The following is a 126,451-nucleotide window of genomic DNA, read 5'->3' on the forward strand; positions in this document are numbered from 1 at the left end:
GTATTCATTTTGAATTGCTGTATTGAGACAGCTTTAGTACTCACAGCCCTAGTAAAATGATATGTGCAGGTAAAATTGCTGTTGAAACACTATATGTTTACACATATCCATATCCACTGATCTGTAATGAAATCTTGTGCATGCAACCTTTCTGTGACTTTGATTGAAATTCACAGACAGATATGAATTATATATATGACAGAGGAGAAAAGTAGTCAGTCCCCCACTTAGTGTGGTCTAATTGGAGAGCCATAAATGACTTGCTTCATTGTAAGAAATATCAATAAGTTACTTCACAAGACTAATGTATTTCTGTATTTGTTTACCTAATTTTAGTATTCAGTGTTAAATGTGGGATCATATAAATGATAGAAAACATTAAGATTCTTTCTATGTATCCATAAAATATCACAATTCATTTTTCATCAGTTCTAATCTAGGAATTCTAAACAAGGGTTTCTGATGGAAAATTATGAATAAGATTAAACTGGAGTGGGGATGCATTCAACATTGTGTTGCCTACCCTCTGACAGAATGCTTCTGCTACTGTATGACTGTCAACTGAAAGTTGCTGCTTTGAAGCCTTCTAACACTAATTCTTATGAGTTTCAACAACCATACCGTACAGATGTTACAGATGAGGACAGGTGGGTACAAATGAGTGGACAAATAGCCACCACAGGGACCTCCCTCTGGCCATTCCTATGTGACAGCTTCACAAGCAGCTAGGGATCTTAGCATTCACATATATTCTCTCCAGGAAACATGCTCGTCTTGCTTAGGTCAGTAAGTTGGACGCACTTAATATGCACCACATTTGATTTAATAAAAATACTTGTTTATTGTGATGAAATAGTACATAAAGCATAAATAGGTCAGTCTCACAGGTAGTACATGTTTTGGAGTAAACAATCAATCATGATTAATGACATGTTATTGTGCCCAGAACAGAAAGACAACATCTCAACACACACATTTAAACAAATAGAAAATATCTCAAATTCAACGCGTGCACACACACACACACACGTACATGCACACACACTCTGTACATTCACAGACAACAACACTGCATTTTCATTTCATTGGAAAAACAGAGAGAATTTCCTCCTCATCACTGAGCATAGAGAAACTGTTCAATGCCGACAGAATGTAATGAGTAAACTTAACATAAAACTGACTAGGTAGGAAACTGATAACATGACCTCATGGAGCCACCTTTAACCAGGACAGATTCTGTTGACAGCTTTGTAGTGCAGTTCAAGATTATTTTACAACTTTAAAACATCATCATTTTCACACACATGGGATACTGCTTTCTAGAAATTAATTTGAGTTGTTATGTACTTAACAAACAACAAACTTTGCTGGTAGCAGATAGTAATTTAAATATAAGGTGATGTGATGAATGTAAAACACTATGTATAGACAGGACAAGGGGACCAACAATGTATTGTCAATTTTTTTGAAGGGCACCACTAAATGTACTATCAACAAATCAGTCCTGCATTGTCATTTGGCTGGTAGCCCAGCGTTGCAGAGGGGCCCTAAATGGAAAAAAATAAATCTTGTTTGAAGACTTTATTTTGTGCTACCATGATGCATTTTCAGAAGTAAAGGCATGTTTAATCAAAATATTAAAAAAAAAATGGTTTCAATTAATATTCTAGCATAGGATTACTGTTGGTTTCTTGGGGGACATTAATCTAGCCCCCATGTGTCTGCTGCATGTTGTATTGGACATGCAATGCACAGAGGATGGGGGTTGAAGGGAGGGTGGCCGTTTTACAGGGCTCGATCAGCCCAGTAATAGGTTGAAACTTTTCTGCTCAATCATAAAATGAATAAAAGGAAACATATGATATCTTACAGGAATGATGAGGAATTAATGGCCTCGATGATATTAACATATGAAGATACTTAATAACTAGTATGGATTCAATTGTAGCCGTTCACATATATATAATTCTGCTTGTGAAAACTGCACAGTAAAAGAAGACAAACTAAGCACTGTGTTTCAAATGGCACAATAGTCCTGTATGTGCAGAAGATCCTACTCCTGATCTGGCGGCTTCTGTCAGTTTGATAAAGAGAAGTGGACAGGATCACAGCTAGTTGCTGTTAGTTCTGTATCTCAACAGATGAAATGAATGAGATGAAACTAAATACTCAGTGAAAGGGCCACAACATCAGTACTGCAAAGCAGCTGCAGAGCAGCCATAGCTTCCATTGAGAAGTAAAGCTGATGCAAGTCACATACATCCACCACAGTTGTAAGAGATCAGTAATATAATGTAAACGGAGCCAACAAAGATCAGATCTCACTCTCGTAGGTGTGCATGTGGGTCTTGAGCGATAGGATTTCAGCGTAGCTCCGTGTGGTTCTGCGGTACATGTCCAAGCCTGTCAGGATCTCCACATCTCTAACTCGAGCCGTGTGCATCTTCATCAGGTCCTCCACCCAGTGAGACTCCTCCTCTGAGTTCTGCAGGGAGACAGCAAGGAGCACAGAAGCATTAGCATAGGTTTCCCCTCCTTGAACATTTCAACATGTGTTGTTAAGTACAGAGCTGTATTCAAGATGTAGTTAGCATAGCTTAGCATAAAGAATGGGAAGAGAGGACAATGGCTAGCATGGCTCTGTCCAAAGTGAACTGGTCTAAATCTCACAAGTTAACATATATATATATATATTTTTTTTAATCTGCACATAAACAAAACAGCTATGCTTACACACTTGAACTAGTTTTTGCAGTCAGCCTGGCTGTTGTTTACAGTGACGATGGCTAACGTGTTTTGCAGTGAAGTTGCCAGATTTGGTACCATTGTGCCTGTATGGAAACATGTACTGCTCAGGCCTGTGAGAGCTGATTGGTCTTTTCTGGTAAGGGATACTGCTTTCTAGAAAATAATTTGAGTTTTTGTGTAGTTTGGACACAGAATTGGAGACACATCCCTAATTATTCCAATGAAAGGTGCTCAGTGGTGAAATGAACCCAAAAAAGTTGCTCTTCTAGACTTTCCAAATGTCACTGGACTGAAAATTCTGAAAGTAACACGAGTCATTTAGCGGGGGTTGTGATGCTGCAAAAATGTGTCCACTGTTTTACAGGCGCCTCTTACACAATTTAAGCTTATGGAGAGAGTGCTGAATTACACAGTTTGACCAATATGACAAATTTGCTTCCTGGGGGCTTGACTCCCCCCCTTCGCCAAGAAGCCCAGTCAGCTTTCACAGGCCTGAGCAGGCACTGTCAACTATGTTTCTGCACAACCTCTACCAGTGATTTGCAACCACGGTCATGCTAAGAACATACACATCGCCCAGAATGGCATTACTGCCATCCATGAGCCAGGCCTAGGGTAGGGGCTCGCAGGTGAGCGCCTGGTGGCCAGGTCTTTGCCCACGTGACCCGGCTGGGCACAGCCCGAAAGAGCATAGTGGGCCTGCCCCCAAGAAGTAGGTTCACCACCCGCAGGAGGGTTCAAGGGGCCAGTGCTATGCGATGTGCATGGCAGTCGTGAGCGGGGGCCCTGACGACCCAATCTGCGGACGGTGACTCAGGCCATGGGGACAGGGAATGTCACCTCGCTGAGTGGAGGGGAGCCTGAGCTAGTGCAGGAGGTTGAGTGGTACTGGCTACAGATAGTTGGGCTCACCTCCACGCACAGTCTGGGCTCTGGAACCCAACTCCTTGAGAGATGCTGGACTGTCTTCCACTCTGGAGCTGCCCGCGTTAAGAGGCAGCAAGCTGGTGTAGGCTTGTTTACAGCTCCCCAGCTCAGCCACCATGTGTTGGAGTTTTCCCCTGGTGAATGAGAGGGTCGTCTCCCTGCGCCTTCGAGTCGGGGATAAGTCTGGACAGACTTGGCAGACCCAAACGTGTTGTGAAGGTCTGCTGGGAACGTCTGGCGTCTGTCGGGGAGGTCTTCATTTCCAACCTCCGGGAGAGCTCTGACCAGATCCTGAGGGAGGCTCGGGACATTGAGTCCAAATGGCCCATATTCTCCACTTACATTGTTGACACGGCTGTTCAGAGCTATGGCCATAAGGTCTCCAGTGCCTGTCATGGCGGCAATCCCCGAACCCGGTGGTGGACACCAGAAGTAAGGGATGCTGTCAAGCTGAAGAAGGAGTCCTATCGAGCCTGGTTGGCTAGAGGGACTCCTGAGGCAGCTGACGGGTACTGGCAGGGTCTGGGAAAAGTTCGGGGATGCCATGGAGGAGGACTACAAGTTGGCTTCAAGGAAATTCTGGCAAGCCATCCGGCACCTCAGGAAGAAGAAGCTGCCTTCCACCAAGACTGTTTACGATGGAGGTGTGGAGCTGTTGACCTCGACTGGGATATCGTCGGGCAGTGGAAGGAATACTTCAGGGATCTCCTCAATCCCACTGACACGCTTTGCATAGAGGAAACAGAGGCTGGCGACTCAGAGATCTATTCATTCATCACCCAAGCCGAAGTCACTGAGGTAGTTCAGAAGCTCCTCAGTGGCAAAGCACCAGTGGTGGATGAGATCTGTCCTGAGTACCTCAAGTCTCTGGATGTTGTGGGGCTGTCTTGGTTGACACGTCTCTGCAGCATCGCATGGCAGTTGAGGACAGTGCCTCTGGACTGGCAAACCGGGGCTGCGGTCCCTCTATTCAAAAAGGGGGACTGGAGGGTGTGTTCCAACTATCAGGGGATCACACTCCTCAGCCTCCCTGGGAAAGTCTATTCCAGGGTACTGGAGAGGAGAATTCGGCCAATAGTCAAACCTCGGATTCAGGAGGAACAATGCAGTTTTCGTCCTGGCCATGGAACAATGGACCAGCTCTATACCCTCCGCAGGGTGCTCGAGGGTTCATGGGAGCTTGCCCAACCAGTCCACATGTGGTTTGTGGACTTGGAGAAGGCATTCAACTGTGTCCCTCATGGCATTCTGTGGGAGGTGCTTCGGGAGTGTGGGGGCGGAGGCCCTCTGCTAAGGGCTATACAGTCCCTGTACATCCGGAGTAGGAGCCTGGTTCGCGTAGAGCCACTACTCATCCGCATCGAGAGGAGCCAGCTGAGGTGGCTAGGGCATTTGTATGCCTTCCTCGGGAGGTGTTCTTGGCATGCCCCACCGGGAGGAGACCCCGAGGAAGACCCAGGACATGCTGGAGTGACTATGTCATTCAGCTGGCCTGGGAATACCTTGGGATCCTCCCAGAGGAGCTAGAGGAAGTGTCCAGGGAGAGGGAAGTCTGGGTGTCCCTGCTCAGACAGCTGTCCCGTGACCTGGCCCAGGATAAGCAGAAGAATATGGATGGATGGATGGCCATGCTAAGAGCATGGCTGACATCTTTAACTGTATAGATGGTACACTACAACATTATGAAAAGTCAGTTCATTTAAATGCATAGCCTCTGAGTATGTTCTGTGCACTTTACCCCATAGACTTACCGTTGGGATTCTTCCACAGTATGTTTATAACACAGAGACCTGCCTTATAGTCAAAACACATGGCAATCTCGCTTTCAACAGCATGTGACCTTTTAAATGTGACAATTCATTGAAAGATAAGATGTTCCTTACACTGCAGCTCTCATCGTTGCTGGGTCTGTGTGGCAGGATAAAGGCAGCGCTGCTGAGTGGGCCTCTACATGAGTCTGCAGCCTGTGTGAAGTCTAGGCAGCTGGTCAGGACCACGAAGTAGTGTGTTGGGATGGGGATTGTTCCACTTACATACCTGCGATGAAAGTCAAACAGAATGACTCAAACTTAATGTTTTTTTTTTTTTTAATCCATAGCCTTTCCCCTTGGACAGGCATTGGCATTGGCATTTTTTAATAAACAAAGGCCAAAGTCTGAAATCATTTTTATGAAGCAAAAATTGGAGGAATTAAAGCTGCAAGCAGCGATGAATAGGCCCTCGCAGTCCACATGTATTGGGGTATGCTGCTGTCGGGGCGTGCTGCATACCTTGCCCGATTGCCTGATTATTGTGTACGCATCTCTTAACTGCTTGGACAGTGCAGGAAGGAAGAAGTTAAATGTAATTTCCTGTGTCCAACATGTTGCACTATGACTATGACTGTATATTGGCCTATGTGTTCAGGGCTGGACTCTTATCAAACATGTGAAATTTGGTCCAGATAGGAATGAGGAAGTTGGTCCTTTATTTGGTGGCCTGCTCCTGCCAGTATTTAATAATGTACACTGAAGTCAGAAGAAGTCTCCGCATTATCCATAAAAACAAAATGGACTACAGGTGAAAAATCCCTCTAACGAATTGTTGTGTCAGTTGTGTGTTGATTGCTTATTGGCAACGATGCTGTCGGAGGGTGTGTTCACCTTTTAGTTGCATGTCACCTTGTAGTGTATGATATGGAGGAAAAAACCTATAAATGTCATGTAAATAGGATGTTTGTCTGAATTCCTGTGTCCAGTAGGTGGCGCTTTGGATATGAAACAGTATTGATGCATGGAGGTACTCAGAGCAACATCGTATACATGTGTGATGAATTTGCTGTACATGGGAAATTGTATGTTGAAGTTATAAGGCCTTGATCCTTGAGTGGCGAAGAATGAAAATGGACCGTACCATGACACCCAACACGTCTGACGTAGGTGAAAGCTTTTTTTAAAAAAAATTTTCATGTTCAAGGTGGGCCCTGCGATGAGCTGGCGACTTATCCAGGGGGTACCCTGCCCTCGCCCTGAGACAAGGCTGGGATTGGCTCCAGCAGCAACACCCCGCAACCCCATGGAAAGGGATAAGCGGTTCGGACAATGACATGACATGACATGTTCAAGGTTTGAGGATGATACTGAGTGAATTGGAAGTCTGTGGTGTTCAATCTGTAGGAGGAGTGGAAATGGATCAAAATGGGGGTGAAATGGAAACTTTGTATCAAAATAGTCGACTTCCTGTTGGAATGACAGTATGGTACTTCCTATGTTTTTTGTGCATTTGAGAGTATTCCTTCTTTTTGTACGTTCACTATGACTTCACTAGGATTAACTACTTTTTCACTGATAATGAACTGATACCATTGGCACGCTCCTGTGCTAAATCAGGGCATAGTGATATCAGATCATGCTCCTGTTGTGCTATCTTTGGTACTGCCTGACCTTCCTCAAGTTAAAAAAAAACACTGACGCTTTCATTCAACTCTCCTCTCAGACAATGATTTTGTAAACTTTATGAAAGTACATAAATCCTTCTTCTTTCAGATACATCCAGTCGAGAAGTCTGGGATTCTCTTAAGGCGTACCTTAGGGGGCAAATTATTTCCCACACTGCAAATATGAAAAAGGCCCAGAACAAGAACGATTAGGATTAGCCGATCAAATTAAGGAAATAGATAAACAATATGCTCAAGTTAAAAACCCTGACCTATATAAAAGACAGGTGGAGCTTCAAACCAAATTTGATTTGGCCTTAACTTACGGTGGATGGCAAAACTACTTCGGATCACGCTAAGATTAATAACACATTCAGGAGTTACTACTCCCAACTCTACACTTCTGAATTTTCGCATGATACTATATTAATGGGTAATTTTCTGAAGTGACTAAACATTCCCATGCTCTCCCCTGGCAGTAAAATTAGATTAGATGAACCCATAACGAAAGAGGAGATAGATGCAGCTATTTCCTCACTGCAGTCAGGAAAATCCCTGGGACAGCTAAGCACAGTGCTGTCTGACTCATTCAAGCAGAGTAAGCTTCCGACATCATTCTATGAAGTATGTATCACCCTTATTGCAAGGAGCCAACGGAGTGTTCTTTATGTAAGCCAATCTCTCTATTAATTGCTGATCTTAAAATTCTGACCAAAGTTTAGATAGAAAAGATAGGAAAATACCTTACCGTCCCTCATATCTTAAGACCAAACTGGCTTTGTCAAAAATCAATACTTCTATTTCAACATACATCAGCTATTTGACATTTTATATCTCCCCTCTGGTTAAATTCATGAATGTGTCCTTTCTTTAGATACGGACAAAGCATTTGACTGGATAGAGTGGGCATATTTATTTGAGACTTAGGGTTTGGCTTCGGTCTGAGTTTTATCGCCTGGATGAAATTACTATATTTATGCTCCATTGCTTTGGTCCTTACCAACTCTCAGCTGTCACAACCCTTTAACCTCTAACAGGGAACCCGACAAGGGTGACCTCTAAGCTCCCTATTATTTGACCTGGCCATATAGCTGATGGCAATAGCAATCTGCAGTTGTGAGAATATTTCTGGTATATGGAGGAATGGAGTAGAAAATAAGGTGGCTCTATACGCAGACAACCTGTTAAGTTTTATCTCACATCCAGGTATCTCTCTACCCGCCATGTTGTCTCTACTGAACAATTTTAGCCAGTTCTCAGGATACAAATTAAATTTGAACAAATCTGAAATTTTCCCTGTCAGTGAGGGGACGCCAGCATCAGACTACTCCAACTTCCCTTTTAGGATTGTGGAAAACAAATTCACTTACCTTGGTATTACAGTTACAAAAAAGCACACGTGTCTTTTCAGAGAAAACTTTCTTATTTTTCTAAAACAGAAAATGTTGCCTGACGCAGTGGTCGCCCTTTTTGAAATAATTCCATCAAAATGAATATTCTCCCTAAATTTTTGTATGTCTTCCAATCAGTACTGACATTCATTCTTAAGTCATTTTTTGAGACATTAGACTCTGTTATATCATCCTATACATGAAAAGGAAAGCACCCTCGGCTAAATAAGGTCCATCTCCAAAGGCCTAAGGAAAAGGGGGTATGGCGCTGCCTAATTTTCGTTTTTATTATTGGGCAGCCAACATTCGCTGTCTTACATTTTGGTCATATTTTCACAATCGACCTGACTGCCTTTCATGGGTGGCAGTGGAGTTGGGTTCTGCTAAAAACTTTTCAGTTCCAGCACTTCTTGAATCTAAACTTCCTCTCCCTCCAAATAAACTCATAGATAATCCAGTCATCCGGCACGCATTGAGGGTGTTGGCTCAGTTCAGGAGACACTTGGGCTTCTCTGATTTTTGCCTCTCAAGTCCCTTTTCTGCCAATCATATTTTTCAACCTTCCTTACTGGACCCAACATTCCAGGAATGGCAGAGACTGGGTACTGAGTGTTTCAGGGATCTTTTCATAGATAATAGATTTGTATCATTTGAGCAACTAACTGAAAAGTTCAATTTCCCAAAGTCTCACTTTTTCAGGTATCTACAAATAAGACACTTTCTTCACTGTCAAGCTTCCCTCAGACACCTGATGTGAACATTGGTGATGCACTTCTCAATTTACAGCCATCTCACAGGGGTTTGATCTCCTTTATCTGTAATAAACGGCAAGGCATAAGGCAGGCCCCACTTGACAACATTAAAATCGCATGGGATCAAGATCTGAATCTATCTTTGTCAGAGGAAATATGGGACACAATTTTTAAATTGATTAACTCAACTTCTCTTTGTGCCCATCATAGCTTGTTGCAATTCAAAGTTGTACACAGGACTCATATATCCAAAACCAAGTTATCTCGTTTTCACCCAGATGTGGATCCCTGTTGCAACAAATATAAGAGAGAGGAGGCTTCACTTATCCACATATTTTGGACATGTCCTAGCCTTGAGAAATACTGGAGGGAAGCTTTCCAAACCTTATCCCTAATTGTCAATTTGGACATAGAACCCAAACCTCTGGTCACTCTTTTTGGAAACACGGGTGAGGTCAATGGGCACCTGAGACCAGCTAAATGGCCAACTCTGTCGTTCGCTTCTCTCTTGGCCAGGTGCGCCATGTTGCTTATGTGGAGAGATGCTGCCCTGCCCACCCATGCTCAGTGGTTGAGAGATGTCATGACTTGTTTAAACCTTGAAAAAATACATTACTCAATCCGTAACTCCAAAGAAAAGTTTCAAAAAAGTGTGGGGACCTTTTCTGGAATACTTTCATGATTCTCAATCAAGCTAAGGACTGGATCCCTCACTCACACTTTGCTTTCTGTTCCTATGTCAGCAATACCAAGTGCAGAAATTGGCCCTCTCTCTGATGCCTGCTTTTGACCCATCTGTGGGTTCATAATTAGGGCCTAAGCAGGTCTCGACCTGTGAGGTCCCTATTGTTTTTCAAGTGGTTATTTTAATTTTTTAGGGAGCAAAGCCTGAGGGGCCGAGGGAACGTGTATGTATCCTAGGACCAGTGGTGCTAGGAACCCTACTGTAATTGTTGTTAAAGATTTTTATTTTTCTCCGGATAAAAGTGGTGCTGTAGGCTAAACTGTGCAAGGGATGGCAGTGCAATTTGGAGGGTTGGTCCAGACACCTGCATGTATCTCAGACACAAAAAACTACATATATCTGCCTGCAGGGGGCGCAGTAACCTCAGCCAATGCTTTTTTGCCTATTACCCCGACACCGTATGTCTCACATTCAAAATCCTTGTATCCCCAGATTCCCTGAATGGAGCTGAATGACTTTGCAATTGGCCATGCCCACTACTGCCATAAAGTTTCTTTGCAAAATCGCACAAACCCCTCCTTGGGATTTTGTCCAATCTGTGTGAAACTTGGCACGTACACTCTTCAGTTGGACCTGATATAAAGTTATCAAAAGAATTTTGCTCGGTCAAAAAATGCGCAAATTATTAACAAACAAATTTCTGTAGCTAGCTATACAAAAGTAAACTGTTTGATATCTTGGTCAAACTAAATGCTATTAACACCAAATTTGAGATCCTTGGTTGCCATGACACTGGGAAGGGATGAGCCAAATTTAGCAAATTTTGGCAATTAGGGGGCGCTAAAAATATGGGAAGTTTATATCTCTTGAATGGCTAAGCCGATTTTTACAAAATTTGGTTGGTATGATGTAGGGCCAACCCTAGTCCATGTCTTGAAGGTGGTCATTACTGGTCAATGTGGGCGTGGCTTAGTACAACAAATCCAATTTGGAACACATTCAGCCTTTTGCACTTCCAGTGCACTTCCCATAACAGCGAATACCACAGCTCAGACGATGGCCTGTGTCCTCACTTTTGCCCATCATCCTTTGGGGCCAACTTCCGTGGGCTCTGCGGTGTGCGGGGTCCAAGTCGTGTGTGTGTGTCGGGGGGGGGGCTTGGCCCCTGTTCATAACTGCTTACAGTTCTAGTTAGGGCCTGAGCAGGTTGCAGACCTGTGTGGTCCCTGTTGTAATTGAAAGAGACCGAATTCTTCTGTGGTATAACTTCTGTTTTGGAAGCCTGAACATACCCCAAAACTCACCAAATTTGGAATATACATCACATCCAGCGAAAAATTTGATAATTTAATGTCATCGGGCGTGGCCTGCAGGCTCTGTAGCGCCCCCTATTGTTCTTGCCTGCCCCCCAATACGTCTCAGCATCACTACTAAGTCGGCCATTTTGACTGTGGCAGCCATTTTGAAATATTTCTAATTCTCGCACTGTAATGACATCCTCCAACAGATTTAACACAACAGATTTCACAGTCAGTCAGTATCATCCTCAGACCTTGAAGATGAAAACCGGTTAAAAGCTTTCGCCTACATCATACCTGCTGGCTATGGTGGTGCGGTCAATTTAAATCCTTCGCCATGAAGCATCAAGTCCTCGTAACTTCAACATACAATTCCCCTTCTACACCAAATCTCTCAGGAATGTAGAGGGAGTCGCCCTGAATATATCTGTGCATCAAAACTGTGTCATCATCATAGCGCCACCCACTGGACACAGGAAGTCAGACAAAAAAACATCATGTAATGCCCCGCCTCCTACTTGCAGATACAGGAACGAAATTCGGTGTGCATATGTCATGAGCAGATGCACAAAAAACCCTCTTGGACCCATACTGTCAGTCCAACAGGACGTTGTCCACTTTGATATGAAACGTCACTTTACGCCTCCTTTGAAAAGTATCTTGTCCTACAGATTAAACACCACAGTCTGGTGGCTGTGATGGTGGAAGCCATTTTTTCCTTTGCCATGAGGCATCAAGGTTTTATAAGTTCAACATACAATTTCCCATTTTCACCAAATTATTCAGGAATGTAGAGGGAGCCACCCTGAATATATCTGTACATCAAAACTGTGTCATATCCATAGTGCCACCTACTGGACACAGGAAGTCAGACAAACATCATCCGATTTACATGACGTTTACTGCTTGTTTTCTGCCCAGCATTGTGCGGTCCATTTTCATGCTTCTCAATAAAGCATCAAGGCCTTATAATTTCAACATACAACTTCCCATGTACACCAAATTCATCACACATGTATACGATCTCACCCTGAATACCTCCATGAATCAATACTGTGTCGTATCCATAGTGCCACCTATTGGACAGAGGAATTCAGACAAACATCCTCCTTACATGACATACATAGTTTTTTCCTCCATATCATACACTACAAGATGATATGCAACTAAAAGGTGAACACACCCTCCGACAGCGTCGCCGCCAATCAATAATCAAAACACAACTGACCACAAATATATTTGAGGGATCTTTCACCTGTAGTCCATTTTGTTTTTATGTAGAATGCAGAGAGTTCTTCTGACATCAGCGTACATTATTTAATACCAGCAGGAACAGGCCACCAGATCATAAAGGAATGGCTTCCTTATTCCTATCTGGATCAAACTTCACATGTTTGATAAGAGTCCAGCCCTGAACACATAGGCCAATATACAGTCATATTCACAGCACCACATGTTGGACACAGGAAATTACATTTAACCCCTTCCTGCACTGTCCGGAACAAGGACAGTTAAGAGATGCGTACACAATAATCAGGCAATGGGGCTGGGTACGCGGCACACACCGACAGCATCATGCCCCTTCGCGCGTGGACTGCAAGGGCCCATTCATCGCTGCTCACAGCTTTAGTTCAGACTGAATCCTAGAGCACCACAAGTGATGACATAAAAGGGTGACTTGGAATAAAGTAAAATAAATGTTCTTACTCTTTTATCTTCTCAGCTGTGTCCCTGACACCATCACAGTCGTAGTCAAATATGGGTCCAATTAAAACATTCACCCCATTTCTCTCAGCGGCATATTTCTTCAGCAGTACTCTCTGGAAATAGCCCCATATTCCTGAGAGAGAGGTGTATGAGAAACAGCAAGCTGTGAGAATGAAACATAAAAGATGGCATAGGAGGTGCTGTAAGAGCTGTGAAATATTAGTGAAGCTATCAGCACTGAATTGGCTGGATTCTTGTGCAGGTCATAAAGCCCTGAATCAAAGTTTTAATCTCTGACCGACTTACTCTTGAATGCAGGATACATGGGGACGGTGTTGGTGATGAGTACACCATCATATTTTTTGTCTATAGTTGTGGACATTTCTGTCAATAAAGAAAAAAGAAACATGATTAAAACTATTTTGGGTACAGTGTTGTATTAGTAATGTTACTTTGGCTGATGGGAATGATGAGCAACTATGAAAATTAGAATTAGGCTGTAGAAAACGTAAAAAAAAAAAATGTAATTTTCTGACACAAGACACCCAACATGAGTTGTACTGGTTGTTTCACTAGTGTAGAGCTGCCGGTAAAACACAGCAAAATAAGACAAAAAAATCAAAGACTTGATTATTTTTTTACAATCAATTAACAAATCTTTAATTTTTTCTCAATTCATTGGTGGATTATTCAAACTTTAATGTATAATGCCAAAATCCTGTTCAATCATCAGAGCTGACACTTGTGAACCTCTCTGATCAGTAGTCCAAATATTCACTTCCAGGTAAAAATGAAAATGCTATTAAAATATATGTGATTTGATTTAGTGATTGTATTTCAGTGTTTCATTGTTGGAGCTTCTATGGTAGACTTACGAGGTGGGTAGAGGAAGGCGTAGGTGATCTGTCTGTCTGCTCTGTAGTTTGTACAGGACTGACTGTAGGCTGGAGGGACTCTGGAATCAGGTCTCACACAGTTGGACAGCGCTTCAGGCAGAGGAGACACTTCTACCTGCGAGACCAAGCACATACAAAGAGCGGGCATATTATGAACCTAGTTTCAACTTTTGATGGTTTTCAGTTGTTCAACAGGTGTATGTCTTATCAGACCAGCGGCATGACCTGCAGGTAACAAAGGTGTCAAATAAGGGTAGAAGTCTACTGTTGCCAGTAGGGGGCTTGAAGCGCAGAAATGGCCAAATCAATTGCACTCACTGTGATCTGAGATAAGCATAGTCATCTATCCATCTTATTCCTGACTTCGTGAGTTTACCCATGGTTCATAGCGGTATTCGGTTATGCTCTTCCGGTTGAACTGGCTAACCTCGGTGTTTACTCTAACATAGCTGTAATGCTCGCTCTAAAAACCGGCTTTTAACACAAAGAAAGCGACAGAATGGAAAAAAATCGGAGGTGGATACACAGTACGGATATTTTAATAAGTTGTGAGGACAGTTCTCACAGTGCTTCACCCGTCAGCTCTCACGGAGTGGACAGATGACATAAAGCATTAGCCCGACGTTAGCTACATCGACAGTTAATTATCTTATATTTTCTGAAGGTGTTGACAGCAGAGAATTAAGCAGTTACAAAAGCACAGAGGCATACAGCTACCTGCACAGTAACAAAATAGGGAAAGTACAGTTGAAGAAGGCAGCAGTAAAGTTAGTGCTCAGCCACAGCTTCAATCAAGCTAAACACACAGTGTGGATAATGCTGAAAGAAAGTGGAGTCGTAGAGACAGGCGGCTGCTCGGACATTGTCGGGTTAGGGAAGTCATGCAGTCCTGCAGCAGCTATTCTGAGGAAGATATTTATAAACCCAAATATTTATTTTAGTGTCAAAGCCGCGAGCAACACTAGTCTCCGTTCCTGACTCCAGCATGGCATTTAGGGTGCTGGACATGGACATGTTTGTCTAAGTTGTTGATGTGCTGCACGAGACGTTTCTGAAAAAAACTTCAATTTTCATGAATTGTTGTGGCAACAAAAAATAGCACATGTTGTACCTGAGCTCATTTTAAAAACAATTTAGCACTTATGACCTAAGGCTAGTTGTTTAGTGCTAGCTTGGCGGCAGCGGTCCGTCATGCAGTTGCAAGGCAACCGGAAACAGAAAACCACCGGCAGAAGTAGTTATCTGTCATGGCAGCGCCCATAGGCCTCTGAAGAAACAGGTGGGTAGGAGAAACTGTTGCTGATGTTACACATCTGTAGCTTCTAGCCACAACCACTGCTCTCTTTTACTGAGAACTCTTCCATAATTATTATAACAATAATGTTCCAAACACATTGTAGAACAATGCTGAATCAGACAGCCATTTTTAAAACAGCACATTAAAAGTACATTTTGTCTAGCATGAACAATGTAATCTTTAATAGTTTGCTAACTATGACTTTAAAATGGTTATGATATGCCAGTAATAAATATTTGTATTAAATAAAAGCAAAGACTGAGTGTGGCCATTAAAGTATTTGGGGAACTTTTAACATATTCTAAAACCACGAAAAATGTTGGTGAAAAATTAAGCTGTTTCCAAATATCCAAATCGCAGAGGCTAAAAACTTTTGAGGAATCAAGATGTGTGACAGTCCTGCAGTGAAGTCATGGGTGATGATTAGTAGTATGAAATGTAATGCATACATAAATGAAGGACTCAGAGGTTGATATTCTTAGCAGCAAGACATACAACACTTTTAAACATCAAAATAAATATATATATACTTTACATCTACAATCTTACAATAACTTACACACCTAAAAGAACAGGAAGTGGCATCCTCCCTCTAAACTAGAGGGCCAGGTGAGACATGTAAATTAAATCAAACTTAAAATTCATTCAGACTAGTTCCTCTCAGGTAAAGAATCACACAGATGTTGGATATTTGATATTGTGAAAAATATCGCATATGAGACAATTATCATGATATTCGATAATGTCTAATATATCTAATATTGCTCCAAGCATACTGTAATGCTGCACAGATATCATGGCCTACAAGTCTTCTTCACCAGATGTAAGAAAACATTTGGTGCCCCAACAGCTATCACATCATCATGATTCATCATGATCATGATCATCATGATCACTTTTCATCACTGTTTTCAGTGAAAATGGAAACTGTGATGAAAACACAATCATTCCCACTACTCATGAATCCTATCGCAACATCTGTCAAGCTGATTGCGATATAATTTTTTATTGTACTATCATGTGCATCCCCTAGTTAGATATCTCATGAACAGCCCTGTATGTAACCCTCGTAATGCGTATTCATGTATTTCAGTGAGGGAGGACAATTGTGGGTCCTCCTTTATGTCGTATCAAAAATATTCTAGCTATGAACATATGAAGGACATAAGATGTTTTTAAGAAGTTTTTTTTTTCTTTTTTAGGTTTGTCTGGCTCATATACTGCTCATACTAATAATTATCTGTTTCATATTGGTGAGACTCAATACCATCTTTCATGCTGCAGGATGAACAGTACCTGTCTGCTGACAGTGTATGATGTCCACAGAGGCATAGAGAGAGCCTCACTGTAGCCACTGATGTAGTCTCTGTGGTGGAGGATGGAGTATTTGGTGCGGAAGAGGACAGCAGGTCGACCATGAGGCAAGTTCTTGTTATCTGAGAGGGTCGGCGCACAGAGGGACACAGCAGAAGAGAAACTGGTGTGTGACAGGACTTAGCACTATAGTTCACACTGAAGCCATCACAGTAAGGAATAATATATACATAGGGTCATGATGCAGTTTGACTTGAGACATGGTGGATGATTCACTGCATTTTACAACTTCAACATGTTTTTGTTTTTTTTTATCTGTTTTGACCAACGTTACATACAATATACATAGAGTGAATGTTTGGCTGGATTAGATATTGCAGCTTTGCTCTAAACAGTACAGTGAGGAGGAGGATTCATATGGTGTCATTATTAAACTTAGAAAGTGATAGTGAGGTCATTCTTCAGGCTTGATACTCTGTATTAAAAAAAAAAAAATCATAATCAGTAACATCTTGAAACACTGACCATCCATAGCTTGCCTCAGTCGCTGATTTAGCTCCTCCACTTTGTTCTGTAAGAGACAGAGCCAGAGTGACTCCAGGTTATAGCCTCGTACAAGGGTCACTTTCAAACCTCTCTGGCCCCTACTTTTTACACGCAACTGCAAAAAGATTGGAGATTGAAACAATCTCTTGCCAGAGATCTACATGGGAATCACAAACACAGTAAAGATGAAGTGCCATACTGCAGAGAAGGGCCAAATCACTTCCAGTCCAAACAATGCAGGACACTGATAATATAGAGACTGAGCAGGCAGTCAATGTGAGCAGTAGAACACACTGCCTTTTGTTGGCAAATTATCTACAGATTTTTGTTAAATGCATTTATTGACTTGAATGTGAATTGACTCCAGATCTGCAGCAGAAAGCAAACAGACAACATGATTATTTCTGTTTTAAAAGGAGGCAGAATAGAAGAAGTAATCAAGTAAATCAATACATCTTTACAAGCCAAACAGGCTCATTCACATACAGACACACACAAGCCATCAAAAAATCATGGTTTAAAGGTCCATGCAGATGATTTTTTTTTTTTTTTTTTTTTTTTACAGATTCAAAGGTTTGAAGGTCCAGTCCGTAGGATTTAGTAGCCTCTAGCAGTGTGGTTTCAGATTGCAACCAACTGAACACCCCAAATCTAACAGTAACTGCTTAAAATGCCAAAAAACAAATAAAAACAGTCTCTAGAACCAGTGTTCGGTTTGTCCATTCTGAGCTACTGTCGAAGCATAGCTGTGAATCTTGGCAGCTCCATGTAAGAGGACCTGCTCTCTCTGTAGGTATGAAAGGCTCATTCTAAGGTAACAAAACACCTTAAATACCACATACTGGACCTTTAATTGTACTGCAAAAGCAAAAAAAAAAAAAAAGAATACCAAAATGACAACATCTGTATTCAAAAGCCCTTCAGTCACTTCAGCCACAATGTTTAGGAGGTCTGATGGACAATGATGGCTTTTCCAACCCTGACAGAGCTGCTACAGATACACATATTCTGTTCTACATATTTATTTTCAGCATTATCAAACATTAAATTGATCCATAAATGGAAACTGTTTCTGATAACAAATAGGAAGCTGCCAGTTGACAGCGTCCTGGGGTCAAGTCATATAATTTCTGTTTGTGTAGATCTTTTCACTCCATGACTAAGAGGTTTGAATTAAAATAGCACTGAATGTGAATAGACTGGCTACTACATGATCAAGACAAATATATGCATAAAAATATATAAGAGGAGATCTGCACTGACAACTCAGAGGGTCCAAAAATGGTTTGGTTGGCATTTTAAAGCTTCTTTGTCCAAATTCTTTACAATATTTGTAATTGTATCTCTGTAAGATGAGAGAACCAGTCCAGACTATCTCAGCCCAAATTGGAAGTAAGTGCTTTAGTACTTGTGAGAGGTGGGTAGAGATTTTCATCCACCTCACAGGCAGTCAGGATCAGCTCTGGCATCAACTGCTGGATCAGCTGTAGACAGGCCTGGCCACATTTTTTAGTTCTTAGTTACATTTTCTTTGTACAAATATAATCATTACCAAAACTCTCTCCTGCATTGAGAGTAAAGGCTGTTGACAGTAAGGAATGTCAACAGGTCACCTGAGCAATAGACGATAGAGCAACATTGACCCACATTTTTCATCTCTCTCATCTCAATCAAAGTCTTCGGACTAAATGGGGAGATGATCTACTCATTAAGTAGGCTATCACCTTGTAGCTTCCTCATATGGTTAAGTATGTTTTGTCAGTGGCAGCAAAAATAAATTTGCTGAGTTATATTTGGTGTAATGAAAACACTGTGCATTTTCTCTATTAAATAAACAATAAAGTAAGAAAGAACATAAATACAATAACTATTGATACAGCAAACACAGTTACAAGTGTTGGCCTCTTGCCAGCTACAGAGCCAGGTTAGTCACACTCTGTTGGACTTTAAGAACCTTATTTGCCCCGAGGGAATCAGTTCAGTGTCATATAAATCTTTTGACTGTGATTACACAAGAGAAAGCTTTAACATAAGATGCAACCCTGGATGTCATTATATACAGGAAACCTTTTGGACAAATCTGGACAATATTTTAATACCCACATTCATTATTTGTAAATAACAACACACTACCACCACTGTTTATAATTACATGTTCATATTGTGTACAATATCATATTTATATGTATATACAAGTCTATTCTATTTCTTACCTTTTTATTATATTGTTTATTTTATACTATTATTGTTTTATGTAATATTACTGTCCATTGGCTGCTATAACAAAGAAATTTCCCTGTTTGCAGGACAATAAAGGAATTCTGATTTTGAATTCTGTGACCACAGTTGTTCATGTGTATTATCACACTGTGTAATACATGATCATTTTTGGAGATGGGCTTGTTGAATAGCTAACCTATAAAGTGATGCAAACATACAATCAGTACCAAAAGTTATCTCTAGCACTCCATGCCAACTATTTACACTACACCATGTTTAGGGCCATTTAAGACATTGTCCTCACTAAGGGGACAGAGATTTCAGCAGCTGCAACTGGCTTTTAATTATGTGGCATGAGGCTTTTTACTGTTAAATTAAGGAAGTATTATCAACCTCAGCTGTAATTACATTGTAACTAGAACAAATACAGCAATGGATTTACATACTACCTCTATTCACAGTTAAGTGTTAGCATGGAGCACCAGGGCAGGTGATAAAGATCAGGATGACTTTGGTTTAACTGTTGGCAGTTACCACTATTCCAAGTGATAGACAAGCCAATCTTCTAAACAACAGCACTGATCCCAGACCAGTCACTGATTGATCACAGCTGACCTTGTCATCACAGCTGCAGCCCAGGTCATCTGTTACTGCAGGAACCAGCCCAAAGGCTGTTGGTTTGGAGACCTCCTCTGGAATGGTGGGTCTGTATGGAGGGGCTCTGAGCAGGTGGTTCAGACTACCATGGGTTCCATTATTGGGAACTGGTTTCAGACCGAGAAGATCTGAGAGTAAATAAAAATCAGTCAACCAGTCAACACACATATTGGTTAAAAACCCACTTTGGACACTAAAATATGCCTTACCACACATGACATTGTAAAGCTCAATGTTTTCAAAGGCAGGGACTTTAGTCCTGAATTTAAATGTTGGTCCATACCCCAAGAAAATTGTCTGAAAATGAAAGTTGATAGCACATCATTTGATTTGTCACAGTAAACAACAGTTAGCATCTCACTAGTCACAATTTCAATACTACCGGTGCTAAGTACAATACTATTATAGCCATTATACCATTACTTTTAGTACTACTTTAATGTGCTGCTGCACTGGGTATTAAAAGCCAGTCAGCTATAGATTATTGAGAGTACTGTACCTGCATGCTGTTAATTTTATTGTCATACCCATGGTCACCAGAGAAGCCACAGTGCCTCTTCCCTTCAGGAGCTTTCCTGTAATGAATAGTATGAGTCATCTGTCAGTATTTACTTGATGCATATTGTGATTTGGGGCTGCTACTTACAATTATTTTCATTCTCAATTAATCTGCCAATTATTTTTATGATTAATAATCAGCTGTTTGGACATCAACAGGAAGGTGCACTGTGCTGACTCTGGCAACTACTGTTACTGTGAAGAAGAAGTTGATTGCTAATATGTAATTTTAAGTAGAGCTGATGGAGCTAATTGAGAAGTAGCAGGGTCTCGTTTATAAACTACGTGGTAGAGGAACCAGATGGCGCTAGCAACATGTCAGCTATTTGGCAATACTTTACTCTGGATCATCCCCCCAGTAAAATGGTTCAGTAAGGCTGTAATACAGCAAGGCTGCGATTTGGAGAGAGGGCTTGAGTGTTGCCAATTTCAGCACCAGCAACTGTATAAGAGTGTGACAAAACTGTTCTCCCCAAACTTTAAGAGACAGTGAGGCATGTCAAAATAGATGACGGGTTGCCGTTTAGCTTAGTTGGTAGAACGGGCAGCCAATTTACAGAGGCTCTGTCCTTGCTGCAGCGGCCCCGGGTTGGAGTCCCGGCCTGGGGCCCTTTGCTGCGTTTCACTCCCCCTCTCTCAATCTGTTTCCTGTCAGTCTTCAGCTGTTCTGTCAATAAAAGCCAATAAAAATAGTATTAAAAGAATGTTGTAAGGCAATCATCCTCTGCAAATTTTTACATTAGCCAGGCCATACAGCAATAATCGCAATCATATAACATCCGAACAGTGTTACTAGGACATACAGCTGTTAAAAGAAGAAGTTTTTTTTTTTAAGTCTCTGGTATCAGATCAGTACTCATTATCGGCCAATACCCGAAGCCCAGATATCAGAATTGGTAACAGGAAGGAAAAAATGGTATTGGAACATCTCTAGTATTACATAGAGATATGGAAATGTCTTAGTTATAGGATGCATCGCGATACAGATGTGGAAGATTCTAATCGATGCAGAGACAGAGCATAATCGAGAGTCTGCAGTTATGTTGAATGTCCGGCCTCATCTGGATAATGTTGAATTGTGGACGGACATTAGGGTAACATCACTTATGTCAGTTGGAGGCAGAGTATCTTGGGCACAAGTCAGATTTTTTTTTTTTTTTTTTCCAATTGTATATACTTTTTGTAATCCTGAAAGGGGAAATTATTTTTTTTCTTTATGACTCTGCCGGGACGCAAAAACTGAACAAGACCCTCACTTAAGCCATTTTCTACTGAAGCTAACAGCTGCAGCCATAAATAATCACTGTTACTGTTGTCCATTTTCCTTGCCAAACTGTGGTCAAATAAGATCAGATCCAATCTGGCTCAGGGGATCAATAAGCAAATTACTCAGGTTGGCTGTCACTTCAAAGTAGTTAGTTTATTTTATTTAGTGGACAGTAAATTTGTGCAACAGCATACAGCAGTGTTGTAGAGTGTTATTCTGTCAGATGTATGTGTGTACATGACAAGTTTCATCTGAGCTATGGCACAGAATATGTTTTGCAGAACTTTATGATGTCACAATGAACTTGACCTTTGGGATATAAAATGTGATAACTTCATAATGCTCCTGATTTGTGTGAAAGGTTTTGTCATAATTTAAAAAAAAATGCAAAAATGTGAGTCCAAGGAGGCGTTTCAACATTTGAAGAAATTCCCTCATCGCATTTCTGAGAAATAGTATTCAAGAGAATGAGACACCATGAGGTCACAGTGATCTTGACCTTCCACCACCAAAAGCTTATCATTTATTCCTGAGTCCAAGCTGACCTTTGTGTCAAATTTGAAGAAATTCCCTTGAGGCACTGTTGAGATAACATGTTCATGAGTATGGGATGGACAGACATGCGAACAACCAGAGTTGCATTAAAATGAATGTGCGTCCAAGTTTTTTGTATCTTTTCCTATGTCTGCCTGTCTTTTAATCCAAATTTTTTTTACATGCAATAAACAAACAAAGTTCCTCTTTTCTATGGAAGGACAGGACCCCCAGGATCAGGAGTGAGTTGTAACAATGACATAGATCTGTAAATGGATTGGCGCCCTCTGACCTAAGGAACTACAGTTGGGCAGCCGGTATGCACAAAATGATCATCTTACTCCTGGAACTGGTGTGAATTTGAAGCAAAATCCTGCCCACAACATCTTCCAGTACAGGAGCTAGGTCTGCTGGTAATGCTTCCCGATGCAGAAAACAATGCATCGCAGTGACATCTGGATGTTGCGCTTTCACTCTATTTACAAATCCTTCTCAATGTCTGCAGAGGCTGCAGGGCCGAGCATCTCTTTAAAGGTAATTTTTCAGGCAGGCAGTATTAATGGCTCTGCCACGGTGTGTGGCTGTTTTGATTCAGCGATGAGTTCAGCAACTTGGTAGCTAGCTCACTCGTCTTGATGGTTTCCCTAAATAACACTGCCTGTTTCTCAGTCTGTTAACGCAGTTTAACAAAATAGTCTGTGTTCTTGTTCTGAAGTGATGGGTGTTTTGTTTGGAGATGACATTAAAGTTTACTGGGAACCATGGCACTGTTGGACAACTTTTCCCTGCACACCTGGCACGACCGAGTTGGCTGGGTTGGTTCCCCAGTAAAAGTAATTCCAAAGCCAAGATTGTCTGAGCTCACATTTTTTGCTTTCTTCCGACCACAACTCATGCTAGGGCCATCATCTGGGTCGCAACTTTCTCCAGGTCAGATTAAGTACTTTTTCTTTTCAAATATCTATCCATCACTATTACCTGCGGGACTAGGTACTGATGTATTTAGCACGATACATCCAGCAGATGGCAGTAGCACATTCAACTGCCCTCGAGTAGTAGAACATTTAAAGCTAGGCTCTGTAATGTTGTTCAGAAACACATTTTGTTATACTGGGTGATATGGTCCTGCTATCCTGAGAGCAGTCAATACATTATGTATTCAGAAAAAGGAACACAAATAATCAGACCTCTGTGGCAGCTGCAGGACTGAGAAAAAGCTGACCAATCCCTGCTTTTCAGCCTGAATAGCACGGATTGGTCAGATGCCTTCATGTGTCGTTCTGCCTGCGCCCCCCTCTGTCCCTCCCTCCTCCATGTGTACACACGTTACATTTCACTGATGCCAGAAATATTCAGCACACTCCTCTGCAGAAATACGGAGTTGTAGGAGAAGGTGTTCATTTGGTTACAATGGCAGAGAAAATGCAGCCATTGTTACTTGTAACAGCTCACCCTACTAAAAAGGCAAGGAAAAGAAAGCCTGAGGCAGAAATAGGTTGTGACGAAATAGGCTCTGGATAAAGAAAGAAGTTAGACCCCAGTCAACATCGGTGTGGCGTTTGAGTGGTGGAGACAACTGGGGCATGTGAAGGGCCTGAAAAGTGATGCAGAGGTTGCTCTCTTTCTGTTGGACAGGTAATAATTTGTTTTGTTTCGGGGGAATTGTTATTTTTCTGAAATATGTAAGGTTTGCCAACTTGGCTATGTTTGTAGCTCATATTAGCCCAATGCTAACGTTAGCTTCTCTTTTTAGCCATGAGAATGGCTAATGAGTCGGCCCAGTTTCCACTGGATACGGTCCGCTGCGTTGCAGCTCCGATCTGGTTTTGTTCCGCCTTCCGGCAGTCCCCACCGGTTGCGGTTTGAGTCTGCCACGCCGCAGTAGGGTAGACAGCTGCCCTCATGAGGTGTGCTGGTGTCAAAACGGAGTGTTTTATTTTGAAAAGTAACCAGATGTTGATTGTTATTTCAGCGCTTTACTTCCTGTCTGCTCCGTGCTAAATTCAGCTGAATTGCTGCATCGTGCTCCGGCATCTCCTTCTCCCTGCTGAGTCCCACTGCCAGATGCGCGTTCGTGGCTTTGGACGGAGCACTGACGGGACGTGGAGGGGGGGTGGAACTCAGAGGAGGTGCCACTTTCAAATCTTGCTAGCTCACTTGCTAGCTCTTCAGGATTGTAGACCCTAGCTTTAAATTGTTCTGCCTGTCACTACACCTGCTTGCTTAGAGTACCAATCAGTTGAAATTGGATAATCTTCCACGGCACACCTGATGACTTCTCATGGCACACCTTAGATATCTACATTTAAGATACTGCAGGACAAATGGGGCACTCACTGTTAATTTCCACTTTGTCAATACATCATTCCAGACACCTGACAGGACAGGTCAACACGACACAACAGGATATAAAAACACCCAGAAAATCATTCGTACCCATCTACAGAGCATCAGTGACATCAAGTGAGTTGTGGTGTCTGCACAGAGCCCAAAGAATACAAAAGACAACACCCAGCCAGCCACAGTCTGTTCACCATGCTGCCATCTGACAAAGGATACAGAGGGATCAGCTGCAATATCACCAGACAGAGTAGCTACTTCCCTCATACTGGGAGACATCTAAATTATCCTCAACACTCCACTGTGTACAGTATTGTTTTTTGCATAATGTAGCATTTAGGAACTTTATGCCATATAACTGAAACTTCAGGAACTCAAATTTCATCCTACAACCCTGGTGTTGTAAATTGACCATGACATGAACCTTTAAACTTTTTTAAGGTGCAGGATGCCATCAGGTTCACACGGGTTTCATGGGTTACACTATAGACACATGCTTAAACCAAAAACATAACTTGAAGCTTTTGTTACTATACCTTAAACAAAGTGTAACCATACCTTAAACAAAAGCACTGCTTTGCGCTTTAGTTGCAATTCTGTGACACACTTGCTCCTCTCTGCAACACACTTGCCTGTGCACACTACACACTATTTCATACATAAGACACTTAGTTCAAAAAATGAAATCTCAGGGTACCACTGGGAAAACACATCTATTCAAAATACAGCACACATTGGTGAATTGAAAATACTTAGACACACACCTGAAAATACATACTTACAAAACTGAACACCTATCAGCCAGCTACAAAAAAGCCTCAGTTAAGCCATTTTGAGAACTTTGCTGTACAGGATAAACTGTAAATACAGTTGAACTGCAATATGTTGTCAGTATTCACCTACTTCAGCCCTCAGCCCAGGACAATCTCCTCTTCATACAACTCAAGCCACGGTCCTCTAATTGAAAAACAGCCACTTCTTATTAAGTGTCCATTAAAACACTGCCTCCAGTTATACACCTCAATATATGTCTGTGTACGGGTCTTTGGGTGTAAAATGTGTGCAAGTCCAGGGAAAAGAAGCCACAAGCATGTTAAAAATGTAAATGACTAGCTGATGGGGAAATGAGACAAACTCAGTGTTTCATTTGGTGTGAACAGTTAGTTGGTTTGGGATTTACGCAGACATTGACTAATGTATATATGTGCCTGTGTGCTCTAACACTCTGCAAACAGGTCCACTGCTAACGATTAGTCTGTGCATCTATCTGAGCTGAACAGATACCTCAAAATACTCTTTCATTCAGCAGCCCTGTGTGTGTGTGTTTCTGTGTGTGTGGTGTGTGTGTGTGTGTGTGTGTGTGTGGGGGGGGTTAGTGTGGTGAACCATGGGAGAGCCATATTCTGTCTCAGACACACACAAGCCATTAGCTGGTTTGGTGGTTTGTTTTCACTCTGAGTCTTGATGACTTCATGGTTTGCTTTGTCATTGAACCACTGCAATGAGGCTCGTCAGTGCTTTACATCAAACTTTTCTTTTTCCATGTGTGTTGCTTCATGTGGTAATGATGTGATGATAGCCACCATGTTGACAAAAAATGTGTTCTTAATTAAAGCAAGAAGTGCAGTAAAAAGCTTGAGTGATGGGTGGGCTGAAAATGCCACCGAACATACAGAACATTAGAGCATGTTCCTGGAAGCAGATGCAGCAACAAATTCAAACTAAATTAAGCAAATCTTCTTGTTCTTTTTTTGTTCATTTTTTTTATTTTCAGGGAAGGTCAGGTTGTTTATGAAAAACATGTGTGCACAATTTAAAAATCTTTATTTTCTGCCAGTATTTCCACGGGTTCGTTGTCCACAGGAACCACAGGGAGGGACAATGTAAATGTTTCAACAAGAGGAAATAAGTCTGACATGCTTTCTCATGGAGCTGCAGCCTGTACAGCTCTGAGAATAGAACATTCTAGTATCTTATATAGAGCAAGATGTCTGTCTGTCTTTCTTTCTGTGGTTCAGTGCCAGATTGGGTGCAATTTAGACAAATGTAATCTTTTATATTAACAGAGTTTAAGGGGCTTAAGGCTCAACTCAAGTTACTGAGAAACGCACAGACATACCCACACACACACACATACACACAAAGCAGTGAGACAACTGTAGAAAGGCTGAGTTTGCAGAATATTAGTTACTAAAACGATGCACATTATTTGCTGCCACTGAAAAAAAATCAAAAGTGTCCTGCATTCTCCACAGCAGAGTTGATCTAGACAGTGAAAAGTAATAAGCCACGTTCATACATGTGCTGGCTATGGGTTGAACTGGCCTATCAGCTGACATTTAACACACAACCAGTGCTCAGTGCACTTCTCATGTGCTTATTTATACTGTGTCCATTTGAAACAACAAGTCTGTGTTTTTAGAGATGTCAACATTAGCTTCAAAACATGACATGGTTAATTCATATGTAATAGTACTTCGTGTTGTAGTGGTTGGCACTCTACCTGGCAATGTGCCACTTCCTCTCCACCAGCAGGTGAATGTCTTCAATGCGTCGGTTGTTGGCGTAGTGCAGCCTCTTAGGCAGATGCTGCTTCATGTATGGCTTAAAGTGCTGGTCTGCCCTCTTACACTGAAACAAAGAAACACTTATTGGCATTTTGATATCAGAAGGGCCAATAAGAGAGGGGACGGATATCAATGCTTAGTATTGCAGGTTCTACAATTTCTGTGCTGCATGAATTCTGTTCTTATTAAATTTTACATACACCTTCCTCAAATTTTTTTTAGGTTAGGTTTTTAGGTTTTTTAAGCGATCGAAGATAGTGCTATTGATCAGTGTCTGCATATTTGTTGTCTGTTGTGCATCAACATCAAAGCTTTTTTTTTAATTTACAAAACAGGAGGAAAGCAGGAAAAGATGCTTTGGGCATGTATAATTATTTAATTCCCAGGGAAGTTCACTCTTTCAATGCACTGTTGTAATTTTGGACAATAAAGTTGTCAGATTGTAAAATATCCCTCTACCATTACATATCTTTGTAACAAGCGTTTATGGATATATTCTGTTTATATAAGAATACTGACCACTAACTCAGTTTAGAGTTGTTTTACTCCCTTATAATAGTATCAGCATCAACCCCAAAAATGTTTCACCTAACACACAAGTTCACAGATTTTTTTATTCAACACGAATACTTACTGTTAGGTTTGCAACAACAGCTTTGGGGTCATCTGAAAAAAAGAAAATGTTCAGAGCGGTGAAAACCGTTGCAGTTTCAAATGAACAAAGAAAATGGCTGTATTACAGTGAAGCCACTGAAGGTGCTGTACACACCACCAATGATCAGATCATAGGCTTTTTGATCTTGCCTACAAGTTCCTGCACCACACCCACCTCCTGACTCACTGTAGACACACATGCACACGGACCACCTGCCACTCACCCACCTTGACCCGCCTCTACCTACACGATACACGCCTCCCATTTAGTTGCCCCCGAGGCACAGGACAACATCCACACAATTGAAACAAGACTCTCACGCAGACGAATCACACCCAGGACTGTTTTTAGACCAAACTGTGTTTTTAACATTCCTCTGAAAAGACATGATGAGCGCACGTTCAGAACGGACATTAAGATGGCTGTGCTGAACGTGCGCTCTCTTTTAAACAAATCTTTTATCATAAATAATGTAATTTTAGATAACAACTTAGACAGCATTCTCCTGACACATGGCTTGGCACTGATGCACCTGTTGTTCTCACTGAGGCTTCCCCACCAAATTTTAACTTTTTATTTTCTACAAGAGGGGGACAAAAAGGAGGTGGAACTGCATCAATCACTAAAGACACCATGTTGTCAAATGAAGTCTCTTTTAACAAATATTTATCATTTGAATACCATGCCTTTGTATTTAGCAGCCCCCCCATCTCCTCTGTATTACAGTCTACAGACCACCCCGCTATTCCACCTCTTTTAACAGTGAATTCTCAGAGCTACTGTCAATAACTCACAGCAATTATAACAGAATATTAATAACCAGTGATTTTAATTTACACATAGATAATTCCTCAGATTCAATGTCGAGAGAATTTTTAAACCACACTGTCTAGATTTTAATCAGCATGTCACGCAGCCGACCCACAGCAGGGGGCGCACCCTGGACCTGGTCATAACCTATGGCCTGTCCATTGGTGCGCCCTCTGTTGTGGACCTGGCTGTGTCAGACCACTTGTGTGTTTTTTACAGTCACCAGTTTTAACCAGCAGGAGGCCCCAGTGAGAACAGTGAGGAAACACTACCTAACTTCTGAAGTAGCTGCAAATTTTATCCAGATTTTACAGAGCACTCCTGCAGAAATTTTACCAGCACCATGTGATTTTATTGTTGACAGTTCTAACCATGAAATAAAATCAACGCTGGACTCAGTGGCACCACTTTTAATAAAAAACATTAATACAAGACCTAAAAAACTTAAGAGAAACTGCAGGAGTGCTGAGAGGAGAATCAGAAAAACAAAGTTAACCGTTCACCATGAAATTTTATGTGGACACCTCAAAACCTACAATAACGCAGTCAAACAGTCAAGAATCTCTCATTTCCAAAAATTAATCGACGAACATAAAAACAACACAAATTTTAATAGATCCTCCAAAACACCAACTGACGCCCTTTGCGAGGACTTTGCAGACCACTTCAGAAGTAAAATCAATGACATCAGATCAAGTCTTTTACCTCAACAGATTTTAAACGTCGACACACCTGGATCATTGATTTTACTCGAGGAAACTCTGGAGAGTTTTGCCCTGGTTGATCCGAGGACACTTGGTCAAGTTTTCTCCCAAGTAAAGCCCACGACCTGCCTATTAAACCCAATTCCCACACCGTTTTTAAAACACTTTGTGGATTTTTTTGAGGATCAGCTGTTATATATGGTGAATTGCTCTCTTCAGACGGGTGTCTTCCCCGCCTCCTTTAAAACTGCGGTGGTGGTGAAGCCCCTTCTGAAGAAGAGCAACCTAGATCCCAACACCTTTAATAATTATCGGCCTGTATCCAACTTACCGTTTTTAAGTAAAATTTGGGGAAAACTTGTTTTCAATCAAGTGAATGATCCCCAAGGGTCAATTTTAGGTCCAACTCTTTCTAATCTGTACATGCTTCCCCTTGGGGACGTCATCAGGAGGCATCAGCTTTCATAGTATGCTGACGATATGCAACTGTACATCGCTGTGTCTCCTGATGACACAGGGCCTATTGATGTCCTTTTTAACTGCATTTTAGATATCAAGACATGGATGGCACAGAGTTTTTACTCATTGGTCCTGAAGGCCTGAAAGAGAAACTTTTACCAAAGTTAAAGGATTTTAAACCATCACAATCTGTAAAAAATCTGGGTGTGATTTTTGACTCTGAGCTCAGTTTTTTTCCACACATCAAAAATATAACAAAGACAGGTTTTTACCATCTTAAGAATATAGCCGTTTCTCTCTCAGGCCAGCACGGAGGTGCTGATGCATGCTTTTATGTCTTGTCATTTAGACTATTGTAATGACCTGCTCTCTGGCCTTCCAAAAAGAGCATTTCGAATCTACAATTATTACAAAACTCAGCTGCACGAGTGCTGACGAGGACCAGAGGGCGGGAGCACATTACACCGGTTTTAAAGTCGCTTCATTGGCTCCCCGTGCATTTCAGGATTAATTTTAAGGTTCTTTTACTAGTTTTTAAATGTCTTAACGGTCTTGGGCCTTCTTAGTTATCTGACCTGCTTTTAGTCTATCAGCCCCCGCGGACCCTGAGGTCCTCCGGCACCGACCTTTTAACCACCACAGGTTAGTTCAAAAAAGCACAGGGAGGCGGCTTTCAGTTGTTATGGGCCCCGACTGTGGAGCAGCCTGCCAGAGAGCCTCAGGGTCGCAGAGACCCACCTTTTTAACCAGGCTTTTAATTGAAATTTAAATTATTTTTAATTCCTTTCATGCCGTGTTAATCAGAGCACTTGTATTTTATTTATTTATTTATTTTATCCTTCTTCTTTTTTTTTTACTGTTTTAATCTCTCACGTTTTAGCCTTTATACTTTTATGTTTTAGTCCCTCGTGTTTTCAGCTTCTATGCTTTTTGCTCTATTTTACTGTTTTAGTCTGTCAGTTTTTAATCTCCAGTGTTTCCTCATGGGGGCCTGCCAGGCTGGGGGTGGTCTCTGGTCTGGCTGTGGGGGGTGCTGTCCCATGGACGGCTGTGGCCCGGGTGACCAGAGGGCTCTGCACCTTGGTGTGGGGCCTCCTGTCTGCCTGGGTTGGGGTGGTCTCTGTGGTGGTGCTCCCTGCAGCCTTGGACCAGGATCTCTCCCGGTGTGGTTGACTCCCCAAAGGTAGCTTCTTCCATGCACCAGGTCTCACTGCCCAGCCATGTCTCTTTAGTGACAGCTACTGTATGGATGTGTATGAGTGTGTGTGTGTGTCTGCGTGCGTATGTGTGAGTGTGTGTATGAGTGTGTATGTCTCTGTGCAGTCTGAGGGGGTGGGAGGGTTGGGTTCTTTTAATTTTCTTCTCTTGACTTTATTTTGTTGTTTCTCTTTTTCTGCTGTTGTTTGTTTATTTCTGTGAGGCACTTTGAGATACTTTTTCTGTATGAAAAGCGCCATATAAATAAAGATTGATTGATTGATTGATTGATTATTGTGTTATGATGACTATAAAGGTCTTAAGCTAGAGGATGTGAATACAGTGGAGTCTGTACGAATACGAGGGCAGAGATCTGATAATTAACAAGGAAAAAACAAAGAAAGAAAAGATCCAACAAGGAAGGTAGAAAGAGTAACAGGGTGAAATATCTCAGAAAAAAATCAACAGCTATCACTGCCTCACAATTAGGATTGTTGGGGTATCTTGAACGTATTCTGCCTAGAGACCCAGGGATGAGGATGATGTCATCAGTGTTGGTCAAGTAGTTGCTGAGGAACTCAGTGCGATCACAGTGGGCCTCCTCCATACCTGGGAGCACACAGGAGGGTGAATGAGTGTGTGTGTGTGTGTGTGTGTGTGTGTGGTAAAACCTAAAATGGTGAATGAGCAGTGCTCTTCAGCGCCTCTGTGTCTACTTCCAGTGTACCTTTGAGCATTGCACTTCTACTTAAGTTAACTTCAGTTCTTCAGCTGCTGTATAACAAGTTCCCGGAATGATGCATTAAATTACAGTTATCCTCTAGCATGATGAAATGAAAGCACAGTGTGTGTTTGTGTCCATGAGTGTGTCTGTACCATGATCCCCCACCAGGATGATGTTGACACAGCGGTGCAGTTTCATCTGTTTAAGTCCATTCATCAAATGGCCAACAATCCTGTCAATTACCCTCAGTGGGTTGTTCAACTGAAGCATACAAAAAGAGTCACTGAGTGTGTGTTTGGATGATATACAACAATCACAAAAATCTAGAGGAATGTGTATTGCATATCTTTGTGACTGGTGTATACTTTGTGTGTATCAAGTGCTTTCCATACATTCTCAAACATCCCTGGTACACATACAATCACAGATGCAGACTCTACTCACCTCTGTGCTCATGGGCCCCATTTTGTGTCCATATGTGTCTGGTTGATCAGAATGCATGGCGTAAATGTAGGGCCTGTAACGACACATGTTGGCGATTTGTTTGTGGTGGTTGTAACAAATGATCTTTAAAATTCTGCATGCTGTGTAAAACATAAATAAATACAGGATGCAATGACTTGCCAACAAACTGTATTTACAGCCAACAGTTTAATGTTCCTGGGCACAAGTTGTAGTATCCTTCCTACGATCCTGTGTTTCACAAAGCAGTGAGCCTCGCCCCATCTTTACTGGTAAACAACGGAGCCTTTTGAGGATGTCCCTTTCATACCCTCTTATTTGACATTTATTTCCATTTCTCCCTTACTGACTGTCAAAAGCAATGCTTATCACTAAATATCTTCCATCTCATGCATGCGCAAGTCGAGTATTTATATAGACAAAGTCACATGTTACCTTGGATGACCTTTAATTTGGATTAATTGGTACAGTGCAGAAAGCGTTCCTGCCCCCTTGTCACTGTGGGGCTGTACATTGAATAACATCTCAGACTTAGCAGGGTGCTCTCACCCATGCCAGTGTGGTGGGTAGCCAGCAAGCATGCCTTTAATATCAGCTGGATTTGACCTTTGCTGTGCTAGTGAAGAGAGTGTTCATCCTCCCCTCTCACTGTTGTGTTATATTTTGCTTCATATCTTGTTCACAGATACAGAGTGCCCTAATTTTTTTTAGTCAATGTAGTGCTCTTGCCCATTCAGACTTTATCTGGCTGTAGCATCTGATGTTGTCTCTATGATCAAGGTGAAGAGGGGTCCTCCCCTAGCTCCAAACCTGGTACACGCTTCTCGGTTCAGAGTTCTACAGAAGGCATGGCTTGTCTGCAGCTTGAATTGCGACAGTCAGAGCCAGCACCTGCTAGTGCTTTTTTCATGTACACTTTCAGCCCCTGCCACCTTTTCTGTTCCTCCCTCTGAAGAATATCTTAAGGAGCCACATTCATGCTGGAGGGACCCCAATAATGTCCCCTGATGAAGCTCTGAGGCTGGATGCCAGGTATACTTGACCCCAATATCGGATCACAGATGAACTTCTCTACGAGGCGCACTTGGGCCAAATGAGTAACTCCCTCTCTCACCTCATGCTTGCCCTCTTTGGTTTCCTTGCAGCAGATTGTGGTTGACGCATAGTACCTTAACCTGAGTGATGATTCATTGCCGGCCTATGCTGTCATGTCGATGGATCTTGGGCGTATAATGTCCACTCTGGTTCAGACTCACCGTCAGGTTTGGCTTGCACAGCCACCCTTGTCCTGTGTCTGTGCCGGGACAGCTCTTTGGCTCATCCACTCTGCAGGCACTGGAGCACATGGTTCAGGCCAACCAGACCAGCAGCCCCCTGGCCCTACCAGATGTGTTTTAGCAGCCCTCTCTACCTGCAGTCCCAGAGCATGAAAGTCATCCATATCTAGACAATGGATTCATTTGTGTGGTGTCCCAGGTTTCTGCCTGACAGAACGCCAACCCTCTGGGCCAGGGGCCAGATTGCCTTCTCTACACCTCTCCTCAGTTGGCGCCTCCCAGGCATACTGACCCACTGTAGAGCAGGTGTATGCATGGAGGTTGTTCTCTTACTGGTGCAAAGTTCAGAAATAAGACCTAGTACATTGCTCTGTGCCTATGATCATTGAGTTTCTGGAATCTCTCCTGGACCAAAGCCGTTCTCCCTCTACCCTGAGGCTGTATGTGGCTGCCATTTCTTCCCAGCATGTTAAGGTTGAAAATGAGACAATAGGGAGCCACAAGTTGGTTTACCTCTTTTAAAGGAGGCCCTGAAATTACATCCCCCAAGTGCCCCAACGGCTCCTGTATGGTGTTGGACACCCTATGCCTGCCTCCCTTTGAACCCTTAGCACAGTCAAAGCTCAAATGGTTGTCTGTCAAAAGAGTGTTTCTTTCAGCCAAGGATGTTGGAAAGATACATGCTTTGTCTATGAGCAATTCCTGCATGCCTGTGGCCAAATGCAGCAGTCCTCCCTAAGGGGCTGGCCTGCAAGGACCTCAGTTATACCTCAGTCAGTCCAAAGTGATGATCAGCCATGCATATGATGATCAGAAAAGCTCTTTGAATGTTATGGTAGTGCTAAGGAAGGCTGTACTCTCTCCAAAGAGCGCCCGTCCCACTGGGCATTGTAATGCAGTCGCTAATAATTGCAGGGCAATGTGCCATGCTTTGCCATCTGGGGTAAAGTGCCACTCTACCAAGAGTGTCTCCACATCATGGGCAGTCCTGACATTTTCCAGATACTCCAGAGTACTCCCACTCACTTGGGGTAGTACTTCAGCCGAGCTCCTCTGCTTCATCCTTGTGAGGTGGGTTCTAAAATTCCTTGTGATTCAGTTGCCAGAGTTCTCATTCACTCAGAAGCCGTGCGGGCCCTGAGCCCACGGTTTGGAACCACTGAACTAAACCAATTAACTGTATGTACAGTGCATTCAGAAACTATTCAGACCCCTTCATTTTTTATCACTTTTTATGTTGCAGCCTTATGCTAAGCCACCCCTGCACTGTCTTGGCTGTGCATTTAGGGTCATTGTCTTGCTGGAAGGTGAACCTTTGGCCCAGTCTGAGATCCAGAGAACTCTGGACCAGGTTTTCATTAAAGATGTCTCTGTAAATTGCTCTGTTCATTTTGGCTTTGTGGCCATCTCTAGGAAGTCCAGGTTGTTCTTCTTCCATTTAAGAATTATGGAGACCACTGTGGCCTTATGGCTGTGTGCTTTTTTACTATTACCCAGATCTGTGCCTTGTCACAATCCTGTCTCTGCGCTCTGCAGGCAAATCTTTCAACCTCATGGGTTGATTTATTCGCTGATGTGCAGTGTCAAGGAGGAAAAACATCTCAAAGCTGATCCAGAAAAATGTGAGGCTGAGCTAAATTTCACATCATCACAAATGCTCTGAATACTTAAGTCAATGTCATATGTCAGTGTTCTTCCTTCCTTTTAATCACATTTGCACAAATTTCTAAAATTCTGTTTCCACTTTGCCAGTTTAGTGTATTGAATGTAGGTTTATGATGGGGAAAAATATTTATTTTAATGATTTTAGAATGGGTCTCAATACTTTCCAAATGAACTGTAAAAGAGGACAATACTAGCTCCACTATGACATTGATAGAATGCACTTTCCAAACTGATGCTACAAAGCTGCTGTAAGCTTTATCGTCATTTTAGATACCTTCTTTTCCATTTTGCAGTTAGCAACCCCCTCCCACGTTCTCTGTCCTGACAGGATAAAGTGGGGAGGGACACCTACATTTTTTTCTTTTTTACTGCATAAGCTGGGGGAGGATAGACATGGATTACTGACCAAACCTTCTATCACAGTGAATGTACAGCTATTCAACACTTATTCTAATAAAAATATCCCTTACAGCAGCTTTAAGGTTTTTTTTTGTTCAAATGCAGAATAATGTTAAGCTGAGGAAGCTGTCGCATTAAAACCAACAAGGATTGAATGCAATCATTAGAACATTAACAGCAATATACAGAGAGGTGGCAAATTAAATGAAAAACCTGAATAAATGAGAGGAGAAATGATGGCTTTGCTGTCATGTTTTGGTTCCACTTGTTCCCAACAAAAATCCATCTGAAACCCATTAAGATCTGGCTTCTGTGTGCAAGGGGAGTGTGTAGACTCTGCATTTCTGCTTAGTGGTGTTCTGAAGCCAAAAGAGCTTGACTATCCAGGTTTGAAAATACCTGGATCACCAACCAACTAACTAACTAACTTCCACTTTAGCACCCCACTAACTTAAAGGGGGTTAAAATAATTTAATCATGCGGCTCTTCTAGACTTTCCAAATGTTATTGGACTGAATGGCTCAAATTATGATCGTGAAACAAGTCATTTCACGGGGGTTATGACTCTCAAAAGAATTTATCCACCGTTTTAGAGACACTTCTTTCACACTGAGTCGATTGGTTTTTTTTTTTTTCTTCTGTTACAGCTGTTTCCAGCACATTTGTCAATGACGTACAACGGGTCATTCGGCATTTTTTGGCGGGTGAACCCACATTTAAAATTGTGTAGACCTGCAAATTTTGGTGGAAGAAGTATTAGAGGGAAGGGTCATGACAAATCAATCCAAAGTTGTTTTGAGTGATCATCCAGCATGAGGGATCGCTGAATGTTTTGAGTATGAAAATGATGTGAATGATATGCTATGGCCTCTGTCATTTTGGACCATTGTCTCAGAGGAAGCCCTCCACCACCATCATCATCAAAACACAAAATTAGGGAACATCTTTTGAAAAAAATGTGTTTTCTCTTTAATTTGTCATCCATTTATATATTTCAACTCTAAAAATCAAATTTTGAAGTGGATCATTAACTCATTAATGGGATATGGTGGAACTGATCCCACTCCTGCTAAGCTGTGGTTGCATATGTTGACAAGGTTAAATATGAAGAATGAGAAAAGAAGAAGATGAAAGACAAAAAAGGAAAAACTGATTTCACCTCTCTCCTTCAGGAAGGTGGAGCCACTGCAGCATAGTCAGTATCCGCCTCTCCAATGGGATAGAACTGGAACACACATTAAAAACTTTAACACAGACTTACAATTATAAACTGATTCTGGCACCCTGTGGCCTTATTGAACCATTAAACCCATATTTTGACATTTCAAGGAGGCATATAAAGCTGAGGCTTGTGTAGTACAACACATTTAAATCCCCCTGACTGTTTTAAGTGTCTGAAAGACAAAGTCTGCCTGTATGCTGCAGCCTGTGTTGTGATGAGGCCACCAACCACGCTGCTGGCTGTCAAACAGTCCACACCTGTCAACCATCAAGCCATGGACCGAGGCCCTGAATGGGCTTGATGAGTGGGGCAATGGGGGCAGGATGGAGGATCAATAAGGTGTGGTACACAGTGTTAACAGTTTACTCTCTATGATTCCCTCTTTTCTTAAAGTCTGTGTAAAGCCAATTTAGCCATTTTCTTCTAAACACAGCAAATAGGTCATAAATGTATTTCCTTAAAGGGATATACGGTGTAAGTTTAATCCATGCTCTAACGCACCTTGACACTGAGTACGACCCCCCGAGAGACAAAGTTTGCGGACCGCTAGCTTACGTAGTTTTAGCATCCTCAGAAACGACCGCACAACAACAATACACTGCAGTAAAGGGGTCCAAGTATAAATCGCCATCAAAAAGCCACAAATAATGCTCAGTGCGTATGTATGTTATAAATATTGTACATTTTGCCAAATCCTGAAAGTGATTTTACACCGTGCATCCTGTCATCCTGCCCATGTAATGTTAGCAAATGTTATTGCATTTAATCATGACATGATTTGGCCTCATTCCCTGAGTGAAGTCCATCTGACAGGACAATGAGAATCCACAGGTAATATTTTATGTGCACCAATATAGCTATGACAAGGAATTACACGTAGACTGGGGTGTTTGTGTGTACTGTAAAACGTGGACTGTGAGGAACGAGGCTGAGCACTATCAGTGTCTGACTCAGAGTCAGTTTCTAGCTCTGATGGTTCATACAGGTCGGGCTGGGTCCGTCTGATGATGCTGCTAGCTTACATTGTTACTGTAGGTTACGTCCTTGTACAGTACACAGGAGACAGCTCCCCTCCTGTGCGTGGGTGTGGTTCCAGCGTCTCTAACTGACACACCCCCAGCGTTTCACAGCAGAGAGAAATTCTTGTTTTTCCATGATTTTGAGACCTAATTCTATATACTTGGCATTTTTTTTAATCTTTCAAATTTGGCTCAGTGGTCAATGACACGTGTTTCTGTGGTATGACAAACTCATAAAACAAATTTATTTCTGCTTTACACGGACTTTAAGTCTATGTTCACCTTTTCAACTAAAAGTTCTCTCATCTTGTTGTCTGATTTATATACTCTCCTTTCTTTCTTCTTCTCCTCTCTTGTTCTTGTCCTCCTTTGTTCTTTGTTTGTGAGTTAGGGGGGGACCTCCCAGAGAGCTGAACTCATCACAGACCTTCAACTCTGCATCCATTCAGCAACAATCCCTAGTCCCGATTAACGTGCCAATCCCACAGTGCTACAATAACACTTAATTATAACACTAAACTCTGAGGAAAGGAAGGCCCAGGTATCACTCAAAAGAGACCAGAACATCTCCATCTTGCTGCAGATGAAGGCAGATGCACTGTAGTGCTAAACACAGTGGACTACCACACCATAGTCACTGATCTGCTCAGTGATACTAAAGGGGTGTTCAGACCAAACGCGATAGATGCAAATTGAGCGGCAACTCTACATTGAAAATCAATTCAAATGGCGCGATGACACGCGATTCAGGTGGCGGCGCGAATGGAGGGTCTAGCACGGAGCGTCTTAAGCATCTGAAGCGACACGAATAAAGTTGAAAATATCAAACTTTTTAGGCGGCATCGCGCCGCAACATCCAATCAGTGACGAGTTCAAGCCGACAACGTCTCCTCACGTACGTTTGTTTACATTCAGACCCAACATGGAGGAGAAGCTAATTGTAGCTGTGTGTGGGCACAGACCCGAGCTAACAGGTCCTCGAACTGGGCTCCGGTCAGCCTGAGGTACCGCTGGAACCGGTCGTCACCCAGATGGAGCTCCTGGAGAGACAGTGAAATTACCCCAGCTCTGTGTGTCTCCGGAGGACTTCATGAACCCGGACACGACAGCGGGTGGTTTTTCTGCATTTCTGGGACTTGTACAGCAGGTACAGTGCACACTGGTGATATCAGCCATGATCGACGTGGAATGAGTGTGATTGAGAAATACTAGTTCAAAAATGAGCGGGCAAGCGTGTTGTCTTTATTTTCACCCTGAGCGTCAAGAGCGACAAGTGCAAATGACGCGAATAGTCCAAAATGATCAAGCGCCGCGATAAAAGCGTCTCAAGTGATTGTATTCATGTCTATCGCCTTTGGTCTGAACGCCCCTTAACGCCTATGATACATTAAGGCATGAAGGGTCAACAACCCACTAGGACCCTGATGACTATGAAACTCAGAGCTAATAGGTGTCTTTAAAGACTCTGTAAGGCCACTCCAACACAGGGTTTAAAATCCTGCAACTCCCCTCCAGTTAGTTAGAACTGAAGAAGTCTCTTGCTGAGAGGTGAAACATCTTTAAGCAACTAAAACAAGTCCAGTTGCCTCTGATACAGCACTTAGGATTACAATGACCTGGATGACTGAGAACCTTCATCAACAATGTAATGTGCTGTATCAGAAGGCTTTTTCAATAATGTCAGCCACACTTCTTGCCTGCTGTATGCACAGTCCCGTCTCTCTCTCTCTCTCTCTCTCTCTCTCTCTTTCTCTCTCTCTCTCTCTCTCTCTCTCTCTCTCAAAACACTATCTGTGCCAAATTCTGGCCCTTTAGGTTCTATGGAGACTGCAACCCAGGTTCACAGAGGAATCCTGCATAGTGTAAACAGGCACATTTGAACAAATTGCTGTGAAAACAGCCCAACACCATCCCTCTGCTGAGATCTGCCTCACACTCCTTCAAGGCCTTCTCTGTGCTGACAGATGTGGGCTCCTTTGTGTTCCACAGGTTATGGGTTTAGCACAGAGTTAGCAGGAAGAACATTTATGGGCGTGATCTGATTACCTCAACAAACAAGCCATTTACAGGCCCCCAATTATCACTGATAAGAGGCATCTGCATGGGTCTTTTAAGGTGTAAAGACATATACACATATACACATATACACGTGCCTCTTGTGACTAGCTGCCATCAGCAGCTGATGGGGGAAGTCACCCTGGACAATGGGGCTCAGCTCAGCCGGGGCTCAGTATCCTCCTAGTGAACACAGATGGACACCAAAGTGCAGCTAAACACAGTCTCTGAGACAGACAGAGGCTAGTTTGAAGACAGGGGATACAGTACAGAGGTGATTTACAGTGGCTCTGACCAGGACTATGAATGTGTGGGATATGAAGACACAACAGGCAGGGACACAAGAGACATGATGAGTCAGAAGAGAAGGAGTGCGTCGGACATCAGCAGCTGATGAAAACGGTGTGTAAAGCTAGAATATTTTCAAGCCTGACACTGTGAATTAAGGAATTATTTTGACAAAACCATAAGTGATTTTGGAAAGAGACAAACCAAGACTTTTTTGGTGGGATTTATTTTGTTAATAAGTTTTAAGTTTGTATCAAGTTTGAGAGGATGTTTTTTAACGATCAATTAAACTCGATTTACAGGCTGGCCACACTGGATGCTTTTGTAATGCTGCTGTTTATTTGTGTGTATGTCAGGGATGTCGGGCGATTAAAAAAAATAATCTAATTAATTACAGGATTTGTAATTAATTAATTTTAGGTATTTCCCCTGGTTTCCACCTGTTAATCTAAACATGTATATGCCAACTTTTTATAATCATATGGATACTGTTATCAAGTGTTTCCTTTATCATGACCCACCATGCATCCTGTAAAATTAAAAAGTTACGTTTGTTTTAAATGATAGAATTACACAATTGACCATCAGTAAATAGTGGACCCTGTCTGGCTCTCACTTGCACGGTAAAGCACAAAAATGGTTACGAGTATCAGCAAATAAGATGATGATTAAGTTAACCGACTAAGGTTTATAAAGGATTTCAGCCGATTCCTATAGATTGGTAACACGAGTAAGCCATAACTAAGACACAATGTGGACAAAACTGAACAGCGGGGTCGGCAGGGGAGATAGAGTGCAGTGAGGTAAAGGTGTGTGACACCTTGGCATGCAGGCTTCACACCAGAGTGAGAAAGAAGCCACTACTGTTGTCTAGTCAAGTCTAGAGTGTCAGTGCAGTGCAGCTAGAGCAAATATCTAGGACACCAAGATAAGTGTTCGAAGTTCATAAGCTAACTTAGGTTTACCGTCAGTGTGACATACAGTGAGGAAAAATATTTTGTGTATTTTATGCTGATTACCTCATGTCCTCAAAATCGCAGTGTTAATGCTGTTTCTCTTACAAGTTGCAGTCAGTGAATAAAAGAATAAAAGACACAACAATTATTAAACTGTGTCTGATCTCCTCATTCATGACCTGGCCACATGTGTTTATTTTGTTTGCTTTCTAGTATCCAATTTGTCACTTTTTCATCTCCCAGCTCAAATTTAGGGGGTAATCAGACTATTGCCTCTTGCAGTACAAAGTGGTATTAGGAGACAGGACACGCTGCTATAGCTGATTAGCATGCTTACTTCAGTAGACACCTTTGTTATATTTTGAACCAACATTCCTACTATGTCTTACAAACTGCTCCTCCATGGCCTATTAGCATCAAACATGCTTATTTAAACTCTGGAGTGTTTATGTTTTTTATTTAATGGTTTTGGGCAGATGAGAACAGTACCATATGAGCTCAGGTGGCACTACATCAGGTGTCTGTAATGCGACCAGGCTCCAAGACACCTGCAGTGCAGTCCAGTTAGTAGTGTGGACATAATCCAAATCAAAAACTGGATACAGCCCCATAACACAAGGTTTAGTACAGGGGTCACCAACCTTTTTGAAACTGAGATCTACTTTATGGGTACTGAGTCAAACGAAGGCCAGTTTGATACACTCTTCTGAAATAACAAATTTGCTCAGTTTGCCTTTAGTTATATATGATTATTAATGATTAATGATACTCATCTATGTGAAGACACTGATCGTGTTAATGATTTCTCACAATAATTATCAACAATGACGTAACAAGGTGGGAAACAGATAATATCAATATTCAATTTTAATTTTTAGAACAGGCCTGAGGGCTACTCATGTGGTCCCTGGGGGCTACCTGGTGCCCATGGGCACTGTGTTGGTGACCCCTGGTCTAGTAGCTATGAAGATATTGATGTTGCCATTTGTTTGGCCTACAATTATTCCTGGGTATAGAGACTCCAATATCAATATAGGTCAGAGTGCTCATTTTTGACAATTTTTAAATGTGTTCATTCTGGAGAAATTAGAACAAATAGTGCATTCAGTGTATTAAATAAGCTACAGCTGACTCCCAGTGAGTTTTGTTTACAATTTGTGATTTGCTTATCGGGTAACATGAGCAAATATTCAAATACCAAAGGAAAGTACTCCAGACAAGCTCAGGACAACCAAAACACTGTTTAAAAGTGCTGTGCTTAAACTATATCAGTTTCGTGAAACTGTGTTGTCCAAGCAGAATGGTGGCAAAGTCAGGAGAGGCAGTCAGTGAAAGCGTCCAGCCAATAGTGGTGAATGTGTAAAATTGTTACATTATTGAAATTATTGAGAAATCTTCATTAAATACAGCCAAAGCATTAATAAAGAAGACATAATACTGAAAAAGGGAAATTATGACATTTACTGTCAATTTGTGAAAAATTGTCTTTTTGACATCCAAGGCTTATGCAGAGCACCACCCATCAGCACTAAAAGGCTGTAGAATGTATTTAGGGAACTATTTGGTGACAGACAGCTGCACATGTAGACTTACACAGGCCAGAAGAAGGATGCAGCCTTCACTCCCTGTTTGATTGCTGTGATCCAGATCTAGGAGGCAAACAGTACAGTCTCATTATTTCATCAGTTTGACAGCATTCAGTCGGATACTATTGAACAGTTACCCTGGACAAAAACAATCACATGTGCACGAGAAAAACAAAGTCAGGGTGTATAGTAAGCCTTGATACAGTACATGCATTATATCCCACTGTGTGTGGGTGTTTGGTTATAGAGCAACTTCTGTTACTCCAATTCATACAAAAACATACAGCAGGTTGGATTTGATGGCATTCTTCAAATATTTTCTTTTAGTTAGCACTGCACCCTGATAGAAATTCATAAAACCTGAAGCTCTAAACACTTTCAGACTACTTATTAATGTCAGGCTTCAGTCTTACAAGAACAAAAGTGTTTGCAATAGGGCTGTCAGGCGATTAAAAAAATGTATCTAATTAATTACAGGATTTGTAATTAATTAATCTAATTAATCGCATTTTAATCTCATATCTGCTAAAGATACCCAAATAAAGAATTCCAATTCTAGGACGTTATAAAATTGTATTGCATGACTAATCAACTGAATACACTAAGAAGAGAAGATTTGAAACCCACATTTTTTTTGGTGAATTGCATTTCATGAATGAAAGTTAAAAGAAAATGGTCAAGCACATCCCAGCAAACCAATTATTCAAAAATGCAATACAAATACACTTAAATAAATAAAATTCTGAAATAAAATAAGGCCGAGTCTCAAATTGGCACTTAAACAGACTCTCAATTCAAAATGAGTGCTAAAGCTGACTCAATACAGCAATTCAAAATGAATAGTAGAAGTATAACATGCCTCTAAATAAGGCAAAATCAAGAACAAGAAGCCAACAGGCATTTCTTCTAGGCCGATCACTTAGGCCACATTTGCTGCTGACACAGCAGGTAAGTCAGGAGAACATGACACTGTTTACCAATAATCAAAAGCTACAGTATCTGGGGCATAACAACGCAAACCCAAAAGAGGATCTGGGGTTACAGTAGCCCTTTTTAGCCCGGCCTGTCTTTCTAAAACCGAGGTGTAATGTTCCTCTTCTTCCAAAAGCCGCCTCTGAGGTAGGTGTAAACATGTGATGTGACATGAAGCTCGAAGTTGGGCTGTGAACAGTGACAACAAATTTGTCTTCAAAATAAGAGCTTAAATTTGCACCCTATCGGAGTTTGGAACTGGGTTCTTAGCGGGAGGCTTTTAATTTGAAAGTAGCGACCGTCCTTAGCTTGCTGCTACAACAACAAGCTAACACAACCAAACAGCTACAGAGACCGAGGAGACGCTGCATCTCCTGGATCTCAGCAGCTGTCCGGTTGTTCATCTTAATGTCCGCGGATGAAGTGATGGACTGACTGCTGTGATCAGCTGTTTCCTTGCTTTAAAACAACTTGGCTGTGAGTCGCACAACAGAGCCGGTCATTGACACCTCCGCTTGCCGTTCAAAGGCCCTAGCAACGATGTGCTCGCCTCACAGTCACCCTGCTTTGACTTGCGACGCAGGTGGGAAGTGACGAACACGTCCGCACAAGTTCCTCGGTGCTAGTGCTAGACAATCCCTGTTAGCACAGAAATAAATGTACAATAACAGGGTTGATGGAATAGAGGGAAGGGAAGAGACAATACTTACTGGCTGTCCTCCCCACCAGCGATGATTGAGTTTCTCTCTGCTTCTCAGGGTGAAGGTGGCATTAAACACCGGGTCATACATGGAGTTGCCAATGATCCCATGAGACTCTGGGTAAAGACCCTGAGAGAGGTACACACTGAGATTATGCTTAGACCAATAACATATGTCATTCTTGTTTTCTCTGTGTCTCATTTTCAGTGGCGGATTGTATAATAACATTCAAAGACTCAGTGGATCTTTAATTTACTTGTGTGTTTATTCTATGCTACTTTCTACCTAACTACAGTTTGGAGGGCTGGATTCTTCTTTTGTCTTCACTGTATTCAATTGACAGAATAAATACAAATGTTAGCATGCTGTAGGCCAGTGTCGGAAATGTTGCCAAAGTACTGCAGAAAATGCAGGTATCAGTATCAGTAGTCTAGAGTATCGGTGAGTCTAGGCACCAATCCAATTTCACATAAATTTGAAATGGGACCATGCTACTTTACAGTTATGTTGGTTAACTCTCCTTAACATTACACACCAGAAATAAATTATTTTATGCTGCTTTAAAAGCCAACACAGGAAGTTGCACTGTAGCCGTGGCAACTCCATTTTAAAGTGGCTGTGAAGAAGAGGTTGATTTCACACGAGTCAGATGGAGCTAGCAACATGCCAGCTATTTGGCAATACTTTTCTCTGGATCACCCAACCAGTAAAACACAAGGCCGTAATTTGGAGGGGTGTCATGTGTTGCCGATTTCAAAACCAGCAAACTTATAAAGCATTTGAAGACGCATCACGTGAAAGAGTACGACAAAACTGCTCTTCCCAAACTTCATGAGACAGTGAGGGAACACGTCTTATGTAGGCTGAAGGACGTGCAGGCAATCAGCTTTACTAGTGACATTTGGACCTCTGACATCTGCCCGTTTCTGCTGCGCTGTTTTAAACAGTTCTATTTAAAAAGTGGCTGCACATTGTTTCCTAGGAAGAAAATAGGATCGAAGTTTGAAGGCTTTTAACTAACACTGTGTAACAGATAAAAACATGATAAAAAAAGTCATTTTTAATAAAGAATTCTACTTAGAGTCATAGGTTACAGAAATGCCATTTAGGGTGCACTCACACTTGGCCCAGTTGCTTTGTACTGTGCCAAAGTTGGATTGCTCCTCCTGCCCAGTCCCCCGCTGGCCTGCACTCATTGCTCTGGGCCTAACTGGTCCTGAGAATGTTTACCTATTGTACATACGCGTCCATGTTGAATACCCGTGCTTGTGCAAGAGCAACCATACTGTGCCGAAGCACACCTCTTCACACAAGGCCAGGTCCAAGAAAGTTTACCACGCTTGAGCATGTTATGGGGCGGCCTTCACACAAGTGAAACAAACTAGATTTTGGGGGTCAAATGTGCTTGGGAACAGTACAGATTGCCTGGTGTGAACGCACCCTTAGGCTACTACTACTTTGCCAGGCTTGTTGGTTTTAAGCCGGACTCATGTTTTTGGTGTTAGCATTTGGATATTGAAACACAGCTGAGGGTAACAACTGTGGTTGAATATTTTTATGACATGACACTAACAACAATTGACAGTTTGATTGTTGATGAAAACATCAATGCTATTGTGCCATACCGTAGCCAGTGAGTAGAGGTTGGGAAAAGTTTTGGAGGGATAAACAGGCCTCATGTATGGAGCATGGGTTCCACATGTTCCTGAAAATGCAAATAATAGCAAAGAAACTCCTGTATTAGCACTGAGACATCCATTAAATCTCTCTCAAAATCCCACACAGGTCTTACTCAGTTTCTCGATGTTGGGTATGACAGTGTTTCCTCTCTTCACATAAGAAGCTCTAAATCCATCTACTGAGAGCATGATCAGAGGCGGGCGGACAAAGCTGGACACACACACAAAATATGAAGGGTTTAAACAAGGAAAAAAAACTGCACATTGCTGAACAGAGTAAAAGTGAAACTTTATTCTATTTAACTGCTCAGATGAAAACATACCCAGCAGGACATTCAGCTGTCTTGATCTCCTCGCACTCATCCTGCAACCACAAAGTGTCTCCTGAAAGAAAAAGATTAGAGGAGGGAGAAAGAGATATGGAATGATGAATAAAAGCCTAGCTGGTCCATGGCTTGTTTGAAACTGTGACAGCAGCAAAAATGTAAGTCCTGTGTTTCAAATGTATTGTTAATGCAGAATTTTTGGTTTAAAGAAATGAAGTAAAAGTCTACAGATATATCAGAAATGCTGCTTTTAGCCCCTGAACCTCTGGTTGAACCACTGAATGTGTGTCTTTTAGCTGGGCCACGAGAGCATGGCTTTCTTATTCTAACTGTAGTAGTGAACTGTAGTGACTGCTTCCTGACTTGATGGACCAGACAGACAATAAGGACAGCAGTGAGCATAAATGCAACTGAACTGAAGAAATACTCAAAGGTTGAGTGGTGCAAACTGATCTATTTTGCATACGTGGAACTGTGGAATTTAACTCATACTGGATGGAATTATTTTGGTAACACTTAAAATTAGGAAATACCATTGTGGCTAATACCATAGTTGCTAAGTGGCATTCATATTGACTCTGAATGGTTGTTAAGGTGCCTTAGTAGGAAAGTCAGTACAGATGTGTTGTTAAAGGAATCATTTTTCATCTTAACAACCATGCACACCTGGGCTCAGCTAGCCTTAGCAACCCACATCAAAGCTGGTTGAGTCAACAACCCACAAGTGGCCCTAACAACTTTGTGAGGACACTCCCAGACAGAGTTTAAAAGCCTGCCACTTCCCTCCAGTTAGTTGGTATTTAAGCCTCTTGATGAGAGCTGAAACATTTTCAAGAAACTGAAACAAGTCCAATTGTCTACGATACAGCACCTAGATTTACCATGACCTGAATGAATGAAACGCTTTATCAACATACTGGCTCATTATAAGTATTAGCTGACCATATTTCAAAACTAATTGCCCATAAATTTGAGACCCATCAGTAGTCCCGTGCCATACCACACTTCTTATCCTAAAAATATTAATTTAGAGTTATTTGGCATTGTAGTTTTGTGTTTCGTCATGTTGCAAGGGGGAGGGGGCCCTTGAGAGGTGAGCTGCCTGAATCTGACCGCACCAAGACCCCTTGACCAAGAGAGAGATGTACTGATACTGTAGCAGAATTACAAGGTCCCAAAGACTGAAACCATCCGGCGCCCAGTGAAAGTAAAGACAGAAAAAAGAGGAGGAAAAACGTGAAGATAGAGGCACAGTCACATCAATGTGATGAAGTGAATGAAATTTTTTGGTGCAGAGTGTTAGCTTGCTAGCTTACTTCGAACAATAGCAGCATTGTTTAATAATCAATAAATAGTTTGAGTCGATGTAAGTTAATGATACTCCACCTTAAATTCACCAGGTACATTTGGAAAGTTAACGTCCCTGTTAAAGTTAAGGTGTTATTTTAACCTGTTGGCTGTGTTTTCCTGCTTATCTGTGGGTTAAAATGCTATTAGTTTTCCATCCCCTTTATAAGTAATAGGGTCGTTGTAAAACTTTGGTTTATTGTGTCACAGTTTATGTTTGTTAAAGTTTACATCAGTGTGAAAGTGCAGTTAAAGTGTATAACTGTTAATACTCCAAACCTTAGCTTTCCCATATCATTCAAACGCAATATGGGCGATACATATATATACACATATATACATATATATACACATATACACATATTACATACATATATATATGTGTGTGTATATATATATATATATATATATATATATATATATATATACACATATATGTACGTGTGTGTGTGTGTGTATATATATATATATATATATATATATATATATATATATATATATATATGTGTGTATATATATATATATATATGTATATATATATATATATATATATATGTATATATATATATATATATATATATATATATATACATATACTGCATTTTACTGCTTTTTGTACTCTGGATAGACTGAATTGTATTGCAATGACAAAGTTGAATGAAACTCATCGTATTCTCATTATTAGTCTATATTAGTCTTATGTATAGCACACACCAAGCATCTGTTTTTTATTGAAATGTAACATGCAGTGGTCACATATACTTCTCTCCTCTCTTCAAATGCATTTTTAAAATATTTCACCATCACCCCAGTGACACACTGGCCATCTCTTCTAACTGATTACTCAAGTAAGATGAAAGTTATGTAAGATGGTAATTTAGATGTAATTCAGTTACACATTTCCCCAAAACAAAGATAGAAGAGTGTCAACATGACTTTTGTAACAGTCTTGGCCAATGGGAAAAAAATCAAATGAAGCTGGCTGATGTACTCAAACAGAAATGATAGTGTGCACTGCTTCTGCTGCTAAATGTTTTCTCCAAAAGAATACAGACTTAATAAGGAAGGACTAAAGGACAAGAAAAATGTAAGCCACTTGCTGAAGGTTCATGAGGATACCCAGGAGCACAATGGCAACATGGAAGGAGTTGGAGGTCATTTTGCAAAGCGGCTGACAAAAGATAAGCAAGAGATGGCACTCTGAGGGTGAGAGATTGTTCCTCTTCCCCTCCATCCTACTCGTGACCTGATGTCAGAAACATGATATAATCCTGCCTGTAAAATTATTTCTTTATTCAAAATGTTTTCATTTGTTTCACACTAATTTAAACTATACCCTCGTATGCAACTGAAATAAAAAAGACATTTCTGCTAAGAAAAAAAAGGAGTAGTTTTATTCTGTCTGTGGGAGTAATGGACAAGAGGGAACTGTTTGATGAACAGCTGCAGGCAACAGTATGTACACCTCCAACTTCAGTGAGGTAACAATTCCTTTTGCCTCATTATTATTGTCAGGTTATGATTAAGATTAAATCCGACACATTGTCAAATAGTTGCTTTTGCACTTCACTATGACAAGAAATCCTCAGCCATTGTCTTGTCAGTCAGCACTCCTATCTCCAGGTTAAAAGTTAAATGTGACACCTGTTACTCTGTGCTGTGACCCACTGCTGCATGGAGTAGACCACTTGTAATTGAAGTGTCCATTGTTTAACTTTAGATTTTTTTTAAAAAAAGGGCAAGTAATTCAATCCATGCACACCCGAATTGATTTATTTTTGTGAAGGAAGTTGCAGCCAGGAGTTTGGCGCAGAAAAAAATGTACCAATGTATTTAATTTGTTAGTTCAGTGAAAAGTTTTACTAAGTTATTTAATAGTCAGCATTAAAGGTTTGCACTAACTGTTAAAAAGTATAAAATATAAAGATGTATACTGACTGCTGTTTGCATTTTTGTAATCCAAATAAAAACTACATTTTCAGAAATATTTTGCTGTCTTGTGGTCCTGGAATGCTGAATTGGACCTCCTATGAGATGGTAATACCAGCAGTGGCCCCAACTAATTTGAGTTTGAGACCCCGATTTATACTGTTATTATTATTTCACATATAAGAAAGCGTCACTCCACACCAGCTGCTCTCAGTTAGAAACCTGTTTAAACACAGCAAGAAATCATCTTCTTGAGCAGAATCTGGCGATTAGACCAGATTAGATTAGATTAGATTAGATTCAACTTTATTGTCATTGTGCACAGTACAATTACAGAGACAATGAAATGTAGTTAGCATCTAACCAGAAGTGCAAGCATGTTCAGAATAAATAGTGCAGCAGATTGTAGACAGATTTACAGTATTTACAGTATATAATTAGAGTGTGTGTGTGTGTGTGTGTGTGTGTGTGGGTGGGTGGGGTGGGGTAGAAGTTCACCGGAATCTGAGCAGACAGATGATCCTTCTTTAGTCTCCGCAGGAAGAAGAGCCTTGTGAGCCTTCTTCATCAGGGTGGAGGTGTTGAGAGTCCAATAGAGGTCCTCGGAGATGTGGACACCCAGAAACTTGAAGCTGGTGACACGCTCAACCGCCATTCTGTTGATACGGACGGGGGTGTGTGTGCCATCATTTGACTTTCTGTAGTCCACTATGAGCTCTTTGGTCTTCTTGGTGTTGAGAGCCAAGTTATTGTTGGCACACCACGCTGTTACGTGCTGGACTTCCTCCCTGTTGGCCTACTCATTGTTTTTGCTGTGTCGTCTGCGAACTTGACAGTGGTGTTTCAACCAGGTGCCAGTGCCAGTGTTCAGGATGAGGGTTGGGGAGGTACTGTGATCTAACCTAACAGACTGTGGTCTGTCCAAAATCCAGTTGCTGAAAGACGTATTGATGCCGAGGTCACTGAGTTCAATGATAAGTTTGCAGGGGGTGATGAATGCTGAACTAAAGTTGATGAAGAGTATTCTCATGTAGGTGTTACCGTTGTCAAGGTGGGAGAGGGCTGAGTGAAGCGCAGTAGAGATGGCCTCTTCTGTACTCTTGTACCACCTACTGGTGGTAGGCGAATTGGTAGGGGTCCAGTGTGGATGGTAAACTGGTTTTGAGGTGAGCCAGGACCAGCCACTCGAAGCACTTTGAGATGGTGGGGGTGAGGGCAGCTGGGCGGAAATCATGAAGGCTCACAGCGGTGGAGTGTTTTGGCACCAGCATGATGGAGAAAGCCTTCCGTGCATTAACCCCGCACACATGTCGGTGGGAGTGTGAGGCGCTGGTGGTCTGCAGGGAGCACAGCCTTGAAGGCCACCTCCTTGTTGTCCTTGTTAAAGCGGCCATGGAATTGGTTGAGCTCATCAAGTAAGGAGGTGTTGCTGGATGGAGTGGAGGTGGTGGTTGGTTTATAGCCTGTGATGGCCTGGATGCCTTGCCACATGTGTCAGGGGTCAGAGTTACTCTTGTGCTCCTCAATCCTTAGCTTGTGGCTGTGCTTGAACGGAGGAGGCGATGAAGTCACTGTCTGTGTGGAAGTCGAGGGTGGCCTGAGATATTCCATATTCCAGTCAGTGTTTTCAAAACGCTGCTGAAGTGCAGAGTCTGCTCCCTCTGACCAAACTTGTGTCTGTCCTCACTCTGGGTTTCACACGTCTGATTAGTTGTGAGTACTTAGACAGTAGGAACAGTAGCCCTTTTTACACAGTGAAGCTGCATTGACTCTGCAGCGTTAGTTAGCCAATTCTCTGCCGATGGTGATTCACACAGAGTCAAGCATCTCTGCCTTAAAGACGAACCGCTGTGTAATTCCCACAGAAAGCCGGTGCTGCGGCTCTTAAGGGGCGTTCAGACCAAACGCGAAAGACGCGAATTGAGCAGCAACTCTACATTGAAAATCAATGTAAATGGCGCAATGAGATGCGATTCAGGCGGCGGCGGCATGAATGGAGCGTCTAGCGCAGCACGAATGAAGCGTCTGGGGTGTCGGGAGGGTCTGAGGCGGCGCTTCTGAAGCGTCTGAAGCGACGTGAATTAAGTTGAAAATATCAAACTTTTCAGGTGGCATCGCACCGCGACATCCAATCAGCGACGAATTCAAGGCGACGACGTCACCTCACGTACGTTTGTTTACATTCAGACCAACATGGAGGAGAAGCTAATTGTAGCTGTGTGTGGGCACAGACCCGAGCTAACAGGTCCTCGAACTGGGCTCCGGTCAGCCTGAGGTACCGCTGGAACCGGTCGTCACCCAGATGGAGCTCCTGGAGGAGACAGTGAAATTACCCCAGCTCTGTGTGTCTCCGGAGGACTTCATGAACCCAGACACGACGGTGGGTGGTTTTCCAGCGTTTCTGGGACTTGTACAGCAGGTACAGTGCACATTGGTGATATCAGCCATGATCCACGTAGAAAGAGAGCAGGTTGAGAAATACTGGTTCATCCGCGTCATCTTTTTTTCTCCCTGAGCGTCAAGCGCGACAAGTGCGAATGAAGCGTATAGTCCAAAATGATCAAGCGGCACAATACAAGTGTCTCAAGTGATTGGATTCGCGTCTATCTATATGGTCTGAACGCCCCATTAAAGAGTTGGACGGTCCAAGGGTCCAAGGTGTTTCCCTGGTGTCCTCCCTCCAATCTAAACCCATGGACAGTTTGTAATCATATGGATGCTGTCATAATGTGTTGTGATTGAGCTCCTGACCCACCAAACATCCTGGAAAGTGACAAAGTTACATTTTTCTTGCTACATTACATAATTACATAATCATGATCAGTAAAGAGGCTGTTTTCTGCGGGAAGGTTCACTTAAGTCTTGGTCTGGAGGGCTGACTGTCACGGTGATTTGTTTTCATCACGTTTTCATAAAGTTTTTTGCCGGTGACAGACACTGTTTTTTGAGCAGAAATGTGAGGAAGATTTGGTAATTAGGTGGGAGGACAGACGCTTCTCCACCTACAGCTGTGGTATTTTTTTCCTCATATACGTTGCCAAAGACAGTTACAGTTACTACGTTACTTTTGTCATGTAACCTTGCTCTGCGCCACTGACTTCCGTTCACACTGGTTTGGTTTGCCAATAATACAGCCCTGACACTACCTCCAGAGGCAGATCAATGCCGGAGTGAAATTTCATCCCTCGCTGCATCTGAAGCTTTCACACAGAGGAGGATGTGAAGTATTGACACAGGATGCCTGCATGCAAACGGCAGTGTGAATGGGGCTACTGAGAGGTGGTCAAATTGTCCAAGGTGGGGGAGGGGGACAGCTTTGTAGGCATCAGCCATTTTTGTGTAGACATGGTCCAGCATCTTGTCTGGTGGTGGGGCAGGAGACATGTTGATGAAATTCGAGAGGTAAAGTCTTCAAGTTATAGAGATTGAAGCCATCCACAACAATAAAGCCTGCCTCGGGATGAAGAGTCTGTAGTTTGCTAATAGCAGTATGCAGTTCTTCCATCGCAGTTTCTCATTCGCAGTTTCTCATTCACGAGATGTTTAAGTAACCAAATTCTGGTCAGTTTTCCATGGTATGCTGATTTCTTAAACACATAAACACATTGGTCTTAGACAAACCGGGGCTGTTAACTGATGCAAGCCAGTACAGATAATGTTCATATTCATATCAGAGAAAAACACCATAAACATAGCATTTAGCTTCTAAAGTGACTGATGGTGAGTTGGGTGTACATTTTTCAGCTCTTAAAGGGTTCAGCTCGTTAGGTACTGCAGTGAATGCAGCACTTAATGAGCTTAAAGGGTATAGCTCATTAGGTACTGCATTCACTGCAATTTAGTTAGTTAGTTAGTTTTTAATGGATTTTTGTTTCCAGAATTGCTCAAAGAGGTGCAAAATATGACTTCTGATCTAGACAGCAAGCCTTTCCAATATGCAGATCATTGTATGTATTGGACTTAGACTTAGATGACTTTATTGATCCTTTTGGGAGGCTCCCTCTGTGAAGTTGAAGCCCCATGTCACACACACAGCACTGCTACACACATATACAGTAAAATAGATAAACATATAAGTAAATAAATATTCAAAAAAAAACACTGTAGGAATAGAAATATATATGTGTGCATATATAATTTATATAAACTGTAGTTGTAGTTATGGTTATGATATTGCACATGGTTATTGTAAAAGTCCTTCAGTCTTTCTGTTCATTGTAATAACATATTCTAAACATACATACTGCATATTCAAAGCTGCAAACCTTTACACAGAGTCTTGTAGTTGGTACAGCAATCTCCTCTGGTCAGACAGTCATCAGAGCAGTGGCAGGCATGTTGTTCATTTCGAGGCTCCCCGCACCTATCTTTACTGCACTCATAACCTCCCTCTGTAAACGTTAACACAAGACAGATGTCAGCAAAAAAAACATTAAAAAAGTGACAGGGCATTAATGTGCACACTTCAAAACCTTGATATTTTTACACCTAATTTGGTAAATCAGAGCACAATGTTAAATGAAGGTTGATATATTAATGTAACAGTGGCCTGGCTGCATACTATACTGCTGAGCACTCTAGGGACAAACAGAAAAACTGTTACGTATTCTGACCAAATTCTCATGATGAGAACACCAGATGACAGCTGTAGCTTCAGGCAGGATTTGCCACTGTAAGAGTAAAGACCAGAGCACAAACAAGTATTTAATCATTTACGGGTGAGGCAGTGGTAAGCCAGAGACCACCAGGCTGAAGGAGAGAACATCAGATCAGACCACCAACACTGGAGGGGGAAATGTTGACAGACCAACAGACAGAACAAGGAACAGGGAGGAAGAGCAATAAACAAGTACAGCTTAGAGTAAGGAATGTGTTCAGACCCAGATCAAGTCTATGCATAGTCCACAGCTCATTTCCAGCCCATATTAATAAACTGTACAGCCTGACAATCAGTTTAAAACAGTCTTCATTAAAAGGCTCAGCCAAAGTATTTTTTCAACAGAGAGCTAAATTATCATCATTAAGCCTCATCAGTCATTTTCTAGGGAAATCAGGGCAGAAATACAAATTTAGATCTAAAATAATCAGGGTCTGTCTGAATGTTCATTAGACAAAAGTTAAACGTGCATTATTAAGGTGCTATTTTAAAAAAAAAAAAAGAAAGCATATTTATGAGTGTAATTCCTAAAACGTCAAATACCAACACATTGGGATTATAGGTTGGGCTGGCCACCATCGCTATGCATCAGGTTTTTGATGACTTGGAAAACCAAGGTTTCTGGAGAATCGAGTCAAGATCTTGTCTCATCCACTCTGGTGATATTTCAGATCCACATTCAAGTGCATTAACAAAGCCTGTTAACAGGAGCAACATCAAAGAAAGTAGCTTTGCAACAACCATTGCAGCTACCAACCACACTGCACCTTCTAAGCCCACAGTGTACAAGATGAAAAGGCAGCCCATAACATCTTAAGAGATGTCATCAGAAGTCTGTCCTTATTGTAAAGTTGTAAAGAACCACATCTATTATCCAAATGTTCAAAACTGAAGACAATTCCTCAAAGGGAGAAAATTGAGTTTCTGAGAGATAAAGGAATCTGTTTTGGATGTTTGATGTTTGGCCACATGAGCAAGAAATGCATAAGTCATCTACCATGTGATGAATGCAATCTAAAGCACCCAACCATTCTGCATATTCATAATCAAGACAAAGGCAGCAAACCTCAAGAAACACCAGTGAGTAGTGCACTTGTCTCTCTGCAAGCAGGTGGTTGTACCGGAGACCAAGACAGTACTCTTTTCATCATTCCTGTACAGTTGAAGTCTGTGAAAGGAGATAAGGTGCTGCAGACCTATGCCTTCTTAGACCCTGGAAGTACAGCAACCTTTTGTACCTCCAGCTGCATGAAGAAGTTAAATTTACAAGGCAAAAAGACTCATGTTATGTTGCGCACCATGGGCCAAGAAAAGCCAGATTCTTACAGGACTGGAGGTGTCAAGGCTGGACAGTAACCCGTTTGTGCAGCTCCCAGAGACATTCACACAAGAAACAATCCCTGTGTCAAAGAACAACATTCCAACTCAGCAAGATGTTCAAAGATGGGAACACCTGAAAGATATTAGGATCCCAAAACTGGAAGCTGATGTTGAAATCTTGATTGGGACAAATGCACCAAAACTCATGGAGCCATAGGAAATAATTAACAGCAAAGGTGATGGACTTTATGCCGTGAAGACCCTATTGGGGTGGGTCGTCATCAGACCTTTGAGGTGCTACAATGCTTGCCCGAGAAGTGGCTCAACCATATATGCCAATAGGATATCCATCATCAGACTGGAGGAGCTGTTGGTCTCTCAGTATAACCAGGACCGCAGTGAAAATGGAGGAAAAGCAGGAGATGTCAAGGGACGGGATCAAGATTTAAGGAGATCATGGAGAAGTCCATTTGCAGGCAGCAAGGTCATTAGTGCATGGACTTGCCCTTTAAAGTGGATGACATCACCATGCTGAACAACAGGTGCAAAGCTGAACAACATATTAAAAGTCTCAAGAGATGATGGACAGTGGATATGCAGAGGTGGTTCCTCAAGACCAGTTGGAAGGTAGAGGTGGCAGACTGTGGTTTCTCCCTCATCATGGAGTCTATCACCCAAAGAAGAAAACCTTAAGAGTGGTCTTTGATTGCCGAGCAGGATTTAGGGGAACCTCTTTAAACTGTCAGCTTTTGCAAGGTCTTGACCTCACAATTTTTCTCTTTGGTGTCTTAACAAGATTCAGACAGGAGAACATTGCTCTGATGACTGATATCCAAGCTACTGTATGTTCCACCAGGTGAGGGTGTCAGAGAAGCATGTGGATTTTCTTTGCTTCCTCTGGTGGCCGAAAGGAGACACGTCACAGAGTCCAGTGGAACACAGAACGAGAGTGTACATCTTTGGAGCAGTTGCATCACTAAGCGTTGCTAGTGATTTACAGAGGACTGCAACGGACAATAAGGATGACTTCAAAGTGGAGGTGACTGATACTATTTACAACAACTTTTATGTGGATGATTGTTTGAAATCCATGCCCACAGAAGAGGATGCACTGTCATTGGTTGTTGATCTTGGACACATTTGTGCAAAGGGAGGATTTCAGCTGATAAAGTGGACCAGCAATAGTCAAAAGGTGTTGAAGCATCATGACGAAGCATCCAGAGGTCTGTCTGTGGATAACTTCCTGGCATGAAAAGGTGGATTTAGGGTCCAGACTTTATACAAAGCCAGAAAGGATTTGTATGTGCAGTATGGTTGAGGACAAAGACAGGGTGACAGAGCGGCCCATATTCAAGCTCGTCTTGCTTCAAGAGCAGTGTTAAGGTCATGACCCCACATTGAGTAACACGTGTTGGAGGATCTTGATTCAGAAGAAAGAAGACAGAAGATTATGACTCCTTTTTTGGTTGATATAATTGTTCTATCATCATTATTAGGGGCCGGTGTGTAGGAGCCACATCTGTTTATCTGTCAGTCCTTTGGGTTTTGTCAGGTCTCCACAGGCGGCAGTATAGCGTTTTCTTTATAGTCACAGCTGTAGGTAATCAGGGGCAGCATGGGGTGGTGGATCATGCGTTTTTACCGCTTGCTCGCCTAGTTCACTCACCCACCTCACTACTTTGTTTTCAAGCAGCATCACTTTGTTTGTTTATTTTGTGCATTAATTCAGTTGTGTTGTATTAAATGGGAACATCATCCGAACATGGACAGGTGCATGGACAGTTGTTTGTTGAGCACGTAAAAACAGTCTCCCACTCCCATGCCGAGTGACTGAAAAGGGCATCTATTGATTAAAGCTGCTATATTCAGATGATGTGAAGTGTGAAAATGTAGCCACGAACCTATGAATTACATCATATAACCAAATATGTAACATTTTCATTAAGTTTAAAAATACAGCGGAAAGAGTGATCAGATATAATGGGATGCATCAAGAAAGGGAGTTAACTGAAGGCCTGAAGGCCAGAGTTTCTAAGAGCCAGTGATAAGGACACAGGGAGAGCACCTTCTTAAAAAAAACCAAAGCAAGGCGAAGAGCAACTGGTCGACATGCAGTTCTGCACAGATGCCAATCTTTGCGCAAGCGCAGAAAGTAATACTGGGTTTTTCCACTAGAGGTACAGGGATTTTCCATAAGAAATATGGGATTTTTCCATAGAGAAATAGCAGTGTCAGCAGAAACTAAACAGATTAGTGATCGGTTGAGGCCATGTTGTCCGAACAGACACACCCACACCCACCCGCTTTGTCCTACTGCACTCAGCCTTGAAGCCTCCTGGTGACTTTTTTGACCTTTTTTTTGGACCAACGTAGAAAAGAAAAGTCGTTATACGACAACTACAGGAGGGCAGGATAGTCACTATAATAATAAAAGAACACATGATATACATGCACAGTGCTGTTTGGTGAGTCTAAATCTAGTTACATCCAGATACATTTTTCTAAAGAAATAAAAGTACTAAGACAGAGGGTATTAAAGGCTGCGTGGTAAGAACAAAATAATTTGCACAGTAAAAGGGAGGATCATTCAGTACCTGTCCTCAGGCAGAGCTGATCAAAGTCTGAGCAGCAGCCGTTGTACGTCTTACACAGGTTGTCGCAGCGGCAGTTTGGTGGCTCTGGCTCGACCAGCTCAAAACACCTGTTACTACAGGAGCCAGAGGTCGGCACGTAGTGAGATGCAGAGCGAGCTGAGGACCAAAGACACACAGAATTACACCAGTTTATATGTGTCATGTGAAATGAGATCTGTTACAACCGGTTAACATCAGATATAAGGTCCAGTGCTGACAGGTTGAAGACAATTAAATGATGTGTGTAGTACTTAAGTCCCATGTAGGATATCCATTTCAAAGTTGCAAATCATTTGACAGGTCATAGTTTAAGGTTTGTTTTTCTATAATACTGAAATGATTTGAAGTTGATTCTTGGTTCGTCTCCTGATGTGTTAAAATATTATTATATATATCATAGTATTAACCTATTTAAACAATGACATGTGTTTGACATTCTATTTGTATCTTTATCTTGTAGATTTATGATTGTTCAGTCTATTCATATGGACACTAACCCTTCTCTTAACCATGATCTCTCCATACATGTAAAAATGATTTATGATTATAAGGGTTGCACAATAAATCAAAACATTTTTGAAATTGCAATTTGGCAAACTACCATATCCAAATCTCAGAAGCTGCAATTTTTTGATGAAGTTACAATTATTGTTTACATTAGTACAAAGACAAAGACATTAGTACAGTACAAAGAAGTACTGTAGTTCTGCAGAGATGATGGGCCTACTGTTCAAATCTTCTGCTCCAGATAGAAGAAAACATGTTTGTTTGGTATGGACCCCAAAAATGTCACATCATCATGATTTTATTCTTGCATGAAAATCATATCGTTGGTCAAAATACTCGTTATATGATTATATAATTATATTCATTTTTACCATATTGTGCAGCCCTAATGATTATCATGTCATAATCTATAAGTATGCTATTGCTGTATGCAGCAAATCTCTAAGTTCCCTCCCGTGGATATTTGCCCAAGGGTCTGTAGTTGATCCAAATGCTGTTGATATTATCAAATGGATCTGTGAATCCAGCCTCTTTAACCTGTTCATACGGGAAAACTTGCTTGTGATGTTACAATAAAAATTGCGATCTGCAAGATGATCAAAGTCTTGATTCAGATTTATGCTGATGTCTTTAGTCTTCTGTACTCACTGATGGACTGTAAAGAAACTGTACACTGTACCACCCTAGTGAAAACAAGATGGCTGAAAACCTTTAGTGAGTAAAGCGTGGAATAAGAGAATGTAAGGAATGTTTGGGTTTTTTTTGCAAATTAACATTTGCTCAAATTCACACACACTTTTTAAAATTATTCTCATGTAAATAAACAGTAACAGACTCCCTGGCCTTCTGCTTTGACAAGCTTTAACACAGTGGTGCAACCCTCCACCTTGTTATGCTGACAGGGTTTGAGAATCTGCTGCAAAAAATGAGCTCCAGTCCTCTCTTACTATTGACTCAAGGCAGAGCAACACAAACACACTCCCTCTCCTTGCAGGGCCACAGTAATCTGTTGTAACCACCCCACAACCACCGCGCACTGCTGCTCGCTCATTTCATATGCACTGGAAGCACTTCATATAGAAAATAACCCAGCAAATAAACTGAGCGGGACAAATTCTTCCGGAGCTGCAGTTGTGGAAAGTTGTACTCATCTAACTACATGCCATTTCTGTTTTGAGGAGGGACCTTGGAGACAGCCAGAGGTGGACATGTGTCACTCTGGTTGACACTGGGTTGACTGATTGCACTTGAAGCTTACAGAGGATTCAAGATTTACTCAGCTCTGAAAAAACTCTGAAGTAGTTTTTTTGTGTGTGCCTTTGACCTGGAGCAAAGCTTTAGGCATGTCCTGCCCACACTTGGCCACAATTCATGAGTGCAGTTCCAAAACACACTTCACATGGTCTGCAGGCAGACACTTTGGCAACTGAATTAAACTGTGAATTTTCCTCAGGTTTGCAGTGTTGTTAACGTGTGATGAACATAGTCCTGAGAAGCTGGATGCCCTTTCTATTGTTCTCATGTATTTAACAGAAAGAAACAGCAGAAAACCACACAATGTTTGGAGTGTGGTGATGTAGTGCTTCAACTTACAATTATGTTCATGGCTGATTCATTTAAATGTTTCTTCCATTAGTTTTTAACACTGTCCATCAACGTTTCTCAGAGGTCAATGCGACAACCTTCTTGCATAATATGATTTATTGTGTCAGCACCACTGTTGGGGGTTACTAACCTTGAGGTATTGGGAAGTTGAGAGAATTCTCTACAGCCAAGAATAGCACAAAGTTTTCAAATACTCATAATTTATTAGATTTTGATCCTTTGTCTCCCAGCCAGTCCCTGTGGCCAAGGCTGTTCATTTGTTTCAAAAGGCTGAGGCTGTTTAAGTGTTCTTCATCATCACATCACATGATATATGCCGCTGACTTTAATCCAAAGTGGTGACCACTGCATGTGAGAGAATCAATCAATCAGCCAAATCTGCACTCTGGAGGATAGTCTTCTTTAGGCTCTACAATATCGCCCCCAATGGACGAGTGATGAACTGCAATAACATTTAGGGTGGTTTCTTGGCAGATATGGAATAAATTTCATGGCAAGATGCCACCAAATCCTGCACACTGGACCTTTAAATAGTGTATAATGCAGAGCCATAAGATGACTCATTTATTGGCTTATGTGATAGTAAACTAAATTTCTTCTAGTTTTTGACTGTTATTGAGACAAAACAAGGCATCAATTTGGATGATGGTAAACTGGGATGGGCTCCCAACCAAATTTAAACTCATAGACCAAATATGTGGTTGATAAACAAGAAAATTATCTTTAGCTGCAGCCCTACTTTAATGGATCCAAAAGGTCACAAGATAAGTAAACATGTAAAACACAAACACACAAAAAAAACCCTCAACTGAACCTTTTTTCAGACTTTTCAGAAAGCTTTTGCTTTTCTTTTGTGAAATGTGAGACCCACAATCCTTCACAGCTCTAGAGATGATGACAGTATTAAAGTCTGTGAGGGGAAGTGCTCACAGCTCAGACACTTTGCTTTGAGGGGCCCAGACTGTGTCACATAATTTCAAGCAGAGAGAAGAAGAAGCTACTTTTGTGGAAATTGTATTGTAGTGACCCTGTAAATGTGTTCTGCTATATGTGTTAAATGTTCTATTAAAGTTCTGAATGTTCATGCAGTTGGGTAGAAACAGGAAGTGACGTCAGGAGGTTGATGCGGTTGTGTTTTGGTTCCGGTTGAAGAGTGGAGGAGCTCAGAAGACGACTGTGTGTTGTACGGCGTGGTTACGGCCAACAGTGGCCATTAAGGGTTGTTACAATAAATGCACATTATAAGATAAACCAGCTCACGTGTTCATTGTCCGCTACAGTATCAAATCAAAGGAGAAAAAAATGGATTCCTAGGTATTCTTCTAACATTTGACTCTGTGGACTGTTTTTATTTGACAGGCCATCCACATTTTACTGACTGCTGGAGGAATCTTTTCTCTTACCTACCATCCACAAGGAAGTGGCTGAAGGTGAGACAGATGTCTCAAGCCCAGCTCAGTAGTGTGAATGTTTGCGGGCTCGGGGTAAAGCAGTTCAAAGATGTTTTCTGCTCCGTTTTTAGACAGAGCACCAAGCCGCCAATTTGCCCGTCCTTTTGGCAGCTTAGTCCGCGGTTTTAGATAGAGGGCGGCAAATTGGGGGTCTGTTTTGGTCCGCCGATTTTCCACCTTGGAGGATACACGTTTCCTCCTCGCCTGCTATCTAAAAACGAGGCGGGAATGTGCCAGCCTCTGCGTGAGGTGGGCGGAGGTGTCTCTAGCCCTTTTTAGATAGAAAAGGTGGCACATTTGCTCCAAGGTAAGGGCGGCAACATGCCGGCCTGTCTTTCTAAAACCGAGGCCTAATATTTCTCCTTTTAAAAAAGCCGCCTCTGACATAGGCATAAACATGTGACGTCCCAGATAGCCATTGGACTCTGTAACAGAATAGGGCCGCAACCGCAATACGATAGAGCAGGATCTGGCCCGGCACCGCCTCACGGACTCATTCCTGAGTCCAGACGCACATCGGGCCGAAGCCGTTTCGGATCTGTTTTTCGGGGTTGTTGCGGATATGTGCCAGGCATTTTCGTCAGTTAGGGTAGGCATAGCATATAAGCATAGCATATAATAGGCTACATTTTGCACAGTCTGTGGAATGTCCAAAAAAACATTTTCACTACAAGGCCTATAACTAAAAAAAAGCTTGACTTGACTTGTTAAGGTTTCAGTTGGAGCAATGAAATCTCAAATTTATAGGCCTATAGGCCTCAAATCTAGGACAAGACACTATCTGGCCCATGTTTGCATAATTTTACCGAAACAGAGAAAGTGCGTTCTTCCAGACAGTCATCAGAAAAAATACGTGGGCTACAATTAGCTGAAATAACTTGTTTTAATGATTAAAACACATATCAAAACCACGTGAACAAAGTCAACAAACAGAACTTATTAATGACCACTGGTGGATGGTGTCGACCAAGAGCAGCCTGAGGTGAGGTTTTGATATTCCTGCTGCTGCTGCTGCTGCTGCTGCTGCTCTCATGTCGCCCGCCGCTCTGTCTGTTGACAGGGCAAACCAGCGTATGGCATGCGCCCAGATCTCTGCTTCTGTTGCCTTTGCCGTCAGTGAGCATTTGCACACTGCACCTGGTGGGAAAACACAGACGTCATTAGCTAACACCGACTCCATTGTGGTGAACAAATGGTGAACAGCTTTTTAACTTGCTATCTACAAAGCCAACGGCATTTAACTTGTACAATGCATTTAAGTTATATACAGTAAATTTGAATAAACAAATATAAACTTACTTGTGGTAGCCATGGTCAGTTCGAAAGGTCCGAGTCCAGAAGAACAGAGAAATCCATGTGAGCATACAGGTCTGATGATTTTTGGGGGGCGATTCTGTCTGAGGTCCGTATTACGGATGTGGGCCGTATCTGTGTGACGACAGTCCAGCGAGACCAACGTTCACTTGGCACTTTTGGCGCTGTCATGACACGATCCTAAAACGGACCTGCGCCACTGTCAGCATCTCTCTCTCTCTTCTCTCAATTCATACATACTGACGTCCCACAGAGGCGGGCCATACTATTATTATATTATTATTAGGAAGAACAAATACTAGATAACTGCAAGGATGAATGTTTTTCTGTATGAATATACAGGCTGTGAGATAAGCCTATACTAAAATAACCGGTCTGTCCAAATATTTCTATAGCTGGGACATTTTAAATGGGCCAAATCCATTGTTAAATAAGAAGTTAACACAACCAAACAGCTACAGAGACCGAGGAGACGCTGCATCTCCTGGACCTCAGCAGCTGTCCAGTTGTTCATCTTAATGTCCGCGGATGAAGTGATGGACTGACTGCTGTGATCAGCTGTTTCTTGGTTTTAAAACTCCTCGGTTGTGGGTCGCACAACAGTGCAGGTCATTGACACCTCCACCCACCTCACGCAGAGGCCGGCACTGTTCACAGCCCAACTTCAAGCTTCACGTCACGTCACACGTCACACCTACCTCAGAGGCGGCTTTTAGAAAGGAGGAACATTACGCTTCGGTTTTAGAAAGACAGACCGGCACATTGCCGCCCTTACCTTGGCTGATTCCTAGTATCAAGACGATTGTACTTACACTCTGTCCTGGCTGAAGTCCCGTCCTCTCCTGAGCGCTTCGGCCGGTCGTAGACAAATCCCCAACACACATCAGTGCCACACAGGACTGACAGGATCCAAACAAACTGAGACACCAACAACACATGATGTTAGAGTCGTTTAGAACTGATATAGGCTTGTCAAAGGTCACGAGGTTTATTCTCTATCAGACAGCTGACACCAGGAGAATGAGATGCAATACTGTCAGGCCCATAGGAAAGTCTGGAGGTCTCAGATATTCCATGTGCTCCAGTGTCAAAAGTAGAAAAAAAAATAAAATAAATAACAATAAAGATCCTTACATGTGTGTATAGACTTCATACTATGGGTCTTGTTGTTTCTGCTTTTTCATCCAAAACAAATCTCCCCATACTTAAACATGCAAGTTACATGTTAAATCAGAGCCAAAGTACTTATAACTAAAGTTTTCCCTATATCTGCAGAAAAAAAGTTAATGAGTGGAGGTACAGAGTATCAGAGAACTGAAACAGAGACATGTTGTACTGTGGCTGATTATTCAGACTGCATGCTGTGGCCATCGCATAAAACCTGGAGATGTGTTGAGTTTTACCCTGAGGTTTGCCCGTTTCTAGACGTGACGGCAGGAGCACCACAGAGACATGGTGGAGTGAGTCGATGACTCATCGACCGACCTGACGGAACTGTTCGGTTAGTTTTTAGTGAACTGGGACCACCCGCATCCGCACAGCGACCCCCGTGATAGCTTGACGAATCGTTCGTTCGTTGGAAATGAGAGAAAAATCTACAATTGTGCTGCACATGCTGAGCAGCGGGACGGGAGGAGCAGGAAGGCTGTCCCGGAAAAAAAAGACCTCAGAAAAGCTGAAAAGGTCCTTCTGGCACCGATGAAGCGCTGACTACCACAACAGCTACAACAGGCGCATTTAAAAACAACGATGTCTCCTGTGAGCTGCCCTCAGGACACTTCATACTCTTACCGTACCAGTTTCTGCAGCAACATGTTCCTCTGCCGGGCTGAGCGCAGTCCGGTGCTGTGGGTCGGACAGTGACAGATGCTGACTCCGAACTGCAGAACCACCGGAGAGGCACCGTGGAGGAGAACAGGCGGGAGAAGGGGAGTTGACTAAATGTGTGGACCAGATTGTTATTGGTGGCGGGTCGGGGAGGCGGGGGGGGCTGAGTCGTGCAGTCAGAGGCAGACAGAAAGGTACGGAGCCCCAGATTTGACATGGTCAAAAAGAAATTTAAACTGTGGCCACAGTATAGCTATAACGTGCGCACGAAATACTAATTCGTGGCCACGAAGTAGGTATAATGTGCGCACGAAATACTAATTAATAATAGCATTCCTGGACAGCTAGGTAAGTAAATCAAGCGCACCTTCTCCAGAAACTGGAGAAGAACTACATGATGTCCTTCAGGTGAGTGTCTTATCTTATTCTGTTCTCGTCAATATCTTGTTGTCCCGCATTGAGACAGCGCCTCTCACTGATGGTCTAGCATCATGTGAGTCGGACTCTGAGCTGAGGGAGTACATAGACTGTGTGAGCTGCAGCCTTTAATGATGCCACTGAACGCAGCTGTGGAGTTACAGTAGCGCTCACTGTATGTATCGAGTTGCCAAGGGAACCGATAGCCTATCAGTGGTCAGAATCTAGTTTGAATTGATTTGCAGGTTGCTGTTGCTCGGACTGAACTACTGAAGGTGTCTGTAGTGTTCTCTGGACATTTGTCCTTCAGTAAAATCACAAAAGGTTAAAAGTTCACTATATCATAGGCCTAATTAAATAACTGCCTAAATGTGGGATAACTAGAACAGAATAAGATGATACACTCACCTTAAGGATGTCACGTAGGCCAGGGGTGTCAATCTCACGGCCCGCGGGCCAGGGTTTAATCCGGCCCACCAGATGATTTTTGCAAAGTGTAAAAATAACAGAAAAGTCTGCAATTTTTCAGTAAAAGTAACTGTTATTTCAAATGTGTCCACTGGGAGTCGCTGTTCATGCTGGAGCTGGGAGTTCTGCGAAAGGCCTGTCTTTGTTCATACATGCTTGTTTGGTGTCAACTTTACTCTCTGTCGCACCCTCATTACCCAAAATGGCTTTGTCAAAAAAGAGGAAAGTGGACACAGAGAGCACAGTTTACCACGAAAAATGGACCTTTTCCTATTTATTTGCAGAGGTGAATGGAAAACCTGTGTGTTTGGTGTGTTCACAGCAAGTTTCAGCGCTAAACGAATATAATATTTGATGCCACTATGAGACTCATCATGCCAAAAATTATACCAGCTTGCGAGGGCAACTGAGAGGATAAATGAACTGTTAGCGGGTCTGAAGAAACAGCAGTCTGTTTTTACCCATAGCCCAGATATCAGTGATGCAGCATTGCGGGCCAGCTACTTTATTGCTAGCGAAATAGCAACATAAACAAAGCCGTACTGTGAGGGTGAGTTCCTGAAAACATGCATGCTGAAGGTGGTGGAGGTCATGTGCCCTGAGGACCAACAGGGTTTTGCTAACATTAGTCTGACAAGAAACACCGAGGCAGATGGATTTCAGATCTTTCGGTGGATTTGGACAGTCAGCTGAAGCACAATGTCAAGTTGTTTGTTGCATTTTCGATTGCAATTGATGAGAGCATGGACATTACGGATGTTGCCCAACTCGCCATATTCATTCATGGTGTTGATGAGACTTTGACTGTCACCGAGGAGTTCCTGGAGTTGGTGCCTATGATGGATGCAACAACAGCAAATGACATTTTCAACTGTTGTCGGAGTGCTAGACAGGGTCTGAGTGGACTGGGCCCGTGCTGTCAGCCTGGCTACAGATGGCGCGCCATCAATGATCGGGATATTACGTGGATATTACAGAGCATTTGAATAATCTGAAGAAGACACTGCAAGGCCGCAAAAAAGTTGTCACACAGTATTATGACAGCATACATGCGTTCAAGTTGAAGCTTACTTTGTGGGAGACACAACTTTCAGGTGGTGACCCTGCTTGTATGTGTGCGCCCAGAGTTAATGTTAACATGACTCGGTACAAAGATAAGATCACAGGACTGCTGCAGGAGTTTGAGCAACGGTTTCAGATTTTTGGTCAACTTAAGACAGATTTCACGGTTTTTTGCTCGCCATTCACAGTCAATGCCTAGACTGCCAGTCAACATCCAACTTGAAATCATTGACTTGCAGTGTGATTCAGATTTAAGGGACAAATTTGTGTCGGCTGAAACTGGCTGCTACTCAGGATATGACACCTGATATTGATGCATGTGTGAAGGCTAAAAGATGCCAAGTTTCAGGAGCAAATTAAACAGTGAGTAACCCTACTTAATGTCAAATGTCAAATACTTTTGCAGCCTAAAGAGTTCTGTGAAAATGAATGCTTGCTGTGGAAATATGCTCTGAAGGTTGTGCAATATCATGTCAGTCAGCAGCAAAGAGTTTGGTTTGGTGGAACCCTGTTGCTCATGCATTGCCACAACTGATACAGTATGTTTTTTTTTTAAAATGTTTTGTTGTATAAATTGTATACATGTACAAGGCATTGTGATAACTCAACCTTCTTTGACAGTTCCCACCCACTTTTGTACGTTTGGATTACTACACAGATGTGGAAATGAGAGTAAATTTAAAATCATTTCTAGATCTTGACAAGTTGTTTGATCAGAAAGTAAAATAATATATTGGTCAATTTCCAGATACCTGTGACTGAGTATTTTGTGCCTTTGTACATACACTGTGACCTGTAAGTTCTAATTCACAAGAGTAAATGATAAACTGAGGCAGTATATTGTTGAAATTGCACAAATTCTTCTTAAAAAATGTCAGGTTGTTAAAAAAGTTGTCAGGTTGTCAGGTTGTTCCTTAAAGATGAGCATTTACAGAATGTACTACTTTTGCACTAAAATAGAGGGGAAAATCTGAAGTTGTGCCATGATTTTACTGGTCCGGCCCATTTGAGATTAAGCAGTTTCTATTGCAGTTTCTAGAGAAGGTGCGCTCGATTTGCTTATCGAGCTGTCCAGGAATGATATTAATATTATTAATTAGTGTTTTGTGCGCACATTATACCTACTTCGTGGCCACAAAGTAGTATTTCGTGTGCATGTTATAGCTATATTGTGGCCATAATTTAATTTTTTTTTGACCATGTCATGTCTGGGGCTCCATAGAAAGGTGAGGTCGGGAGAATGTTTGCGCCAAGAACTTTGCCACCTGCGCACCAATCAGACACAGTGACCCATTTCAACGTGTGGCAGTCAGAGGGGTCAATATCACACCTGAAGGAGGTGAGGGCTTGTGCCTTTAAGAGCTGGCCCAAGGCATAAGCGAACTAAGCGCCTGCTTAGGGCCCTGCAGCCAGTAGGGGGCCCCAAAGAGCAATCAATGAAAAAATTCTATTTTTGATTTTTGCATCTATGAGTGATGCTTTCTGTATGATCAAGGATATATTATTGTAAAAATAAAATAAAATGAAAGACAACATTTTTTTTAGTGCTGCTGCTAATGTAGGTAGTGCAGGTAGTTGAGGGGCAAAACAATGTCTCAAAAAAGGACATATCCTTCAGGAGCAGAGAAAAGAAAGAGGAAGAAAGAGGAAGAAGAGAAAAAAACGCCAAGATAAAGGTATGTTTGCATGTCATGGAATGTTAATCAAAGAGATTTGTGTAGCCGTTGATAACATAGGCTAATAGCTAGCTTGTTAAAAACGAGAGAGATTTATCTTTCAAATGGCCTGTTAGCTTAATATTCCTACTAACGTGTTTGTATTTGTGTCTGAGCTTTAACTTAGAGTTGATTCTCACTGTTGGGCCGATACATTTCCCCCTTTCTTTTCTTTTTGGCTTCAAAACAAAGTTTTTGATTTGATAGTAAACATCTGTTTGCTAGCAAGCGCAGTGCTAGCAATATGTTTTTGGATCAGGCTGATGGACAGATATGTTGCTCAAATTGTTTGCTGCAGAGCATGGGAATTTATGTGAGTAAAATAAACATATTCTATTTATTTTTTGTTTTGTTTTTTACTTTTTTTTTTTTTTTTTTACATCAACTCATATTGTGAAACTTCCCCAGGAGCACTGTTAAAGTACTTTGGAGGCCCAGAATCAGCCCAGTGCCAGTCCACATCAGGCTCAACTGTGGGAAATGCATCAGGTCAGGGAAAGACTGGCACTACACTGTACATTTCATTTCTAAGTATAAGAATTACACTCGAAGGGAAATGAATTTAGTGAAAGTATCTCATTAATATATGTCTATATTAATGTATTTCATCTTAGGTCCATCCCCATCCTCTACAGAGCCTTGTCTCGCACCCCCATCCTCTGTGCCCACTGTCCCCTCAGGCTATGTGTCTGTAACCACAGCTGATTTACCTGGTAATTTAACAGCAAAACAGATTTCATGTAATTGTCTAATTATCTCAATAAGATTTAATTTAAGATATGATCATATGGTAGGGGTGGCTGTAGCTCAGCGGGTAGAGCAGGTCGACTAGTGATCGAAAGGTCGCTAGTTCAAATCCCGGCTCAGGGCAAGGCTGAGCTGCATGTCGAAGTGTCTTTGAGCAAGATACTGAACCCCCCATTGCTCATCAGTGAGGGCCCTGCGATGAGCTGGCAACTTGTCCAGGGAGTACCCTGCCCTCGCCCTGAGACAAGGCTGGGATTGGCTCCAGCAGCAACACCCCGCGACCCCGTGGAAAGGGATAAGCGGTTACGGATAATGACATGACATCATATGGTGAGGGACTTTTTAGACAAATGCATATTATTTCAAAATTTCTGAAGCAAATTTCAGTTGTTTCACTGGCAGAGTTTTTCTTATTACAAGCAAAAACACACTGATATAAGAGATTTTAAACTTTTAGTTTTTATTTAAAAAAAAAGAAAAAAGTAAGCAACATCAATTTTAAGTGTAATATGACATCTAACATTGCTAGCTTTTGTTGTTGTCCTCTATAGAGCCTTGTCTCGCACCCCCATCCTCTGTTCCCACTGTCCCCTCTGGGTCTGCAACTACAGCTGATTTACCTGCTAAGTTAACAGCAAAACACCTTTTAGAATTGCTCATTGTACTGCAGAACATTCAGAAATCAATAATTACGTCCAAAAGTGTAATTTAATGTCCTTATCATTCTTTATTTTTGAATCATTGTCTTTCTTTGGTCACTTCCTCAGCGACTTCCACCACAACGTCCGCTTGGCACCATGGATCATCATCAGCTCTGCCAGTTGATCCAGCTGAGTGGCCTTCTTTCCTCTCAGATTTAGACAGGACTGAGCAGGCAATCAGAGGGCCACTGCCTATTCAGGAGAACTTTTCATTCCCCAAAAGGCATGATGGCCGAAGTTTCCATTATCACTATATCTATAGACAGTTAGACAATGGGGAAAAAGTAAAGCGGAGCTGGCTGACTTATTCAAGAAGTAAAGACGCAGTCTATTGCTTTTGCTGTAAATTATTTTCAAAGAAGTCCTTAACACTGGCAACTGAGGGACAGTGGGATTGGGTCAACATTGGTGCACTGCTAAAACAGCATGAGAATGGTGAAGATCATTGCAGCAACATGGTGAAATGGAAGGAATTTGTCTTGCGTCTGTCAAAAGGGAAAACTATTGATGACACAGAAATGGGCCTCCTTGAGGCAGAAAAGAATCGCTGGAGAGATGTTCTCACACGCTTAATCAGTATTATCCAGTCACTAGCAGAAAGGAACCTGGCACTGAGGGGATCTGTTGACACATTACATCAGGCCAACAATGGGAACTTTCTAAAAGAAGTGGAACTGATAGCTAAATTTGATCCTGTATTGAGAGATCACGTGAGACGCATCGACAGTGGAGCAGAACATATCACATACTTGGGGAAAACGATTCAAAATGAGTTGATAACCTGTGTTAGTGATAAAATAGTGGAGACAATGGTGTCTGAAATATAAGATTCAAAATACTATGCCATAATACTGGATTGCACCCCAGATTCAAGATTCAAGATTCAAGAAAACTTTATTTATCCCGAGGGAAATTGTCGTGCAACAGTAGTAAAACAAAGTGAGAAAGGAATACAAAAGTAATAAATAATGGTAAAGTAATAAATAAACAAGTTACTAAGTACACAGAATGCTGAATGATGATGTAAGTCATCAAGAACAGACGTCTGTTGTTGTGCGCACTGTAAATCTTGGAAAAACACCAGAGATAAAGGAGCACTTCTTGGGGTTTTCTCCTAACTCCTGACTCTACTGGTCAAGGCCTATCTGAACTAATTCTTCAGAGGCTGGAAGAATTGAACATCCCCTTTGACGACTGTAGGGGACAGTCTTATGACAATGGTGCAAACATGAAAGGTGCAAATAAAGGCGTGCAGGCAAGGCTTTCAAAAAAAAATCCACGTGCTTTTTATGTGCCTTGTGGAGCCCATAGCCTAAATCTAGTGGTCTCTGATGCTGCTAAAGTGTCCATGGATGCCACTTGCTTCTTTGGAAATCTGGAAAAAATATACAAAGTCTTCTCAGGTTCCCCTCAAAGGTGGACCATCTTGAAGAAGCATGTAAACAACACAGTCAAGTCTTGGAGTGAAACACGATGGGAAAGCCAGGTTAAAAGTATCGAACCTTTACGCTACCAAGCAGAAAAGGTGAGACAGGCTTTGTTAGAAGTTAGGGAAAAAACTACTGACCCCACAGTAAAAGTTGAGACCCACTCGCTTGCTGAAGAAATCGGGTCATTCAGATTTCAAATTTGCTGTGTGGTTTGGTATGACATTCTCTCCCAGATTAACACCACAAGCAAACTACTTCAGTCAGCCAACATGCAGTTTGATGTTGCAGTGGGGCTCATTCAGAAAAACAAAGAACATTTAATCGGTTACAGGGCAACCGGTTTTAAAGATGCACAGGTCTCTGCAAAAGAGACATGTGAACAATTGAACACTGAAGCAGTGATCAAACAGAAGAGGTTGCGAACCACAAAAAGGCACTTTGCCTATGAGATGCCTGATGAGCCACAATCTGATGTGATGAAGAGGCTGGAAGTATCCTTCTTCATTGCTGTGGTAGACTGTACCATCCAGTCTTTGGAGGACCGCTTTCAGAGGCATGTTTGGAGTGCTTTCCAACTTTGGCCAGCTTGATCCACAGACAAGAAAGGATCAGTGTAAACTTCTCAGAGACAAACTCACCTTTGGAGAACAGTCTGATATTGATGGGAACGCACTGGCCACAGAGATGGAGAACCTTCCAGATCTCCCTAAAGCACAGATGAGCCCATTTGAACTGCTCACCTACTTCTCTCAAAATGAGATCTGTGAGTTGTACCCAAATCTATGGGTAGCTCTACGGATAGCATGCACTCTCCCTGTGACTGTAGCATCTGCAGAGCGGAGCTTTTCCAAGCTCAAATTAATAAAGAACTACTTGAGATCTTCCATCGCACAAGAAAGACTGAGTGGACCGGCAGTGATTAGTATTAACAACAAAGTTGGCCATCAGATTTCTTACGGTGAAGCCAGGAAGCACAGGTTTTAAGGAGTGGGTGGAGTATTGAGGAAGAACAGAGTAACACCAAAGTTACATTTTAAGACCTAATTATTCAACTTTATATTTGTTCTTTTTAGAACCATTTTTGTTACCTGGTTTCAGGTAACTCTGTTCATTTACATCATTATTGAAGTATCTGCTTGACATTTTAATTCTGTCTGTTTTTGTACTGAATTGAATTTATTTTTATATATCTAAGGGATTTTATTTTTTGTTATTGCACTTTATTGTTGTTCTTGCACTAGAAATTTTTGCACATTGCTGTTGCAGTTTTTGAAACCAGATGACACAGTAACACAATGCTTCATCACTTGAAATGTTGTGAAAATCAACCCCAGGCCGCTCTTGAAGCTGAATGTGCTACATTTTGAGATTAAAAACCATATGTGGCACCCTGAACACCATTCATCAGTCATTCATTGGTATTATTTGTATTGTTGGATTGGTATTATTTATGTTATTACCTAGGCCACCCCCTTAAATGTGTAAGACATGTCAGGCGCAATAAGTTTATACTGTAGTAGGTGTGTGAATGATCAACAATCAATATTATTGGCAGAAATACGGGGCCCCAAGATCTGATTTTGCTCAGGGCCCCATGGAGGCTTGGGCCGGCTCTGTGTGTGTTGTTCTGTTTGCTGGTTGGTTTGGTTTGCAGGTTACCTGTTTTTCACCATTTTTGGAATGTCCTGGCAACTCCGTGTGGTTATGTGCATGTGTGCTTATTAAATATGATGTTATCAGTATTTCCCAGTCCCTGTTTATCTCAGAATCCAGAACAGAATAACACCTTCATATTTAATGGTCAAAACTGGTCACTTAGTCAGGCCAGATTTCTCAATATATTCCCCCCTCTGTGGGTTTACAAATCCCACACAAGACTTAACATGCGTGAGGGCGAAAAAACCTTAAAAATTCTTATAAGGATTAAAAAATTCCCCCCAGATTTGCTTTTACTTTAAATGACCTGGACAACCACCTAAGGCTCACATTGTTTACCTGAGTTAATCATACATTGGTTACACATATTGCATATACACATTTTCTTTGCTACAAATGTTATGTATGCATGGTCAAACATTACTGTTAGCTTTTGCCTGCGGTGTGCAGTTATGTGTAACTTAGATGACTGTAAAATGGAATAATACAAGTCAAAATATAATATTAAAGCTTAAATGACAAATATAGTACAAAAACAACATTCCTTTGAACAACTTCATAAGTTTGGCATGTTTAAATCATTTAATTCTTTATTTCAAAGTTCAGTCCTTGGTCACAGTCATGGAAAAATTATATGTTTGATTCACTGTCCGAGTCCATGTAGTAATCAGGTATTGGGAACAAATGTGGATGTTCGATCACCATTTGTGCCAGTTGAGCCTTTGCCACCTTCGTAGTTGCCATCATGGACATCTGTCGGGCAAAAGCTTTTTTAAATTCATTTGTCAGAATGGGTATGATGCAACAAACCACTAAAATGATTATAACCAAGACTATCAGGGCTGTTGTTCCAATTTAAGCAAACACTGCACCCCACTGCCCAAATTTTGAAGTGAACCAACCCATGATTCTCCACTTCCTCCTGCATTTTCTGTTACTTCCTGTAGGAACACAAGCCCTTTTGTCTCTGCATCTCAAAGAGCCCCTGTTTCAGCTGTGATTACCTTTCACCCAAATTGACTCTGCTTTTGAGCATATGGACCTGAAAGCCCCTCACCTCTTGACCTGGCAGACCCTTCTCCGCTCCACTGAGCAGGAGAATGTTGTTTTTCTTGCAATCGGATACTTTCTATTAGTAATTTACAACAAATAACCACATCTGGTTCTTTTCCCCCCTCCAAAGAAGATGCACTCCTTTTCCTCAGGTCAAACGAGGTCAAACATGATAGAGTCTTCTCTCTCCACATCAGAGGACAGATGTGGAGAAATGACGGAAGGAAAGAATATGTATAAGTCCTTGGTTGTACTGTATATTGTATGTTGAAGTGTGTTTTATGTTTAATCATGTGTAATTCTTTTTTAATGATATGTGATTTTGTCATGTCGTATCTTTTCCTGTTGACAAAATCCCACTTTTAAGCCATGGTGAAGTTCTGGGAAAGGTGGTTAAATTAAAGTTGAGTCTAAACAGAAGGAGTGACGCTGTCAGCCAGCAACCTGGGTCCTGCAGCAGAGCCATGAAATGAGAGACATGCTCTCTCCTCTCTCTGCTCTTTCTCTGCTGACTCTCTCTCACTCTCTACTCCTCTCACTCCTCTATTTCTCCTCGTCTCTTTCAATCTTATTTTATTTTTGTGACAAGCTCTAAGACAAGCGAATTGAACCACTACTTTAAGTGCTTCACTTTTTATTTTTTACAGAACAAAGTTCTTTCTTTTTGATTTTTAATACATTGTAAAAGTATCACCGCCTGATCCAAAATAAGTTGAATTAGTTTAAGAACCACCACTCGAAACCACCTCTCCTCATTTGATGAAAACCTTGCAGTGATTGTCTGCTTCAAAAGCTGCTCCCAACTGAGACCAACTCTGCTCCCAGAGCTCCCAATGCAGACATCCCGCTGGGCTTTGGACCAAGAGTTCCTCAACAGAGTACCGGCCTTCCCTCTGGCTATTGGACCGACACGGCAAGCCCACAGTCCAACCCAGAACACAGGAGGAAACCAAACTTCAGGACCTCCTGACTCCCAGACAAAGCAGGCTGAATGTCTTCATACAGCTGGATCCACACATGTGAGAACGAGTTGGTGTCTAAAGTTCTGACTTCTATCTTATAAACTTAAGAGAATTGAGATTAGGGTCTTGTTAGTATTAAAATGACTAATATTTAATATTCAAATACATAAAAGCCGACTCATAATTTCACCATCAGCCTACTCTCACAGAATCCTATTACTTTACTCATTACAGTCTTTACATTTTCTGTTATCTGTTGCAATTTGTCTGAATTGTCAGTTCAGTTATTTTAACCTGAATTAGTCAGTTAATAAACATATATAACTGTCTGTCTGGAACTTAATTTTAATGTAGAGAACCGATGGATCTGTGTAAAGAAATCACTGCTTCAGAATATGAGATTGAATATAGATTTTGAAAGTGAATATACTGATTTGAAATTGATTTGAACTGTTCAAGCTAAACTTGTACAGTTGGATTTGAGTAATTTCCTCTGGATAGGGTAAGAGTTCCTCAACCGTAGAATCTCTGTATCCCATTAGCAAACTGGGCGACAGCTGATCTGCGAGCGGCACAATACAGCGTGAGGCCCAGTTGCTGGGTGAGAGGTTTACTTTCGATAAAAACGAAACTTAACTCTCCGTATCCCTACGCATTAGCAATGTAAAGCGCTGTGAATTTTCCCTATACAACGTACACTTAAACTGTCATAGATTTTTTTAAGGTGAGCCTTGTTTTAGGTGGTTTATTTTGCTTTTTTTCTCTGGACTCTGTTCACTGCAGTACAAAGCTGAGCGTCTGGGCTGGAGCGACTCTCTACCAAGCTGCACATATGTGTGAAGGCTGTCTCCATGAACACATCTCAGCATCAAGACTATGTCGGCCATTTTGATTTTGGCCGCCATTTTGAAATATTGCCGTACATCATACTTTCACATCTTCCTCCTACAGATTGGACACCACAGCCTTCACAGTCAGTCAGTATACTCCTTGGACCAGGCCAATGACACGCTAGGAAAATCTTTATCCTACGTCATACCTACTGGCTGTGGTGGTGCCCGCCATTAAAATCCTTTGTCATGAAGCATCAAGTCCTCATAACTTCTTCGTACAATTTTCTACCTCGACCAAACCTCTCAGGAATATAGAGGGAGTCGCCCTGAATAGATCTGTGCATCGATACTGTGTCATATCCATTGCACCACCCACTGGACACAGGAAGTGTCATGGGAGGGCCCATTCAGTTGCTTTGATGTGCCTATAATGTTTGGAGTTTTTGTGTCTGCTGTTCCTTACATTTAGCCTGTTGTGATGCTTGTGTCTTCTGAGCAAATTTAGAGACATTTTCCAGGAAAATGCTTGGTGGTAGTGATGTTAGTTCCTCAAATGTCTGGTCAGTCTGAGTATTGCATCAATGGTGACTTTAAAGGGACAGTTTTTAATATGTAGCGGCATCTAGCAGAACAGAATTGGCAGAAATTGAATATAATCTTTATAAGTATGTTTAATTAGTGTGTAATCATCTCAAAATAAGAGTTGCTGTGTTTTCATTACCTTAGAATAAGCCTTTTTTTATCTACATAGGGAGCGGATCTCCCTCCATGCAGGACTCTATGTTGCAACACCATGTTTCTACAGTAGCCCAGAATGGGCAAACTGGCACTAGTGAAGGGCTTTCGTGGTTTTAAATTTAGTGGTTGGCTGCAGGAAATGCAGCAGCTGGAAGACGAAGAAGAAGAGCGAGTGGCTGCTGTTTCCTGCCAAACTATCTGTATTGTGTGCAGTTTGAAACCAGTCTGATTAAGGATGGTAGATCACATTTATTTTATACAAGAAAATCACAGGAGCGTGAGCGAGAAACGGAAACTTCAAGACGCTAAACAAGAGTGGGACAAAAGACGGCATGAAGTAATTATAAACCTCGGCGTTGCCTTTTCAAGATGGAAATCTCTGAGGATAGAGAAATATTTGCAGATTAACCTGAAGTTGCCTGCTCTCTGCTGGACAGGTAAGAGTACAGATTACAGCCATGGCTGTACTGCTCTGCCTCTTTTTATCTCCAAGTTTGGAAATAAAATATTCAGTTTGTATAATTGGTTAAATGTTAAAGTATTTAAGTCCTAAAACTACTTAGTTTTATGCCATGTTTTGAACAAAGGTTGGCAGCTTCTTATCAGCAAAGCTGAACAGCTCTGCATTTGCACCCATTACATGATGTGATGTTTACTGTATGTAGCAATCTGGGCTGTCTGTCACTCGTGTGTGTGGGGGCTTAGTTACTAAGAGTCACAGCACAGGAACAGAAGCAGCAGCTGCTTTTAGGACCTACCTGCTGCAGTCAGGCTGTCTGTTGTCACTCACTCCAAAAGTGTGCTGTGCCAGGCTTTGTGCAAGCTTCACAGTGAAACCCATTTCTACAAGTCAAAGACAAGGACAAGTTGAAAACTGAGCCTGATGAAAAAATATTCCCACTGTTAGTCTTGCCCTTGTTCGCATGCTTGAGCGCATCTTCGTGTCCGCTGATACTGAAATAAATAGCGCTACATTTCACCAAATGCTAGTCTCTTCAGTGTTGGCTGAAGTCAAGAGATAGACTCAAAAGAGATCACAGTGGAGGTGCAGAGTCTGGTACAAAGGACTTTATTACACTATACAAGGCAGCATAAAAAATAAACAGTGAGGTTGGTCCTGGGAGCGAAACTCTTTGTCAGTCTTGCTTTTATGCTGAAGGGTCTCCACCTATTTCTTAAAAACCAGCCCCTGAGGGCCAATTCTTATGGTGGATGACATCGTCTGATTTGTCTATGTCTAATTGATCAACAGCAATTTACAGCACTGGTCACATTCATACACAGATGACAGAGGCTGTGATGCAATTTGCTATGGATTGGGGGTTAGTGAAATAGTCATAAAACTATTTTCCCAATGTTCCAGATGCAATTATGGAGAAAAGCAAAGCTTTAAATGGATGTTTCAGAAGACGCTTAAGTTTTGAGGGAAGAAGAAAACTATCCAGCTAATCCAGATCATTGAGTCCATCAAAACTAGCGATGAGCTGAAAACAATCTGTGAGGCAGATGGGGGTTGCTCAAGGACTTGGATAAGTTAAGAAACAGGGTTTTGAATGTCTCTGATATGTTAGAGAAGTGTATGGTTGTGTGGGGGATGGAGCGGCGGGCCTCGAACACTAGTAAGCAAGCCATTCCACAAGAAAATTAGCAAAACACACTCAGTGAAGCAAAGATGAGGGCTTTGTGCCTTTCACAGTCCACATACAAGGCCCATCATTAAGTCAGTATGGCTGAGGGTAAAAAAAACTGTCCAACTTGGTGTAGAAAAATCTAAATAGGGTTACGACAACAAAAATCAGACAAAGTCAAGACTGAGCAAGAAGCTCTTACAGTGGAGCAGATTCAGGGGCACCTTCACCAGAGAGACATAACGGAATTTCAGCAGTGTTCACTCCGGGTTCAGCTGTTCGTCAGTGCACTTCCATCCCAAAGTTTAAGTTCGACACTGAGCTGCATGCACTGCTTTGCTCAACACAACCAAAAAAAAACATTGTGGCGCCCTGCAAGCCATAATGCTAAGTTTTAGAATTCTTGTGTCTGAAAGGGACATGAAACAGTTTTTCACACCACCCACCACACTACTCTGCAACACACAGCTCAAATCGCAATGACTGAACACTGTTGGAATCTCAACTCCAAGAACCTTTGCAGTTAATATCGAAATGACTAACTCACACTATTAAGACTGGCAGCTTCCAGCTATGGCTACAGTTGTCGATATGGATAGAGGCGCTGTGGTTCAACTACTCCTGTACTCCTTTGTGTACTGGTAACACATCTGTCCATGCAGTGGAAGCACCGTGTTTGAATCCTGGCAGAGATCTCTTGTTACACAACACTGTCTTGACCAATAATGGTATCGTAGGTGTTGTTGAGTGCAACTGGGAAAATTGAGCAGTGCAAGGTGGTACTGGTATATTTTTTCTTTTCTTTTTATACTTAAGTGACTGGTTCGAACTGGTTAAATGAGACAAGAAGCAACACGTTCTTCCCATATCAAATATCTTTCTACAACCATTTTTCACAAAGGCATCAATATGCTTTGCTTTCTACCCAAATATGAGATAATTCTATTCAATTATTTGTAAACATAATCTGAAACAAATAATACAATATAAAAAAGGTAAAATGACCCAAGTAATGCTGCATCCTTTTTTTTTCCTCCATAAAACTTTGTCACAGTTGAAACTAAAGATTGTTTTTATCTACAATGTATTTGTGAAACCAATAATCCCCTAGAATAGGATAGGTTCCTAGGATAATGCACACGTACTTAATGGGAATAAATGCTGAGAGTATTTATCCTATGTCAAGATTGTTAACATGGAGATTTTATTTGTCTTTACTGTATTCAAGAGAAGATGAATTTAAACTTAAAAAAAATTAAAGAGAAAATTCCATCCCACTTTTGATACCCCTCTGGTTATGTACACAGGGAATATGGAACTCTGCATATTCATTTCATTGTTAAAACCTCCTAATCAAGCCCAGGAAGCACTGCCAGAGTAAAGTCAGCCATAAATGTCGTTGTGGAACTGGATTCAATCTAGTGAAGAAACATGAGGTTGGCTAAAATGGTATTTGCCTGTTTATGGATCCACAAACTCTCACAGGCTATGTGTGTCTTTGTGGTATGAAGACAAAAGGATACCTCTGGAGGGTTGACCTTAATGACATTGCAGCTTCAGTTTGGAATTCCATATAGCCAACATACAGAGGAACTCAGTGTTTTCATTCATTCCAGGATTTAAACACCACAACTGCACCATTTTCTTTCACAGTTTATAAAAAATTGTCTTGCTGTATCATAATACTACTGAGTAATGAATATCTGAATCAGTTAAACATGTTCAAAATGTATCCAGTTAACCCTGATGAAAACAACTGGAAACCAATCTCCCCTCCAGATATTTTAGTCAGACAAAGATGGCGAGCGCAGCGACCTGCCGCTGGCCGGGCTGTTGCTGTAGGTATGGGAGTTGTCTCTCTCTCTGTCCTTCTCCTTGTCCCTGCTTTCGTGTTTGTGCTTATGTTTGTGTTTGTGCTTGTGCTTCTTCTTCTTCTTCTTGTGCTCATGGTGGTGGTGGTGGTGGTGGTGGTGGCCATGTTCGCTGCCATGTTTGGAGGACATAGAGCCAGTCTCTTTGGCAAAGGACGGCACCGGTGTGGTGGGCATGGAGAGCATGGACTGTTCAACCGATGGTGGCTCTTTACCTTGAGAGAGAAAGAGGACAAAGTGGACAGGACAAAGAGGAAAGTGTGTGTTACCAGATTATTTGTATTCCTTTTTCAGATGCAAGAATGATTCTGTATATGAGTGCTCACCTGGTGTTGAGGGTCTTTCCAACAGATTGAGATGATGGTGAATGAAGGCCTGACTATCATGAACAGTCTCCATATCAATATCCTCCTCTTCCATTGTGTTGAACTACAGCAAACCAGAACTACATATTAATACCAGACAGCACCAATAACCAACTAGCAGTATTTTCTAATAGAGGCTTTGTAGATTGCAGGGATGTTATTGTAACATGACACCGCACATTTAAGAATCAAATTAGTGAAACCAAACTGAAAATAAAAGACTTGAGCAGAGCAGGACAGCAGTGATAAAAGCTCAACAGGACTGTAGACACCAAAGAGTGAGGTCAAAAGTCATATCTGGGCAGTGGGTTACCCTGATCTTGAAGCGTGCTCCTCTTCCATCATCATCCTGCTGCTGCAGGACCTGTCCTGGCTCTGGAGGGGAGCCCAGTGGGGTGTCAGCCTTCCTCTTCAGGCCCTGAGGAGGCTGGCCCACCCCACACACCCCTAATGAAATAGGATCTGGCTCTTCATCTACCTGGGAGAGACAAACAAAGAACACTTGAATACCAGTCTTTTCCCTTGGTTCATGGAAAAGATAAGGACACATATTTGCAGCAGGTTTGTGGTAGCGTACACCCAGATGGATATACATGTTTAACGTGGGACAAAAACGTGGCTAAAATACATGTTGCTGCTGGTTTCTACTGCAGGTGGATGACTCAGGGCAAGTACCTCAGACAACCCCACATCTAAAGACCCAAACTATCACTGTGATATGTAGCAGATTAGCTTATTTATGACTTTATGATAATGTAATACTGATGATAATAATAATGAGAGTTTGTAACACATTGATATATGTATATGAAACAAAACAGAAAAAGAATCAAAACGAGGGTCAAACCATCAGTACAAACTGTCAAAGTGAATAGACAGAAGAAGCTACAGATGCTAACACCTTTACCTTGTAACACTGTAACCTTTAAAGTATTTTTTAATGTGCTTGCTCTTTTCAAGTTCATAGCTGAGCTATGCTAAAGACCATCTGGCGTTATGACTATGGGCTTTTAAGAAATAAATTGTTAATAACTTGCTAAATAACAATTTAGTCCAATCAGTAGTTCATTAAATGTGCCTTCTGTATACACGCAACTAACTGTCCTGCCAACCAAAATGACCCCAGACCACTTACTGCTGTGTAGCTCATGCCGACACCATGGATGCCAATACTGGCAGGCGTGTCCATGACAGTGCCAACACCAAGTTCAGGCTTAATGGTGGGGTTTAAGACAGCTTTCTTCTCCTTCAGGTTGAGCACAAGTCCCAGTTCTGGCAGGGGCAAGCAGGAGGGCCGAGTCAAACCGAACAATGTATAGTAGAGGTTCACGGCATCACAGCGTAGCCGCCAGTCATGGGAGGTACCTGAGAAAAGGAAGGGAAATATGGAGTGATGAGTGAGAGCAGACAGATGTGGGAAGAAGACAAAGAAAGTCTTGCGTATCTGCTATGGAAGGGTCCGGACTGCTGGAGCTGCAACAGAGTACACATGCAACGTAGCAGAGCCAGTGCAGGTACACACATAGACTCTGCTCCGCTGCTGTGACGGAGCAGAGCTGGTTCTGGTACAATTTAGGGGTTAGAGGTAAATATTCCCTTTTTTCCAAGAATACCCCAGCAATTAATTCTGAGCTGCATGTTCTTTTTAACATTACCATAGATACAATGTGAACAAAACTAAATATAAAAGGGTATAAAAGGTAAAATAATCACCTCTCAATGGCACAAGATCTGACATGAGATACTTGAGTAGTTCTGTTTTGAGAGTTGCAGTGAATTTAACATTGCAATCCAAAGGCCAGGCACCCACATGCTGAATGGGCTGTGGCTTTGGAAGAATGTTTAGGTAAATGACTCTAACAGCAGCAAAATGTGCTCTGATTGTGTGCTCCTACAGAAGTGACCTTCAGCCAGTGAAACAGCATCCTCTCTGTGTTTAACATGCAGGGAGCTTTGGTTGTAGGGGGAGAGGAATAATACAACCAACATATTCATAACATATGATTTAAGCTTACCACACTAAGGTCACTCTGTATTTAGAATGGCTGCACATTCAGGCTGTCCAGCAGCCACCCACATTAACTGACTGACAAACAAAAGTTCACTGGAAATAATGATCCGTCAGTATTTTTCTCCATCCTTCAAGCTTGTAAGTCAATAAATGAAAAAAACATGCTGCAATGAGAACCGCTGATCTACAGCAATCTGGAATGGTGAAAATATACTTGTATTTTGGTATTGAGGTGGCGTGTATTTGGATTGGCAGACTGAACCGCTATGGCCTGGCTAGCTGGCTGAAAGACAAAGAGGACCCCCTGGAAGAGAGAGAAATAATGAAACCCGAGGACACAATAGGAGCTAGACGCATGTGTGTATATGATACAGGCAAAACACAGAAAAATAGACTATAAGCTTCCAGTGCGTGACAGGAAGAAACCGGACGATAATAAAGAAAGACAGGGAGCAAAATATTTGATCTGAAACATACTTTTAGCTCCTGCATCGACTTCCATGAAGAATGTGGTACTTTCTTCATACAGAGGGTCACTAGGTATTATTGTGCTTAACAAGAAGGTGGAACTGTTTAGATCTGGTATCAACACCCTTCATGAGTGATCTGACCACAAGTGGACAGCTCCAAGTCCTTCAGTTAACATTGCGTAACATGCATCTGGAATGTCCACTCTAAATGCAAATAAATATGTACATCTGAGACAAAGGGACACAATGATTTTTAAACACGTTTTTTAAACAAAGAAACTTAATGTATAACATTAACCACATTTACAAGATGATTATGAATTTGTGGGACAATGTTTCACGAATGTTCATAAAGCTTCTCCTAACTCAACAACTCAACTTTTATAGGAGTCTGGGGACTGACTGAGGAAGTCTGATCACAGCAGTCAAAGTAGCAGCCTATATTGGATACCATTTACTGTAATAGTAATTTGTGTACTGTCAATAAAATGTCTTCTCTCAAAAATTTAGCATAAAAGTTGAAATCACTTAGAACAGTAGCCCCATTCACACTGCTGTTTGGATACGGGGATCCTCCACCTCTGTGTGTATCAAAGGCATGTTGGTCTGACAGTCTGATAACTAAACAGATCCTTCACTCAACTAAATAAAGATAAATATTCCACAAAGAAACAAACAACAAAAGTAAAGTAGCTAACCCTAAGGGGTTGCGGGGGTTACTGGGGCCAAATCCAGTTAACTATGGGCCAGGGTACACCCTGGATGAGTTGCCTGCTCATCGCAGGACCCTTACTACACAAGGTGCCAACTGCAAGTGGGGTTCAGTATCTTGCTCAAGATACTCAAGTATCTTACTCAAGGATACTTCGACATGCAGCTCAGTGCTGCCCCAGGATTCGAACCAGCGACTTCCCGATCACTAGTGCACCAGGTCTACCCACTGAGCTAAAGCCTACACAAAGTATGAAAAATTAAGGTAAAATGCAGAATGCAGAATTACTTTATAAAATAACCACATTTATTGCCACTCATAGAGCAACTCAAACAATGAAGAATGGAGTGAGTAAGTGAGTTTCAGGGTTATTATAGTTTTTACATTTTCATTAGTTTTTATTTTAATTTAGTTTAATTTTGTTAAACTAATTGAAACTAAACTGATATGAAAAAAACAAACAAACTGTTGAGTAGTTTTAGTTTAGTTTTCATCAGAGGCAGAATCAGAAATCCTTTAATGTCCTGCAGACGGGGAGATTTGTTTGTCACAGCAGTCTTGAGATATTACAAGAACAAGAGCAATAGCAAAATAGACAATATAAAATAGACAATATAATTAAAGAGGAAAGAAAATAGAATCGGATTGACTTATATACATATTTACATGATATAGTGCAAGAATGGACAGTCATTTTTATACAGATTTTAAATATGTATAATAAATATGGGTGATGAAATGAGTTTGCACAGACTATTGCACGGTGCAGAGTACAGGGTGAGGTCTATATGGAGCAGTGCTGGTTGTAAAGTCTGACAGCAGCAGGAAGGAAGGACCTGTGATACCTCTCCTTCACACACTTAGGGTGTATCAGTCTGTTGCTGAAGGAGCTGCCCAGTGCTGAGATAGTGTCCTGCAGGGGGCGGGACTGCTGCACCAGCAGTGATGAAAGCTTGTCCATCATCCTGCTCTCTCCCCCCACCTGCACTGGGTCACACTGTACAGTCCTGGTGGGTACAGTGTTATCAACACATAAGTTTATATAGTCCATTATGCTGTCAATGTCCTCCCCATGAGAAACACACAGTTCTTCCCTCACAGTTGAGTCAAAGCAGTCCTTCAGAGCCTCTTCAGACTCCTCAGTCCATGCTTTAACTGTGCATGTTATGTTGCTACTGAGGGCCAACAGCTGATCCCTACTGTAAACAATGCTGGCTGTTTAGGCACACATCTGACATGGCAGCAGACCAGCAAGATGCCTTGACAAACAGGCACTTTTTACAAGAAAGATGTATTGCATTTGATTTTACTATTTTCACAAGGCTCCACTCGTGGGTTGCTAGGGCTACATGAGCCCTGTAATTAGTACTAGCCTAGCCAACACCATTCATTTCAATAGACGTGGTTAGCGCTTGGTTACTAAACATGCCTGGTTTCTCCAAAAATTAAAGTCGAGGGTCCTGCAATGACTGAATTGTGCAGAAGCACATTGCTGCAATGGAAATGAATGTATTTTGAATCATGGCATTTGTAACGTAATGGATGTATTTTTTTAAGCTTTTGAATTATGACATTTGGATTTGTATTGATATTATGTGGTTGAATCATGACTGCTGGATGATACTGTAAATGTTGTTTATGATTAACAAAAGATGTTATTTATTTTGCTATTGCTGAATCATGAATATTTAAAGACATTTACCTTAGTGCTTTGGTTGAATTATGTGCACACTGGATTAGTATTTATCAATGTATAGTGTGACTTATGGAACTATGGTCCTGTTCTCCAGGCCAGGTTCTGGATTGATGGCGAGCTAAGGGGCAGGCCTAGAGCCTACAGCTGGACAAGACCGCAACGGATAACCGCCCCACCCCCCCACACCCTTCTGCCAGGCCGGTAGGGGGCTCCCTGTAACCCACAATGAACTCTCACCCCACTCTCTGCCCCTTGCCCACCACACACACACGCATCCTGCCCCACACACTCTCACCCATACTTCCACCTGGCCTCAATTTTAACCCAGACATGGGTTCTTCATGAACTGTGGGTAGGCAGCCGGGTTGTGAACTGTGTTCAGTGAGCAGAACATTTGGGTTTTTTGTCATGTCTTAATTATCATGATTGAACGAGTAGGGATCCAGGGCTGTGGCTATTTGGAGGTACTTCTTGAGATCAGGGTCTGTGTACCTTTTTTCCAGGTCCTGTGTAATGGCTTCTTTGGCTTCTTTTATTGCTGTACTGTCTTCATCAGCTGGTGCTGTGGATTTGAGGATCATTTCCTTCAAAGGGAGGATCATTGATATGGTGGGAGTGGTCTCACTGCTCATCAGAGTTGTTACAGTTTTCAGTGGTTTTAGTACTTCAATCAGTTGTTCTGCCATTTTTTGTTCATCGTCAGTCAATATTGCCATGTCCTTATTTATGTGACTCCTCAGTGTTTTGTCCATTGTTAATGCAGAGTAGATGGCAGGCTGCTGTTCTACATATCGTGCCAACATGTCCTGTGCTGTGTTCCACCGAGTGGTGACATTGCGGATTAACTTGTGCTTAGGCAGGTTTAACATCTTTTGTTTCACAGTCAGTGCATGGTGGGCTGTTGTGCTTTTGTGGAAAAAGGTGACAACTTTCCAAACTTTCCCAAGGAGGCGTGACACCCCGTTGATTGACACTGCCTTCTTGGCTGCCAGGTTTACAGTGTGAGCAAAACAGTCTAGCTGAGGTCACAGTCCATCTGTTTCATTGACTGCATTGACAATATTTGCTGCGTTATCTGTGGCTACTGGTATGGTCGTATTTGGCCGCTCCAACTTCCAATCAGTCACTACATACATTTTTTAATTCCTTTGCCAAGTGCGCACAGACCAAGCAAGAAACCTCGGTGTAATTATGGACTCAGAAATGAATTTCAGCAGCCATATTAAGACAGTTACAAAGTCAGCCTACTATCACCTTAAGAACATATCCAGGATAAGAGGACTTATGTCTCGGCAGGATTTGGACAAACTTGTTCACACATTTATCTTCAGCAGACTTGACTACTGTAATGGTGTCCTTACAAGACTCCCCAAAAACTCCATCAGACAGTTGCAGCTGATTCAGAATGCTGCTGCTCGAGTCCTAACAAGAACCAAAAAAGTAGATCACATCACTCCAGTTCTTAGATCTTTACACTGGCTTCCTGTCTATCAAAGAATAGATTTCAAAATCCTGTTGTGCATTGAATGGTTTCGGGCCAAAATACATTTCTGATCTGCTGCCATGTTATGAACCATCCAGACCTCTGAGATCATCAGGTACTGGTCTGCTTTCAGTCCCCAGAGTCAGAGCTAAACATACAGAAACAGCAGTTTGTTACTATGGGCCACATATTAGGAACAAACTCCCTGAAAATTGCAGGTCTGCTCCAACTCTCACCTCTTTTAAATCAAGACTTAAAACATTTCTTTTTGCCACTGCTTTTAACTGAAGCAACAGTCTTGTTTCTTTTAAAGCTTTTCTATTTCAGCCTACTTGTTTTGATGTTTGTTTCTTAATGTTTTACTTATTTTATGTCTTTTAATGTCATTTGTGTGTGCCTGTAAAGCACTTTGAGTTGCCTTTTGTCTGAATTGTGCAATACAAATAAACTTGCCTTGCCTTGAATGGTTGATTTCCCAGTGTTGTGTCTTATTTGCTTGTGTGTAGAGTTTTGACACAGTGAGCCAAGTTTTGCAGAATGTGTTCAAGCAACGGGCAAAAACTGTATTATGGGTCCCATGTTAAGCTTGATTTGTGCTTTGCATTGAATCAACGTCATACCTAAGGCATAGCCTCTGTGTAGGCGCGTGCCCTACGCTATAGCCTATGGTGTAGAAGTGTAACTGAATGTCCCAGCACTGCGGATTGCAACAACTGTGACTGATCCAACTGGAATCAGCGCACTTTCCAGGTTCTCTTCCGTGCTTAGCAATGGTGCAAATGGGGATTGTGACCTGAAGTTTCCCCAGTAAAAACACTGCAGTCTTTAGCTGTTGTAGTCCCTCTTGACTGGTCGGCAGCTGCTTATCTTGGATTACACGCCACCTCTCTTTACTGTCAAAGTGTCTCTGAGTGATAGACAGAGCCTCCTCTCTACTCTCATCCTCTTGGGACGCTCTTCACTCCAAGAGTATGACTAGGCTCATTCAGAGCCACCAAGCCCGTCTTCTTCACCTAACAAGCCCAGAGATACTGCAGTGCACCACGCCAGTGGTAAACTACTGGTTACATGAGCAAAACACACTGTCAGCCCATTTACACCTAACAACCACTAAACATACAGTTAGCAAAAAATAATGTGTCAGTTACGCTGACAGAGATTTTCTTGGCCCTGGTTATCTGCTGGAAAACAAGAGAGGGAGATCGGGAGTGTGTTGTCAGCGGTCTTCCCATGTCACACCCCACTGGGTGCCCTGGTATTCCTGCTGCACAACCACAGGGAGGAAGGAATTGCTACTGGCTACTGGATGGTTTGGCAATTGTATATAGTCAAATCATTCATTGTTGATGATAATTCATGGCTAGTCTTTGCACATTCTTTGGTCATGACCAGACATCTATTTTACAATATTAATATGGTGATAAATATTGTGTGGTGGACTATTTATTGTGATGATATTGTGTCAAGATTTTTGGTATTGTTACATCCCTATTTCTGAACTGTACCTGATCAATGACAGCGAATCAGTGAATTATTTTTACAGACCTTAAAGCTCCCAGTTTTAAAGTCTTAGTCATGGCACCTAAGCATGAAACAAAGATAGCCAGCTAGCTATACTAAAAAGCTAGGCTAAGAAAATGTATAGGCATAGGTGTGTGTGTGTGTGTGTCTGTGTGCGCGTCTCACCTGAGTTCATAAGCTTCCAGAGCTGGTCAACCAGAGCTTCGTTACACAGAGCTGAGTCAGTTGTCTTTGTGAAAGGTGGATTTTTACAGAGCATACCCAGGATCTCATGCCTGTTTGAACAATAAAAAATATGTACAAACACTGAGATAAACATTTCTGACATACCCATATGTACACTGCAAGTTTATTGATGACTGGCTGAAAAGGAAATCCCTTCCAAAATGAATTTCAGGCCTGTTCTACAAACGGTGCTATAAAGAAAGCTAATATGAGGCTGAAGCAGTTTAACAGAGACAAATCATGTGGTTATGTTCCACAAACACAACATTTTGGATTGAAAATACATTTTCTGCACTTCCATGCACTGTGTTTTCTCATTGAGCCAAGAGATACTTGATTAAAATTTAGAAATCTAGGCTTTGGCTGTGTATTTTGTTCCATGTTGATTACACTGAAATCACTTTCTCTGATTAAATTTAGTCATCACAGTGACATTTGGTTACCATTCTGTTACTTTATCAAACAAGAACAGTCATCAGACTATTGGTAATCTTTTTTTTCCCACAATATTCTAGTAGTATCACAAAGTAATGTAAAAGTCTGATGTATGGCAGAAGAAAAGACCTTGAGATGAGATAACTATAGTCATACTGTGAAAGACTGTGCGTAATATATATGTGTACATGTGTGTTAGCTGTTAGCTCACCTGACATAATGACATGGGTCATTCCTGACCATGTTGAGCAGCCACTGCAGTTCAGTTGAGTTTCTTTCAACTGCAGGACAGAAAAACACGCAGACAAAAAAGAACACTACGTAACTGAAAACAAGGACATGTCATAAAGGTGAACATCCTCAAGATACTTGAGATGTGTCAAAATAAAACAGGAAAAATATATCTGTGCATTTCTTTCAACACACTCAATCATATCTCAATCAGAATGGGAAGTATGGTAGGTACTGGTGGTAATCTATGGAACATTTCACACACAAAATACTGACTCAGACTACTGAATGGCTGTTGAATTTAAACATTTATCTGTCAGTGGCTGATGTTCGTATTTCATAAAATTAATTTCAAACACTGGTCCTTATTATATAAAATAATTGGATATATCTATTTTAACCAGCACTCCCAAACCTATTAAATAAACTGATATATAAAAGAGCTACTAATGTCCTACCTCTAGTATAGTCAACCAGAGCCTCTACTGCAGCAATGCGAACATCTACGAAGTGTCCATACTCAGCGTAGGATTTGAAAAGTGATGCGTCACTGGGAATATGACCGTTTTTCTGAAGCTGTCGAATCGCCCTCAGACAACTGGAGACACGGAGGAGCCGGGTAACAGAGCAGATGAAAAATTAGAGATCTCAGCTGTGTGTGAAATAAATGCAAAAATATGACTACAAGATGGATTCACACCTTTTCTATGTCAAAATAACAACACAGTTTGATCTTCCTTTTGGATGAATTCTATATTAATAATACAAAAATCAAAACTTAAGGAGCGTTCAGACCGAACGCGACAGACGCGAATACAATCGCTTCAGACGCTTCTATCGCGCCGCTTGATCATTTTGGACTATTCGCGTCATTCGCTTCGCTTGAGAAAAAAGACGACGCAAATGCCCGCTCATTTTTTGAACCGATATTTCTCAACCCGCTCTTTCCACATCGACTTTCACCCACGCCCCCTCTTTTTTTTTAGTTTGTCCCTGTAGAACACTGCAGTGGTGTGATACAGCACCGGGTGCCCACAGACAGCTTCTCCTCCATGTTGCTCTGGGCGACTGTAAACAACCGTACGTGAGGGAAGTGACGTCGTTGGCTTGAACTTGTCACTGATTGGATGTCGCGGCGCGATGCCACCTAAAAAGAAAAAAAGTTGGATATTTTTAACTTTATTCGCCAGATGCTCCATTCGCGCCGCCGATGCCTGAATCGCGTGTCGTATGTATTTATTGATAGCACAGCTGAAGAAGATGACAGGAAACAGGGTTAGAGAGAGGGGGAGGGACACGCAGCAACTGGTCCCAAGGCCAGGAGTTGAACCCAGGTCCTCTGCAGTGAGGACAAAGCCTCAGTACATGGGACGCCTGCTCTACCAACTGAGCTAAACGGCGCTCAGACTCCATCTTTTTTCTCACAAAATGTAACTGTTATTTCTATAATGCTTATCTGACAGTGACAGATGGCTGTGTGTTAAAATAATCCTGTATTGATCCAATGAGGCTGTTATAAGGAAAATTAGAGTTATGTTGCTTTCTGTCAAAAGTTACAAGCTGAGCAGATGATAAAAATTGAACAGGGGCATACATTTCCCAGAACTTAAATTATTTATCAATTTGTCAAATATTGTTTCAAAATCTTAACATACAATTGCAAGAAAAAGTATGTGACCCCTTTGGAATTACCCGGATATCTGCATAAATTGGTCATAAAATGTGTTCTGCTCTTCATCTAAGCCACAACAATAGACAAACACAGTCTGCTTCAACAAATACCACACAAACAATTATATCATCGCTGTCCAATGAAAACAACACATCTCCAAAAATCTATTTTTCCAGTTGACATATTTAGGACCATAAATGAAAATATATCTTTACACAGTCATCAGTACACCGTTTAATATTTTAAATGGACTTACATGGATTGTTGTGAGCGAAAGTGGACATATGCGTTTTGTTTTTTTTATAATGGGTTCCAATTAGTTCTGAGCCTGGCGTCTGCTGGTTAAGTCCGACTCGGTAATGTTAGTTAGCTTGTCCTACATGTTTCCACACTCTTGTCTTACTATTTCAGATTGGAATCAATATAATTCATAGGCTAATGGCCAATATATTCCAGTGTAGTGTTTAAAACATCTTAAGCCCTGTTCGCATGGGACTAGAATTACCTGGGGACCTCATGTGATTTAGAAATGGCCCCACCACGTCTGTGTGTCGTGCGGCACATTCGCACGGGATAAGCGAAGTCTGTGTTTTAACTCAAATTTACCGCCATTATCCCCTGGATCGATCACACCGGAGCACTTGTTGGAGCAGCACAACAGTTAGATATGGATATTTTTATATTTTTATAAAATGACTAGTGAGCCTGTTGAAAGATAGAAAAATGATCCTTACCACATGCATGTAAATCCATCTAATTCATCTTTTGAGATTTCGCTCTTCTGATGAGCCTCCTGAATTTGCACCCAAAATGCTGTCAAAACTTTCATTGGTAACTGCCAAAGCAGCCTCCATAATAATAATCGACCGGGTAAAAAGGCAGAAAAAGGTGTGGAAAACGACCCAAAATCACAGAGATGCCGATTCACACGGGACTAATATTATCACATGACCTCTGTGTTTGGCAAAATATGGTGGGTAATTTGCGGGTTGCTTTGCTGCCTCAGGGCCTGGACAGATTGCTATCATCGATGGTAAAATTAATTCCAAAGTTTATCTAGACATTTGCAGGAAAACTTAAGGCCATCTTTCCACCAACTGAAGCTCAACAGAAGATGGGTGATGCAACAGGACAATGACGCAAAGCACAGAAGTAAATCAACAACAGAATGGCTTCAACAGAAGAAAATATGCCTTAGAGAGCGTCCCAGTCAGAGCCCTGACCTCAACCTGACTGAGATGCTGTGGTATGACCTTGAGAGAGCAATTCAACCAGACATCCCAAGAATATTACTGAACTGAAATAGGTATGGTCCAAAATTCCTCCTGACCGTTGTGCAGGTCTGATCTGCAACTACAGAAAACATTTGGTTGAGGTACCTGCTGCCAAAGGAGGGTCAAGCAGTTATTACACCCAAGGGTTCATGTCCTTTTTCCACCCTGCACTTTGAATGTTTTCATGTTGTGTTCAATAAAACATGAAAACATATACTTGTTTGTGGTATTTGTTTAAGCAGACTGTGTTTGTGTATTGTTGTGACTTACATGAAGATCAGAACACATTTTATGACCAATTTATGCAGAAATTCAGGTAATTCCAAAGGGATCTTGCAACTGTATCTACAATCCAAACATACATTTAAAGTGATCACCATAAATCTGCAAACATTTCAAACATTACTTTGGTGTTTTACACAACTAGTATTGTTACTGATACTGATTAGGTGGACACTAATAGACTTTTTCTACTATGTAGTACAGCGACAGGAAGCTACATATCAATATTTTCAATAATTTTGTTCTGTAAAACTGAGACGAGAGATGTTTTTTTTACATGAACATCTGTACATCTACAGGCACACACACACACACACCTCACCTGACAGTGATGGTGTTTCTGAAGCTTGGCAGCAGTTTCTCCATGTTTAAGAATCTTGTGATCTCCTCCAAAATGAGACGGACATCAGCATTTAAATTGTCCACTGTCCGCACCTCATTGTTGATGCTGATGGCTGGGGTCAGAGAGTTGGTCAGTGCTTCAATCAGATCTGCACGGTAGTAATTATCAGAAAACTGAAGACAGGACAGGAAGAGAAAAGGAAAAGAACAAGGAAATCATTTTAGTGGATTTCCTGTGGGCATCTGTAGAATAACAACATTCTATCAAACTGCTTTTTGTTTTTTTTAAGTGCCGAAATAAACTTTGGCCATAGTTAAAACCAAACAAATCTTTAACAGGCTCTATGTTAGAGAACAAAAACGTGTGAATGTGAGTCTTTACTTTGTTTTTTCGGTTGTCATTGTACTTGATCAAATCAAGGATGAAGTTGAGGACATCTTTGGGGCAGAGGTTCTGGACATCTCTGAGTAGCGCCATGGCAACAGGCATTGTCTGACACAGAAAACAGAGACAATGCAGCAATCATGATTAGTATGGAGAAACCCATTTGATAGCTCAATTTTATGGTGTGCTTCAGTGTATCACATGGCTGCGCAAGTAAAACAATATTCGATATGAAGTTTTTTAACATCAACATGCATGAACATTTTTGACAGTGAATTGTGCCCCAAAATAAGTTGGGCATTGTTTTGAGCTAAAATAAACCTTTCAGGGTTCTCTGGTTGACAAAATATGTAACTGCACCACAGTTCACAAATCTGCAAACATGTTTACGTTATGACTATACTGAGGCTTCTTCTTTCTTCAGGCAACACAAGTGCCAACATGACATACTGTATGTGTAATATATTGGCAATGCTGTTTGATCTATGGCTTTCTAATTGGAGGGCTAACACAATGGCCTCTATTCAGAGTTCAACTTGGTTTCTACAGTCAAGAGTGACTTCATGGTTAATGAGGCCATTATAGATCACCTTTAGAATTATCTCTCTGAAGCCCCTTTCAAATATGAACTCTGTCAATATCCAGAGAATCAGATCAGGTCAGGTCAGATCACATGTTGAAAACACTCCATATGGTTTGGCCAAGGGATCAGGGAGAAGGCTACAGACTTCTCCATAATGATTACTGTTTTGTGTTTATATCAATACTACATGTATTTTGACATTTATGCAAAACATCAAACAAAGAGTGGAAAGTGATATACAGGCAAGAAAAGATGGCTATGAAGCAGCTACACTTGCTTCCATGCAAGATCCCTCTGCAGAAAAAAAGGCTGCAGCACTGTGGATCTGTGTCCAGCAGCAGCATGGAACGGGCCTTATGGGGATCTGAGAGACCGAGCTTGGAATTTTTCTGGGAAGATATTCTACAGAACTTTGACTATGAGCAGTTTAAATGCCATTTTCTCATGTCCCGGTGAACATGTGAGTATGTGCACTAACACGGATGATTATACAATGCAGACATGCCAACTCGCTTGCTGTGGATTCAGTTCAGACAATTGCCTTCTCTATTTACACATGTGGCTCACTCGAACTTAGGACTAGGAAACTGGCAGAGTAATGTCTAGGGCAAATAATGCAGACATTTCTATTCACACAGTCATCTGCTCTGAACTCTTTTAGTTACAATGCAAGTGTGAGAGGTTCTTGATTCACTTTCTTTGATGTACCTTTTGTAGGAAGTAACTCTGGAAGTTGATGAAGTTGTTGGTCTTGACGATGTTGGGGCAGCTCTTACAGCAGAACATTCGGGTGAACAGGGACTTCATCGCTGGCGGACCCTGCCATGTGCTCACCATGGCGTTAGCTATCTGCAAGGTGTTTATGAACACACAAGAAGAGAAGAATGCAGTTTTACCTTAGTTGACTTATGTTAATGATGCCAAATCAGAAAGTATCTGTCAGCTATTTTCCATCTGCTGCCCTCACAGTCAAATAACAGCAACATTGAAATATTCCAGAATTTTGCACTCTTACAGATTATGGTAGTAAGAGGAAAAATACTGCACAGAACAAAAATGACAAGTCAAGAAGTTTGAAAATGTGTATAACAATGTCCTTTTTGTCTGTTCAAATTTTTCTGGTGAGGACTGAACCACAAAGTAAAAGGCAAATGTCAGGTTTATGTTGGCCCCAGGCTGTTCCTTCTTTCTATATACACTTTCCATTGGTCCAAGTCCATTTGAGGGTTCAAGTCAGCAATATTTCACTCTGGGGTGAGTATAAGTCTGAGTGCATGTGTTTATGTGTGTGTCAGAGTGTATGTGTTTGAGCTTGTATGTCAATCTCTGTGTGTGTGTGTGTGTGTGTGTGTAGTATGTGTGTAGTATGCTGAAGGCCAGTACGATGGAGTCTGTTGGGGGTTCTGTTGCCAAACATAGCAACTTAATGAAAAAAGTGAAGTGGTGCCATTTCAACCTCCACCCAGTTTATCATGTTGTGAAAACATTGGTTCAGGTGGAACCCAAATGGCGGAAATCTACTGAGAATCCAGAAAATTGAGAATTTCCTTTAGCCACGGAATAGGATTATTCAGTCAACTGAGCTGAAGTGCAGCCAGCGTTGAACTAGTGGGTGGCCTTGCTATCTGGGAAGTTATATGTTGTTCTCCTACAGTAGCCCATTACATAATATTCTCTGAGTTTAAGATTCTGAGCCTAAGATTTTTACCATAACAATAAGGGAATTGAGATAACTTGGAGAGGAAGAGGAATTACAACTGACAATTGTGATATTTTCAGTCTCTGCAAAGCTAAGAGCAGAGTAAGTTTGTTTCTCTCTTACATCCTTGTAAGTTACAGTCAAGATTTTTCTTTATTGCCATTTTGAGTGCATTAAACAGAGGAAGACAAAAACCATACTCTGTTTTCTGACTAAACTCTACCACTCCACAGGTCCCCTAAATCACATTTTTGTGGTCTCTAACACATCTAAAGACTCTGCAAATAACTAAAACAAAACCTGGGCCTTGCTCATTTTGGAACATTTTGTTAATACCTGAGCTCATTTGTTTAACTTGGGATTAGGCTCATGTATTTCTTCAGATAAAGTGTCAAGTGACATGAAAAAACACAAAACATGCTCTCAGGTGCAAAACAACAAAAACAGACAACACAAACACAATGGCAAGTGACTTGTCATTGATAACTTAGCCATGCCGTACCTGCTTTCACATCCATTTGACCCTAAAATGGGGCTATTATCTAAAAAATGAATATCGTGTTGTTTTGAAGACGACTTAAAACTAACGACTGAGCCCATAAACTCATTAGGAAACTGTTTACTGAGATAATAAAGAGCAGAGGACTGTGACTGCCCCGCTAGGTAGCATGACATTTTTTGACTCAACACTGGTATTTAATGGCAATGCTAATACAGGGGATTGTGACCTGTAGTTTCCCAAGTAACCACACCTCTGCTCTTTCCCTTCCATAGCTGCTCTTTGCTACTGGAGAAGCCAGATGTCTGCTGCTCCTGCTCATCTAACTAATCAGAATGAATCAATACAATAACAAAAAACGTATACAAAAGATGTATATGTGCTGTCCTCTCCTGGCACACAACATCTCCAATGATGGTGGCTGTATTTCACAACGATTGGTACATTTGAGTTTTTGTTTAGACCCATTGAGGCTTGCTGTGGTGGCCCTGTGCTGACACTACAGCAGCAGATTAACTGAGTTAATCATGTCAGGAAACTCAATTGTAACTGCTAAGTTTATTAATGCCATGCCTGTAAATATGAGCACATGTATCATTTAATGTTAAGTATGTGAATTAAAACAGTTTGAAGATATACTATTCCTGCAGTAGCAATGCTGTGCCCCGTGATGTTACTTTTCAGAATTCAGCAAAAGCATGCAGATATATTTTCTCATATACAGCTTGTCTGGCTGAGCTATGGAGAGACGTCCAACTGTCACTCTAGTCCAGGGATGGGCAACTTGATAGAGAGGGCCACAAAAATGTTATTCATTTCTCACTACCTGAGGGCCAGATTGTAATCACGCACGTCCACCAGTAGGATACTGTCTCCCCATCATTCAATTAGCCAATTTAACACAGAGACAAAACATTCACATTCCTGAATGATATACAATTATTTCACGTTTATGGCGTGATATTTGTGCCACATTCGTGAAGGAGCAATGGGAGATTTTGAGCACAGAAAAATATATTTTGCTAGCACGATGATTTTTCCCTGTAAAGCATAATTTCATTTGCGGAAACAGAAATATATTCTGTGCTCAGTTAATGTATTTGCATGTTTGCTTTTATGCATTTCAAGGTGCAATAACAACCTCTGCACTCTCACGGACTCTTGCTGGCTTGCTCTCAATTTCTCCTTCTGTGCGCTCAACTTCGCCTGCACACTGGCTCAAGTTAGCACTGCATTAACAAACAGCTAATCTGAATTTAGCGCCTGATCTCCAGGTCTCCCACTGGGTTGACTTTGTGGCACATTTATATCACTGTGCTAACTTGAATGAGTATTCTCCATCATTGCTGCAATCTGTCCTCTGCTGCAGTGGCGCAGTTAAACGTGTGTCCGAGTGACACCTCCATCCCGCGTTCAAGTCCAGCTGGCTCCGCAGGTGTTTGATATAGTAAATAGTCGCCTGCAGTGTCTCCACCACTTGGCATTTGTCTTCCAGCTCCTGCAACAGATGCTTTCTGAGTCACGCTAACCTTCATTTATGCAGCGCACTCTGTGCTGCTCCTTTTGCAGATGTATGTGGCGTCCAGGTGGAAGGGCGTTCCGAGTCGAAGCGCATCCTTGTAGTGCACTCCGGCATTATCCATGGAGAGGCCATGGAGAGCAAGCGTGGACATATGAAACAGGCTCCACTAACGCCTCTTTATGAATAAAAAGCGATAGAACATGTTTGTTCTTAGTGTTTTTGAGGCTGAGATATGGGGGTGTGATCCAGGGCGGAGAAGTAGCCCTATCTCTCACATTAAGATACAAATTGTTTACATAATGTTCCTTACATCAACAGTGTGAATTACTGGTATTTGTAAATTGACTCATGGGCGGCATTGAGTGAAGACGAGGGCTGTATGTGGCCTGTAGGCCGCCAGTTGCCCATCCCTGCTCCAGACAGTTAGACGTCACCAGCTGTTGCTCTCTGCAACTTTACTGGAAAGATGTGCTCACAGGGCACGATTAGTTGAATGTGAATTGGAACTCGCCAGTACTGACAAAATTCTGTACCCTTAACAGTACTGAGTCTGGTACCGAACCCTAGTCACAACAGTGTATGCAAATTTCAAAGGTTACAGTTTTGGCTCCGTGTAGAGCCTGTGTCCAATTATAAATCAGCCTTTACAAAGAATGATGTCAGAACTATCTTTGCATCATGGAGAAGTCTTTTTTGCTTTAGTATGAATAAGTGACATCTAAGGTGATTGCTCATATCAAGTGTGTATGAGTTATCATGTCACATGTGACTCTTCATTTTGTCAAACTTAGTGTTTAAACCATTATTATTACACAGACAGACAGACAGACAGACAGACAGACAGACAGACAGACAGACAGACAGACAGACAGACAGACAGACAGACAGACAGACAGACAGACCGACCTTGGCCAAACAGAAGCACGCCTGCATGCGGACTTTGTAGAAACACTGTTCTTGCTCCAGGATGTCTGTCAGGGCCAGTCTGGAGGCAGGAGTCGGGAACTTCTCCAATGCTGTGATGGCCTCCTCCTAACACGGAGACAAGGTCAGTGGAAGAATAGAATACATACACTCAAGTACTGTACTTTAGTACAACTTTGAGGAACTTTTTTTTGTTTGTTTCCTTTTTGTTTATTACTTTGTACTCTACTATGACCTTTTGAAAGCTATACTTAGAGCCCGAGCAGGTCTTGACCTATTGTTTTTGAAGTGATGACTTTTTTGTACCAAATGATTGCATTTTTTACAGCCTGAACAACCCCAAAACTCATCAAACTTGTAATGTAGGTCACGCCTGCCAAAAATTTTAAGAATTGTCGTCGTGAATTACCACCACTAGGTGGTGCTATGATTGAGGAAAGTGTGTTTTGCCTTATAACTCCCATATAATTTATTACATTCAAAAACCTCATATCCACGTGTTCCCTGAATTGTGTTGAGTTTCATTATATAGGCCATGCCCATTTCCGCCTACTGTTTTTTTTTTCTGTGAATCTGCCAAATGTTGCAAACCTACTTTTTTAAACTCCTCCAAGGCGATTTCACCGATTTGCACCAAACTTTGCACACAGCATCTGTGGACCCTCCTGACTAAAAGTTATTGAAAGAATTTTCAAACAGGAAGTGCTGCCTATCTCCACATTGGTGTGTCAGAATGACATGAAACTCAGTTGACTACTTCCCCGTGAGCCCCTGAGGCTCTGCGCAATTTTGGTGGTGCTCTTTAAATTGAAGTATTTTATATCTCTACATCGGTAGGTCAGATTAACACGAAACTTGCTACAAATATTGCCAATGCCCTCTATAGCGCCCCCTGGAATATTAAAAATCCAAGCCACGCCTCCTATAGGCACCTACATGAATCACATTTGGTATGCATATGTATCATGACCAGATGCACCAAAAACACAGGGGGTAACAAACTGTCACTCCAACTGGAAATTGGCCGTTTTCATTCAAAGTTCCCATTTCACCCCCATTTTGATCCATTTCCATGCCTTGTACTTTAACCAATTCCTCCTACAGATTGAACACTACACACTTCCAATTCACTCAAAATCATCCATCACTCAGTTATCAAAAGCTTTCGCCTACGTGAAACATGGTGGGTGTCATGATACGGTCCATTTTCATGCTTTGCCATAAAGCATCAAGTCCTTATAACTTCAACATACAATTTCCCATGTACACCAAATTCATCACACATGTATATGATGTTGCCCTGAATACCTCCATGCATCAATATTGTGTCATATCAATAGCGCAAAGTACTGGACACAGGAATTCAGACAAACATCCTATTTACAGGATAGCGAGTTTTGACAGTTGAGGAATTTGTGACATATAGCGTGTTTGGAGTGTATAGTTAGTGTGTTATGTAGTGTTTGGTGCAGTGTGTTTAGTGTATAGTGTAGCCGTTTTGTTTAATGAGTCTAAACAATGAGGAGACTGCTGAATGTGGAGCAGGCAGGGAGACGCTAAGAGAGACCTGAGCCTGAGGCATTGCCTGCATTTAAATGTAAATAGTTACATATAACTTCAAAAACTTCTGCACAAATTCAGCAAATAATTTATATTTGCGTTATATATTCGTTAAACATATTTATAGTTCTCACAGTAAAAAAAAAATAACTTTTTCCGATTCGGATTTTAGGTCCATTGTGTTAATACAGTATGTCACAATAAAAAAAGAACTGTAAAGTCACACATGCGACACGTGTGTGAAATGATGACAGCAAACAAGGTAAGATAAACAGTTTTTAAGGTGAAATATGATGGCAAAATCAAAAACAGTCAAAAACAGCTAATTATACCCCGGAGGGGTATAATTGGCCTCTTGTGTTTGAAGAGGCCAACCGACATGCCCCCTGCTCCGTGCCGCCAGCTTATCCGTTCACACTAGCTCAGTTCTTTAATAATACGGCCCTGATACTACCTCCAGAGGCATGGGCCGGAGCAAATTTCACACTGAGACGGAGGAGGGGAATTGGCGTACTAAAGCCGCATCCAAAAGCCAGTGTGAATGGGGCTATTAATTGCTCTTGACTAATAACAAGAGTAACTGCCTTTATCTCTCCTCATTCTTTTTGTTTAGGAGTCAGTGTTAGAAATTCTAGTATTTTACAAAAATGCTTTTGGAACCCATCCTTTCTGAAGGAACACATTAGGAGAGTGTTAATTCACTTCAGCTGTACGTACAACACTTAACAAAATGCATGGTTTAAAGTCCATCTGGATTAATAAGCAAATAAGTACATTACAAATGTTCTGCACTCTTTCCATTAGCCCACCTGTGCAACTACATCCCTCTCATAGCGCAGCTGATACTGCCACATGAAGTCAGCCTGTTCAAACTCCACCTTCCTCAGAATGGACATGTCTGGGTCAATCCGGATCCAGAGAAGAGGAGAGTCAGCACTGCAGATGTAACAGGAGACAAATAGAGTGAGTAAAAGAAAAGTAAAGCATGTCAATTCAACTCACACTGGTGTCATTAGGTGGCTGGTGTGTGATCCCACACCAGCTACATAATGTAAAGGCTAAGCAGGCAAAGGTTTGTCAAGTACGGCTTACCCACTATTTTGTAGAGATTATTTTCTACGACTTTTTCAGTGAAGTCTAGCCAGTATGATAGATATGGACCACTCATATACACGACTGTGTTCCTTAAATAAGTACTGCATAACCCTAAGCTCTTTTTGTCTTGTGAATTGTATTATCCATTGCTGCCTTACCATCAATAGCTAGAGGTCACTGAAAAATGTAGTTGTTTGTCCACAATGACAAGGCTAGAAGGTGAGGCCTTTAACCCAAGAACACCACATCTACTGTGAAGCATGGGGGTGGTAGTATTTTGCTGTGGGGCTATTTTGCTGCCAGCAGATCAGCTGTTCTAAAGAAGGTAAATGGAATAATGAAGAAGAAGGAGTATCTCTAAATTCTTCAGGAAAACCTAAAATAATGAGCCATAAGATTGGATCCAGTTGTTCCAACAGGTCAATTATCCCAAATAAACATCAGAAGTGGTAAAGGCATGGCTAAATCAGGAATTTGGAAGGGCCCTCCCAAAGTCCTGACTTGACATTTATTGAGGACTTGTGGACAGTGCTGAAGAAACAAGTTCCTGAGGCCACACACGTTCTACGAGACATCCCTACAAAAGGTCAGCATTTCGTGTCACATTACGGTCCATTTAACCATAACAGTGCAGCACTGTGTTTGAGGAGAAATGTATATACACATAAATATACATACACAGTCACACATATATTTTTTATAAAATATTATTTTATATATATGTATGTGTGAATATATATATATATATATATATATATATATATATATATATATATATATATATATATATATATATATATATATTTCCACGACTACAAGTTTCAGCAGCTGCTTTTTAGGTTTTCCAGGATGCATGGGAACCTTTAAATAAGTTCTATTCTATGCAGTTTTTAACACCAAGAAAGGATATGTAATTTATAATGTTTTTTATGTGATGACGATAAGACAACCACTAAATTCCTAGATCATATGTCAGGTAATAGTGACAGCAGTGATGTCTTACTCCATGGCTGATAAATCCATGTCAACTTCTTCTCCATTCATCAGAGGAATCTTCTTTTTCTTGTTTCTGTGAAAAGAACCCAACAGAACAATCTGTCATTAGTTAACCAAATAGTTAAAGACAAACAATCATTCTTTAAAAACTTTGCTGACACTTCTGTTTCCTCAGTGCAGACACAGGAGGACTGAAGAGAGAAAATCCAGACTTCCCTCACCCCGGACACTTCCCCTAGGTCCTCCGGGAGGATCCCAAGGTGTTCCCAGGCCAGCCAAATGCCATAGTCACTCCAGCGTGTCCTCCCGGTGGGGCATGCCCAGAACACCTCCCAAGGATGGCGTCCAGGCGTCCAGTAAATCGAGAGCTTTGCCTTTCGGCTCAACTCTCTTTACCATGAGAGACCGATACAACAACCGCATTACAGCAGCCGCTGCACCGATCCGCCTGTCAATCTCTCGCTCCATCTTTCCCTCACTCGTGAACAAGACCCCAAAATACTTGAGGTCCTCCACTTGGGGCAAGAACTATCCCCCAACCCGGAGGGAGCAAGCCACCTTTTTCCGGTCAAGAGCCATGGTCTCAGACTTGGAGGTGCTGATTTTCATCCCAGCAGCTTCACACTCGGTTGCAAACCGCCCCAGAACATGCTGGAGGTCCTGGCTCGACGGAGCCAACAAGACAGCATCATCCACAAAAAGCAGAGATGGAATCCAGTGGCTCCCGAACCAGACCCTCTCTGGCCCCTGACTGTGCCTAGAAATTCTGTCCGTAAAAATAATGAACAGAACCGGTGACAAAGGGCAGCCCTGCCGGAGTCCAACATGCACCGGGAACTGATTTACTGCTGGCAAAGCAAACCAGGCTCCCACTCCAGTCGTACAGGGACCGTACAGCCCTTAGAAGAGGGCCTCCGACCCCGTACTCCCGGAACACCTCCCACAGAATGCCAAGAGGGACATGGTTAAATGCCTTCTCCAAGTCCACAAAACACATGTGGACTGGTTGGGCAAACTCCCATGAACCCTCGAGCACCCTGCAGAGTGTATAGGGCTGGTCCTGTGTTCCAAGGCCAGGACGAAAACTGCATTGCTCCTCCTGAATCTGAGGTTCGACTATCGGCTGAATTCTCCTCTCCAGTACCCTGGAGTAGACTTTCCCAGGGAGGCTGAAGAGTGTGATCCCCGGATAGTTGGAACACACCCTCCGGTCCCCCTTTTTGAATAGAGGGACCACCACCCCGGTCTGCCAGTCCAGAGGCACTGTCCCCGACTGCCACGCAATGTTGCAGAGACGTGTCAGCCAAGACAGCCCCACAACATCCAGAGACTTGAGGTACTCAGGGGGGATCTCATCCAGCCCCGGTGCTTTGCCACTGAGGACCTTCCCAACTACCTCAGTGACTTCGGCTTGGGTGATGAATGAATCCATTACCCAACCCCTGCTTCCTCTATGGAAGGCAGGTCAGTGGGATTGAGGAGATCCTCGAAGTATTCCTTCCACCGCCCGACGATATCCCCAGTCGAGCTCCCCACCTCCAACATAAACAATGTTGGTGAAGGGGTTCTTCCCCCTCCTGAGGTGCCGGATGGTTTGCCAGAATCTCCTCGAGGCTGACCGGTAGTCCTCCTCCATGGCCTCCCCGAACTTTTCCCAGACCTGAGTTTTTGCTTCCGCGACCGCCCGTGCTGCTGCATGCTTGGCCTGCCGTTACCCATCAGCTGCCTCAGGAGTCCCCCGAGCCAACCATGGTCGACAGGACTCCTTCTTCAGCTTGACAGCATCCCTTGTCCACCACCGGGTTCGAGGATTACTGCCATGACAGGCACCAGATACCTTACAGCCACAGCTCCGAACAGCCGCGTCAACAATGGAAGTGGAGAACATGGTCCATTCGGACTCAATGTCCCAAGCCTCCCTCGGGATCTGGACAGAGCTCTCCCAGAGGTGGGAGTTGAAGACCTCCCTGACAGGGGTTCCGTCAGACATTCCCAGCAAACCCTCACAATACACTTAGGTCTGCCGAGACTGTCCAGCTTCCTCCCCTACCAGTGGATCCAACTCACCACCAGGTGGTGATCAGTTGACAACTCAGCCCCTCTCTTCACCCGAGTGTCCAAGACATACGGCCAGAGGTCAGATGACACTACCACAATGTCAATCATTGATCTCCGGCCTAGGGTGTCCTGGTGCCACGTGCACTGATGGACAGCCTTATGCTTGAACATGGTGTTTGTTATGGACAAACTGTGACTAGCACAGAAGTCCAGTAACAAAACACCATTTGGTTTCAGATCGGGGAGGCCATTCCTCCCAATCACACCCTTCCAGTTAACACTGTTGCTGCCCACATGAAGGCCGGGTACTCTGCACTGCTGTTCGGCCAGTAAGCCAAAACAACAGTGAAAGACCTATCCCTGACCCGAAGGCGCAGGGAAACGACCCTCTCATTTACCAGGGAAAACTCCAACACATGGCGGCTGAGCTGGGGAGCTATAAGCAAGCCCACACCAGCTCGTCGCCTCTCACCGCAGGCAACTCCAGAGTAGAGGAGAGTCATCCGGGTACTCAAACCCCTCCATCACGGTAAGGTTGCAGTCCTCTAATTCATATGAATATTAATATGCAGAAATTATGGGTTTTTTTTCTCAATAGCTTCCATGTCATGTGGCCCACTGACTTCTGAAACAGATTCTGTTTCCATAAAAAATCTATAATAATTAAAGCTGCAAGCAGCAATGAATGGGCTCTTGCAGTCCAATTGTCGGGGCATGTTGTCAGGGTGTGCAGCTGTTGTGGCATGCTGACGTCGGGACTTGTTCATTCAACACATTCCATTGAAGAAGTCGTTCCGTGTGTAATTTGGTGGCTTTCTCCCACTGCATAAGATTTTTAAAAACTGAATACATGCCCAACAGTTCAAGGTCTTCTGACTCTTTAAAAGGTGGAATGGTGTCTATAGCTCAAAGCATAAAGCACAAGAAGAGGTTCAAAGTCGATGAGTTTTGAAGAGGATTTTAAGATTTTCCCCATTGACTTTCAATTCAAACTATTTAGACTATTTAGATCGCCACCATCTGTCCATGGAACACAATTCTGAACATTTACGTGATAATCAGACAGTATTTTGTAAAGATGTGCAAGATTGTCTGCTTTCGACACAATATGCAGGAATTTGTTGCTTTATATTTCAGACGTTTTACGGACTATCAAAATTCTTTTGATTACTTTTTGTCAGGAGGGTCCACAGATGCTTCACGCAAAGTTTGGTGAAAATCGCTCAAATTGCCTAGGAGGAGTTTGAAAAAGTATGTTTTCCATTTGTTGCGATTTTGCGAATGGAAAGTTAGCGCAAAAGTGGGTGTGGTACACCAAACAATTTAGCTGAATGCAGGGAACACATAGGGATAAGGTTTAATAATGTGCAACATATGAAGTGGGAGTTTTGAGCGAAAAACACTTTTGCATTGAAAATAGCACCACCTGCTGGTCATTTTTGGTGTGTGACTCACAGGGGCCATTCTATAGCACCTCTATGAATTTCATTTGCATAAGTGTTATGGCGCGGGCACAGTGCCAAATATTAAATTAGACGGGCACCAGAGCGCCACCTAGTGACAGATCGGTAAACCCTTCATCAGGTGTCCTCAGGAGGGCATGGACAATAAATGTACTAAGTTAAGTTGCGAATTAATCCGATGAACAGTTGTGGAGATATAAAATACATCAATTTAAAGAGCGCCACCTTGTGGTTATCGCCTAAAATTTTGCACAGGGGCTCAGGGGCTCATGCGGAAGTAGTAACCTGAGTTTCATGTCATTAGACTTGACCAATGTGGAAATATGCAACACTTCCACACTTGCCACTTGATCAGGACATCCCTAGTAAAATATTGAGCATGCAACGTACAATACTGAGAATTAGTTAGGGATCGTGTTCTGCTATAGTACGTACCGTCTGCTCTTGGAGTGACAGGGGATGTCATGCTTGAGGCTGTTCTCCTCGATCTGTAGCGTGTGGTTGAAGGATCCATCCAGCTCCTGCACGGTCACCTTGATGGGACCCTGCAGGGAAACAGACTTTTGGTTATGTAAAGGCCCAAGTAATATTAAAACAGCAAGTGTAGCCCCTTCCAAACATTGAATCTCTAACATTACTCAGACCTGCCTGAGTATTGACAAAGGTCCAGGGGTGTTCTCCATCACAAGAAAATTCTCGTGATGAAACATTTTGGAGTACTGGGAGTAATGAGGTAGAATTAAAAGTGGCAGAAAGAAAAATGGCATAAAATGTCAAGTACAAATACCTTAAAGTCGTACTTAAATACAGTACTTGGGTAAATGTACTTTGTTACTTTCCACCACTGGTAACTGACTTGAAAATGTCATGGAGTTAGCTGAGGCAAGCTAGTTTAGCTTATCATACATATGTCAAGTCCACATTATATACAATCTCTGTATGTAAACCTAGTGTTGAACAATCATTCTCATGTCATTCACCCGGACATGTAGCATGGTAGGGAGCATGCTGCACTGTAGATTCCAGACTTGACAAGAGTGAGTTTGGAAAATAAAAGCTAACACAAATGCGTTTTTAAAAAATCTCCAGATCAACCAACTCACCTGAAAGACCAGATGGCACTCAATACTCTGATTATCTTAAGTAATCTTGATTAATCATATGTTCAAGTCATGGCTTTTGGAAAAATTCTACTGCTCAGTCCTCGGTGAACACAGACAACATACTCAATCCACTGGCTGTTGCTCAATGCTCACCACATATTTCTGGGTTCCAGATGATGTGTAGTCCTGACGAATCTCGAGCTCAAGCACGTTCCTCTTCCTGTTGAAGGCAAAACTGCCAAAGAATTTTACCACAGCACTCTGGTCTCTGAGTACAAACAGTTAAGATTAAAAACAGATGCAAATAACTCAGCACAGCTAGAGAAAAGACAACCTGCTGAGACAAAAGGTTTTAACTAAACATGGGGGTCAGTTCTTAATAATACTGAAAAATACCTCATATTACAGTAGTAGGCTTCTGTTCAATTCAAGAACAAAAGATGAAGCAGGGAAAGTCCTTTCAGATTTACATATTGGCTAGGATTTTTAAGTAATCTGGGATCTGCACAACTTTAGTTTTAGAAAACAAGGGTTTTTATTTTCTTATGAAATAAGCTGATGTGGAATTGAGCCACAAGGCGGTATTAAAAAAAATCCTTGCCAATAGCTTTATTTTGTCACGATTTATGTAAGCAATGTTGCTCCTAAATGTGAAGTCATACAGTTCAGCTGGTTTAAAAACAACCACAAACCATTAGATATAAAAGGATACACCCATTGTTTGATGAGGGGTCCTATGTCTTTGCCAGAGACATTGGAGATGGATTTGAGGAAGGCATGAGTAGACAGGAGCATCTGACTCCACATTTGACTCTGGTACTTCTGGGATGAGGCTGTGCTGGCCAGGCTCAGGAGCTTATTGAAAACCTACATCGGACAACAAAAAACAAAGAGTTAAAAGGAAGGCTGCACCAGTTTCTGTTCAACTTTAAGTGTACTCTAATGAAGGCAGATAAGACAAACAAGAAAATGGTGCTCAACCTGCAGCATAAACTCCATGCTGATCCTGTTTTCTATCAGTCTCATCACCAGGTGAGCCTTACACTGGAACATCTTGTAGTACTCCCAGGACAGTGTGTGGGGGTGCTTTATGGAGAAGTGAAGATGTGGAGTTGGACTGAAGAAAAAAAACACTGTTGTCAGTCTGTCATGCAACCATGATTCATTAAATTGCATCGTATACACTTGGAAGATTAAATTAAAAAACTAAATTACAGTAATTGATGCATAGACATTCAAACTGAAACATTACTTGTCCTTCTCTTTGCCTCCACTGAATGTTGGGTGCAATAGAACACCTCCCATCTTCAGTTCGTAGTCCACAATTTTGTCCAACTCCTGGACACAATAGAATAACATTTATCAACAATTATGAAAGCTGTGTGTGTGTGTGTCTGTTTTATATCTATAAAATGATGTAAGACAGAGATATAATTTCCCAAAACTCAAGATGTAGTATTTAGATATCCTGCTTTATTCAACTCTCCAAAATAAACATCCAAAACCTGATATAACTAAGAACACAGCAAAAATGCCAAAGTAATAATAATAATAATAATAATAATAATAATAATAATAATAATAATAATAATAATAATAACAACAACAACAACAACAACAACAACAATAACAATAACAATAATAATAAGAAGAAGAAGAAGAAGAAGAATAACAGTTTACAATTACTTTTCAGTCAATCAAATGATCACATAATCTACTTGCAACTCTTATGAAATATCAGCCAACAGTGAAACAATCCTTGAACCCATGGTGACATCTTCAAATGTCAAAACACAAAACATATTACATTTAAGTCAATAAATGTCAGAGAAGCAGTAAAGGAGCTTGAATCATGGAATATCTGGTCATTTAGACTGTTTTGAGCTGAAAAAAAGCCACCCACTTTGTAGAGAAAATTACAAATAATAGTATCAAAAAAACTATTTGCAGAAGCTGGGCTGTTAGTACCACCACTAATGACCAAGGATACACTGGAAGACAGGTAAAACATCTGTTACCTCTTTGATCCAGTGCCGGTATTCATTGACTCCAAAGGTCTTCTTTAGGTAGAGGCCGTAGATGTAACCAGAGATTCCCTTCAACACCCACTCATCAGCCCTTTACACGTAAGAACAAATCATGTCAAATCTCACGAGAAACAAATCATTACTATACATACTCACATACACACATACACATATATATTGTGACGGCCATGCCTCTGGTGCTGTTGGGCAGTTTGCTTGTCTTCTTTGGTCTTGCAGGTGCCCAGCAGGAGGCACTGCTGCGCTGCTCTCCACGCTCCTTATTGTATTGTTTCCACATTGACATGTTGGTTTTTGAGTTAGTTCTAATAAATTATAATTTCCTTGCTTTAACTTCTTGTGTCCTCTCCTATCATTTGTCATGGTTTTGAGCCGGCCGTGACAAATTGGGAGCTCGTCAAAATTTTGGATAGATGCTTTCTTTGTGAACATTTAATCTCTTTTGTGTTGAAGGCCTCCAGGTGCACTTGATTGCTGGGGTTTCTCAGGCAGTGTTGAATGGCTTGAGAGGTCACACCTGGGTGAGTGATTGTTCTTTGTCTGTTTGAACATGCAGAAGAGCATGATATGAGTTGGATTTGAAGACCCGTTTGTCCAGAGGAGGGTGAGAATTGACACGCTGGTGTGTAATTTTTTTGGAGCTAAAGCTGATTTCCCCTGGTAGGCATAGCAGCATTGTTCCTTTGAGCTTTGCTGAATTTGTTGTTTTTTGTAGAGTTGAGTTGAATGCGGTTAGAGACTTTATCTCGGGAGCATGTCCATGGCTGTGGGGGGGTTGCCAGATTCTGGTCGCTTCTTCACGCCAGTGGTCTTAAGTGCATAAATACCCACCACAACTAACCACATGAAGACTAGGGATGAGTTACTTTAGTTTTGGTTAGGCAGATAGAGGGGACACTCCTGTTTGCCTTTTTTTACAGCCATTGTGTCACTTGTTCTCCTTTGGGCTGGGTTTGGACGGCAGCACAAAAGAGCAGTTATTGAAATTTGCAGACCATTACAAGGTTGAAATTAGTGACAAAAGACTCAAAGATACAGTTAAGTCAATTTTAAAGGCTAACTTGTACGAAATGGAGATTTTGCCTGGTAAAAATGGAGATGTTGCTGAGACTGCTGGTTCATCTTCAGAAATAGCTCAGAGCATTGCTTTGTCCTTTGAACAGCAGAAGGAGTTGCTGCTTACAAATGGAGCAGGAGAGGTTAAAGCATAGAGTGGAAGTTGAGAAGTCAGAGAAAAGGAGGTCTGAAGTTGACTGAGAACTGGCTTTTTGAGGTGTGATGCTGCCATAGAGCAAGCTGTAATCAAGTTGGAACATTAGAAGTTAAGTTTGAGCAGAGAGGCTAAGTTGAACGTGGAAGCTGGTCAAGGGCTTGCCTGTTTTACAGCAGAGCATGTAAAACAGGCAAATGAGGAGAAACTGAACACATGTGATACAGAAAAGCAACACCTCCATGTCATTTTACATGACAACTTAAGGAATATGAAAAAAGCAGTGGATGATTTGGAGGTGCCAAGCATGTGCTGCGTCTCACACACTTCCGCTGCATGTACTCAAGGGTCTGCTGTCATAGTGCAGCGTCAGACTCACCTGCTAACACAACTAGGTGGCCGGCCAATGTTGCAATAGCACGTGTTGAATAAGAATGAGCCATGTGAAAGTATATACTTTGTTTCAACAAAATAAAAAAAAACTTAAGGAATGCAGGTACTTTTTTTTCTTAATGCAGCTGTATTATCCAGGAAAATATTAGTTAAGGCTGAGTATCAGATCGGGACTCATTATCGGCAGATAGTAAATATTAAAGGACTTGGATTGGGGTGAAAAAAAAACCTGATCGGGACATCCCTACGTAACACAACAATACATAACTAGGTATGAATAAACCGGCCTGCACAAGGAATAAAATGTAAAAACAATGGATTGTTACACTCTATAAATGTGACACTAAGGATAAAATGTAAAAATAACGGGTGACAGGCAAGTTACATGCAGCTGGTGAACAACTTAAAACTGAGAGTTTGATGATAAATTCCCTCTTAGTTTTACCTATTCAATCCCTGCTGCCCTGCTATGTGCTCTTTGAAAGTGGAAATACTTTAAAATCATTTAAGGCCGCAATTGAATTTTACTCTGGCTGTATTTCTAGGAAGAAATGTCATGGTAAACACAACTTTCTTAAATCTATCAGCCTGGATTTATTAGCTTGTGAAAACAGAGACCGAATATGCTGATGAAACCACTTGAAGCTGGAATGAATCCAGTCTGCCTTATGTTTTTAGGATGATTTCATCAGTGTATCTGCTATAAATTACATTAAAGAGAAGAGTATTTCAGAGAAAGATTTGACCCACTCTCCGCCTTAATACTCTATGGATTGTATCATAACTGATAATTAAAACATGTTGATCTCCGAAGAGTTACGTTTCCTTGAACAGAGGCCCCAATTTCAGGCATGGACAATAACATGATACCTTTAAAAACAGCAAACTAGACCATATTTATATACCACTGGTCTAACAATGTCAACAGACATTCATTAAGAGAAGAACCTGATACATCTTCAATTACACAGACACACATATAGAACAGAAATCCAAGCTCTTGTTTGTTCTTCAGCCTTTACAGGCTGCTGAGCAGCGCCTCTTTCAAATTACAGGCCCCAGGTAACCCCAACTCTGATTAACTGCTAGCAGGTAGTCATGATGCCATGCTTTGCTAAAATCAAAGAGATCTGACTTTTGTTTCACAACATCGACCAGCTCAACAGCATGAGCAAACCAAGGCCCCACATCTGATGTGTGTTCAGTGGAGGAGAGGAGAGAAGAGAAGGGGAGAGGAGGTAAAGGAAGGACACGTATGCATTTCTTTCTCTGAAGGACTTACAAGCTCTAGAGTTTAAGTCCTACTGATGGGCCTCTTAACACAAGCAAGCAAGAGTTTTCACTCAGTCTCTCTCATGCTCTGTCCACACTAAGCAGTAATACAGTGATCCATCAAGGTGGAGAATACAGGCCAGCGCTGGCCCAACTTCTGACTCCTAGTACTGCCAAAATAGCTTAGTTCTGTTTTAAATCTCTCATCACTGGCCTTATATGAAAAGGTCTGAGGGCTAAATGCTACCACACTTCTCAAAAAGACCAGAACACTATGGAGAATCAAAAGTGGTGATTCCAAAAACGTAGCGTCAGTACTTTTCCATTACATGCAAATTTGGCCTCTGGGATTAATTCAAGTTACTCACAGTCGCAGATTACTTTGAATTAACTGCTTCATACAACATACCACCTGGTCACATCTAAAGGCAAAGGTATTCATACCGGCTTCCAATGACTACACGGAGCCTTCAGAAACTTTAAAAATGTCTACAATTTGAAGTAACCTTAATCCGTCCAGGAACCACAAGCTTTATTTCAAGGACATTAGCTCTTCAGTGTACTAAAAACATTATGACATTATCCAACAGTAGATAGCACAACAAATGTAACAAATATTTTCAGATTATCCCACTGATGTACTCGGGCTGCTCTGCCTAAACCTTGGACAGATAGCTTTACTTGTGTGTGATGCACATTCAGGGATATTGGCTACTTTAAACACCAATCAACATAAGTGATAAGTCCCTCCGTTGCTGCCTGTTTTTACAGAAAAACGGAAATATTCCGAACTCAATAGCACTCCACTGACTATTTAATTGGAACTTTAAAGTATGCTTTCTGGCAGATTCACAAAAATACATCCATATAGTATAGAGAGTCTCTTGTTTGACACTGATCAGCCAATGAGAAATGAGCCTTCAAATGACCTCCAAATGGCATATCTGTTGTGTCAGACATGACAGCATCATTGTGCTGAGTCTCACCATGACATCCTGGAGATGAAGCAGCCAAAGAACTGCTGAGCCAATGCCTGGGCCAGACAGCGGCGTGTCTGAGGGGTCTGGTCTATGATCATGGCACTGTGGAGCAGGTTAGTACTGAAAAAAACAGACAGAATGAGATAAATACAGAGAGCATACACATAAAACTTGACAAACTGCAACAATTCCAAGTTACTGCAAGTATCCATAGTTCTCTACATTCACACACAAACAAATTTACCACTTGTATTCTTATCTGAAAAGACAGACAGTCAGGCACACACTATCTCATGCTTACGTGAAGATGCTCATGGAAGCATATGTGGACACTTGGACATAGGCTTCGTCCACAAACACAGTCTTGAAGCAGGCATAAGGGTAGCGGCATGTCAAGATCTCCTCATAGAACTCAAAAATCTCATGAAGGTAAGACATGGAGTGTTTGAGCAGTGGCAGCAGCTGTGGCAGGCAGAAATGGGTCACCTGATGGGGAGCACAATGTTAGAGATATGAACTCAAAATGTCAGAAAGTAATGAGTGAAAAATGACAACAAAAAAAAAACCTTATTAGATTCATACAACTAAGGTTAGTTCTCTGGTAAATTAATGACAGCAACAAAGACAGAATACCCAGGATGTCCCTTTGCACATCTGAATATCATGGAATTTTATATATATATTAAAGGGCACCCTGTAGTGAGGGAAACCTGAATTTCAACATTACCACCTTGTGTTTAAGGACATCTAGTGGTCATTAGTAGAAAATAGGATGGATAAATTACTAGTAATTAAAACAGTCCTGTAGTTATTATTGACAAACTGATGGATCGCATAACTTTTTTTATTTAGATAACAGAGTAGTTGAGATTTTCCCATATACAACCTTAGTTGGTGCAAAATATTTACACTGAAATTGAGTGAACTACAACCTGTTATGAATGAGTAATTGCTAATCAGAATGGCTATTCAGCTGGAACACAACCAATCAGAGAATTCAATGGCTCAGATGGCCAACGGCCAATCTCCTCAGACTTCGCATGTTGAACAATGTTCAACAATGTTTTGTTCCCGACCTCCTCCGAGTCTCCCCAAATGCTTCAGACGTCCAACAATTGGGCCAGTGTGTTCCTGCCTTTAGTGGTGCTGTGCTAACTGTGTGATTTCCCTTGAAAAAATGTTTTAGCAAGCATATCACAAAATAATGAATGTAGACATCAGAAACAGCACTACAGGGTTTCTATTCCAACAAACCTAAATGCATGCAGAAACATCCTTATTCAAACCCACCTCATGCATGTAGGGATCTACTAGGATTTCAAAGGGCCCCACAGCCAGAGAGATATTGGGGGCCGCAGTAGGAATGGGGAGGACATAGTGGAAAGTCTTCTTCCTCATATCATGGGTGTAGATGGTTTCCACGAGATCGCCACAAGACACCGCCACCATGGAAGCATCCACAGTGAACTCCAATTTCCATGTACAGAGCTCTGAGTAGGAGTCGACACAGGGGAACCAGAATCTGAGAGAGAAGACAATCTGATGAGCAGGGAACGTATGCACACCAGTGATTCCCTTAGTTGTAGATGTAGCAGCCATGGTCTCACAAGCAAAAAATGTTTTTTGTACATTCAAGTTTTGTACAAGTATGCTGTAAGGTACACAAGGTCTGACAAGCCAGTCTTTTTGACTTATCTGATGATTCAAACTACATGAATTCCTGAGTTGGACACCAAAAGTAATGCCGTAATTCTGCTGACCAACACTCACACCGCCTGCCCACTGAGGCCAAAACATGGCTCCTCCAAACACTCTTAAGTGTTTTCATAGTGATATACTAGGGGTTGTGACCCACCCCCCAGTCCTCCTTGGATTTACACAGATGTGATGTGACAAACAAGCTATTGTTCTATGTTTTACACATAGAATAATAGCTTGTTTGTAACATCACATCTGTGTAAATTTTTCTGTTTAAATCAACTGGGTGTGGCTGGCTAGGTGTTGGTTATTTTTTAATTATTCATTCTTTAAGGGGCACTATGTAGTTTTGGTGAAAACAAAAACATTCAGAATTGTAATATTTACAACACCAATAAGATAATAATACAAATGCAGACATATTAATTTCTCCATAACTGATAAAAAGAGAAGAAAAATGAGGTCCCCAGAACGTTGTTTAAAGCTAGAACGGTGGCAGGGTCCGCCAAATATAAACAGTAAAACAGTATGAAAATGTGCTGCCCTTTAAGGTCAGTTTGTTTACTTAGTTTATCCAGTCATGAAAATGAATAGAGTTTGTGTATTGTGTGTGTTGAGGTAAAACAAAATTCAAAGAGGATCTTTTTCTGCTGGTTAAAATTTCTTCCTCAAAACTACATAGTTTTTACTTGCATAACCACAGTGTTGTATTATCAAACAGTGTTAATTTACTTAAATACCTTACATATCTTACAATCTTTTATTAATACTTATTAGAAAGAATAGTTAACATGTCTGAGGGATTTTTACGATTCTCACTAATTTACAGCTGTTGCATGTCACGGTGCCCCCCACACAATGAAGGCCTCCGGAGTGAAGAAAACATCCAGTTCATGTGGAACACTTACAATCTTTATATTGACATGGATCTTCCAAATCTTGTTTATTTCACAGATCTGTCTTTCCAAGCAAATTACTATGAAATGACTACATTTCCTGATAAATTTCTGAACGATGCATACGTCAAGTTGCAAGAAAGTTTCATGGACCTAGCCACAAAAAGGACGGCCAATTGGCGGCTTATTGCCTAGTATAAAAAGGGCCAGTGAGGCTGATCAGAAAAAAGGCTTTGTATGTAAATGTTGTAACATTGCATAAGCTTGTCAAAATGATGCAAAGGTGAATGTGTGCCATAATGAAAGATAAAAGCAGTCCAACAAAATCTGGACAGTGTGATTTTTTTTTTTGGCCGGGCAGTGTAGATAATGTGTAGCTTTAACGGCATGTATTGGAAAGTGTTATTTGATCTATCAGGGTTAGTCTCTGTTACTACACCTGGTGGAGTTCTGGTATCCAAATGAGAACACGTGAGCTCCTCTCTCCGCCATACTGCCTTCCACATCAGGAACAACAAAGTGGAGACCTCCTTTTGGCTGGTCCAGAGAAAATTCAATATACACCTTTAAAACTTTCAAATCTGCAGACCAAAACACACAGAAACATCAGTGGATCAGTCTAAACCTTACAGAACAATTTCTGTCAATAATCCAAGAGTAGAAACCCTTTCACTTATACTAAAGAAATTGGGTAATCCACCTCAGGTGACTATACTGATTCAAGAGATGAGCACAGATATTGCAGACATCCGCCTGCATGTTACCACTCTGACAGTACACAATATTGAAAGAGTTTCTGAATACAAATATTTGGGTATCCGGTTGGATCAGAAACTCACATTTGTTAGCAAGCTAAGACAAGAAATTGGTTATTAGAAAGAGAACTACTTTCCCCATGTTTTGTAGGGAACGGATCATTGAAGCTATCTTTTTATATGTCCTGGATTATGGTGATGTTATCTATAAACACGCCTCTGTCTCCACTTCACTCCACCAGAGTAAGAGTGGAGACGGTTTATCCCTTTGCCCTCAGATTCATTACTGGTGACTGTTATTCCACTCATTGTATTCTATGTGAAGAAGTTAGCTTGGCACCTTTAACCATAAGATGTGACAGCCATTAGTTTGTATTTCTTTTTACAGCCTTGAAGGGCAACATGCCACCATATATCAGCTCTTCATCAAACTGGTGACAGAGTTACTGTTCAACACGCTCTAGTGATCATATAATGCTCCAGGTTCCTAGAGTAAACACCACATTTAGGAAAACTGATTATAGTTTCAGTGCTTCATACACTTTTACAAACATTTTACAACAAACATTTAAACCTAATACAGTTACACCTATAGGTCAGTTTAAGACTTTGAGTTGAACTACTCAGCATTTGAATGGAACTGTTTTTAACTACATGCTGTCCTATATGGTTGCCTGTCATTTGTCTTTTATGCACCTCTGTGTTATTTGTGTTTTGCCATATTTGTTTTTTTTTTCCATTTTATTGGTATTCTGTCATAAAGCTTCTTGTCTGTTATCATTTTTATGGACACCTTAAGTTTTACCTCCACCTCGCTCTGTGATTATGTTTGTTGTTTCTGTTTATCTACTATCACATTTTTGAACCTATTCTGTTTTTTTCTTATTTGTGCTCTCAACATCATTGGACATAAGAGCTTGCCCTCAGTAATTTCCCGAAACGTAAACAAAGGTTAAACGAAGGGTTAAACTATGTCAGTCTTAACACACTGCACTATATGTACAAGATGTAAATGACTGAATTATCCTGTTATAGTGGCCCCGTTGTCACAGTCTTACCATCTCCTTGTTTCCATAGCTCAGAGGGGACTTTGATGACCAGCTCCCCATGCCCTGCATCAGGGTCTACAGCACTCACTGCGGCTGTGTAGGCACTGGAGAAATAGTTGAGGTTTCTCCTACAAACACACACATATAGAAAAAGCACAAAATGATCACACAAAGTAGACAGACAGCGATATTGGTAATATACCCACTTCTCATGAAATATTAGACAGCTACAGGGGTTTCTTCTACCACTGAACACTAGATATAAACTTCTTACCCCAAGTCTCACCAACACAACCAACTGGATTTCTAATTTTCTCAAAGCTAATCTGGTCAGAAGGATACCTATAATAAATTTTTTAGGCAGATACCAGTGATTTACGGTTGTGAGTTGGCATATTTTCTGGAAATTTAATTGAGTGTTTACAGATTAAATAGCCAGATGGCAATGAGGTTTTATTACCATTGCGGTCAAATGAATACTGAACAGAGCAAGGTAATTCATCACACTGATGCAAAAATGCTGTAATTCCAATAATGTCACAGTTTGGAATTTGGAATTGTATAGTTTTGTACAATGCTTTTTGTTTTTTTATGTATAGCTGCAACCTACTGTTTACAGTCACACGTTTTTCAAAAGCCACTGACAGACTTGGATGGCGAAAAGCCCAAAAGATACTGAAGAAATTCAAGATTTAACAGTGATCCACAAATGTGAATGTGTTAAAATAGCAGATGTAATGCAGTCTAACAGGATTTTGTTTCCACACAAACAATTATGAATCTATTTTACAAATTACAAGCCATGATTTCACAACTCCAGATTATACTAAAATGTGCATCAGAGATGACGACAGTGCACCGATTTACTCACTGCTTGGACTCATGGTGGCACACCTCCAGCGTGGGGTCATTATAAATGAATGGGGCTTCAAGTTCATTGACTCGGACCCTGTAGATGCGGCATTGTTTGCTGTTGAGCTTGATCCTGTTCAGGTTGACCACTGTAGGGAAAATCGTCAGCTCCACATAGCCCTGTTGGATACAAAAGAGAGGAAGTTGGTGAAAATTGACAATCATTGTCATCTGTAGCTAAGGAGATTTTCATTTTCTGGACTTGGTTGTGTTTGACCAAAGATGTTCAACAGACAAGCATCTGTGCTGGCTTCATTGCTGTGGGAGTCTTTCCAAGTCCTTGTGATTTACATTCTACATAATTCTGCAGGGCTGTAACGTGTTTATATCATTACACTTACTATGTTACAAACACATAACAAGTTTTGAACAAGTTACAGTAATGCTTGCAATGGAATTAAAATTCTCCCTGACTGAATGAATACATTGTTAAAAAATGGTGGCCAAAAAAGAAGAAACACTATTGTCAAGCAGTTATCACCAAATGTCAACTATTTTACAATTAGTAAAATGGGACCCACACAAAATTGCAAGGATTAGGAGTCGCCACAGCAAAACTGAATCAACAATGACATTATAGAGTCGTTTAACACATTGTTTTCACACTGTGTCTGTACTCACAATGACAGACTTCCTCTGGAAATTGATGTTGTTGATGCACACCGCCTGGTGGGTCGTAAATACAACCACAGAATGACACAGTCAATATGCGATATAAATCTGAGCTTTTTACCAACCGTTAATTAACGTTACTTATATATTCCTATCTCATTAACTCACTCCGCTAACTTGTTTCCTTGTCTGTGCTTAATGGAACTCTGCTATGTACCTAAGGATATCTTATTAATGTTAAACTAACGTTAACTTTGCTTTACTGTCTAACATAATGGTAAGTTACAATATTTTACGCAAGTGGGCACAAAATTAAAGAAAAATACTTATAATTTAAAAGGGCGCGGACTCTCAAATCCTTTATCCTTCTTCCTGTTCATCGTCGTTTCTTGGTGATGTGCTTTGACACAAGGTTCAGCATGCCCACACTCAGCTCCGTGAGGCTTCCTGCTCAGCTCCAGATGCGGCTAACTGGTGCAACTGGCAGACTGCAAAAAGTAAGAAGACAAAACAGTGCTTCAATAGAAACAACGTTAAATGTTACGACGGTCTGAGTCAAATGCAGCCTCCCTTACGTTACCGTCTCTGTGGTGGGAGCTGTTCCCCCGGACACTGCTGTACAGTGTGTTTACGCCAACCACAGCAGATATATATCTATAAATATGATTTGGACGTGGCCAGTAGTCGATGTTATATACCGATGGACTGGTTCACGTGATAATTACTGCAGTTGCGGGCCATCAAAACATCCAGCTATACCTTGTCTGTCCGGCTGCTCAAAGCATTGTGACCGTAGCTCCAGTGTGTTCGGCCATTTTGTTTATAACCTTTCACCTCCCGCGTAAAAATAACAACAATCATAGATATTTTTTTTTTTTATCACAATTATATATCAGGTAACATATAACTGTTTAACAAAGTACGGAAATGAACAGAAATTAATCTACTTTATATTTATCAAAAAAAGGAGTTTATATCTTTACTGCGTCACACCGGGGCGGGGCTTCCTTACTATCTGCCCGGAGGTGCGCGAGCTCCGCGGGAGCGCGCAAATCTTACCGGACTTTGCCCTACTTGCAGACTTTCAAGAAGTCCGCGTGTCTTGAGGGCTGTCAAAACCACGGAGGTTAAATTACACATTACTATATTACCCTGCACTTACGCATGGGGAGCAGACATCACCAGACTTCAGAGTTTAATCATCCACAGTTTGTTATGCCAGCCGACGTTGTAGAAGTTGTTATGAATGTGTGAAAACAATTACTTTATTGAAACGGTAGGCTACTTGAATTGTGTCGGCCATAAGTAATATTCATATACAGTATTTATTCTTGATACAGAAATATGTAGAAATAAAGGGCTATTAAGTAAATTGGTTTTAATATTGTAATATTTAGGGGTGTCTATCAGCTATATTGTGAACAGGAACAGATCATGGTACGGCTCAGTCCGCGGGTCCGAAGAGTTGAGATTTGGGATTTTATCCATTACGTTTATGATTTCACTTGAAATATTAAGTAAACAGTTGTATATGTGTATCCTCTGTATGTTTTACTACCTTTTGTTATAAAGAGAGTAAGTGGGTGTATAGCAGGGCTACTCAATTAGAAATTCAAAAGGTCCACTCACCAAATTTCCAATCTGTCCAGGGACCAGAACAGTGAAGGTGTAATACCAAAATTAGAACTCCGAACAAAAAAAAAGCCAGTAAATCCCCAAGAGCATCTGAACTGGGGGGCACTGTTGGACACTGAGCATGTAGGACACGAGCAGAGCCGGCCCAAGCCTCCATGGGGCCCTGAGCAAAATCTGATCTTGGGGCCCCGTATTTCTGCCAATAATATTGATTGTTGATCATTCACACACCTACTACAGTATAAACTTATTGCGCCTGACATGTCTTACACATTTAAGGGGGTGGCCTAGGTAATAACATAAATAATACCAATCCAACAATACAAATAATACCAATGAATGACTGATGAATGGTGTTCAGGGTGCCACATATGGTTCTTAATCTCAAAATGTAGCACATTCAGCTTCAAGAGCGGCCTGGGGTTGATTTTCACAACATTTCAAGTGATGAAGCATTGTGTTACTGTGTCATCTGGTTTCAAAAACTGCAACAGCAATGTGCAAACATTTCTAGTGCAAGAACAACAATAAAGTGCAATAACAAAAAATAAAATCCCTTAGATATATAAAAATAAATTCAATTCAGTACAAAAACAGACAGAATTAAAATGTCAAGCAGATACTTCAATAATGATGTAAATGAACAGAGTTACCTGAAACCAGGTAACAAAAATGGTTCTAAAAAGAACAAATATGAAGTTGAATAATTAGGTCTTAAAATGTAACTTTGGTGTTACTCTGTTCTTCCTCAATACTCCACCCACTCCTTAAAACCTGTGCTTCCTGGCTTCACCATAAGAAATCTGATGGCCAACTTTGTTGTTAATACTAATCACTGCCGGTCCACTCAGTCTTTCTTGTGCGATGGAAGATCTCAAGTAGTTCTTTATTAATTTGAGCTTGGAAAAGCTCCGCTCTGCAGATGCTACAGTCACAGGGAGAGTGCATGCTATCCGTAGAGCTACCCATAGATTTGGGTACAACTCACAGATCTCATTTTGAGAGAAGTAAGTGAGCAGTTCAAATGGGCTCATCTGTGCTTTAGGGAGATCTGGAAGGTTCTCCATCTCTGTGGCCAGTGTGTTCCCATCAATATCAGACTGTTCTCCAAAGATGAGTTTGTCTCTGAGAAGTTTACACTGATCCTTTCTTGTCTGTGGATCAAGCTGGCCAAAGTTGGAAAGCACTCCAAACATGCCTCTGAAAGCGGTCCTCCAAAGACTGGATGGTACAGTCTACCACAGCAATGAAGAAGGATACTTCCAGCCTCTTCATCACATCAGATTGTGGCTCATCAGGCATCTCATAGGCAAAGTGCCTTTTTGTGGTTCGCAACCTCTTCTGTTTGATCACTGCTTCAGTGTTCAATTGTTCACATGTCTCTTTTGCAGAGACCTGTGCATCTTTAAAACCGGTTGCCCTGTAACTGATTAAATGTTCTTTGTTTTTCTGAATGAGCCCCACTGCAACATCAAACTGCATGTTGGCTGACTGAAGTAGTTTGCTTGTGGTGTTAATCTGGGAGAGAATGTCATACCAAACCACACAGCAAATTTGAAATCTGAATGACCCGATTTCTTCAGCAAGCGAGTGGGTCTCAACTTTTACTGTGGGGTCAGTAGTTTTTCCCCTAACTTCTAACAAAGCCTGTCTCACCTTTTCTGCTTGGTAGCGTAAAGGTTCGATACTTTTAACCTGGCTTTCCCATCGTGTTTCACTCCAAGACTTGACTGTGTTGTTTACATGCTTCTTCATGATGGTCCACCTTTGAGGGGAACCTGAGAAGACTTTGTATATTTTTTCCAGATTTCCAAAGAAGCAAGTGGCATCCATGGACACTTTAGCAGCATCAGAGACCACTAGATTTAGGCTATGGGCTCCACAAGGCACATAAAAAGCACGTGGATTTTTTTTTGAAAGCCTTGCCTGCACGCCTTTATTGCACCTTTCATGTTTGCACCATTGTCATAAGACTGTCCCCTACAGTCGTCAAAGGGGATGTTCAATTCTTCAAGCCTCTGAAGAATTAGTTCAGATAGGCCTTGACCAGTAGAGTCAGGAGCTAGGAGAAAACCCCAAGAAGTGCTCCTTTATCTCTGGTGTTTTTCCAAGATTTACAGTGCGCACAACAACAGACGTCTGTTCTTGATGACTTATATCATCATTCAGCATTCTGTGTACTTAGTAACTTGTTTATTTATTACTTTACCATTATTCATTACTTTTGTATTCCTTTCTCACTTTGTTTTACTACTGTTGCACAACAATTTCCCTCGAGATAAATAAAGTTTTCTTGAATCTTGAATCTTGAATCTGGGGTGTAATCCAGTATTATGGCATAGTATTTTGAATCTTATATTTCAGACACCATTGTCTCCACTATTTTATCACTAACACAGGTTATCAACTCATTTTGAATCGTTTTCCCCAAGTATGTGATATGTTCTGCTCCACTGTCGATGCGTCTCACGTGATCTCTCAATACAGGATCAAATTTAGCTATCAGTTCCACTTCTTTTAGAAAGTTCCCATTGTTGGCCTGATGTAATGTGTCAACAGATCCCCTCAGTGCCAGGTTCCTTTCTGCTAGTGACTGGATAATACTGATTAAGCGTGTGAGAACATCTCTCCAGCGATTCTTTTCTGCCTCAAGGAGGCCCATTTCTGTCTCATCAATAGTTTTCCCCTTTGACAGACGCAAGACAAATTCCTTCCATTTCACCATGTTGCTGCAATGATCTTCACCATTCTCATGCTGTTTTAGCAGTGCACCAATGTTGACCCAATCCCGCTGTCCCTCAGTTGCCAGTGTTAAGGACTTTTTTGAAAATAATTTACAGCAAAAGCAATAGACTGCGTCTTTACTTCTTGAATAAGTCAGCCAGCTCCGCTTTACTTTTTCCCCATTGTCTAACTGTCTATAGGTATAGTGATAATGGAAACTTCGGCCATCATGCCTTTTGGGGAATGAAAAGTTCTCCTGAATAGGCAGTGGCCCTCTGATTGCCTGCTCAGTCCTGTCTAAATCTGAGAGGAAAGAAGGCCACTCAGCTGGATCAACTGGCAGAGCTGATGATGATCCATGGTGCCAAGCGGACGTTGTGGTGGAAGTCGCTGAGGAAGTGACCAAAGAAAGACAATGATTCAAAAATAAAGAATGATAAGGACATTAAATTACACTTTTGGACGTAATTATTGATTTCTGAATGTTCTGCAGTACAATGAGCAATTCTAAAAGGTGTTTTGCTGTTAACTTAGCAGGTAAATCAGCTGTAGTTGCAGACCCAGAGGGGACAGTGGGAACAGAGGATGGGGGTGCGAGACAAGGCTCTATAGAGGACAACAACAAAAGCTAGCAATGTTAGATGTCATATTACACTTAAAATTGATGTTGCTTACTTTTTTCTTTTTTTTAAAATAAAAACTAAGTTTAAAATCTCTTATATCAGTGTGTTTTTGCTTGTAATAAAAACTCTGCCAGTGAAACAACTGAAATTTGCTTCAGAAATTTTGAAATAATATGCATTTGTCTAAAAAGTCCCTCATCATATGATTATATCCTAAATTAAATCTTATTGAGATAATTAGACAATTACATGAAAGGTGTTTTGCTGTTAAATTACCAGGTAAATCAGCTGTGGTTACAGACACATAGCCTGAGGGGACAGTGGGCACAGAGGATGGGGGTGCGAGACAAGGCTCTGTAGAGGATGGGGATGGACCTAAGATGAAATACATTAATATAGACATATATTAATGAGATACTTTCACTAAATTCATTTCCCTTCGAGTGTAATTCTTATACTTAGAAATGAAATGTACAGTGTAGTGCCAGTCTTTCCCTGACCTGATGCATTTCCCACAGTTGAGCCTGATGTGGACTGGCACTGGGCTGATTCTGGGCCTCCAAAGTACTTTAACAGTGCTCCCGGGGAAGTTTCACAATATGAGTTGATGTAAAAAAAAAAAAAAGTAGACAAAAAAAATAGAATATGTTTATTTTACTCACATAAATTACCATGCTCTGCAGCAAACAATTTAAGCAACATATCTGTCCATCAGCCTGATCCAAAAACATATTGCTAGCACTGCACAGCAGGAGGCACACATTACTGGTATAGTGGAGCTTTGACATAGAACGGCAGTAAGAATCACTAGGCCTACATTAGCAGCAGCACTAAAAAAAAATGTTGTCTTTCATTTTATTTTATTTTTACAATAATATATCTTTGATCATACAGAAAGCATCACTCATACATGCAAAAATAAAAAATAAAAAATAGATTTTTTTTTTATTGATTGCTCTTTGGGGCCCCCTACTGGCTGCGGGGCCCTAAGCAGGCGTTTAGTTCGCTTATGCCTTGGGCTGGCTCTGACTGTCTGCAGGCAACAGTGAAGCATGGTGGAGGTTCCTTGCAAATTTGGGGCTGCATTTCTGCAGATTGAGCTGGAGATTTGGTCAGGATTAATAGTGTCCGCAATGCTGAGAAATACAGGCAGATACTTATCCATCATGCAGCACCTTCAAGGAGGCGTATAATTGGCCCCAAATTTATTCTGCAGCAGGACAACGACCCCAAACATACAGCCAATGTCTCTGAGAACTATCTCCATCGTAAAGGCCGTCTGAGCCATTGGATTCTCTGTTTGGTGGTGTGCTAGGGAATCAGCGCAGTGTGTGAGAGGGGTGGAATACTGTGTGCGCCTTGTTTTTCCATGCACTCCATTCTGTTATTTCCTGTTTTCATGTTTTGGAGTACTGGGACGAGACTAGCTGGTATGTCTGTTAAGGACAAATTAAACTGTGTTCATTTGGTAATGCCTTGCTGCATGTTTAGTATGCAGCTGTTTTTGTCTGAAATAGTTAAGTTTAGAAAGTAAAGAGAGCTGTGTGCATAAACCTCTTGCCCAGCGTCTTTTTTTACACAGTAGCGCCACTCGCCTATTGCATCTCGTGCAAGTGCAGAACCTACACGCTACTGTGAGCTGGCAGCACGTCGAAGCGGTGTGTTTCAATGCAACTTTTCTGCCAAATGGTCAGACGAGAGGCAACAGAGTGGTCGGATAAAGGCAGTTAGTTGGCTGTTGGTTTGAGCCTGGGTCTTGTGTGGGGGCCTTAAAGAAGAACAAGAAGTCCTGCAAGTGATGGTATGGCCCCCACAGAGCCCTGATCTCAACATCATTGAGTTTGTCTAGGATTACATGAAGAGACAGAAGGATTTGAGGAAGCTTACATCCACTGAAGATCCGTGGTTAGTTCTCCAAGATGTTTGGAACAACCTGCCAGCCGGGTTCCTTCCAAAACTGTGTGCAAGTGTGCCTAGAAGAATTGATGCTGTTTTGAAGGCAAAGCCTGGTCACACCAAATACTGATTTGATTTAGATTTCTCTTCTGTGCATTGAATTTTGTTAATTGATCAATCGACACTTCAATTTTTGAAAGCATTCTTAGTTTATAACATTTTTTTTCACACCTGCCTAAAACTTTTGCACAGTACTGTATATCTTAATTTGGCACTGGGACCTGAGCACTGTATTTCTTTTTGTTTGTTTGTTTTTTTCCCCATGTTCCTTGGTGAAGAAACGACAATAAAATGAGTCTGAAAAAGAATATCTGTTGTACTTATTATGCAGCTGGCAGTTTATTTTCAAAGGTTTGAAAAAAAAAAAAAAGCCCTAGGCTAATATCACCTTGTTGCCAGCTAACGATGTAACTTTCTAAAATGTTTTGGGTATTTAGTAAACTGGGAGGACTACCTTGGAGGAACTGTTCAAACCCAGCAATAACGTGTACTTTCACTTTAACACAAATCACTCATGACTTCACTTCAGACTTTGATCTCTTTTGATCTGAAAAGATTAAAAACTATTATTATCATTTTCCTGAAAAGTTGGAGAGAAAAGGTTTGTTTGACTGTGCACACAGACAGCAGATGATGTGTCTATTGACTAAAAACTCTGCTGATCACTACCTGATCATTTTACTTTTAATTGTTGTCAATTGGAAAGAAACGAAAAGCATTGATTATTTCTGCATATTCAAAGGTAAGCTTCAAACTAAAAAGAAAAAAATGTAGTTTTAGTTGCACTAATCAAAAATGATGGAATTTTATTGAAGATTTGAAACAGGTAATTTTTTCTTACCTTTGTTTTTTTTTTTTCTCTTTTTTTAATTCCTGTTTTTAGTGTTACTGCGATTAGTCCATACCTTTATGGACAATGACAAGATGTCAACTCCATGA

General features: G+C 41.5%; 3 protein-coding genes across 8 annotated transcripts; 1 reads left to right on the plus strand and 2 right to left on the minus strand.

The window, feature by feature from the left end:
• Nucleotides 1-816: 816 nt before the first annotated feature.
• enpp2 (ectonucleotide pyrophosphatase/phosphodiesterase 2) lies at nucleotides 817-67,530 on the minus strand. Of its 4 annotated transcripts, none has more exons than XM_037075609.1 (25): nucleotides 64,835-67,530; nucleotides 63,851-63,956; nucleotides 58,123-58,278; nucleotides 53,817-53,942; nucleotides 46,273-46,333; nucleotides 46,063-46,160; nucleotides 45,896-45,975; nucleotides 44,280-44,399; nucleotides 42,605-42,660; nucleotides 36,631-36,696; nucleotides 32,113-32,185; nucleotides 31,821-31,929; nucleotides 31,428-31,553; nucleotides 27,754-27,785; nucleotides 27,056-27,183; nucleotides 20,353-20,428; nucleotides 20,063-20,150; nucleotides 19,812-19,981; nucleotides 16,956-17,091; nucleotides 16,413-16,552; nucleotides 13,799-13,934; nucleotides 13,230-13,307; nucleotides 12,924-13,056; nucleotides 5,559-5,712; nucleotides 817-2,485 (listed from the first exon to the last, which is right to left on the minus strand). In XM_037075609.1, exons 1-25 carry the CDS (start codon nucleotides 64,850-64,852, stop codon nucleotides 2,315-2,317), a joined length of 2,637 nt encoding a protein of 878 aa, XP_036931504.1. In that variant the 5' UTR covers nucleotides 64,853-67,530; the 3' UTR covers nucleotides 817-2,314. The 4 variants fall into 4 exon arrangements, with proteins under 4 accessions (XP_036931504.1, XP_036931506.1, XP_036931505.1 ...); XM_037075611.1 differs by having other exon boundaries at nucleotides 16,956-17,001; nucleotides 64,835-67,529; XM_037075610.1 differs by lacking the exon at nucleotides 36,631-36,696.
• LOC119005669 lies at nucleotides 66,889-73,006 on the plus strand. The gene is made up of 5 exons (XM_037073519.1): nucleotides 66,889-66,955; nucleotides 68,454-68,488; nucleotides 68,950-69,016; nucleotides 69,142-69,240; nucleotides 70,042-73,006. Exons 1-5 carry the CDS (start codon nucleotides 66,889-66,891, stop codon nucleotides 70,800-70,802), a joined length of 1,029 nt encoding a protein of 342 aa, XP_036929414.1. The 3' UTR covers nucleotides 70,803-73,006.
• A 4,694-nt stretch (nucleotides 73,007-77,700) lies between these two features.
• taf2 (TAF2 RNA polymerase II, TATA box binding protein (TBP)-associated factor) lies at nucleotides 77,701-119,470 on the minus strand. Of its 3 annotated transcripts, none has more exons than XM_037074208.1 (28): nucleotides 119,334-119,470; nucleotides 118,905-119,062; nucleotides 118,584-118,638; nucleotides 117,922-118,082; nucleotides 117,060-117,178; nucleotides 115,686-115,827; nucleotides 113,943-114,174; nucleotides 112,954-113,138; nucleotides 112,659-112,772; nucleotides 108,771-108,870; nucleotides 108,005-108,090; nucleotides 107,734-107,869; nucleotides 107,465-107,619; nucleotides 106,906-107,020; nucleotides 106,085-106,194; nucleotides 102,136-102,201; nucleotides 100,847-100,973; nucleotides 98,460-98,585; nucleotides 94,542-94,682; nucleotides 93,248-93,358; nucleotides 92,846-93,039; nucleotides 89,754-89,893; nucleotides 89,276-89,345; nucleotides 88,570-88,679; nucleotides 81,647-81,876; nucleotides 80,825-80,989; nucleotides 80,473-80,575; nucleotides 77,701-80,361 (listed from the first exon to the last, which is right to left on the minus strand). In XM_037074208.1, the coding sequence occupies exons 2-28, from the start codon at nucleotides 118,952-118,954 to the stop codon at nucleotides 80,060-80,062; spliced, it is 3,645 nt and encodes a 1,214-aa protein (XP_036930103.1). In that variant the 5' UTR covers nucleotides 118,955-119,062; nucleotides 119,334-119,470; the 3' UTR covers nucleotides 77,701-80,059. The 3 variants fall into 3 exon arrangements, with proteins under 3 accessions (XP_036930103.1, XP_036930102.1, XP_036930104.1); XM_037074207.1 differs by having other exon boundaries at nucleotides 119,155-119,395; XM_037074209.1 differs by having other exon boundaries at nucleotides 119,150-119,395.
• Nucleotides 119,471-126,451: the final 6,981 nt, after the last annotated feature.

Source organism: Acanthopagrus latus, chromosome 17 (genome assembly GCF_904848185.1).
Source record: "Acanthopagrus latus isolate v.2019 chromosome 17, fAcaLat1.1, whole genome shotgun sequence".
Lineage (NCBI taxonomy): Eukaryota > Metazoa > Chordata > Actinopteri > Spariformes > Sparidae > Acanthopagrus > Acanthopagrus latus.

Coding starts and splice junctions, on each gene's coding strand:
- LOC119005669 (XM_037073519.1), top strand. CDS start 66,889: ATGACTCGGTACAAAGATAAGATCACAGGACTGCTGCAGGAGTTTGAG. Junction 68,489..68,949: donor AAAAAAACGCCAAGATAAAG/GTATGTTTGCAT, acceptor GCACTGTTAAAG/TACTTTGGAGGCCCAGAATC. Junction 69,017..69,141: donor AACTGTGGGAAATGCATCAG/GTCAGGGAAAGA, acceptor ATTTCATCTTAG/GTCCATCCCCATCCTCTACA.
- taf2 (XM_037074208.1), bottom strand. CDS start 118,954: ATGAACAGGAAGAAGGATAAAGGATTTGAGAGTCCGCGCCCTTTTAAA. Junction 112,773..112,953: donor GCTTCCATGAGCATCTTCAC/GTAAGCATGAGA, acceptor TGTTTTTTTCAG/TACTAACCTGCTCCACAGTG. Junction 102,202..106,084: donor TGTCACTCCAAGAGCAGACG/GTACGTACTATA, acceptor TTCTTTTCACAG/AAACAAGAAAAAGAAGATTC.
- enpp2 (XM_037075609.1), bottom strand. Junction 42,661..44,279: donor GCTGGTGGGGAGGACAGCCA/GTAAGTATTGTC, acceptor TTTGCCTCCTAG/ATCTGGATCACAGCAATCAA. Junction 31,554..31,820: donor CATCCTGGTGGGGGATCATG/GTACAGACACAC, acceptor GTGTGCTCCCAG/GTATGGAGGAGGCCCACTGT.